This window comes from Hemiscyllium ocellatum, chromosome 21 (assembly GCF_020745735.1).
Source record: "Hemiscyllium ocellatum isolate sHemOce1 chromosome 21, sHemOce1.pat.X.cur, whole genome shotgun sequence".
NCBI lineage: Eukaryota > Metazoa > Chordata > Chondrichthyes > Orectolobiformes > Hemiscylliidae > Hemiscyllium > Hemiscyllium ocellatum.
In genome coordinates, this window is record NC_083421.1 from 61,926,558 (window position 1) to 62,049,152 (window position 122,595).

At 56.7% G+C, this 122,595-nt stretch overlaps 1 protein-coding gene across 1 annotated transcript; it reads left to right on the top strand.

Moving 5' to 3' along the window:
• Nucleotides 1-19,380: 19,380 nt before the first annotated feature.
• LOC132825769 (fibrinogen C domain-containing protein 1-like) lies at nt 19,381-121,046 on the top strand. Its single transcript, XM_060841233.1, has 7 exons — nt 19,381-19,446; nt 94,555-95,028; nt 101,826-101,988; nt 105,335-105,471; nt 114,376-114,472; nt 117,138-117,317; nt 120,653-121,046. Exons 1-7 carry the CDS (start codon nt 19,381-19,383, stop codon nt 120,910-120,912), a joined length of 1,377 nt encoding a protein of 458 aa, XP_060697216.1. The 3' UTR covers nt 120,913-121,046.
• The last annotated feature ends 1,549 nt before the right edge of the window (nt 121,047-122,595 follow it).

Here is a 122,595-nt window from a genome sequence, read left to right on the forward strand (position 1 = left end):
GTTGCTTGTTCACATCACACAGCACTCTCCTCATCCCCAGCTTCCATGAGTCATGGTGAGACAGTCAACAATGTGGATCAATTCTCAGAACCTCCTGTCAGTGAGGATAGACACGGTCAAGGAAACTTCACATCGAATGGAGTTTGCCAGTGCAGCCTTGGAACAGGACCTGTGATGACAAAGACCTCAGACCAACACCAAGTTCTGGGGCGACATGAGCAGGAGAAGAAGCTGGGTTAGATACCGTTCTGAGGGCTAGAGGGATCAAAGGGTGTAGGGCAAAAGCAAGAATAGGGGACTGATTTGATTGATCAGCCATGATCCTACTGAATGGTAGAGCAGTTTGCAAATGACACCAAAGTTGGAGGTGTAGTGGACACCAAAGAGGGTTACCTCAGATTACAATGGGATTTTGACCAGATGGGCCAATGGGCTGAGAAGTGGCAGATGGAGTTTAACTCAGATAAACGCAAAGTGCTGCATTTTGGGAAAGCAAATCTTAGCAGGGCTTATACACTTAATGGTAAGGTCCTAGGGAGCTGCCAGAGGATGTGGTGGAGGATGGTACAATTGCAGCATTTAAGAGGCATTTGGATGGGTATATGAATAGGAAGGGTTTGGAGGGATGTGGGCCGGGCACTGGCAGGTGGGACTAGATTGGGTTGGAATATCTGGTCAACATGGACGGGTTGGACCGAAGGGTCTGTTTCCGTGCTGTACATCTCTAGGGCTGAATGGCCTTACTCCTGCTCTTACTTTCAGTGTTACCGTTTGTTTGTATTCACTCACGGGAGGAGGGTGGTGCGGGCTGGGCTAGCATTTACTGCCCAGTGAACACTTGGGAGTCATAGAGATGTTCATCACAGAAACAGACCCTTCGGTCCAACCCGTCCATGCCGACCAGATATCCCAACCCAATCTAGTCCCACCTGCCAGCACCCAGCCCATATTCCTCTAAACCCTTCCTATTCATATACCCATCCAGATGCCTCTTAAATGTTGCAATTGTACCAGCCTCCACCACTTCCTCTGGCAGCTCATTCCATTCACGATTCACCCTCTGCGTGAAAAAGTTGCCCCTTAAATCTCTTTTAAATCTTTCCCCTCTCACCGTAAACCTATGCCCTCTAGTTCTGGACTCCCCCACCCCAGGGAAAAGACTTTGTCTATTTATTCTCTCCATGCCCCTCATGATTTTGTAAACCTCTGTAAAGTCTCCCCTCAGCCTCCAACGCTCCAGGGAAAACAGCCCCAGCCTGTTCAGCCTCTCCCTATAGCTCAAATCCTCCAACCCTGGCAACATCCTTGTAAATCTTTTCTGAACCCTTTCAAGTTTCATAACATCGTTCCAATAGGAAGGAGACCAGAATTGCACGCAATATTCCAACAGTGACCTAACCAATGTCCTGTACAGCCACAACATGACCTCCCAACTCCTGTACTCAATACTCTGACCAATAAAGGAAAGCATACCAGACGCTGCCTTCACTATCCTATCTACCTGTGACTCCACTTTCAAAGAGCTATGAACCCGCAATCCAAGGTCTCTTTGTTCAGCAACACTCCCCAGGACCCCAGGTCAATCACATAGCTGTAGGCCTGGAGTCACATGTGGGCTATTACACACACACACACACACTCATATACACATGTACATTCAATCACACAGATGCACACCCATGCGCGCGCATGCACACACACACACACTATTCACATACAAATGGATTCTCACACTTACACTTATACACACATACACACTCACACACACACAGATGCACACACATGCGCATACACACACACACAAATAGGCACACATTCACACACACACACACACACACACACATGCACATTCACACACAGATATACACACACACACACAATCACACACACTCACTCACTCACTCAACAGACTCATGCAGTGGGGAAAGGTCAGCTCAATGTCGTGGAGATGGGGTGGGAGTTGGGATGGGGGTAGTGGGAGTGAGAGGCTGTGGGTGATTGTTAGACCAGTGGGATGTTTTGGCAGCATGAGATCTGCCTTTGACTTTCATTAATTCACTGGATTTTCAATTCCCTGCAGCTCTCTCAAACAGAACCTTCCCTACCTAATGGACCCACACTTGCAGTTTCATTTAACATTCTTAAAACCCTTTCTATGTTTCTCTGAAAATCAGTTATTTTTAAACATAAAATATTCATTAGGTCATCTGTTGATGTTAAAGTGGAGAACCAGTAGATTTCTGTCAGTGATTGAATACAAGAAGTGGAGAAGGCCATTCAGCCCCTCGGCTGTGCCCTACCTTTCAGTTTGATCCCGATGGACCGGTTCCTCCTGGGCCGGTCCCTTATGGAGTAAAGCATTAGAGCATGGAAGCATCAAACTGGGTATTTCCCAACTACAAAGCAACAATAAATCAACAACAACAACTCATATTTACATAGCGGCTTCAATTCTTATTAGATAGTCCCTCAGGTTCGAGGTGGATTAGCTTCCCCCAGGTTCGGTCATTTCTCTGATGGCTAATGACAATACCCTTTACTCATTGATGGGATGAGGGTGTCACTGACAGGGCCAGTATTTATTGCCCATCCCTAATTGCCCAGAGGACAGTTATGAGTCAATCCCATTGCTGTGGGTCTGGAGTCACATGTAGGCCAGACCAGGTAAGGATGGTAGATTTCCTTCCCTCAAGGACATTAGTGACCAAGATGGGATTTTCCGACAATTGGCAATGGATTCACGGTCACCATTAGACTTTTTAATTCCAGATATTTATTGAATTCAAATTCCACCATCTGCAGTGGTGGGATTCGAACCTGGGTCCCCAGAACATTGCTTGGGTCTCTGGATTAACAGCTGAAAATGTTGCTGGAAAAGCGCAGCAGGTCAGGCAGCATCCAAAGAACAGGAAATTCGACGTTTCGGGCATAAGCCCTGCATCAGGAATGAAGCTTCATCAGCTTATGCCCGAAACGTCGATTCTCCTGCTCCTTGGATGCTGCCTGACCTGCTGCGCTTTTCCAGCAACACATTTTCAGCTCTGATCTCCAGCATCTGCAGACCTCAGATTCTTATTAGAGAGTCCCTCAGGTTCGAGGTGGATTAGCTTCCCCCAGGTTCGGTCATTTCTCTGATGGCTAATGACAATACCCTTTACTCATTGATGGGATGAGGGCGGCACGGTGGCACAGTGGTTAGCACTGCTGCCTCACAGCACCAGAGACCCGGGTTCAATTCCCGCCTCAGGCGACTGACTGTGTGGAGTTTGCACGTTCTCCCTGTGTCTGCGTAGGTTTCCTCCGGGTGCTCCGGTTTCCTCCCACAGTCCAAAGATGTGCGGGTCAGGTGAATTGGCCATGCTAAATTGCCCATAGTGTTAGGTAATGGGTAAATGTAGGGGTATGGGTGGGTTGCGCTTCGGCGGGTCGGTGTGGACTTGTTGGGCCGAAGGGCCTGTTTCCACACTGTAAGTAATCTAATCTCACTTTCTCCTCTCTGGATTAACAGTCCCAGCGATACTGCCACTGGACCATTCCCTCCCCCCTGCATTCTGCGGACTCCGTTACATAAGTTGGGATGGTGGGGAACACATTGGCTGGACAATGTGGTTCCAGGCTCCAGGGTCTCTCCCAGCAAAGCCTCCCGAGGTGTTTAGCGCCTTCCTGACTGACCTCTTCCACTTCGGTTGGTCACACACCAGGGTTGCCCATTCTTTGGCCGAGAGGACATCCCTAAAGTGTTTCTGCTGTCCCCCCGGGACCCTCCCTCTGCGACCGGAGAGATCCCAGAGGGTTGGACAAGGTTACAGAGTCGGGGAGGGACAGGTCAGGGTGGGATTCAGAAACAAGCTGGGAACAGAAGGAATCCATTGGACTTCTCAAGCCTGCTCCACTACTCCACAAGATCTGGTTCTTTGACTCTGAGTCAGGAATCTATCCAGCTCTGACTCTAAAGTATTCGATAGCCTTTCCTGCACCACCTTCTGGAGCTAGAACTCACACAACACCAGGTTACAATCCAACTGGTTTGTTTAAAGTCACAAGCTTTCAGAGCGCTGCTCCTTCATCAGGTGAACCTCCGAAAGCTTGGGATTTCAAATAAACCTGTTGGACTGTAACCTGGTGTTGTGGGACTTTAGACTTTGTCCAGCCCAGTCCAGCACCTCCACATCATCGCTTCTGAAGTGGGGGAGGGGGGAGTCAAAGTTGTCCAACCGTCTGGAAAGAAGCTCAGTTTGTCCAATCTTTCCCCATCAAACAACCCCCTCATTCCAGATACAAACCTCCTGGAAACCAGCTCCAATGTATTTACACCCTCCCTTTAAAAAGGAGACGAGAATACTCTCAGTATTCGGGTTGTTTAGATTACTTACAGTGTAGAAACAGGCCCTTCGGCCCAACAAGTCCACACTGACCGCTGAAGTGCAACCCACCCATACCCCTACATTTACCCCTTACCTAACACTACGGGCAATTTAGCATGGCCAATTCACCTGACCCGCACATCTTTGGACTGTGGGAGGAAACCAGAGCACCCGGAGGAAACCCACGCAGACACGGGGAGAACGTGCAAACTCCACACAGTCAGTCGCCTGAGGTGGGAATTGAACCCGGGTCTCTGACGCTGTGAGGCAGCAGTGCTAACCACTGTGCCACCCCCAAGTATGAGAATTTTATACTTCACAATTAAATTCAACATCAAGACACGATTGAGTCGTTGCCAGAAATCTAGCTGAAAATTAAGTTGTTACATTTGACCATCGAAGCCTGGAGACCACATTTCTGATCTTTCTGGGTCATTCCAACTTGAACATAATACCGGATATCTCTTCACTGAGCGCTTTACAACAACATCAGTCTGTGACCACTGCAGCTAAACAAATTCAGGCCTCTCCTAATCTACAGGGACAGGTCCTCATAATATCTTCCTTGCTCATGGTAAATTTCACAATGAGACTTGAAGGCTGTACTCCAGCACTGGACTGGCGTTCAGCACAGTACGGACGTTACTTAACAGCAGTGCGACAGTAATAAAAACGGAACTGTCCTGGGAAATTATTGTGAGTAAATATCTCGCTGCCCAGGAGCTTGCACTGGAGAGAGCAGGCTGCATGATAACACTGAGCAGGAATAAGCTGGAAACGGCAGTCAGTGCAGGGGAGTGGGAATTAAGACGAGTTAATTATTGGACGAAGAACATCCAGAGCCCAACTGGCATTGAACTGAACAATCATTGAGAATTAAGGAATAAACCTGTGACCAATTAATCTCCAAATCCCCTGCAGCTTTTGACTGCTGCATTCAGAATTCATTAACTGTTTCCTCTTTGCCTCCGGAAAGCATCAAATTATTTGACTCATTGATTTGTAAGTGTTTCTCTTGAAACTGCAGTTTAGTAGAGAGAGCAGAGAAAGAAACATGCACATTTCACAATTTTAGGCCAATCCCAAATTGCTGTATCATCAGTAATGTATCCTTTTCAACAGTTGTAATATGACAGGACATTGTTATCGTTGATCCCTGGGATGTGAGTGTGGCTGTTCTTCCCTAATTGCCCCCTGAGAAGGTGGGAATGAGCTACCTCAAACTTCTGCGGTCTTTGGAGCATTGTTAGGAAGTGAATCCCAGCAACAGTGAAGGAACGGCGATATATTTCCAAGTCAGGAGGGTGTGTGGCCCGGAGGGGAACTTGCAGGGGGTGGTGTTCCCATGGATCTGCTACCTTTGTCCTTCTAGATGGAAGTGGGCATGGGTTTGGAAGGTATTACTGATAGACAGATGACCTGCTCTTTGGTGATGTTGGCTGAGTAATAAACATTGAACAGGCCAAGGGGGAGAGAGATGTTCAGAGTATCCAAGTCTTTGACAGGCTTGGGTTTGTGCTGTGATGTGTAAGATGTTTTGGGTATTCAGAATGTTGGGGTATTTGCTGTGTTCAAGCTGTGCTGCTTGAGATTTGGAATATGGGGATGTATGGTTCATGGTGGGGAGGGGGGTGGTGTCAGGGAGCGTTGTGATATTCGGAGTGTGATGTCTGTGGTATAAGGGTATGGGTTTCAGAATGTTCTAAGGATTTCTGATGTAGGGTTCAAGGTATCTGTGGTGTTCAGGGTGTGGGGTTCAGGGTGTGGCGTTTGGGTGTGGGGTTCAGGGTGTGGGGTTCAGGGTGTGGCGTTTGGGTGTGGGGTTCAGGGTGTGGGGTTCAGGGTGGGTTTTGGGTGTGGGGTGCAGGGTTTGGGTGTGGGGTCCAGGGTGTGGGTGTGGGGTTCAGGGTGTGGGCTCTGGGAGTGGGGTTCAGGGTGTGGGCTCTGGGAGTGGGGTTCAGAGTGTGAGGTTTGGGGTGTGGGGTTCAGGGTGTGGGGTTCGGGTGTGGGGTGTGGGGTTCAGGGTGTGGGGTTCAGGGTGTGGGGTTCGGGGTTTGGATGTGAGGTTCAGGGTGTGGGATTTGGGTGTGGGGTTCAGGGTGTGGGGTTCGGGGTTTGGGTGTGAGGATCAGGGTGTGAGATTCAGGGTTTGGGGGTGATGGTTTGGGTGTGGGGTTCAGGGTGTGGGGTTCAGGGTGTGGGGTTCGGGGTTTGGGGGTGATGGTTTGGGTGTGGGGTTCAGGGTGTGGGGTTCGGGGTTTGGGGGTGATGGTGTGGGGTTCAGGGTGTGGGGTTTGGGGTTCAGGGTGTGGGGTTCAGGGTGTGGGGTTCAGGGTGTGGGGTTCGGGTGTGGGGTTTGGGGTTTGGGGGTGATGGTTTGGGTGTGGGGTTCGTGGTGTGGGGTTCGTGGTGTGGGGTTCGTGGTGTGGGGTTCGTGGTGTGGGATTTGGGTGTGGGGTTCGGGTGCGATTTTCAGGGTGCGATTTTTTGGGTGTGGGGTTCAGGGTGTGGGGTTCGTGGTGTGGGGTTCAGGGTGTGATGGTTTGGGTGTGGGGTTCAGGGTGTGGGGTTCAGGGTGTGGGGTTCAGGATGTGATGGTTTGGGTGTGGGGTTCAGGGTGTGATGGTTTGGGTGTGGGGTTCAGGGTGTGATGGTTTGGGTGTGGGGTTTGGGGTGTGGGGTTCAGGGTGTGATGGTTTGGGTGTGGGGTTTGGGGTGTGGGGTTCAGGGTGTGATGGTTCAGGGTGTGATGGTTCAGGGTGTGGGGTTCTGGGTGTGATGGTTTGGGTGTGGGGTTCAGGGTGTGGGGTTCAGGGTGTGGGGTTCGGGGTGTGAGGGTTCGGGGTGTGGGGTTCAGGGTGTGGGGTTCGGGGTGTGAGGGTTCGGGGTGTGGGGTTCAGGGTGTGGAATTCAGCGTGTGGGGTTTGCGTGTGGGGTTTAGGGCGTGGGTCTGGGGTGTGGGGTTCAGGGTATTTATGATGTTCAGGGTGTGGGGTTCAGGGTATTTATGATGTTTGGGGTGTGGGGTTCAGGGTGTGATGGTTTGGGTGTGGGGCTCAGGGTGTGGGGTTCAGGGTGTGATGGTTTGGGTGTGGGGTTCAGGGTGTGATGGTTCAGGGTGTGATGGTTCGGGGTGTGATGGTTCGGGGTGTGATAGTTCGGGGTGTGATGGTTCGGGGTGCGATGGTTCGGGGTGTGAGGGTTCAGGGTGTGGGGTTCAGGGTGTGGAATTCAGCGTGTGGGGTTTGCGTGTGGGGTTTAGGGCGTGGGTCTGGGGTTGGGGTTCAGGGTATTTATGATGTTCAGGGTGTGGGGTTCAGGGTATTTATGATGTTTGGGGTGTGATGGTTCAGGGTGTGATGGTTTGGGTGTGGGGTTCTGGGTGTGATGGTTTGGGTGTGGGGTTCAGGGTGTGGGGTTCAGGGTGTGGGGTTCAGGGTGTGGGGTTCAGGGTGTGATGGTTTGGGTGTGGGGTTCAGGGTGTGATGGTTTGGGTGTGGGGTTCAGGGTGTGGGGTTCGGGGTGTGATGGTTTGGGTGTGGGGTTCAGGGTGTGATGGTTTGGGTGTGGGGTTCAGGGTGTGATGGTTCAGGGTGTGGGGTTCAGGGTGTGATGGTTCAGGGTGTGGGGTTCAGGGTGTGATGGTTCAGGGGGTGGGGTTCGGGGTGTGATGGTTTGGGGTGTGAGGGTTCAGGGTGTGATGGTTCAGGGTGTGGGGTTCTGGGTGTGGGGCTCAGGGTGTGTGGTTTGGGGTTCAGGGTGTGGAATTCAGCGTGTGGGGTTTGCGTGTGGGGTTTAGGGTGTGGGTCTGGGGTGTGGGTTTCAGGGTATTTATGATGTTCAGGGTGTGGGGTTTGGGGTGTGGGGTTCAGGGTATTTATGATGTTCAGGGTGTGGGGTTTGGGGTGTGGGGTTCAGGGTGTGGGGTTTGGGGTGTGGGGTTCAGGGTATTTATGATGTTCAGGGTGTGGGGTTTGGGGTGTGGGGTTCAGGGTGTGGGGTTTGGGGTGTGGGGTTCAGGGTATTTATGATGTTCAGGGTGTGGGGTTCAGGGTATTTATGATGTTTGGGGTGTGGGGTTCAGGGTGTGATGGTTTGGGTGTGATGGTTTGGGTGTGATGGTTTGGGTGTGATGGTTCGGGGTGTGGGGTTCGGGTGTGATGGGTTCAGGGTGTGATGGTTTGGGTGTGGGGTTCAGGGTGTGATGGTTTGGGTGTGTTGGTTCGGGGTGTGGGGTTTGGGTATGGGGTTCAGGGTGTGATGGTTCAGGGTGTGATGGTCTGGGTGTGGGGCTCAGGGTGTGTGGTTTGGGGTTCAGGGTGTGGAATTCAGCGTGTGGGGTTTGCGTGTGGGGTTTAGGGTGTGGGTCTGGGGTGTGGGTTTCAGGGTATTTATGATGTTCAGGGTGTGGGGTTTGGGGTGTGGGGTTCAGGGTATTTATGATGTTCAGGGTGTGGGGTTCAGGGTGTGGGGTTTGGGGTGTGGGGTTCAGGGTATTTATGATGTTCAGGGTGTGGGGTTTGGGGTGTGGGGTTCAGGGTGTGGGGTTTGGGGTGTGGGGTTCAGGGTATTTATGATGTTCAGGGTGTGGGGTTCAGGGTATTTATGATGTTTGGGGTGTGGGGTTCAGGGTGTGATGGTTTGGGTGTGATGGTTTGGGTGTGATGGTTCGGGGTGTGGGGTTCGGGTGTGATGGGTTCAGGGTGTGATGGTTTGGGTGTGGGGTTCAGGGTGTGATGGTTTGGGTGTGTTGGTTCGGGGTGTGGGGTTTGGGTATGGGGTTCAGGGTGTGATGGTTCAGGGTGTGATGGTCTGGGTGTGGGGTTCAGGGTGTGATGGTTTGGGTGTGGGGTTCTGGGTGTGGGGTTCTGGGTGTGATGGTTTGGGTGTGGGGCTCAGGGTGTGATGGTTTGGGTGTGGGGTTCAGGGTGTGATGGTTCAGGGTGTGATGGTTCAGGGTGTGATGGTTCAGGGTGTGGGGTTCAGGGTGTGATGGTTTGGGTGTGATGGTTCGGGGTGTGGGGTTTGGGTATGGGGTTCAGGGTGTGATGGTCTGGGTGTGGGGTTCTGGGTGTGGGGTTCTGGGTGTGGGGTTCTGGGTGTGGGGTTCTGGGTGTGGGGTTCAGGGTGTGATGGTCTGGGTGTGGGGTTCTGGGTGTGGGGTTCAGGGTGTGATGGTTTGGGTGTGGGGCTCAGGGTGTGATGGTTTGGGTGTGGGGTTCAGGGTGTGATGGTTTGGGTGTGGGGTTCAGGGTGTGATGGTTCAGGGGGTGGGGTTCTGGGTGTGAGGGTTCTGGGTGTGGGGTTCAGGGTGTGTGGTTTGGGTTTGGGGTTCAGGGTGTGGAATTCAGCGTGTGGGGTTTGCGTGTGGGGTTTAGGGCGTGGGTCTGGGGTGTGGGGTTCAGGGTATTTATGATGTTCAGGGTGTGGGGTTCAGGGTGTGATGGTTCGGCGTGTGATGGTTCGGGGTGTGATGGTTCAGGGTGTGGGGTTCTGGGTGTGGGGTTCAGGGTGTGTGGTTTGGGTTTGGGGTTCAGGGTGTGGAATTCAGTGTGTGGGGTTTGCGTGTGGGGTTTAGGGTGTGGTTCTGGGGTGTGGGTTTCAGGGTATTTATGATGTTCAGGGTGTGGGGTTTGGGGTTCAGGGTATTTATGATGTTCAGGGTGTGGGGTTCAGGGTATTTATGATGTTCAGGGTGTGGGGTTCAGGGTATTTCTGATGTTCAGGGTGTGGGGTTTGGGGTGTGGGGTTCAGGGTATTTATGATGTTCAGGGTGTGGGGTTCAGGGTATTTATGATGTTCAGGGTGTGGGGTTTGGGGTGTGGGGTTCAGGGTGTGGGGTTTGGGGTGTGGGGTTCAGGGTATTTATGATGTTCGGGGTGTGGGGTTCAGGGTATTTATGATGTTCGGGGTGTGGGGTTCAGGGTATTTATGATGTTCAGGGTGTGGGGTTTGGGGTGTGGGGTTCAGGGTGTGGGGTTTGGGTGTGATGGTTTGGGTGTGATGGTTCGGGGTGTGGGGTTCGGGTGTGATGGGTTCAGGGTGTGGGGTTTGGGTATGGGGTTCAGGGTGTGATGGTTCAGGGTGTGATGGTCTGGGTGTGGGGTTCTGGGTGTGATGGTTTGGGTGTGGGGTTCAGGGTGTGATGGTTCAGGGTGTGATGGTTCAGGGTGTGGGGTTCAGGGTGTGGGGTTCAGGGTGTGATGGTTCAGGGTGTAGGGTTCAGGGTGTGATGGTTCAGGGGGTGGGGTTCAGGGTGTGATGGTTCAGGGTGTGGGGTTCGGGGTGTGAGGGTTCGGGGTGTGAGGGTTCTGGGTGTGGGGTTCAGGGTGTGGAATTCAGCGTGTGGGGTTTGCGTGTGGGGTTTAGGGCGTGGGTCTGGGGTGTGAGGTTCAGGGTATTTATGATGTTCAGGGTGTGGGGTTCAGGGTATTTATGATGTTTGGGATGTGGGGTTCAGGGTGTGATGGTTTGGGTGTGGGGTTCAGGGTGTGGGGTTCAGGGTGTGGGGTTCAGGGTGTGATGGTTCAGGGTGTGATGGTTCAGGGTGTGATGGTTCAGGGTGTGATGGTTCGGGGTGTGATGGTTCGGGGTGTGATGGTTCGGGGTGTGATGGTTCGGGGTGTGATGGTTCAGGGTGTGGGGTTCAGGGTGTGTGGTTTGGGTTTGGGGTTCAGGGTGTGGAATTCAGCGTGTGGGGTTTGCGTGTGGGGTTTAGGGTGTGGGTCTGGGGTGTGGGTTTCAGGGTATTTATGATGTTCAGGGTGTGGGGTTCAGGGTATTTCTGATGTTCAGGGTTTGGGGTGTGGGGTTCAGGGTATTTATGATGTTCAGGGTGTGGGGTTCAGGGTATTTATGATATTCAGGGTGTGGGGTTTGGGGTGTGGGGTTTGGGGTGTGGGGTTTGGGGTGTGGGGTTTGGGGTGTGGGGTTTGGGGTGTGGGGTTCGGGGTGTGGGGTTCAGGGTGTGGGGTTCCGGGTATTTATGATGTTCAGGGTGTGGGGTTTGGGGTGTGGGGTTCAGGGTATTTATGATATTCAGGGTGTGGGGTTCAGGGTGGTTGCAATATTTGGTGTCATGGCTAAGGAGTTCAGGGTGTGTTGAAGATTATGGAGAGGTTCCTATCTCTCTCACAATTACCTCTGTGTGCTCTGTGAGTTCTTTACCTCCCAGTGGGCCATCTTTTTTTCAGGAACTAAACATTCCAACAGCTTTGATGATTTTCTCCCACAGAGAGGTGAAACATCTCCATATAACAGAACCTTCTGTCAACAGCTCCTGGTCCTTAAGCTGTCAGCTGCTGTGTGAGCACAGGTGTGATCCTCTCACTAAACACCGCAATCCAACACTTCCAGCATTTGGACGAGAGATTCACACGATTCAAGGACACAGCTAATTATCCGCCAGGTACAGTGCTGCGTGATGGCAGATGTTAAGTAAATATTTTATGCGTTGGCTGCATTTAACTTTTCTTTTGCTCTGAATAATGTCTAAATTTGATTTATAACAAAAATGTATTGATCTGAATTATAATTGGCTTCAAGCTCTTGTGTCACATTCAGAAATGGGAGTTAGGAAGTTGGACTCAATTAATAAGGTTGATTGATCAACAAGGATAATAAGTTCGTTAAGAGCAGAAGTCCCACCAGGAATGAGAACAAATTATGAGGCATGCAGAGTGTGAGGATCTCCGTATTTCAGTGGGTTTAGGTTAGTGTGACTCACTATCCCGGAAACAGAACGCTGTAGGTTCAACCTCCACTTAGAATCATTGAGTCATAGAGATGTACAGCACGGAAACAGACCCTGTGGTTCAACACATCCACGCCAACCAGATATCCCAACCCAATCTAGTCCCATCTGTCAGCATTTGGCCCACGTCCCTCCAAACTCTTCCTATTCGTATAGCCATCCAAATGCCTCTTAAATGTTGCAATTGTACCAGCCTCCACCACTTCCTCTGGCAGCTCATTCCATACACACACCACCCTCTGTGTGAAAACGTTGCCCCTTAGCTCTCTTTTATACCTTTCCCCTCTCACCCTGAATGCCATCTAGTTCTGGACTCCCCATCCACAGGGAAAAGACTTGTCTATTCACCCTATTCATGCCCCTCATGATTTTATAAACCTCTATAAAGTCACCCCTCAGCCTCCGACACACCAGGGAAAACAGCCCCAGCCTATTCAGCCTCTCCCTGTAGCTCAAACCCTCCAACTCTGGCAACATCCTTGTAGATCCTTTCTGAATCCTTTCACACCATCTTTCCTACATCATGATTTGGAGATGCCGATGTTGGACTGGGGTGTACTAGCTAGTGTGTTTCCAATTAAACCTGTTGGACTATAACCTGGTGTTGTGTGGTTTTTAGCTTTCCTATAGCAGGGAGACTAGAATTGAATGCAGAATTCCAAAAGGTCATTGATTTCAGCCTGTGAATGAGGTTGACATTCCCTGTGCAATACTGAGGGGATGCAGCACCGTCAGGAACTATTGAATCAAAACCCCAGCTATCCTGTCAACTGGAGGTTAAAGGAAAATGGTATACTCAAGTCTTTGACAATTAAATACATATGAATAAGGAGCAAGTAGGTTCATCGAGCATTCTCTGCCAGTCAATATGATCGTGGCTAACCTGAAATCTATCCTCCTACCTATCTTGCTTCCTTTCACCCCTTTATCGAGAATTTATTTACCTCCGCTGTAAAAAATATTCAAAGACTCTCCTTCCAACACCTTTTCAGGAATGCAGTTTCGTGACCCTCTGTGAGACAAATATTCACCCCAAGCTGTCTAAAGACGACATGCAGCTCAGCGAGTTACCAGTGTAAAGTAAGCTGCACACAAGGCTCTTCCTAATCAAAAGGCCCAGTCCCCTTCACTCTCCTGGTCCACTTCCCCCTCTTGGCTGCATTTATATAGGGCCTTGAACATAAAGAGCTCTCCACCATGAAGTGATTTTAGATCAGGTGACCCAAGGCTTGGTTGACGCACTGGATTTCAAACAACGTTTCAGAAGAGTTAGTGCAAAACAGAAGGCAGCAGGATATATTTAAATATATTCTCCCGTTGTACATACTGGAGTGGAGTGACTAATAAACTAACAACTGAGGCAGCTCGCCTCAAAACATAGTTACTGGTTCCCTCTCTAGTGAGAAGCCACAGACTATGGCTTTCCATTTTAAGATTTTATACAGATTCCAGCACTCAACACCCCACAAGCCCTCCAGGTACAATAAATCTGACAGCAAACTGAACATTTGACTTTCATCTCTATATTTATATGTATAATTTTAACATTAGTTCAATACACTTCCTGTCCTCAGAATTAAATCAGTAAATATTCCCCAGGAGAATGCAGCCAGGATTCTGAAAGCAATCTGAATATTTACAAAGAATGCAGACGGTTCAGAACTCTCTCAGTCCTCACTGTTCTTGGGCATCAGTAACGATCAGATAACAAGGTAGATCAGTTCAAGGGAAGCTCCCTTCACAGGAGAGAGCGAGCAATAGGAGGCTGTGTGGATCAGATGGGATGAATGAGGTAGGAATGCTGAGTGCAGACTATTAACAGCAGCACGAATCAAATGGGCCGAAGAGATTGTTGTTTGTGCTGAAACATTCTATGTCAGTTGATTAATAAATAATTTACTTTAGTGCAACGAAGAATTTAGGAGCAGCTGTGGGTCATTTGTTCCTGCTAGCCCTTCGTCATGGCTGATGTGATTGTGGGGACACACACATACACACAAACACACTCACACACACTTTTTCTCTCTCTCACATACACACACAGTTTCTCTCTCTCTCACACACATACAAACACATATCACACACATACACATGCACAGAGACACACATACACTCTCTCACACACACATACACTCTCATACAGACACACACACACACATGCACAATCTCACATACACACACACACAGTTATATACACACACACACTCTTCTCACACACACTCTCTCGCGCACACACACTCTCATACAGACACACACGCACAATCTCACAGACACATATATTCACACACACACACACACACACACACACACACACACACACACACACACACACACACACACACACACACACACACCCCTTTGAATTTCTTGTCCATGAAAAACCTAACTGAGCCTTGAATACATTAGAAGACCCAACCTCCATTACCTTCTGGAGAAGGGAAGTCCACCCTCTAGCTCTAACACCCACCTCTATCAACTTCACTGTACACTCGTTTCCTCCTGTGATTTCGTCCCAATTTGGGAGTGCTGGTTAAGTCATGCTCAGAGAGATAACCTGTTGGCTGACACGACATCAGATCTCCCTATTAGGTTAGCACACTCCCATTCCCAATAGCACTCTCCCCTTCCCCAAGCTCCCCGCTGTACGTGTGTCCAGTTCCAGTAAGAGGAACTCGGGTGACAGTTCCAGGCTGGTTACCTAACACTGTATTCTCTTATCCTCCCAGCAGGGACACCAGCTTGAAGAACTTTGACCATAACACTTTAATTCCTCTGTTCAGATACCCATGTGGTCTCTCCCCTCCTTTTCTCTGTAACATCCTTCCATACCCTATAGTGGACCTCTGATTCTGATCTCTTGCACATCCTTGATTTCTATCAGTTAGCCTTTGGTGACTGCACATTCTCGATTCGAAGCTTTGGGATTTCCTTCATGAGCCCCTCTCTCTCCTCACCACCCCCGTTCCCCCCCCCCCCCCCCTCTCTCTCTCTGTCTTTCTCTCTCTTTCCCCCCCCCCCCACTTCTCTCTCCCCCTCTCTGTCTGTCTGTCTGTCTGTCTCTCTCTCTATTCCTTTCAAATGCTCCTCCAGGAATCTCTGACCACTTGTCTTAGTCTCTCCTTATGTGGTTCAATGTCAAATAGCTTTTGATAACACCCATATGAACAACTTTGGTATGTTCTGTTTTGACTTATTTATTCCCAGGATGTATGACATTTATTGCCCATTCCTAATTGTCCTGGAGAAGGTCAGAACTCACATGACACCAGGTTATAGTCCAACAGGTTTATTTGAAATCACAAGCTTTCAGAGCACTGCTCCTTCATCAGCTGAAGTAGTCCATCAAGTGACATGAAGGAGCAACGCTTTGAAAGTTTGTGATTTCCAATAAACCTGTTTGAGGATGGCCTGGTGTTGTGTGACCTCTGACCTTGTCCACCCCAGTCCAACACTGGCACCTCCACATCATGTCCTGGAGAAGATGGGGTTGAACTGTTCATGTGGTACAGGAACGCCATACTTTTGTTAAGGTGGGAATTCTGGGCTCTTACTCAGGCAATGTTCTGAGGACATGGATTCAAATCCCACTGCAGCAGATGGTGGAGTTGGAATTCAATAAAATATTTGGAATCCAGAGTGTAACGGTGAAACCATTGTTGGTGATTGGAAAACTCCATCTGGTGCACTCTCGTCCTTTAGAGGGAGAAGTTGGCCATTCTTCTATGAACTGCTCTACGTGTGACTCCAGACCAACAGTGGACTCTTAACTGCCCCCAACAGTGGGCATTAAGTCCAGCAGCGCCCATGTCCCGTGAATGAAAAAATAGAAAATAATCTTGACCCAGTGACACAACAAGATCAGCAATATGATTCCGAGTCAGGACATTGTGTGACTTGGAGGGGACTTTGCCCGTGGTGGTGTTCCCATGCATCAGCTGCCCTTGCCTTTCGAGGTAGTAATTGCCGGAGGTTTGGAAGGTCTGCTATAGGAGCCTTGGTGAACTGTTGCAGTGAATTCTGTGGATGGTGTACACTGCTATGTGTTGGTGCTGAAGGGACTGTGTGGTTAAGGTGCCGAATGGAGAGTTGCCCAAGCCAACTGCTTTATCTTGGTGAATATTGCAACCTTTAAGTGTTGTGGGAGATGCACCTATCTGAGTGTATCCTATCATAATTTTCCAGTGACAGTGGGTATTCAGAGAATCGGGTATAACATTCCCTCTACACTGAGTGTGCGTTTCCGAACATTCTGATTGATGGCAGCACGCGATTTTGCAGCACTGAGTCACTACCATGCTCATACCTTGGAGGTCTGTCAAGCCCAAATGAAAATTGGAGAGCATGGTTATGTGACATGTCTGGTTAGTTTCTGGTTAAACATGTCAAATGTCACAGAACATGAACCTGGGTTACTCAACTGTAAGGAGCACCATGAGACTTTCACCTCCCTATATTGGCTTTTACTTCCCTCAAGAATCAAGACCAACTTCAAACTAGGGAATGGCAATGAGGAACCCTAGCCAAACTGGAATCAATGGGAATCAGGGGACAAATCTCTCCACTGGTTGGAGTCATATCTGGCATGTAGGAGTACCGTTGCGGATGGTGGAGGGTCAGTCATCTCAGCTCCAGGACATCTCTGCAAATGTTCCTCAGGGTAGTGTCCTAGGCCCAACCATCTTCAGCTGCTTCATCAATGACCTTCCCTCCATCATAAGGTCAGAAGTGGGGATGCTTGATGATTGCACAGTGTTCAGCACCATTCACAACTCCTCAGATACTGAAGCAGTCCACGGTCACATGCAGCAAGACCTGGACAATATCCAGGACAAGGGCAGCAGGTACATCACCACCTGCAGGCTCCTCTCAAAGCCACTCACTATCCTGACTTGGAAATATTGCACTGTTCCTTCAGTGCTGCTGGGTCAGGAACCTGGTACTGCCTCTTCAGTGGCATTGTGGGTGGATCAATAACCCAAGGATTGCACTGGTTCAAGAAGGCCACGCATCATCACTTTCTCAGGGACAACTAGGAAGGGGCAATAAATGCAGAGCCAGCTAGTGATGCCCAAGTCCCATGAGTGAATAAGCAAAAGCAGAGACTGGAAATAAAAACCCCAAAACCCAATCCACTTTACTGATGGAAGTGTGCCATTGCTGTCTGCTCTAACTGACTATGTGCTGCAGAAGCCCAACATTGCAACTGTCTGTTAACCTCTCCCCCAGTAATTCATTCAGTGATCCCAAACCTGGGACAGAAACAGCTCCACCCCATTCCAAATCCAGCTCTGAGCAATGAGGGATGGCCAATCAATGATGGTCTCCCCAGCGATGCCCACTTGAATAATGAGACAGACTGTGATTGGAGGGTTTGGGGACTGTATTATCCAACTGTTTATAGTTCATCTTCATTGATAACCAGCATCTGACTGACCTCAATCTGTGCTGACTATGGTTCGTGCATTTGTGCCAGTGTGAGTGTATGTGTCTGTATCTGTGTGTGAGTCTGGGTGTGAGTGTGAGTGTGTGTCTGTCTATATCTGTGTCTGTCTGTATCTGTGTGTATGTCTCTAGGTCTGAGTGTGTGTGTCAGTGTCTGCTTGTATCAGTATCTGTGTGCCTGTATGCGTCAGTGCCTGTATGTGTCTGTGTCATTGTCTGTGTATCTGTGTGTGTCTGTATGTGTGTTTGTATCTGTATGTGTGTCACTGTCAGTGTATCTGTGTGTGTGTGTGTGTCACTGTCAATGTATCTGTGTGTATCTATGTGTGTGTCACTGTCAGGGTATCTGTGTGTGTATCTATGTGTGTGTGTCACTGTCTGTGTATCTGTGTGTGTGTGTGTAACATGTGTTGTCCTACTTTTTCCTGTCACACTGCTACATTCCTGCTGCCCAGGAGAGGGTTTGAGAGGTTGGGAAGTGTTTTCTTCCCCTGGTTAAATATTCCCAGGGCAGGGCTGTACCTGAACACAGAGAGAGAGAGAGAGAGAGAGAGTTTTACTCCTAATGCACAGCCTGACTGTGGTGGGGGGCACACTCTCTGTCCAGCAGTTGCAGACCACAGCCTCTCGCTGTTCCTTCAGAGCTCCCCCTTCCCGGTTCCATTCTGCTGGGAGCTGGGGTGGTTACAGAGGGGGGAGGGAGGGAGGGAGGGAGCTGGGGAGGTTTGAGGGGGGAGGGAGGGAGCTGGGGAGGTTTGAGGGGGGAGGGAGGGAGCTGGGGTGGGCAGTATTTGAATGAGCCGCTGATGACACCTGGAAGGCGGCGAGGTGGAGGGGCTGAGGATGCAGGAGGCTGTTCCCTCTCTCTGCAGGGAGGCTGGGCTGGGCTGGGCTGGGCTGGGAGGGGAGGGGAGGGGAGGGGAGGGGAGCTGTGTGCACACTCCAGCTTCTCTAACCGGCTCCGGGAAGCAGCGGGGAAACTGTCTCCTGACCTCATCAGCATGTTCTCACAGAGCAGAAACCCCACTCCACTCTCCATCCACCCTGAGGGGGAGGGGGATTGTTCCTCGATGTCTTAGAGCCACCCTCTCCTTAGCTGTCTCTCCTTCCCTCTCTCTCTAATACCCTCCTTCCCTCTCTCTCTAATACCCTCCCTCCCTCCCTCTCTCTAATACCCTCCCTCCCTCTCTCTCTCCTTAATACCCTCCCTCTCTCTCTAATACCCTCACTCCCTCCCTCTCTCGGTGTCTACCTGGATCTCTGTTCTCCATACACTCACTCTATCATTCTCTCTATCATTCTTTCACTATTATCACGATCATTCTGTCTGTATCTCTCTATCACTCTCCATCATTCTTTCTCTATCACTTTCTCTATCACTTTCTCTCTCTGTCATTAGCATTCTGTCTCTCTCTCTATCATCCGCTGTCACTATCAGTCTCTGTATCTCTCCATCATTCTCTCTCAGTCTCTCAACCTCTATCACAATCATTCTCTCCGTCTCTCTATTATTTTTAATCCTCTGCCTCCACTACTCTCTCTCCCACCACATTCTCTCTCTCTCCCTTCACCACACTCTCTTTCCCACAACACACACACTCTCTCTCCCACCATATTCTCTCTCTCTCTCCCTCTCTCTCCCACCACATTCTCTCTCTCCCACCACACTCTGTCCCCCCGCCACTACACATACACACACACTCTCTCTCTCTCTCTCTCATCTCTCTCTCCCTCCCTCCCTCTGTGTGTGTGTGTGTGCTGTCTCTGGTCCAGTTGTGTTGAGCTCCGGATGAGGGAGCACATTCCCTGTTCCCTCTGAGTATGACGAATGGCCGGTGGAAAGGTGTGGATGGCATTCAGAGAGACCGCCCGGAGCCCAGCTCCCAGGTAAGTGATCCCAGGCTAGCACAGGGACGCGCAATTTCCCACATGTGCGACGGTTCAACCCTCTTGTCGGGGTTTGCAATTCGCTAATCATTTACTTTAGATTATTGGAGGATCGTATTCTCTGCAAAGCTGGAGGTTAGCTTATAACCGTGAGGAATTTCCTGCTGTTTATTTCAGGGTGAAATTAACATGGGTCAGTTTGCATGTGGAGATTAACCTGGGACGGTGTGTGTTTGGGAGCAGGGTATTGGGGTGACTGGGTAGGATTGGATTCTCGGTTTACTGTCCACTTCGAGAAAGTGTGACCTGGGTCAGGGCTCCTTCATTGTACCGACCGCCCAGCCCTGAAACCATCACGACTCATGAAACAGGGTTTTAAATAAGGAACCTGGGTTTTGGGAGCACCTATCACAGCCCCCCTGGGTGTCCCAAAGCGTCTTACAGTCAATCAAAGACCTGTGTTCTCGCTCTTGTCCTGCATTAGCGTCCCCTATATGCACAGCAAACTCCCATCAAAAAAACAGGAGAATCCCTTCCTGTGGAATTGATGAAGGGATAGATATTGGATGGACACAGGGATATCTCTCCCCTGTTCATCCATGGGGACCTTTGACACCCATGTGACAGGACACAACCTGGTTCTCATCTCAAAGACCAGCCCAGCACTGTGAGACTGAACTGCCTTACTTCTTAAGTCAAGAGGTAGAGTCACCATCGTCTTTATTGGTCAGTGCATGGAGTTGGGAGCTCATGTTGTGCCTGTACAGAACATTGGGTAGGCCACTTTGGGAATACTGCATGCAATTCTGGTCTCCCTGCTATAGGGAAGAAATTCCAACTTGAAAGGGTTCAGAAAAGATTTACAAGGATGTTGCCAGGGTTGGAGGATTTGAGCTACAGGGAGAGGCTGAGTAGGCTGGGGCTGTTTTCCCTGGAGCGTCGGAGGCTGAGGGGTGACCTTATGGAGGTTTATAAAGTCATGAGGGACATGGACAGGGTAAATAGCCAAGGTCTTTTTCCCTGGGGTAAGGGGGGAGTCCAAAGGTAGAGGGTAAAGGTTGAAGGTGAGAGGGGAAAGATTTAAAAGAGACCGAAGGGGCAACCTTTTCACACAGAAGGTGGTGTGTATATGGAATGAGTTGCCAGAGGATGTGGTGGAGGCTGGTACAATTACAACATTTAAAAGGCATTTGGATGGGTATATGAACAGGAAGGGTTTGGAGGGATATGGGCCGGGTGCTGGCAGGTGGGACTAGATACCTGGGTTGGGATATCTGGTCGGCATGGACGAGTTTCTGTGCTGTACATTTCTATGACTCTATGACCATGGGGGTAGTGTCCTATTATAGAATCATTGCATTGCAGAAAGAGGCCATTCAGCCCATTGAATCAGCACCGGCCTTCTGAAGAGCCTCCCACTCTATCCCTGTAACCCTACATTTCCCAAGGCTAACCCACCCTAACCTGCACATCTTTGGATTGTAGGAGGAAACGGGAGAGCACCCCGAGGAAACCCACACAGACCCGGGGAGAATGTGATGGTTTAGCCTGAGGGTCACTATGCCTCAGGTGAGGGGAGAGCTTGAGAAGGAGACTGCTCCATGGTAATCTCAGCCAGTGCCGGGAACAGGATCCATGCAGGTGGCATTACTGAGTCAATTGTGATGCAGTAGTAGTGTCCCTATCTCTGAGGCAGGTCAGATTAGATTCCCTACAGTATGGAAACATGCCCTTTGGCCTGAAGAGTCACCCATCCAAACCCATTTCCCTACATTTACCCCTGACTAATGCGCCTAACATTATGGCCAATTCACCTAACCTGCACATCTTTGGACTGTGGGAGGAAACCCACGCAGACACGGGGAAAATGTGCAAACTCCACACAGTCACCTGAAGCTGGAATCGAACCCAGGCCCCTGGTGCTGTGAGGCAGCAGAGCTAACCACTGAGCCACTGTGCCACCCTTCTGGAGACCTTTAGTCAGAGATGTGGAAGCATATTATCGCTGCCCAGGTAATTTAGAAAATCTAAAAAAATGATACCCCTCCTCCCCCTCCCAGGGCAGTGCAGCAGTCCATCATGACAGCCCTGGGCCTGGATCATGTACTCCCCCTCCCCCCCCTCTCCCTCTCCCTCTCCCAGGAAGGCGACTCAATGTTCTGACTCAGAGGTGAGGGTGCTACTCACTGAATCACAGCTGACACTGCACCTGGCAGTGGGGAGTGGGCTGGATGGTGAGGTTTGCGCTTTGGCAGGTTCTGTGTGGCTTATTTTGTAATAGAGTTGAGAAAATCGACAGTGAACAAAGGTGTTTATTGCACCAGGAGCTGAGGGAATTTTTTTTTTAAATCTCTGTAAAGATTAGAAATGGAATTCTGAGAATTACTTGATGGAGGCGAGAGGAAAGTTAGCGTTGGGGAGTGTAAGGGGATAAAGGATAGGTTACTGCTGCAGTTTCAGCTCCTGGTACCTTCTGTCAACCACCGTGTCTGAGAACTCCATAGCCTCTCAGTAATGACCTTAACCCAAGGTCCAGGACTCACATACACAGCCATGAAAATACCTGTCTGTTCCCCAGACCAAACAATCTCCCATCATTCGGAGGTATAGTTAGTAACCAGTGGAGTGCCACGAGGATCGGTGCTGGGTCCACTGCTTTTCGTCATTTATATAAATGATTTGGATGCGAGCATAAGAGGTATAGTAAGTAAGTTTGCAGATGACGCCAAAACTGGAGGTGGAGTGGACAGCGAAGAGCGAGAGAGAGGATCTTGATCAGTTGGGCTAATGGGCCGAGGAGTGGCAGGTGGAGTTTAATTCAGATAAATGCAAGGTGCTGCATTTTGGAAAGGCAGATCAGAGCAGGGCTTATACACTTAATGGTAAGGTCCTAGGGAGAGTTGCTGAACAAAGAGACCTTGGAGTGCAGGTTCATAGCTCCTTGAAAATGGAGTCGCAGGTAGATAGGATAGTGAAGAAGGCGTTTGGTATGCTTTCCTTTATTGGTCAGTGCATTGGGTGTAGGATTGGGAGATCATGTTGCAACTGTACAGGACATTGGTTAGGCCACTTTTGCAATGCTATGTGCAATTCAGGCCTCCTTGCTACAGGAAGGATGTTGTAAACAAGGAGGACAGAGGGCTTCCATGTCAAGTTACTGCTCTCGATTGGTCCTCGTTGAACCCTCGTCTTTCACAAAAACAAAACACAAATGGGGAAGAACTTTCCTTTCTCTCTCTGTGACCCCATCAGCTGTTCATCCCAATGCTCCGGAATCTTTGCTGACAATTGGAAATCCCACTCTCTCCGGTTAGGAGCTTAATTAATTGGCAGGAAGTGGGATTTAAAAACAAAATTCCCTCCTCACCCATACAAAATTGCAATAGGGTTCTTGTGGCATCATGGTGATATCCCTAACTTTAGACCAGGAGGCCTGAACTCAACCCTCCTGCTCCAGAGGTGTGTCATAACATCCTGGAACAAGTTGATCAGAAAATAACCAGAAAACTTACAGACCTGACCCAGAGGCTGTGAGAGCCAGCATCGTGCTCTGGGAATGCTGGTTAGTGCCTGGCCTTATTGCTGGCCTCCCCTTGATAATGCACACGGTGGAGATAGGAAAATGCTGGAGAAGCTCAGCAGATCCTGCAATATTTGTGGAGGGAGAAACAGAGTTAATGTTTCGAGACTGGTCTGACTCTTCCTTGGGAAGTCTCAGCAGGAGACTCACAGAGACTGAGGTGGGGACTGCAGATGCTGGAGACTAGAGTCAAGATTAGAGTGGTGCTGGAAAAGCACAGCAGGTCAGGCAGCATCCGAGGAGCAGGAAAATCGATACTTCAGGCAAAACGAGACTCATAGAGTCATAAAGTCACGCAGCACGGAAACAGACCCTTTGCCCCAACCAGCCCATATTGATTACAATCCCAAACTAGGCCATCCCAGCTGCCTGCTCCTGGCTCATATTCCTCCAACCCTTTCCTATTCACGTACTTATCCAAATGTCCTTTAAATCCTGTAACCACTTCCTTTGGAAATACATGCCACACACAAATCATTCTGTGTAAAATAATTGTCCCTTATGTCTTTTTAAAATCTTTCTTCTCTCACCTTAAAAATACACTTCCTAGTTTTGAGATCCCCCATCCTAGCTCAATCTGCTGTTCACCTTATCCATGCCCCTCATGATTTTATAAACCTCTGTAACGTCACCTCTCCTATGCTCCAGTGATAAAAGTCTCCACCCGTCCAGCCTCTCCCTACAACTCAAACCTTCCACTCCCTGGTAACATCCTCGTAAATCTTTACTGGACCCTCTCCAGTTTAATAACATCCTTCCTGTAACAGGGTGACCAGAACGGGGGACAGTTCCCCAGGAGAGGCCTCATCAACTTGTGTGCTCTCTGCCTCTTTCTCCTTGATGACCTTTCTGCCTCCCACTCCCTGACTGGCTGCTCACATCGAAGCTGCAGCGTCACTACATTCTGAGAGCTGGAATCCACAGCGTTGTGACTCCAAACCCCAGATTATTAACTCCAGAAGCCAGTGTGCAAGCTGCTCAAGTTGATGACACTGTGTCTATTCTGGGCTGCACAGAACAATTTCACAATGTCCAATCCTAATTCTCTGCATTTCTTGATCTTCCAAGCTACCTCACATAATTTTAAGCTGCCCCAGAATCTCTGTTTTTTTTAGATTAGACTTACAGTGTGGAAACAGGCCCTTCGGCCCAACAAGTCCACACCGACCCGCCGAAGCGCAACCCACCCATACCCCTACATTTACCCCTTACCTAACACTATGGGCAATTTAGCATGGCCAATTCACCTGACCCGCACATCTTTGTGACTGTGGGAGGAAACCGGAGCACCCGGAGGAAACCCACGCAGACACGGGGAGAATGTGCAAACTCCACACAGTCAGTCGCCTGAGTCGGAAATTGAACCCGGGTCTACAGGCGCTGTGAGGCAGCAGTGCTAACCACTGTGCCACCGTGCCGCCCACTGTTCTATTCCAGTTTCTACAATACATCCTTGTTCACACAGTTCCACACTACATCTCCCAACTTCACTCTCTCCTCTATTGTTTTACACCATTCCACATAATTCCCAGTGATTTCACATTACTCCTGAACATTTTGCAATGACACCATGTTACGTTATTCCACACCCTCTCATTCTACACTCTCTACCAGACTCGATTTAGTAATATCCCAAACAATGAGAAGAATGGGAACAGGGCATTCAGGACCTTGATCTGTTCTGCTACTGAATTAGATCTTGCCTGATCTGTGCCCCAACGTCAACTACTGGCCTTGGCTCCTCAACACCATCTACTGACCTTGGCTCCTCAACACCATCTACTGGCCTTAGTTCCTCAACACCATCTACTGGTCTTGGCTCCTCAACACCATCTACTGACCTTGGCTCCTCAACACCATCTACTGGCCTTAGTTCCTCAACACCATCTAATGGTCTTGGCTCCTCAACTTTATCTACTGGCCTTGGTTCCTCAACTTTATCTACTGGTCTTAGTTCCTCAACACCATCTACTGGTCTTGGCTCCTCAACACTATCTACTGGTCTTGGTATCCCAGCATTATCTGCTGGCCTTGGTACCCCTACCCTTAATTCCTCATTTACAGGGAAGCAGTTGCAATGTAACCACACCAGGATAGCAGAGGCCACGGCTAATACGTTGTGGACATAGGTTCAAACCCCACCACATCCATCAGCTTCTGGAATTTAAATAGATCCCTGAAATTTACCGCCCAGGTTGACAGGGTTGTTAAGAAGGAATACGGTGTGTTAGCTTTTATTGGTAGAGGGACTGAGTTTCAGAACCACGAGGTCATGTTGCAGCTGTACAAAACACTGGTGCGGCCACACTTGGAGTATTGTGTACAGTTCTGGTCACCACATTATAGGAAGGATGTGGAAGGGTTCAGAGGTGATTTAGTAGGATGTTGCCTGGTATGGAGGGAAGGTCTTATGAGGAAAGACTGAGGGACTTGAGGCTGTTTTAATTAGAGAGAAGAAGGTTGAGAGGTGACTTAATTGAGACATACACAATAATCAGGGGGTTAGGTAGGGTGGACAGGGAGAGCCTTTTTCCTCAGATGATGGCTACCACGAGGGACATAGCTTTAAATTGAGTGGTGATAGATATAGGACATGTCAGAGATAGTTTCTTTACTCAGAGAGTAGTAGGGGCGTGGAATGCACTGCCTGCAACAGCAGTGGACTCACCAACTTTAAGGGCATTTAAATAGTCATTGGATAGACATGTGATGATAGTGTAGGTTAGATGGGCTTCTGATTGGTTCCACAGGTTGGCGCAGGTTGGACCTGTACTGTGCTGTAATGTTCGATGTGAACTTCAATTTGTTAATAAATCTGGAATCTAAAGCTGGTGGTGACCATAGCAACTATCGCCTTGCTGTAAAAACCCAACGGGGAAAGAAGCCTCCTGTCCTTCCTCATCCTGACTATGTATGGCACCATTCTCTGGGCTAGCTGATCAAATCACACAGTTCAATGACAATTAGGGACAGGAAGTAGATGATGGTCAGCATCCACATCACATGAGAGAATACGAGGAAGACACCCCCTTATTCAACAGTCTCACTTTGAAATTACCAATTGACCCCCCAGCCTCAATGGTGCTTTGGGGCAAGAGAATTCTACATAATCAGAGTAATAGAAGCAGGAGTAGGCCATTTGGCCCATTGAACCTACTCCATTCATTAAGATCACTGCTGATCTATCCATCGTCTCAGCTCCTCCCACCTGCCTTATCCCCATAACCCTTAACTCCCCTACCATGCAACAACCCATCCACCTGTATCTTGAATATATTTAATGAAAGCTGCCTACACCGCTTCCTTGGACAGAGAGTTCCATAGATTCGCTTATCTCTGGGAAAAGCAGTTGCTCCTCTTCGCTGTCCTTAATCTACTGCCCCTAATCTTGAGGTCATGTCCTCTAGTCCTAGTCTCACCCACTAGCAGAAACAATTTGCCTGCCTCTCTCTGATCTATCTTTTATCTATCACTCCCCTTCATGTTAAGATTGGCTTTCTGATGTCAGCCTTAAACATCCTGGCTCCTTGTCTTCGTATCTTTAATTAACCTGTGGCAAAGACGTTATGATCCACCCTCTGGAACAGATGGGACTTGAACCCAGACCTCCTAGCCCAGAACGAGGGACACTACCAATGTGTCACAAACTTCCATGGGTGAATTTTTTTGGTTCCGATTCCTTGTCCTGAATCATACCATAACAAGGGAACAGATCATCTTGATCTATCCGATCCTTTTAACTGCCTTAAACACTATAACTAGATCACCTCTTAATCTGCTTTACTTAAGCATGGGTACACCTTGCCCTCAGAATCTAATGCTGGGTCCTCGGTCTTCCCTTCCCCTTGTGGGTTTCAGTCCAACTTGGTTGAAAGATGATTGGTACACACATGCCTTGATGAATTGATTGTTGTTAATGTACCAAGATACAGTGAAAAGTGTTGTTTTGCAGGCTCCCCGAGTAGGTCGTACCTTACAGAGTGCACCAGGGTAGAAAAACAGAGTGCAGGATACAGTGTTAAAGCTGCAGAGAAAGTGCAGAAAGAAAGATCAAAATTAACGTTTGGGAGTTCTGTTCGTTAACTCTGATAACAGGCTGGCACTCAGTCACAATAATTAATCAAGTCACCAAAAGATATTCAGCTGGCTTGCAGTTTTCCGATCTTGCTTGCGTCCCTGCTTACAAAATCGATCTATAATATTTTCCATCTTTGCAATTCCATGGGGATATCATCGTCAACAGCAGCAAAATATGGATATGAAATTCCATCAGTCAAATCCCGAAACACACAAGCAAAACTTCAAAATCTCGTCAGCCTGAAATTAATCTTGTCACAGGAACTCCAAAATATTAATTGTCATGTACTCAGCACAGGAGAGAAGGGAAAACATTGATAATTATGGCAACAACGGATACATCTTCGCCATGAGCTTTCTTTTGAAGTAATCAGTGTTCGGCAGTTCCTGCAAGTTGAATTTTGTTGCAATTCTTCAGAATTGCCCTGGAGTGCTGGAATTGAACACTTTCCTTCCTGGTTTTCAATAAACAAGTTTCAGGGACATAATCATGGAGGTGTTGTAATTAATTAGGACTTCTGTGATGTTACTGTGACCAAAAGTTCTTCGACGTGAAGGGTAAAATGCCTTTATATTCTCTCGAGTTTCAAACAATAGGAGGAAATAGCCCAGCAGTACACTCTTTGTACCACCCATGTCCATGTTGCTCGTTCCACATTACATCCTCTAACACGAAAAACAAATGTTTCAGTTCCTTTTCACTCAGATCTTCGGCCAGCTTCCATCTAAAGGCATTGAAGTTACTTGTGGGTCAGTTTCACATGGTAGTACACTCATCATGTCATCACAAGGTCATTGGTTTAAGTCTTCATTCCCATGCCACAGGAATCACCGCACTCAAGACCGGTCAGTCTGAGGAAGTGGGCACTGTCGGAGGGTCAGTGCTGACGGAGTGGACGCTGTCACAGGGTCAGTGCTGAGGGAGTGGGCACTGTCGGAGGGTCAGTGCTGACGGAGTGGACGCTGTCACAGGGTCAGTGCTGAGGGAGTGGGCACTGTTGGAGTGTCAGTGCTGAGGGAGTGCCACACTGTCGGAGGGTCAATGCTGAGGGAATGCCACACTGTCGGAGGGTCAGTGCTGAGGGAGTGTGCACTGTCGGAGGGTCAATGCTGAGGGAATGGGCAGTGTCACAGGAGTGTCGCACTGTCGGATGGTCAGTTCTGAGGGAGTGCTGCACTGTCACAGGTTCAGTGCTGAGGGAGTGCCACACTGTCGGAGGGTCAGTGCGGAGGGAGTGCCGCACTGTCGGAGGGTCAGTGCGGAGGGATTGCCACACTGTCGGAGGGTCGGTGTTGAGAGAGCGCTGCACTGTCACAGGGTCACAGGGTCAGTGCTGAGGGAGTGCTGCAGTGTCACAGGGTCAGTGCTGAGGGAGTGAACACTGCGGAGGGTCAGTGCTGAGGGAATGCCACAGTGTCGGAGGGTCAGTGCTGAGGGAGTGGGCACTGTCACAGAGTCAGAGCTGAGGGAGTGCCGCACTGTCGGAAGGTCATTGCTTAGGAGTACCGCATGTTTTGAGGGTCCGCGCTGAGGGAGTGGGCACTGTCGGAGGGTCAGTGCTGAGGGTGTTGGCACAGTCGGAGGGTCAGTGCTGAGGGAGTGCCACACTGTCTGAGGGTCAGTGCGAGGGAGTGGACGCTGTCACAGGGTCAGTGCTGAGGGAGTGCCGCACTGTCACAGGGTCAGCGCTGAGGGTGTGCCGCACTGTCGGAGGGTCAGTGATAAGCGAGAGGGCACTGTCGGAGGGTCAGTGCTGAGGGAGTGCCACACTGTCACAGGGTCAGTGCTGAGGGAGTACCCCACTGTCACAGGGTCAGTGCTGAGGGAGTGCCGCACTGTCACAGGGTCAGTGTTGAGGGAGTGCCGCACTGTTGGAGGGTCAGTGCTGAGGGAATGGGCACTGTCACAGGGTCAATGCTGAGGGAATGGGCACTGTCGGAGGGTCAGTGCTGAGGGAGTGCCGCACTGTCGGAGGGTCAGTGCTGAGGGAGCGCCGCACTGTCACAGGGTCATTGCTGAGGGAGTGGACACTGTCACAGGGTCATTGCTGAGGGAGTGCCATAGTGTCAGAGGGTCAGTGCCGAGGGAGTGCTGCACTGCCACAGGATCAGTGCTGAGGGAGTGCCGCACTGTCGGAGGGTCAGTGCTGAGGAAGTGTCACGCTGTTGGAGGGTCAGTGCTGAGGGAGTGCTGCACTGTCGGAGGGTCAGTGCTGAGGGAGTGGGCTCTGTCACAGGGTCAGTGCTGAGGGAGTGCCGCACTGTCGGAGGGTGAGTGCTGAGGGAGCGCCGTACTGTCACAGGGTCATTGCTGAGGGAGTGCTGCACTGTCAGAGGGTCAGTGCTGAGGGATTGCTGCACTGTCGGAGGGTCAGTGCTGAGGGAGTGCTGCGCTGTCGGAGGGTCAGTGTTGAGGGAGCGCCGTACTGTCACAGGGTCAGTGCTGAGGGAGTGCTGCAGTGTCACAGGGTCAGTGATTAGCGAGTGGGCACTGTCGGCAGGTCAGTGCTGAGGGAGAGGGAGCTTTCGGAGGGTCTCTGCTGTGGGAGTGGGCACTGTTGGAGGATCAACGCTGAGGGTGTGGGCACTGTCATAGGTTCAGTGCTGAGGGAGTGCCACACTGTCACAGGGTCAGTGCTGAGGGAGTGCCACACTGTCACAGGGTCAGTGCTGAGGGAGTGCCGCAGTGTCGGAGGGTCAGTTCTGAGGGAGTGCTGCACTGTCAGAGGATCAGTGCAGAGCGATTGACGCACAGTCATAGGGTCAGTGCTGAGGGAATGGGCACTGTCGGATGGTCAGTGCTAACGTAGTGCTACTCTGTCGGAGGGTCAGTGCTGAGGGAGTACCGCTCTGTCGGCGGGTCAGTGCTGATGGAGTGTGCACTGTCGGAGGGTCAGTGATGATGGAGCGCCGTGCTGTCGGAGGGTCAGTGCTGAGGGAGTGCCGACCTGTCGGAGGGTCAGTGCTGAGGGAGTGCCACACTGTCACAGGGTCAGTGCTGAGGGAGTACCGCACTGTCACAGGGTCAGTGCTGAGGGAGTACCGCACTGTCACAGGGTCAATGCTGAGGGAATGGGCACTGTCACAGGGTCAGTGCTGAGGGAATGGGCACTGTCGGAGGGTCAGTGCTGAGGGAGTGTCGCACTGTCGGAGGGTCAGCGCTGAGAGAGTGCCGCACTGTCACAGGGTCAGTGCTTAGCAAGTGGGCACTGTTGGAGGGTCTCTGCTGTGGGAGTGGGCATTGTTGGAGCATCATCACTGAGGAAGTGCGGCACTGTCTTGGGTCAGTGCTGAGGGAGTGGACACTGTCACAGGGTCATTGCTGAGGGAGTGCCGCACTGTCACAGGGTCATTGCTGAGGGAGCGCCGCACTATCACAGGGTCATTGCTGAGGGAGTGGACACTGTCACAGGGTCATTGCTGAGGGAGTGCCATAGTGTCAGAGGGTCAGTGCTGAGGGAGTGCCGCACTGCCACAGGATCAGTGCTGAGGGAGTGCCGCACTGTCGCAGGGTCAGTGCTGAGGGAGTGCCGCACTGTTGGAGGGTCAGTGCTGAGGGAGTACCGCACTGTCACAGAGTCAGTGATTAGCGAGTGGGCACTGTCGGCAGGTCAGTGCCGAGGGAGAGGGAGCTTTCGGAGGGTCTCTGCTGTGGGAGTGGGCACTGTTGGAGGATCAACGCTGAGGGAGTGGGCACTGTCAGAGGGTCAGTGCTGAGGGAGTGCCACTTTGTCAGAGGGTCAGTGCTGAGGGAGTGCAGCACTGTCGGAGGGTCAGTGATTAGCGAGTGGGCACTGTCGGCAGGTCAGTGCCGAGGGAGAGGGAGCTGTCGGAGGGTCTCTGCTGTGGGAGTGGGCACTGTTGGAGGATCAACGCTGAGGGTGTGGGCAGTGTCATAGGTTCAGTGCTGAGGGAGTGCCACACTGTCACAGGGTCAGTGCTGAGGGAGTGCTGTACTGTCGGAGGGTCAGTGCTGAGGGAGTGGGCACTGTCACAGGGTCAATGCTGAGGGAATGGGCACTGTCACAGAGTCATTGCTGAGGGAGTGGGCACTGTCACAGGGTCAGTGTTGAGGGAGTGTCGCACTGTCGGAGGGTCAGTGCTGAGGGAGTGCCGCACTGTCGGAGGGTCAGTGCTGAGGGAGCACTGCACTGTCACAGGGTCAGTGTTGAGGGAACGCTGCAGTGTCACAGGGTCAGTGCTGAGGGAGTGGACACTGCGGAGGGTCAGTGCTGAGGGAATGCCACAGTGTCGGCGGGTCGGTGCTGAGGGAGTACCGCACTGTCACAGGGTCAATGCTGAGGGAATGGGCACTGTCACAGGGTCAGTGCTGAGGGAATGGGCACTGTCGGAGGGTCAGTGCTGAGGGAGTGTCGCACTGTCGGAGGGTCAGCGCTGAGAGAGTGCCGCACTGTCACAGGGTCAGTGCTTAGCAAGTGGGCACTGTTGGAGGGTCTCTGCTGTGGGAGTGGGCCTTGTTGGAGCATCATCACTGAGGAAGTGCGGCACTGTCTTGGGTCATTGCTGAGGGAGTGCCGCACTGTCACAGGGTCATTGCTGAGGGAGTGGACACTGTCACAGGGTCATTGCTGAGGGAGTGCCATAGTGTCAGAGGGTCAGTGCTGAGGGAGTGCTGCACTGCCACAGGATCAGTGCTGAGGGAGTGCCGCACTGTTGGAGGGTCAGTGCTGAGGGAGTGCCACTTTGTCAGAGGGTCAGTGCTGAGGGAGTGCAGCACTGTCGGAGGGTCAGTGATTAGCGAGTGGGCACTGTCGGCAGGTCAGTGCCGAGGGAGAGGGAGCTGTCGGAGGGTCTCTGCTGTGGGAGTGGGCACTGTTGGAGGATCAGCGCTGAGGGTGTGGGCAGTGTCATAGGTTCAGTGCTGAGGGAGTGCCACACTGTCACAGGGTCAGTGCTGAGGGAGTGCCGCATTGTGGGAGGGTCAGTGCTGAGGGAGTGCCGCACCGTCGGAGGATCAGTGCTGAGGGAGTGCCGCACCGTCGGAGGATCAGTGCTGAGGGAGTGCCGCACTGTCACAGGGTCAGTGCTGAGAGAGTACTACACTGTCGGAAGGTCTGTGCTGAGGGAGTGGGCACTGTCGCAGGGTCAGTGCTGAGGGAGTGGGCACTGTCGCAGGGTCAGTGCTGAGGGAGTGCCGCACTGTCAGAGGATCAGTGCTGAGGGAGTGCCGCACTGTCACAGGGTCAGTGCTGAGGGAGTGGGCATTGTCAGTGGGTCAGTGCTGAGGGAGTGGGCACTGTCAGTGGGTCAGTGCTGAGGGTGTGCTGCACTGTCGGAGGTTCAATGCTGAGGGAGTGCCGCACTGTCAGAGGATCAGTGCTGAGGGAGTTCTGCGCTGTCGGAGGGTCAGTGCTGAGGGAGCACCGTACTGTCACAGGGTCAGTGCTGAGGGAGCGCCGTACTGTCACAGGGTCAGTGCAGAGAGACTGCCGCACTGTCGGAGGGTCAGTGATTAGCGAGTGGGCACTGTCGGCAGGTCAGTGCCGAGGGAGATAGAGCTGTTGGAGGGTCTCTGCTGTGGCAGTGGGCACTGTTGGAGAATCAACGCTGAGGGTGCGGGCACTGTCATAGGTTCAGTGCTGAGGGGTGCCACACTGTCACAGGGTCAGTGCTGAGGGAGTGCTGCACTGTCAGAGGATCAGTGCTGAAAGATTGAAGCACAGTCATAGGGTCAGTGCTCAGGGAGTGGGCACTGTCGGATGGTCAGTGCTAATGTAGTGCCACTCTATCGGAGTGTCAGTACTGAGGGAGTACCGCTCTGCCGGAGGGTCAGTGCTGAGGGAGTGTGCACTGTCGGAGGCTCAGTGCTGATGGAGCGCCGTGCTGTCAGAGGCTCAGTGCTGAGGGAGTGCCGCCCTGTCGGAGGGTCAGTGCTGAGGGAGTGCCGCACTGTCACTGGGTCAGTGCTGAGGGAGTGCCGCACTGTCGGAGGGTCAGTGCTGAGGGAGTGGTGCACTGTCGGAGGGTCAGTGCTGAGGGAGTGCCGCACTGTCGGAGGGTCAGTGCTGAGGGAGTGCCGCACTGTTGGAGGGTCAGTGCTGAGGGAGTGGACGCTGTCACAGGGTCAGTGCTATGGGAGTGCCACACTGTCGAAGTGTCAGTGCTGAGGGAGTGGGCACTGTCGCAGGGTCAGTGCTGAGGGAGTGCCGCACTGTGGGAGGGTCAGTGCTGAGGGAGTGCGGCACTGTCGGAGGGTCAGTGCCAAGGGAGAGGGAGCTGTCGGAGGGTCTCTGCCGTGGGAGTGGGCACTGTTGGAGGGTCAGTGCTGAGGGACTGGGCACTGTTGGATGGTCAACGCTGAGCGAGTGGGCACTGTCACAGGGTCTGTGCTGAGGGAGTGCCGCACTGTCACTGGGTCAGTGCTGAGGGAGTGCCGCACTGTCGGAGGGTCAGTGCTGAGGGAGAGCAGCACTGTCGGAGGGTCAGTGCTTAGTGAGTGCTGCAGTGTCACAGGATCAGTGCTGAGGGATTGCCACACTGTCGGAGGGTCATTGCTGAGGGAGTGCCATAGTGTCACAGGGTCAGTGCTGAGGGAGAGCAGCACTGTGGGAGGGTCAGTGCTGAGGGAGTGCCGCACTGTCACAGGGTCATTGCTGAGGGAGTGCCATAGTGTCACAGGGTCAGTGCTGAGGGAGAGCAGCACTGTCGGAGGGTCAGTGCTTAGTGAGTGCTGCAGTGTCACAGGATCAGTGCTGAGGGATTGCCGCACTGTCGGAGGGTCAGTGCTGAGGGAGTGCCGCACTGTCGGTGGGTCAGTGCTGAGGGATTGCCGCACTGTCGGAGGGTCAGTGCTGAGGGAGTGCCGCACTGTCGGTGGGTCAGTGCTGAGGGAGTGCCGCACTGAGGGAGGGCCAGTGCTGGGGGAGTAGGCACTGTCAGAGGGTCAGAGCTGAGGGAACGTCGCACCTTCGGAGGGTCAGTGCTGAGGAAGTGCCGTACTGTCGGAGGGTCAGTGCTGACGGAGTGCCGCACTGTCGGAGGGTCAGTGCTGAGGGAGTGGTGCACTGTCGGAGGGTCAGTGCTGAGGGAGTGGCGTACTGTCGGAGGGTCAGTGCTGAGGGAGTGCCGCACTGTTGGAGGGTCAGTGCTGAGGGAGTGGACGCTGTCACAGGGTCAGTGCTATGGGAGTGCCACACTGTCGAAGTGTCAGTGCTGAGGGAGTGGGCACTGTCGCAGGGTCAGTGCTGAGGGAGTGCCGCACTGTGGGAGGGTCAGTGCTGAGGGAGTGCGGCACTGTCGGAGGGTCAGTGCCAAGGGAGAGGGAGCTGTCGGAGGGTCTCTGCCGTGGGAGTGGGCACTGTTGGAGGGTCAGTGCTGAGGGACTGGGCACTGTTGGATGGTCAACGCTGAGCGAGTGGGCACTGTCACAGGGTCAGTGCTGAGGGAGTGCCGCACTGTCACTGGGTCAGTGCTGAGGGAGTGCCGCACTGTCGGAGGGTCAGTGCTGAGGGAGAGCAGCACTGTCGGAGGGTCAGTGCTTAGTGAGTGCTGCAGTGTCACAGGATCAGTGCTGAGGGATTGCCACACTGTCGGAGGGTCATTGCTGAGGGAGTGCCATAGTGTCACAGGGTCAGTGCTGAGGGAGAGCAGCACTGTGGGAGGGTCAGTGCTGAGGGAGTGCCGCACTGTCACAGGGTCATTGCTGAGGGAGTGCCATAGTGTCACAGGGTCAGTGCTGAGGGAGAGCAGCACTGTCGGAGGGTCAGTGCTTAGTGAGTGCTGCAGTGTCACAGGATCAGTGCTGAGGGATTGCCGCACTGTCGGAGGGTCAGTGCTGAGGGAGTGCCGCACTGTCGGTGGGTCAGTGCTGAGGGATTGCCGCACTGTTGGTGGGTCAGTGCTGAGGGAGTGCCGCACTGTTGGTGGGTCAGTGCTGAGGGAGTGCCGCACTGTCGGAGGGTCAGTGCTGAGGGAGTGCCGCACTGTCGGTGGGTCAGTGCTGAGGGAGTGCCGCACTGAGGGAGGGCCAGTGCTGGGGGAGTAGGCACTGTCAGAGGGTCAGTGCTGAGGGAACGTCGCACCTTCGGAGGGTCAGTGCTGAGGAAGTGCCGTACTGTCGGAGGGTCAGTGCTGACGGAGTGCCGCACTGTCGGAGAGTCAGTGATTAGCAAGTGGGCACTGTCGGCGTGTCAGTGCCAAGGGAGAGGGAGCTGTCGGAGGGTCAGTGCTGAGGGACTGGGCACTGTCACAGGGTCAGTGCTGAGGGAGTGCCGCACTGTCGCTGGGTCAGTGCTGAGAGAGTGCCGCATTGTGGGAGGGTCAGTGCTGAGGGAGTGCCGCACTGTCGCAGGGTCAGTGCTGAGGAAGTGCGGCACTGTTACAGGGTCATTGCTGAGGGAGTGCCGCAGTGTCGGAGGGTCAGTGCTGAGGGAGTGGGCACTGTCGGATGGTCAGTGCTGATGGAGCGCCGTGCTGTCGGAGGGTCAGTGCTGAGGGAGTCCCGTACTGTCGGAGGGTCAGTGCTGAGGGAGTGCCGCTCTGTCGGCGGGTCAGTGCTGAGGGAGTGTGCACTGTCGGAGGGTCAGTGCTGATGGAGCGCCGTGCTGTCGGAGGGTCAGTGCTGAGGGAGTCCCGTACTGTCGGAGGGTCAGTGCTGAGGGAGTGCCGCCCTGTCGGAGGGTCAGTGCTGAGGGAGTGCCACACTGTCACAGGGTCAGTGCTGAGGGAGTGGGCACTGTCACTGGGTCACTGTCACTGAGGGAGTGGGCACTGTCACTGGGTCAGTGCTGAGGGTGTGTCGCACTGTCACAGGGTCAGTGCTGAGGGAGAGGGAGCTTTCGGAGGGTCTCTGCTGTGGGAGTGGGCACTGTTGGAGGATCAACGCTGAGGGAGTGGGCACTGTCAGAGGGTCAGTGCTGAGGGAGTGCCACTTTGTCAGAGGGTCAGTGCTGAGAGAGTGCAGCACTGTCGGAGGGTCAGTGATTAGCGAGTGGGCACTGTCGGCAGGTCAGTGCCGAGGGAGAGGGAGCTTTCGAAGGGTCTCTGCTGTGGGAGTGGGCACTGTTGGAGGATCAACGCTGAGGGTGTGGGCACTGTCATAGGTTCAGTGCTGAGGGAGTGCCACACTGTCACAGGGTCAGTGCTGAGGGAGTGCCGCACCGTCGGAGGATCAGTGCTGAGGGAGTGCTGCACTGTCACAGGGTCAGTGCTGAGGGAGTGGGCACTGTTGGAGGGTCTGTGCTGAGGGAGTGCCGCACTGTCGCTGGGTCAGTGCTGAGAGAGTTCTGCACTGTCACAGGGTCAGTGCTGAGGGAGTGGACATTGTCAGAGGGTCAGTGCTGAGGGAGTGGGCACTGTCGGAGGGTCAGTGCTGAGGGAGTGCCGCCCTGTCAGAGGGTCAGTGCTGAGGGAGTGCCGCACTGTCGGAGGGTCAGTGCTGAGGGAGTGCCGCACTGTTGGAGGGTCAGTGCTGAGGGAGTGCCGCACTGTCGGAGGGTCAGTGCTGAGGGAGTGCCGCACTGTCGGAGGATCAGTGCTGAGGGAGTGCCGCACTGTCGGAGGGTCAGTGCTGAGGGACTGCCGCAGTGTGACAGGGTCAGTGCTGAGGGTGTGCTGCACTGTCGGAGGGTCAGTGCTGAGGGAGTGCTGCGCTGTCGGAGGGTCAGTGCTGAGGGAGTGCCGCACTGAGGGAGGGTCAGTGCTGAGGGATTGCCGCACTGTCGGAGGGTCAGTGCTGAGGGAGCGCCGTACTGTCACAGGGTCAGTGCTGAGGGAGTGCTGCAGTGTCACAGGGTCAGTGCTGAGAGAGTGCCGCACTGTCGGAGGGTCAGTGATTAGCGAGTGGGCACTGTCGGCAGGTCAGTGCCGAGGGAGAGAGAGCTGTCGGAGGGTCTCTGCTGTGGGAGTGGGCACTGTTGGAGAATCAACGCTGAGGGTGTGGGCACTGTCATAGGTTCAGTGCTGAGGGAGTGCTGCACTGTCAGAGGATCAGTGCTGAGGGATTGACGCACAGTCATAGGGTCAGTGCTCAGGGAGTGGGCACTGTCGGATGGTCAGTGCTAATGTAGTGCCACTCTGTCGGAGTGTCAGTGCTGAGGGAGTACCGCTCTGTCGGAGGGTCAGGGCTGAGGGAGTGCCGCACTGTCGGAGGTTCAATGCTGAGGGAGTGCCGCACTGTCAGAGGATCAGTGCTGAGGGAGTGCTGCGCTGTCGGAGGGTCAGTGCTGAGGGAGCACCGTACTGTCACAGGGTCAGTGCTGAGGGAGTGCCGCACTGAGGGAGGGTCAGTGCTGAGTGATTGCCGCACTGTCGGAGGGTCAGTGCTGAGGGAGCGCCGTACTGTCACAGGGTCCGTGCTGAGGGAGTGCTGCACTGTCAGAGGATCAGTGCTGAGGGATTGACGCACAGTCATAGGGTCAGTGCTCAGGGAGTGGGCACTGTCGGATGGTCAGTGCTAATGTAGTGCCACTCTGTCGGAGTGTCAGTGCTGAGGGAGTGTGCACTGTCGGAGGGTCAGTGCTGAGGGAGTGCCGCACTGTCACTGGGTCAGTGCTGAGGGAGTGCCGCACTGTCGGAGGGTCAGTGCTGAGGGAGTGCCGCACTGTCGGAGGGTCAGTGCTGAGGGAGTGCCGCGTTATCAGGCGGTCAGTGCTGAGGGAGTGGACGCTGTCACAGGGTCAGTGCTGAGGGTGTGGGCACTGTCGAAGGGTCAGCGCTGAGGGAGTGCTGCACTGTCACAGGGTCAGTGCTTAGCAAGTGGGCACTGTTGGAGCCTCTCTGCTGTGGGAGTGGGCACTGTTGGAGCGTCATCGCTGAGGGAGTGGGCACTGTCGCAGGGTCAGTGCTGAGGGAGTGCTGCACTGCCACAGGATCAATGCTGAGGGAGAGCAGCACTGTCGGAGGGTCAGTGCTTAGCAAGTGCTGCAGTGTCACAGGATCAGTGCTGAGGGAGTGCCGCACTGAGGGAGGGTCAGTGCTGAGGGAGTGCCAGGCTGTTGGAGGGTCAGTGCTGAGGGAGTGCCAGGCTGTTGGAGGGTCAGTGCTGAGGGAGTGCTGCACTGTCGGAGGGTCAGTGCTAGGGGAATAGGCACTGTCGCAGGGTCAGTGCTGAGGGAGTGCCGCACTGTGGGAGGGTCAGTGCTGAGGGAGTGCGGCACTGTCGGAGGGTCAGTGCCAAGGGAGAGGGAGCTGTCGGAGGGTCTCTGCCGTGGGAGTGGGCACTGTTGGAGGGTCAGTGCTGAGGGACTGGGCACTGTTGGATGGTCAACGCTGAGCGAGTGGGCACTGTCACAGGGTCTGTGCTGAGGGAGTGCCGCACTGTCACTGGGTCAGTGCTGAGGGAGTGCCGCACTGTCGGAGGGTCAGTGCTGAGGGAGAGCAGCACTGTCGGAGGGTCAGTGCTTAGTGAGTGCTGCAGTGTCACAGGATCAGTGCTGAGGGATTGCCACACTGTCGGAGGGTCATTGCTGAGGGAGTGCCATAGTGTCACAGGGTCAGTGCTGAGGGAGAGCAGCACTGTGGGAGGGTCAGTGCTGAGGGAGTGCCGCACTGTCACAGGGTCATTGCTGAGGGAGTGCCATAGTGTCACAGGGTCAGTGCTGAGGGAGAGCAGCACTGTCGGAGGGTCAGTGCTTAGTGAGTGCTGCAGTGTCACAGGATCAGTGCTGAGGGATTGCCGCACTGTCGGAGGGTCAGTGCTGAGGGAGTGCCGCACTGTCGGTGGGTCAGTGCTGAGGGATTGCCGCACTGTCGGAGGGTCAGTGCTGAGGGAGTGCCGCACTGTCGGTGGGTCAGTGCTGAGGGAGTGCCGCACTGAGGGAGGGCCAGTGCTGGGGGAGTAGGCACTGTCAGAGGGTCAGAGCTGAGGGAACGTCGCACCTTCGGAGGGTCAGTGCTGAGGAAGTGCCGTACTGTCGGAGGGTCAGTGCTGACGGAGTGCCGCACTGTCGGAGGGTCAGTGCTGAGGGAGTGGTGCACTGTCGGAGGGTCAGTGCTGAGGGAGTGGCGTACTGTCGGAGGGTCAGTGCTGAGGGAGTGCCGCACTGTTGGAGGGTCAGTGCTGAGGGAGTGGACGCTGTCACAGGGTCAGTGCTATGGGAGTGCCACACTGTCGAAGTGTCAGTGCTGAGGGAGTGGGCACTGTCGCAGGGTCAGTGCTGAGGGAGTGCCGCACTGTGGGAGGGTCAGTGCTGAGGGAGTGCGGCACTGTCGGAGGGTCAGTGCCAAGGGAGAGGGAGCTGTCGGAGGGTCTCTGCCGTGGGAGTGGGCACTGTTGGAGGGTCAGTGCTGAGGGACTGGGCACTGTTGGATGGTCAACGCTGAGCGAGTGGGCACTGTCACAGGGTCAGTGCTGAGGGAGTGCCGCACTGTCACTGGGTCAGTGCTGAGGGAGTGCCGCACTGTCGGAGGGTCAGTGCTGAGGGAGAGCAGCACTGTCGGAGGGTCAGTGCTTAGTGAGTGCTGCAGTGTCACAGGATCAGTGCTGAGGGATTGCCACACTGTCGGAGGGTCATTGCTGAGGGAGTGCCATAGTGTCACAGGGTCAGTGCTGAGGGAGAGCAGCACTGTGGGAGGGTCAGTGCTGAGGGAGTGCCGCACTGTCACAGGGTCATTGCTGAGGGAGTGCCATAGTGTCACAGGGTCAGTGCTGAGGGAGAGCAGCACTGTCGGAGGGTCAGTGCTTAGTGAGTGCTGCAGTGTCACAGGATCAGTGCTGAGGGATTGCCGCACTGTCGGAGGGTCAGTGCTGAGGGAGTGCCGCACTGTCGGTGGGTCAGTGCTGAGGGAGTGCCGCACTGTCGGAGGGTCAGTGCTGAGGGAGTGCCGCACTGTTGGTGGGTCAGTGCTGAGGGAGTGCCGCACTGTCGGAGGGTCAGTGCTGAGGGAGTGCCGCACTGTCGGTGGGTCAGTGCTGAGGGAGTGCCGCACTGAGGGAGGGCCAGTGCTGGGGGAGTAGGCACTGTCAGAGGGTCAGTGCTGAGGGAACGTCGCACCTTCGGAGGGTCAGTGCTGAGGAAGTGCCGTACTGTCGGAGGGTCAGTGCTGACGGAGTGCCGCACTGTCGGAGAGTCAGTGATTAGCAAGTGGGCACTGTCGGCGTGTCAGTGCCAAGGGAGAGGGAGCTGTCGGAGGGTCAGTGCTGAGGGACTGGGCACTGTCACAGGGTCAGTGCTGAGGGAGTGCCGCACTGTCGCTGGGTCAGTGCTGAGAGAGTGCCGCATTGTGGGAGGGTCAGTGCTGAGGGAGTGCCGCACTGTCGCAGGGTCAGTGCTGAGGAAGTGCGGCACTGTTACAGGGTCATTGCTGAGGGAGTGCCGCAGTGTCGGAGGGTCAGTGCTGAGGGAGTGGGCACTGTCGGATGGTCAGTGCTGATGGAGCGCCGTGCTGTCGGAGGGTCAGTGCTGAGGGAGTCCCGTACTGTCGGAGGGTCAGTGCTGAGGGAGTGCCGCTCTGTCGGCGGGTCAGTGCTGAGGGAGTGTGCACTGTCGGAGGGTCAGTGCTGATGGAGCGCCGTGCTGTCGGAGGGTCAGTGCTGAGGGAGTCCCGTACTGTCGGAGGGTCAGTGCTGAGGGAGTGCCGCCCTGTCGGAGGGTCAGTGCTGAGGGAGTGCCACACTGTCACAGGGTCAGTGCTGAGGGAGTGGGCACTGTCACTGGGTCACTGTCACTGAGGGAGTGGGCACTGTCACTGGGTCAGTGCTGAGGGTGTGTCGCACTGTCACAGGGTCAGTGCTGAGGGAGAGGGAGCTTTCGGAGGGTCTCTGCTGTGGGAGTGGGCACTGTTGGAGGATCAACGCTGAGGGAGTGGGCACTGTCAGAGGGTCAGTGCTGAGGGAGTGCCACTTTGTCAGAGGGTCAGTGCTGAGAGAGTGCAGCACTGTCGGAGGGTCAGTGATTAGCGAGTGGGCACTGTCGGCAGGTCAGTGCCGAGGGAGAGGGAGCTTTCGAAGGGTCTCTGCTGTGGGAGTGGGCACTGTTGGAGGATCAACGCTGAGGGTGTGGGCACTGTCATAGGTTCAGTGCTGAGGGAGTGCCACACTGTCACAGGGTCAGTGCTGAGGGAGTGCCGCACCGTCGGAGGATCAGTGCTGAGGGAGTGCTGCACTGTCACAGGGTCAGTGCTGAGGGAGTGGGCACTGTTGGAGGGTCTGTGCTGAGGGAGTGCCGCACTGTCGCTGGGTCAGTGCTGAGAGAGTTCTGCACTGTCACAGGGTCAGTGCTGAGGGAGTGGACATTGTCAGAGGGTCAGTGCTGAGGGAGTGGGCACTGTCGGAGGGTCAGTGCTGAGGGAGTGCCGCCCTGTCAGAGGGTCAGTGCTGAGGGAGTGCCGCACTGTCGGAGGGTCAGTGCTGAGGGAGTGCCGCACTGTTGGAGGGTCAGTGCTGAGGGAGTGCCGCACTGTCGGAGGGTCAGTGCTGAGGGAGTGCCGCACTGTCGGAGGATCAGTGCTGAGGGAGTGCCGCACTGTCGGAGGGTCAGTGCTGAGGGACTGCCGCAGTGTGACAGGGTCAGTGCTGAGGGTGTGCTGCACTGTCGGAGGGTCAGTGCTGAGGGAGTGCTGCGCTGTCGGAGGGTCAGTGCTGAGGGAGTGCCGCACTGAGGGAGGGTCAGTGCTGAGGGATTGCCGCACTGTCGGAGGGTCAGTGCTGAGGGAGCGCCGTACTGTCACAGGGTCAGTGCTGAGGGAGTGCTGCAGTGTCACAGGGTCAGTGCTGAGAGAGTGCCGCACTGTCGGAGGGTCAGTGATTAGCGAGTGGGCACTGTCGGCAGGTCAGTGCCGAGGGAGAGAGAGCTGTCGGAGGGTCTCTGCTGTGGGAGTGGGCACTGTTGGAGAATCAACGCTGAGGGTGTGGGCACTGTCATAGGTTCAGTGCTGAGGGAGTGCTGCACTGTCAGAGGATCAGTGCTGAGGGATTGACGCACAGTCATAGGGTCAGTGCTCAGGGAGTGGGCACTGTCGGATGGTCAGTGCTAATGTAGTGCCACTCTGTCGGAGTGTCAGTGCTGAGGGAGTACCGCTCTGTCGGAGGGTCAGGGCTGAGGGAGTGCCGCACTGTCGGAGGTTCAATGCTGAGGGAGTGCCGCACTGTCAGAGGATCAGTGCTGAGGGAGTGCTGCGCTGTCGGAGGGTCAGTGCTGAGGGAGCACCGTACTGTCACAGGGTCAGTGCTGAGGGAGTGCCGCACTGAGGGAGGGTCAGTGCTGAGTGATTGCCGCACTGTCGGAGGGTCAGTGCTGAGGGAGCGCCGTACTGTCACAGGGTCCGTGCTGAGGGAGTGCTGCACTGTCAGAGGATCAGTGCTGAGGGATTGACGCACAGTCATAGGGTCAGTGCTCAGGGAGTGGGCACTGTCGGATGGTCAGTGCTAATGTAGTGCCACTCTGTCGGAGTGTCAGTGCTGAGGGAGTGTGCACTGTCGGAGGGTCAGTGCTGAGGGAGTGCCGCACTGTCACTGGGTCAGTGCTGAGGGAGTGCCGCACTGTCGGAGGGTCAGTGCTGAGGGAGTGCCGCACTGTCGGAGGGTCAGTGCTGAGGGAGTGCCGCGTTATCAGGCGGTCAGTGCTGAGGGAGTGGACGCTGTCACAGGGTCAGTGCTGAGGGTGTGGGCACTGTCGAAGGGTCAGCGCTGAGGGAGTGCTGCACTGTCACAGGGTCAGTGCTTAGCAAGTGGGCACTGTTGGAGCCTCTCTGCTGTGGGAGTGGGCACTGTTGGAGCGTCATCGCTGAGGGAGTGGGCACTGTCGCAGGGTCAGTGCTGAGGGAGTGCTGCACTGCCACAGGATCAATGCTGAGGGAGAGCAGCACTGTCGGAGGGTCAGTGCTTAGCAAGTGCTGCAGTGTCACAGGATCAGTGCTGAGGGAGTGCCGCACTGAGGGAGGGTCAGTGCTGAGGGAGTGCCAGGCTGTTGGAGGGTCAGTGCTGAGGGAGTGCCAGGCTGTTGGAGGGTCAGTGCTGAGGGAGTGCTGCACTGTCGGAGGGTCAGTGCTAGGGGAATAGGCACTGTCAGAGGGTCAGGGCTGAGGGAATGTCGCACCTTCGGAGGGTCAGTGCTGAAGGAGTGCCACACTGTCGGCGGGTCAATTTTGAGGGAGTGGGCACTGTCACAGGGTCAGTGCTGAGGGAGTGGGCACTGTCACAGGGTCAGTGCTGAGGGAGTGCTGCACTGTCGGAGTGCCGCACTGTCGGAGGGTCAGTGATTAGCAAGTGGGCACTGTTGGCGGGTCAGTGCCAAGGGAGAGGGAGCTGTCAGAGGGTCTCTGCTGCGGGAGTGGGCAATGTCGGAGGGGCTGTGCTGAGGGACTGGGCACTGTTGGAACGTCAACGCTGAGGGAGTGGGCACTGTCACAGGGTCTGTGCTGAGGGAGTGCCGCACTGTCGCTGGGTCAGTGCTGAGAGAGTACTGCACTGTCGGAAGGTCCATACTGAGGGAGTGGGCACTGTCGCAGGGTCAGTGCTGAGGGAGTGCCGCATTGTGGGAGGGTCAGTGCTGAGGGAGTGCCGCACTGTCGGAGGGTCAGTGCTGAGGGAGTGCCGCAGTGTCGGAGGGTCAGTGCTGAGGGAGTGGGCACTGTCGGATGGTCAGTGCTAATGTAGTGCCACTCTGTCGGAGGGTCAGTGCTGAGGGAGTGTCGCACTGTCGGAGGGTCAGTGCTGAGGGAGTGTCGCACTGTCGGAGGGTCAGTGCTGAGGGAGTGGGCACTGTCGGATGGTCAGTGCTAATGGAGCGCCGTGCTGTCGGAGGGTCAGTGCTGAGGGAGTCCCGTACTGTCGGAGGGTCAGTGCTGAGGGAGTGCCACACTGTCACAGGGTCAGTGCTGAGGGAGTACCGCACTATCAGAGGGTCAGTGCTGAGGGAGTGCCGCACTGTCACTGGGTCGGTGCTGAGGGTGTGTCGCACTGTCGGAGGGTCAGTGCTGAGGGAGTGCCGCACTGTCACAGGGTCAGTGCTCGGGAAGTGCCGCACTGTCGGCGGGTCAGTGTTGAGGGAGTGGGCACTGTTACAGGGTCAATGCTGAGGGAATGGGCACTGTCGGAGGGTCAGTGCTGAGGGAGTGTCGCACTGTCGGAGGGTCAGTGCTGAGGGAGTGTCGCACTGTCGGAGGGTCAGTGCTGAGGGAGTGCCGCACTGTCACTGGGTCGGTGCTGAGGGTGTTTCGCACTGTCGGAGGGTCAGTGCTGAGGGAGTGCTGCAGTGTCACAGGATCAGTGCTGAGGGAGTGCCGCACTGTCGGTGGGTCAGTGCTGAGGGAGTGCCGCACTGTCGGTGGGTCAGTGCTGAGGGAGTGCCGCACTGTCGGAGGGTCAGTGCTGAGGGAGTGCCAGGCTGTTGGAGGGTCAGTGCTGAGGGAGTGCCGCACTGTCGGAGGGTCAGGGCTGAGGGAATGTCGCACCATCGGAGGGTCAGTGCTGAAGGAGTGCCACACTGTCGGCGGGTCAATTTTGAGGGAGTGGGCACTGTCACAGGGTCAGTGCTGAGGGAGTGCTGCACTGTCGGAGTGCCGCACTGTCGGAGGGTCAGTGGGTACTGTTGACGGGTCAGTGCCAAGGGAGAGGGAGCTGTCAGAGGGTCTCTGCTGTGGGAGTGGGCACTGTCGGAGGGTCAGTGCTGAGGGAGTGGCCACTATCGGAGGGTCAGTGCTGAGGGAGTGGGCACTATCGGAGGGTCAGCGCTGAGCGAGTGGGCGCTGTCACAGTGTCAGTGCTTAGGGAGTGGGCACTGTTGGAGGGTCTCTGCTGTGGGAGTAGGCACTGTCAGAGGGTCTGTACTGAGGGAGTGGGCACTGTCACAGGTTCAGTGCTGAGGGAGTGCCACACTGTCACAGGGTCAGTGCTGAGGGAGTGCCGTACTGTCGGAGGGTGTGTACTGAGGGAGTGGGCATTGTCACATGGTCAGTGCTGAGAGAGTGCTGCACTGTCGGAGGGTCGGTGCTGAGGGAGTGCCGCACTGTCAGAGGGTCCGTGCTGAGGGATTAACGCAAAGTCATAGGGTCAGTGCTGAGGGAGTGCCGCACTGTTGGAGGGTCAGTGCTGACGGAGTGGGCACTATCAGATGGTCAGCGCTGAGGGAGTGGGTGCTGTCACAGTGTCAGTTCTTAGGGAGTGCCACGGTGTCGGATGATCAGTTCTGAGGGAGTGCTGCACTTTCGGAGGGTCGGTGCTGAGGGAGTGCCGCATTGTCACAGGGTCAGTGCTTAGGGAGCGGGCACTGTTGGAGGGTCAGTGCTGTGGGAGTAGGCACTGTCAGAGGGTCTGTACTGAGGGAGTGGGCACTGTCACAGGGTCAGTGCTGAGGGAGTGCCACACTGTCGGACAGTCAGTGCTGTGGGAGTGTCGCACTGTCCCAGGGTCAGTGCTGAGGGAGTGCCGCACTGTCCCAGGGTCAGTGCTGAGGGAGTGCCGCACTGTCGGAGAGTCAGTGTTGAGGGAGTGCCGCACTGTCGGAGAGTCAGTGTTGAGGGAGTGCCGCACTGTCGCAGGGTCAGTGCTGAGGGAGAGGGAGCTGTCGGAGGGTCTGTGCTGAGGATGTGGGCACTGTCAGAGTGTCAGCGCTGATGGAGTGGACACTGTCACAGGGTCAATGCTGAGGGAGTGCCACAGTGTCAGAGGGTCAGTGCTGTGGGAGTGCTGTACTGTTACATGATCAGTGCTGAGGGAGAGCAGAACTGCCGGAGGGTCAGTGCTGAGGGAGTGCCGCACTGTCGGAGGGTCAGCGCTGAGGGAGTGTGCACTGTCACAGGGTCAGTGCTGAGGGAGTGGGCACTGTCGGAGGGTCAGTGCTGAGGGAATGCCACTTTGTCGGAGGGTCAGTGCTGAGGGAGTGCCACTTTGTCGGAGGGTCAGTGTTGAGAGAGTGGGCACTGTCGGAGGGTCAGTGTTGAGAGAGTGGGCACTGTCGGTGGGTCAGTGCTGAGGGAGTGCCGCACTGTCGGAGGGTCAGTGCTGAGGGAGTGCCGCACTGTCGGAGGGTCAGTGCTGAGGGAGTGCCGCACTGTCGGAGGGTCAGTGCTGAGGGAGTGCTGCAGTGTCACAGGGTCAGTGCTGAGGGAGTGGGCACTGTCGGAGGGTCAGTGCTGAGGGAGTGGGCACTGTCGGAGGGTCAGTGCTGAGGGAGTGGGCACTGTCAGAGGGTCTGTACTGAGGGAGTGGGCACTGTCACAGGTTCAGTGCTGAGGGAGTGCCACACTGTCACAGGGTCAGTGCTGAGGGAGTGCCGTACTGTCGGAGGGTGTGTACTGAGGGAGTGGGCATTGTCACATGGTCAGTGCTGAGAGAGTGCTGCACTGTCGGAGGGTCGGTGCTGAGGGAGTGCCGCACTGTCAGAGGGTCCGTGCTGAGGGATTAACGCAAAGTCATAGGGTCAGTGCTGAGGGAGTGCCGCACTGTTGGAGGGTCAGTGCTGACGGAGTGGGCACTATCAGATGGTCAGCGCTGAGGGAGTGGGTGCTGTCACAGTGTCAGTTCTTAGGGAGTGCCACGGTGTCGGATGATCAGTTCTGAGGGAGTGCTGCACTTTCGGAGGGTCGGTGCTGAGGGAGTGCCGCATTGTCACAGGGTCAGTGCTTAGGGAGCGGGCACTGTTGGAGGGTCAGTGCTGTGGGAGTGGGTACTGTCGAAGGGTCAGTGCTGAGGGAGTGGGCACTGTTGTAGGGTCCGTGCAGAAGGAGTGGGTACTGTTACAAGGTCAGTGCTGAGGGAGTGTCGCACTGTCACAGGGTCATTGCTGAGGGAGTGCCGCACTGTCGGAGGGTCAGTGCTGAGGGATTGCCGCACTGTCGGAGGGTCAGTGCTGAGGGAGTGTCGCACTGTCACAGGGTCATTGCTGAGGGAGTGCCGCACTGTCGGAGGGTCAGTGCTGAGGGATTGCCGCACTGTCGGAGGGTCAGTGCTGAGGGAGTGCTGCTCTGTCGGATGGTCAGTGCTGAGGGAGCGCCGCACTGTCGGAGGGTCAGTGCTGAGGGAGTGCCGCACTGTCGGAGGGTCAGTGCTGAGGGATTGCCGCACTGTCGGAGGGTCAGTGCTGAGGGAGTGCCGCACTGTCGGAGGGTCAGTGCTGAGGGAGAGCCACGGTGTCGGATGATCAGTTCTGAGGGAGTGCTGCACTTTCGGAGGGTCGGTGCTGAGGGAGTGCCGCACTGTCACAGGGTCAGTGCTTAGGGAGTGGGCACTGTTGGAGGGTCAGTGCTGTGGGAGTGCCACAGTGTCAGAGGGTCAGTGCTGTGGGAGTGCTGTACTGTTACATGATCAGTGCTGAGGGAGAGCAGAACTGTCGGAGGGTCAGTGCTGAGGGAGTGCCGCACTGCCGGAGGGTCAGTGCTGAGGGAGTGCCACACTGTCGGAGATTCAGTGCTGAGGGAGTGTCGCACTGTCACAGGGTCAACGCTGAGGGAGTGCTGCACTGTCAGAAGGTCAGTGCTGAGGGAGTAGGGCACTGTCACAGGGTCAGTGCTGAGGGAGTGGGCACTGTCGGTGGGTCAGTGCTGAGGGAGTGCCGCACTGTCGGAGGGTCAGCGCTGAGGGAGTGTGCACTGTCACAGGGTCAGTGCTGAGGGAGTGGGCACTGTCAGAGGGTCAGTGCTGAGGGAGTGGGCACTGTCGGATGATCAGTTCTGAGGGAGTGCTGCACTTTCGGAGGGTCAGTGCTGAGGGAGTGCCGCACTGTCGCAGGGTCAACGCTGAGGGAGTGCTGCACTGTCAGAAGGTCAGTGCTGAGGGAGTAGGGCACTGTCACAGGGTCAGTGCTGAGGGAGTGGGCACTGTCGGAGGGTCAGTGCTGAGAGAGTGGGCACTGTCGGAGGGTCAGTGCTGAGGGAGTGCCACTTTGTCGGAGGGTCAGTGCTGAGGGAGTGCCGCACTGTCGGAGGGTCAGTGCTGAGGGAGTGCCGCGCTGTCGGAGGGTCAGTGCTGAGGGAGTGCTGCAGTGTCACAGGGTCAGTGCTCAAGGAGTGGGCACTGTCATAGGGTCCGTGCTGAGGAAGTGCGGCACTGTCATAGGGTCAGTGCTGAGGGAGTGGGCACTGTCGCAGGGTCATTGCTGAGGGAGTGCTGCTCTGTCAGAAGGTCAGTGCTGAGGGAGTAGGGCACTGTCACAGGGTCAGTGCTGAGGGAGTGGGCACTGTCGGAGGGTCAGTGCTGAGAGAGTGGGCACTGTCGGAGGGTCAGTGCTGAGGGAGTGCCACTTTGTCGGAGGGTCAGTGCTGAGGGAGTGCCGCACTGTCGGAGGGTCAGTGCTGAGGGAGTGCCGCGCTGTCGGAGGGTCAGTGCTGAGGGAGTGCTGCAGTGTCACAGGGTCAGTGCTCAAGGAGTGGGCACTGTCATAGGGTCAGTGCTGAGAGAGTGGGCACTGTCATAGGGTCCGTGCTGAGGAAGTGCGGCACTGTCATAGGGTCAGTGCTGAGAGAGTGGGCACTGTCGGAGTCTCAGTGCTGAGGGAGTGCCGCACTGTCGCAGGGTCATTGCTGAGGGAGTGCTGCTCTGTCGGATGGTCAGTGCTGGGGAGTGCCGCACTGTCGGAGGGTCAGTGTTGAGGGAGTGCCGCACTGTCGGAGGGTCAGTGTTGAGGGAGTGCCGCACTGTCGGAGGGTCAGTGCTGAGGGAGTGCCACACTGTCACAGGGTCAGTGCTGAGGGAGTGGGCGCTGTCATAGGGTCAGTGCTGAGGGCGTGGGCACTGTTGCAGGGTCAGTGCTGAGGGAGTGGGTACTGTCGAAGGGTCAGTGCTGAGGGAGTGGGCACTGTTGGAGGGTCCGTGCAGAAGGAATGGGTACTGTTACAAGGTCAGTGCTGACGGAGTGCCACAGTGTCAGCGGGTCAGTGCTGAGGGAGTGCCGCACTGTCGCAGGGTCATTGCTGAGGGAGTGCTGCTCTGTCGGATGGTCAGTGCTGGGGGACTGCCGCACTGTCACAGGGTCAGTGCTGAGGGAGTGCCGCACTGTCGGAGGGTCAGTGCTGGGGGAGTGCCGCACTGTCGGAGGGTCAGTGCTGAGGGAGTGCCGCACTGTCCGAAGGTCAGTGCTGAGGGAGTGCTGCACTGTCACAGGGTCAGTGCTGAGGGAGTGGGCACTGTCGGAGGGTCAGTACTGAGGGAGTGCTGCATTGTCGGAGGGTCAGTGCTGAGGGAGTGCCGCACTGTCACAGGGTCAGTGCTTAGGGAGTGGGCACTGTTGGAGGGTCAGTGCTGTGGGAGTAGGCACTGTCAGAGGGTCTGTACTGAGGGAGTGGGCACTGTCACAGGGTCAGTGCTGAGGGAGTGCCACACTGTCGGACAGTCAGTGCTGTGGGAGTGTCGCACTGTCCCAGGGTCAGTGCTGAGGGAGAGGGAGCTGTCGGAGGGTCTGTGCTGAGGATGTGGGCACTGTCAGAGTGTCAGCGCTGATGGAGTGGACACTGTCACAGGGTCAATGCTGAGGGAGTGCCACAGTGTCGGAGGGTCAGTGCTGTGGGAGTGCTGTACTGTTACATGATCAGTGCTGAGGGAGAGCAGAACTGTCGGAGGGTCAGTGCTGAGAGAGTGCCGCACTGCCGGAGGGTCAGTGCTGAGGGAGTGCCGCACTGTCGGAGATTCAGTGCTGAGGGAGTGCCGCACTGTCAGAGGGTCAGTGCTGAGGGAGCGCCGCACTGTCGGCGGGTCAGTGCTGAGGGAGTGCCGCATTGTCGGCGGGTCAGTGTTGAGGGAGTGCCGCACTGTCGGCGGGTCAGTGTTGAGGGAGTGCCGCACTGTCAGACGGTCAGTGCTGAGGGAGTGGGCACTGTCGGATGATCAGTTCTGAGGGAGTGCTGCACTTTCGGAGGGTCGGTGCTGAGGGAGTGCCGCACTGTCACAGGGTCAACGCTGAGGGAGTGCTGCACTGTCACAGGGTCAGTGCGGAGGGAGTGGGCACTGTCGGAGGGTCATTGCTGAGAGAGTGGGCACTGTCGGTGGGTCAGTGCTGAGGGAGTGCCGCACTTTCGGAGGGTCAGCGCTGAGGGAGTGGGCACTGTCGGAGGGTCAGTGCTGAGGGAATGCCACTTTGTCGGAGGGTCACTGCTGAGGGAGTGCCACTTTGTCGGAGGGTCAGTGTTGAGAGAGTGGGCACTGTCGGAGGGTCAGTGTTGAGAGAGTGGGCACTGTCGGAGGGTCAGTGCTGAGGGAGTGCCGCACTGTCGGAGGGTCAGTGCTGAGGGAGTGCCGCACTGTCGGAGGGTCAGTGCTGAGGGAGTGCCGCACTGTCGGAGGGTCAGTGCTGAGGGAGTGGGCACTGTCACAGGGTCAGTGCTGAGTGAGTGCTGCACTGTCGGAGGGTCAGTGCTGAGGGAGTGCCGCACTGTCGGAGGGTCAGTGCTGAGGGAGTGTTGCACCGTCGGAGGGTCAGTGCTGAGGGAGTGCCGCACTGTCGGAGGGTCAGTGCTGAGGGAGTGCCGCACTGTCGGAGGGTCAGTGCTGAGGGAGTGTTGCACCGTCGGAGGGTCAGTGCTGAGGGAGTGCCGCACTGTCGCAGGGTCAGTGCTGAGGGAGCGCCGCACGGTCGGAGGGTCAGTGCTGTGGGAGTGTCGCACTGTCCCAGGGTCAGTGCTGAGGGAGTGCCGCACTGTCCCAGGGTCAGTGCTGTGGGAGTGTCGCACTGTCCCAGGGTCAGTGCTGAGGGAGTCTCGCACTGTCGGACAGTCAGTGTTGAGGGAGTGCCGCACTGTCGCAGGGTCAGTGCTGAGGGAGAGGGAGCTGTCGGAGGGTCTGTGCTGAGGATGTGGGCACTTTCAGAGTGTCAGCGCTGATGGAGTGGACACTGTCACAGGGTCAATGCTGAGGGAGTGCCACAGTGTCGGAGGGTCAGTGCTGTGGGAGTGCTGTACTGTTACATGATCAGTGCTGAGGGAGAGCAGAACTGTCGGAGGGTCAGTGCTGAGGGAGTGCCGCACTGTCAGAGGGTCAGTGCTGTGGGAGTGTCGCACTGTCCCAGGGTCAGTGCTGAGGGAGTGCCGCACTGTCGGAGGGTCAGTGCTGAGGGAGTGCCACACTGTCGGAGGGTCAGTGCTGAGGGAGTGGGCACTGTCACAGGGTCAGTGCTGAGTGAGTGCTGCACTGTCGGAGGGTCAGTGCTGAGGGAGTGCCGCACTGTCGGAGGGTCAGTGCTGAGGGAGTGTTGCACCGTCGGAGGGCCAGTGCTGAGGGAGTGCCGCACTGTCGGAGGGTCAGTGCTGAGGGAGTGCCGCACTGTCGGACAGTCAGTGCTGTGGGAGTGTCGCACTGTCCCAGGGTCAGTGCTGAGGGAGTTTCGCACTGTCGGAGAGTCAGTGTTGAGGGAGTGCCGCACTGTCGCAGGGTCAGTGCTGAGGGAGAGGGAGCTGTCGGAGGGTCTGTGCTGAGGATGTGGGCACTGTCAGAGTGTCAGCGCTGATGGAGTGGACACTGTCACAGGGTCAATGCTGAGGGAGTGCCACAGTGTCGGAGGGTCAGTGCTGAGGGAGTGCCGCATTGTCGGCGGGTCAGTGCTGAGGGAGTGCCGCACTGTCGGAGGGTCAGTGCTGAGGGAGTGCCGCACTGTCGGAGGGTCAGTGCTGAGGGAGTGCCGCACTGTCGGAGGGTCAGTGCTGAGGGAGTGCCGCACTGTCGGAGGGTCAGTGCTGAGGGAGTGCCGCACTGTCGGAGGGTCAGTGCTGAGGGAGTGCCGCACTGTCGGAGGGTCAGTGCTGGGGGAGCGCCGCACTGTCAGAGGGTCAGTGCTGAGGGAGCGCCGCACTGTCACAGGGTCAGTGCTGAGGGAGCGCCGCACGGTCGGAGGGTCAGTGCTGTGGGAGTGTCGCACTGTCGGCGGGTCAGTGTTGAGGGAGTGCCGCACTGTCGGCGGGTCAGTGCTGAGGGAGTGGGCACTGTCGGATGATCAGTTCTGAGGGAGTGCTGCACTTTCGGAGGGTCAGTGCTGAGGGAGTGCCGCACTGTCACAGGGTCAGTGCTGAGGGAGTGCCGCACTGTCACAGGGTCAACCCTGAGGGAGTGCTGCACTGTCAGAAGGTCAGTGCTGAGGGAGTGGGGCACTGTCACAGGGTCAGTGCTGAGGGAGTGGGCACTGTCGGTGGGTCAGTGCTGAGGGAGTGCCGCACTGTCGGAGGGTCAGTGCTGAGGGAGTGCCGCACTGTCGGAGGGTCAGTGCTGAGGGAGTGCTGCAGTGCCACAGGGTCAGTGCTGAGGGAGTGGGCACTGTTGGAGGGTCAGTGCTGAGAGAGTGGGCACTATCGGAGGGTCAGTGCTGAGGGAGTGCCGCACTGTCGCAGGGTCATTGCTGAGGGAGTGCTGCTCTGTCGGATGGTCAGTGCTGGGGGAGTGCCGCACTGTCACAGGGTCAGTGCTGAGGGAGCGCCGCACTGTCGGAGGGTCAGTGCTGAGGGAGTGCCACACTGTCACAGGGTCAGCGCTGAGGGAGTGGGCGCTGTCACAGGGTCAGTGCTGAGGGAGTGGGCACTGTCACAGGGTCAGTGCTGAGGGAGTGGGTACTGTCGAAGGGTCAGTGCTGAGGGAGTGGGCACTGTTGGAGGGTCCGTGCAGAAGGAGTGGGTACTGTTACAAGGTCAGTGCTGAGGGAGTGCCACAGTGTCAGCGGGTCAGTGTTGAGGGAGTGCCGCACTGTCGGCGGGTCAGTGTTGAGGGAGTGCCGCACTGTCGGAGGGTCAGTGCTGAGGGAGTGCCGCACTGTCGGCGGGTCAGTGTTGAGGGAGTGCCGCACTGTCAGAGGGTCAGTGCTGAGGAAGTGCCACACTGTCGGAGGGTTACTGCTGAGGGCGTTGGGCACTGTCGGAGGGTCAGTGCTGAGGGAGTGCCGCACTGTCGGAGGGTCAGTGCTGAAGGATGCCACACTGTCGGAGGGTCAGTGCTGAGGGACTGCCACACTGTCGGAGGATCAGTACTGAGGGAGTGCTGCATTGTCGGAGGGTCAGTGCTGAGGGAGTGCCGCACTGTCACAGGGTCAGTGCTCAGGGAGTACCGCACGTTCGGAGGGTCAGTGCTGAGAGAGTGTTGCACCGTCGGAGGGCCAGTGCTGGGGGAGTGCCACGCTGTCGGATGATCAGTGCTGGGGGAGTGCCGCACTGTCGGAGGGTCAGTGCTGGGGGAGTGCCGCACTGTCGGAGGGTCAGTGCTGGGGGAGTGCCGCACTGTCGGAGGGTCAGTGCTGAGGGAGTGCCGCACTGTCGGAAGGTCAGTGCTGAGGGAGTGCCGCACTGTCACAGGGTCAGTGCTGAGGGAGTGGGCACTGTCGGAGGAGTAAAAAATGAGGTCTGCAGATGTCGGAGGGTCAGTGCTGAAGGAGTGCTGCATTGTCGGAGGGTCAGTGCTGAGGGAGTGCTGCATTGTCACAGGGTCAGTGCTCACGGAGTACCGCACGTTTGGAGGGTCAGTGCTGAGAGAGTGTTGCACCGTCGGAGGGCCAGTGCGGTGGGAGTGCCGCACTGTCACAGGGTCAGTGTTGAGGGAGTGCCGCACTGTCGGAGGGTCAGTGCTGAGGGAGTGCCGCACTGTCGGCGGGTCAGTGTTGAGGGAGTGCCGCACTGTCAGAGGGTCAGTGCTGAGGAAGTGCCACACTGTCGGAGGGTTACTGCTGAGGGCGTTGGGCACTGTCGGAGGGTCAGTGCTGAGGGAGTGCCGCACTGTCGGAGGGTCAGTGCTGAAGGATGCCACACTGTCGGAGGGTCAGTGCTGAGGGACTGCCACACTGTCGGAGGATCAGTACTGAGGGAGTGCCGCACTGTCGGAGGGTCAGTGCTGAGGGAGTGCTGCAGTGCCACAGGGTCAGTGCTGAGGGAGTGGGCACTGTTGGAGGGTCAGTGCTGAGAGAGTGGGCACTATCGGAGGGTCAGTGCTGAGGGAGTGCCGCACTGTCGCAGGGTCATTGCTGAGGGAGTGCTGCTCTGTCGGATGGTCAGTGCTGGGGGAGTGCCGCACTGTCACAGGGTCAGTGCTGAGGGAGCGCCGCACTGTCGGAGGGTCAGTGCTGAGGGAGTGCCACACTGTCACAGGGTCAGCGCTGAGGGAGTGGGCGCTGTCACAGGGTCAGTGCTGAGGGAGTGGGCACTGTCACAGGGTCAGTGCTGAGGGAGTGGGTACTGTCGAAGGGTCAGTGCTGAGGGAGTGGGCACTGTTGGAGGGTCCGTGCAGAAGGAGTGGGTACTGTTACAAGGTCAGTGCTGAGGGAGTGCCACAGTGTCAGCGGGTCAGTGTTGAGGGAGTGCCGCACTGTCGGAGGGTCAGTGTTGAGGGAGTGCCGCACTGTCGGAGGGTCAGTGCTGAGGGAGTGCCGCACTGTCGGCGGGTCAGTGTTGAGGGAGTGCCGCACTGTCAGAGGGTCAGTGCTGAGGAAGTGCCACACTGTCGGAGGGTTACTGCTGAGGGCGTTGGGCACTGTCGGAGGGTCAGTGCTGAGGGAGTGCCGCACTGTCGGAGGGTCAGTGCTGAAGGATGCCACACTGTCGGAGGGTCAGTGCTGAGGGACTGCCACACTGTCGGAGGATCAGTACTGAGGGAGTGCTGCATTGTCGGAGGGTCAGTGCTGAGGGAGTGCCGCACTGTCACAGGGTCAGTGCTCAGGGAGTACCGCACGTTCGGAGGGTCAGTGCTGAGAGAGTGTTGCACCGTCGGAGGGCCAGTGCTGGGGGAGTGCCACGCTGTCGGATGATCAGTGCTGGGGGAGTGCCGCACTGTCGGAGGGTCAGTGCTGGGGGAGTGCCGCACTGTCGGAGGGTCAGTGCTGGGGGAGTGCCGCACTGTCGGAGGGTCAGTGCTGAGGGAGTGCCGCACTGTCGGAAGGTCAGTGCTGAGGGAGTGCCGCACTGTCACAGGGTCAGTGCTGAGGGAGTGGGCACTGTCGGAGGAGTAAAAAATGAGGTCTGCAGATGTCGGAGGGTCAGTGCTGAAGGAGTGCTGCATTGTCGGAGGGTCAGTGCTGAGGGAGTGCTGCATTGTCACAGGGTCAGTGCTCACGGAGTACCGCACGTTTGGAGGGTCAGTGCTGAGAGAGTGTTGCACCGTCGGAGGGCCAGTGCGGTGGGAGTGCCGCACTGTCACAGGGTCAGTGCTGAGGGTGTGGCCACTATCGGAGGGTTCGTGCTGAGGCAGTGGGCACTGTCAGAGGGTCAGTACCAAGGGAGTGCCGCGCTGTCACAGGGTCAGCGGTGAGGGAATGGGCACTGTCACAGGGTCATTGCTGGGAGAGCGCTGCTCTGTCGGAGGGTCAGTGCGGAGGGAGAGCCGCACTGTCGGAGGGTCAGTGCTGAGGAAGTGCCGCACTGTCGGACGGTCAGTGCTGAGGGAGTTGGGCACTGTCAGAGGGTCAGTGCTGAGGGAGCGCCACACTGTCGGAGGGTCAGTGCTGAGGGAGTGCCACACTGTCGGAGGGTCACTGCTGAGGGCGTTGGGCACTGTCAGAGGGTCAGTGCTGAAGGAGTGCCGCACTGTCAGAGGGTCAGTGCTGAGGGAGTATCGCACGTTCGGAGGGTCAGAGCTGAGGAAGTGGGCACTGTCGGAGGGTCAGTGCTGAGGGAGTGCTGCACTGTCGGAGGGTCAGTGCTGACAGAGTGGGTACTGTCGGAGGGTCAGTGCTGAAGGAGTGCCACACTGTCGGAGGGTCAGTGCTGAGGGACTGCCACACTGTCGGAGGATCAGTACTGAGGGAGTGCTGCATTGTCGGAGGGTCAGTGCTGAGGGAGTGCCGCACTGTCACAGGGTCAGTGCTCAGGGAGTACCGCACGTTCGGAGGGTCAGTGCTGAGAGAGTGTTGCACCGTCGGAGGGCCAGTGCGGTGGGAGTGCCGCACTGTCGGAGGGTCACTGCTGAGGGCGTTGGGCCCTGTCAGAGGGTCAGTGCTGAGGGAGTGCCACACTGTCGGAGGGTCAGTGCTGAGGGAGTGCCACGCTGTCGGATGATCAGTTCTGAGGGAGTGCGGCACTGTCGGAAGGTCAGTGCTGAGGGAGTGCGGCACTGTCGGAGGGTCAGTGCTGAGGGAGTGCCGCACTGTTGGAGGGTCAGTGCTGAGGGAGTGCCGCACTGTCCGAAGGTCAGTGCTGAGGGAGTGCCACACTGTCACAGGGTCAGTGCTGAGGGAGTGGGCACTGTCGGAGGGTCAGTGCTGAGGGAGTGCTGCATTGTCACAGGGTCAGCGCTGTGGGAGTGCCGCACTGTCACAGGGTCAGTGCTCAGGGAGTACCGCACGTTCGGAGGGTCAGTGCTGAGAGAGTGTTGCACCGTCGGAGGGCCAGTGCGGTGGGAGTGCCGCACTGTCGGAGGGTCAGTGCTGAGGGAGTGGGCACTGTCACAGGGTCAGTGCTGAGGGAGTGCCGCACTGTCACTGGGTCAGTGCTCAGAGAGTGGGCACTGTTAGAAGGTCCCTGTTGTGGGAGTGGGCACTGTCATAGGGTCAGTACTGAGGGAGTGCTGCATTGTCGGATGGTCAGTGCTGAAGGAGTGCTGCAGTGTCACAGCGTCAGTGCTGTGGGAGTGTCGCACTGTCCCAGGGTCAGTGCTGAGGGAGTCTCGCACTGTCGGAGAGTCAGTGTTGAGGGAGTGCCGCACTGTCGCAGGGTCAGTGCTGAGGGAGAGGGAGCTGTCGGAGGGTCTGTGCTGAGGATGTGGGCACTGTCAGAGTGTCAGCGCTGATGGAGTGGACACTGTCACAGGGTCAATGCTGAGGGAGTGCCACAGTGTCGGAGGGTCAGTGCTGTGGGAGTGCTGTACTGTTACATGATCAGTGCTGAGGGAGAGCAGAACTGTCGGAGGGTCAGTGCTGAGGGAGTGCCGCACTGCCGGAGGGTCAGTGCTGAGGGAGTGCCGCACTGTCGGAGATTCAGTGCTGAGGGAGTACCGCTCTGTCAGAGGGTCAGTGCTGAGGGAGCGCCGCACTGTCGGCGGGTCAGTGTTGAGGGAGTGCCGCACTGTCGGCGGGTCAGTGTTGAGGGAGTGCCGCACTGTCAGAGGGTCAGTGCTGAGGGAGTGGGCACTGTCGGATGATCAGTTCTGAGGGAGTGCTGCACTTTCGGAGGGTCAGTGCTGAGGGAGTGCCGCACTGTCACAGGGTCAACGCTGAGGGAGTGCTGCACTGTCAGAAGGTCAGTGCTGAGGGAGTGGGGCACTGTCACAGGGTCAGTGCTGAGGGAGTGGGCACTGTCGGTGGGTCAGTGCTGAGGGAGTGCCGCACTGTCGGAGGGTCAGTGCTGAGGGAGTGCCGCACTGTCGGAGGGTCAGTGCTGAGGGAGTGCTGCAGTGTCACAGGGTCAGTGCTGAGGGAGTGGGCACTGTCGGATGGTCAGTGCTGAGGGAGTGGGCACTATCGGAGGGTCAGTGCTGAGGGAGTGCCGCACTGTCGCAGGGTCATTGCTGAGGGAGTCCTGCTCTGTCGGATGGTCAGTGCTGGGGGAGTGCCACTTTGTCGGAGGGTCAGTGCTGAGGGAGTGCCGCACTGTCGGAGGGTCAGTGCTGAGGGAGTGCCGCGCTGTCGGAGGGTCAGTGCTGAGGGAGTGCTGCAGTGTCACAGGGTCAGTGCTCAAGGAGTGGGCACTGTCATAGGGTCCGTGCTGAGGAAGTGCGGCACTGTCATAGGGTCAGTGCTGAGGGAGTGGGCACTGTCGCAGGGTCATTGCTGAGGGAGTGCTGCTCTGTCAGAAGGTCAGTGCTGAGGGAGTAGGGCACTGTCACAGGGTCAGTGCTGAGGGAGTGGGCACTGTCGGAGGGTCAGTGCTGAGAGAGTGGGCACTGTCGGAGGGTCAGTGCTGAGGGAGTGCCACTTTGTCGGAGGGTCAGTGCTGAGGGAGTGCCGCACTGTCGGAGGGTCAGTGCTGAGGGAGTGCCGCGCTGTCGGAGGGTCAGTGCTGAGGGAGTGCTGCAGTGTCACAGGGTCAGTGCTCAAGGAGTGGGCACTGTCATAGGGTCAGTGCTGAGAGAGTGGGCACTGTCATAGGGTCCGTGCTGAGGAAGTGCGGCACTGTCATAGGGTCAGTGCTGAGAGAGTGGGCACTGTCGGAGTCTCAGTGCTGAGGGAGTGCCGCACTGTCGCAGGGTCATTGCTGAGGGAGTGCTGCTCTGTCGGATGGTCAGTGCTGGGGAGTGCCGCACTGTCGGAGGGTCAGTGTTGAGGGAGTGCCGCACTGTCGGAGGGTCAGTGTTGAGGGAGTGCCGCACTGTCGGAGGGTCAGTGCTGAGGGAGTGCCACACTGTCACAGGGTCAGTGCTGAGGGAGTGGGCGCTGTCATAGGGTCAGTGCTGAGGGCGTGGGCACTGTTGCAGGGTCAGTGCTGAGGGAGTGGGTACTGTCGAAGGGTCAGTGCTGAGGGAGTGGGCACTGTTGGAGGGTCCGTGCAGAAGGAATGGGTACTGTTACAAGGTCAGTGCTGACGGAGTGCCACAGTGTCAGCGGGTCAGTGCTGAGGGAGTGCCGCACTGTCGCAGGGTCATTGCTGAGGGAGTGCTGCTCTGTCGGATGGTCAGTGCTGGGGGACTGCCGCACTGTCACAGGGTCAGTGCTGAGGGAGTGCCGCACTGTCGGAGGGTCAGTGCTGGGGGAGTGCCGCACTGTCGGAGGGTCAGTGCTGAGGGAGTGCCGCACTGTCCGAAGGTCAGTGCTGAGGGAGTGCTGCACTGTCACAGGGTCAGTGCTGAGGGAGTGGGCACTGTCGGAGGGTCAGTACTGAGGGAGTGCTGCATTGTCGGAGGGTCAGTGCTGAGGGAGTGCCGCACTGTCACAGGGTCAGTGCTTAGGGAGTGGGCACTGTTGGAGGGTCAGTGCTGTGGGAGTAGGCACTGTCAGAGGGTCTGTACTGAGGGAGTGGGCACTGTCACAGGGTCAGTGCTGAGGGAGTGCCACACTGTCGGACAGTCAGTGCTGTGGGAGTGTCGCACTGTCCCAGGGTCAGTGCTGAGGGAGAGGGAGCTGTCGGAGGGTCTGTGCTGAGGATGTGGGCACTGTCAGAGTGTCAGCGCTGATGGAGTGGACACTGTCACAGGGTCAATGCTGAGGGAGTGCCACAGTGTCGGAGGGTCAGTGCTGTGGGAGTGCTGTACTGTTACATGATCAGTGCTGAGGGAGAGCAGAACTGTCGGAGGGTCAGTGCTGAGAGAGTGCCGCACTGCCGGAGGGTCAGTGCTGAGGGAGTGCCGCACTGTCGGAGATTCAGTGCTGAGGGAGTGCCGCACTGTCAGAGGGTCAGTGCTGAGGGAGCGCCGCACTGTCGGCGGGTCAGTGCTGAGGGAGTGCCGCATTGTCGGCGGGTCAGTGTTGAGGGAGTGCCGCACTGTCGGCGGGTCAGTGTTGAGGGAGTGCCGCACTGTCAGACGGTCAGTGCTGAGGGAGTGGGCACTGTCGGATGATCAGTTCTGAGGGAGTGCTGCACTTTCGGAGGGTCGGTGCTGAGGGAGTGCCGCACTGTCACAGGGTCAACGCTGAGGGAGTGCTGCACTGTCACAGGGTCAGTGCGGAGGGAGTGGGCACTGTCGGAGGGTCATTGCTGAGAGAGTGGGCACTGTCGGTGGGTCAGTGCTGAGGGAGTGCCGCACTTTCGGAGGGTCAGCGCTGAGGGAGTGGGCACTGTCGGAGGGTCAGTGCTGAGGGAATGCCACTTTGTCGGAGGGTCACTGCTGAGGGAGTGCCACTTTGTCGGAGGGTCAGTGTTGAGAGAGTGGGCACTGTCGGAGGGTCAGTGTTGAGAGAGTGGGCACTGTCGGAGGGTCAGTGCTGAGGGAGTGCCGCACTGTCGGAGGGTCAGTGCTGAGGGAGTGCCGCACTGTCGGAGGGTCAGTGCTGAGGGAGTGCCGCACTGTCGGAGGGTCAGTGCTGAGGGAGTGGGCACTGTCACAGGGTCAGTGCTGAGTGAGTGCTGCACTGTCGGAGGGTCAGTGCTGAGGGAGTGCCGCACTGTCGGAGGGTCAGTGCTGAGGGAGTGTTGCACCGTCGGAGGGCCAGTGCTGAGGGAGTGCCGCACCGTCGGAGGGTCAGTGCTGAGGGAGTGCCGCACTGTCGGAGGGTCAGTGCTGAGGGAGTGCCGCACTGTCGGAGGGTCAGTGCTGAGGGAGCACCGCACTGTCGCAGGGTCAGTGCTGAGGGAGCGCCGCACGGTCGGAGGGTCAGTGCTGTGGGAGTGTCGCACTGTCCCAGGGTCAGTGCTGAGGGAGTGCCGCACTGTCCCAGGGTCAGTGCTGTGGGAGTGTCGCACTGTCCCAGGGTCAGTGCTGAGGGAGTCTCGCACTGTCGGACAGTCAGTGTTGAGGGAGTGCCGCACTGTCGCAGGGTCAGTGCTGAGGGAGAGGGAGCTGTCGGAGGGTCTGTGCTGAGGATGTGGGCACTTTCAGAGTGTCAGCGCTGATGGAGTGGACACTGTCACAGGGTCAATGCTGAGGGAGTGCCACAGTGTCGGAGGGTCAGTGCTGTGGGAGTGCTGTACTGTTACATGATCAGTGCTGAGGGAGAGCAGAACTGTCGGAGGGTCAGTGCTGAGGGAGTGCCGCACTGTCAGAGGGTCAGTGCTGTGGGAGTGTCGCACTGTCCCAGGGTCAGTGCTGAGGGAGTGCCGCACTGTCGGAGGGTCAGTGCTGAGGGAGTGCCACACTGTCGGAGGGTCAGTGCTGAGGGAGTGGGCACTGTCACAGGGTCAGTGCTGAGTGAGTGCTGCACTGTCGGAGGGTCAGTGCTGAGGGAGTGCCGCACTGTCGGAGGGTCAGTGCTGAGGGAGTGTTGCACCGTCGGAGGGCCAGTGCTGAGGGAGTGCCGCACTGTCGGAGGGTCAGTGCTGAGGGAGTGCCGCACTGTCGGACAGTCAGTGCTGTGGGAGTGTCGCACTGTCCCAGGGTCAGTGCTGAGGGAGTTTCGCACTGTCGGAGAGTCAGTGTTGAGGGAGTGCCGCACTGTCGCAGGGTCAGTGCTGAGGGAGAGGGAGCTGTCGGAGGGTCTGTGCTGAGGATGTGGGCACTGTCAGAGTGTCAGCGCTGATGGAGTGGACACTGTCACAGGGTCAATGCTGAGGGAGTGCCACAGTGTCGGAGGGTCAGTGCTGAGGGAGTGCCGCATTGTCGGCGGGTCAGTGCTGAGGGAGTGCCGCACTGTCGGAGGGTCAGTGCTGAGGGAGTGCCGCACTGTCGGAGGGTCAGTGCTGAGGGAGTGCCGCACTGTCGGAGGGTCAGTGCTGAGGGAGTGCCGCACTGTCGGAGGGTCAGTGCTGAGGGAGTGCCGCACTGTCGGAGGGTCAGTGCTGAGGGAGTGCCGCACTGTCAGAGGGTCAGTGCTGAGGGAGCGCCGCACTGTCACAGGGTCAGTGCTGAGGGAGCGCCGCACGGTCGGAGGGTCAGTGCTGTGGGAGTGTCGCACTGTCGGCGGGTCAGTGTTGAGGGAGTGCCGCACTGTCGGCGGGTCAGTGCTGAGGGAGTGGGCACTGTCGGATGATCAGTTCTGAGGGAGTGCTGCACTTTCGGAGGGTCAGTGCTGAGGGAGTGCCGCACTGTCACAGGGTCAGTGCTGAGGGAGTGCCGCACTGTCACAGGGTCAACCCTGAGGGAGTGCTGCACTGTCAGAAGGTCAGTGCTGAGGGAGTGGGGCACTGTCACAGGGTCAGTGCTGAGGGAGTGGGCACTGTCGGTGGGTCAGTGCTGAGGGAGTGCCGCACTGTCGGAGGGTCAGTGCTGAGGGAGTGCCGCACTGTCGGAGGGTCAGTGCTGAGGGAGTGCTGCAGTGCCACAGGGTCAGTGCTGAGGGAGTGGGCACTGTTGGAGGGTCAGTGCTGAGAGAGTGGGCACTATCGGAGGGTCAGTGCTGAGGGAGTGCCGCACTGTCGCAGGGTCATTGCTGAGGGAGTGCTGCTCTGTCGGATGGTCAGTGCTGGGGGAGTGCCGCACTGTCTCAGGGTCAGTGCTGAGGGAGCGCCGCACTGTCGGAGGGTCAGTGCTGAGGGAGTGCCACACTGTCACAGGGTCAGCGCTGAGGGAGTGGGCGCTGTCACAGGGTCAGTGCTGAGGGAGTGGGCACTGTCACAGGGTCAGTGCTGAGGGAGTGGGTACTGTCGAAGGGTCAGTGCTGAGGGAGTGGGCACTGTTGGAGGGTCCGTGCAGAAGGAGTGGGTACTGTTACAAGGTCAGTGCTGAGGGAGTGCCACAGTGTCAGCGGGTCAGTGTTGAGGGAGTGCCGCACTGTCGGCGGGTCAGTGTTGAGGGAGTGCCGCACTGTCGGAGGGTCAGTGCTGAGGGAGTGCCGCACTGTCGGCGGGTCAGTGTTGAGGGAGTGCCGCACTGTCAGAGGGTCAGTGCTGAGGAAGTGCCACACTGTCGGAGGGTTACTGCTGAGGGCGTTGGGCACTGTCGGAGGGTCAGTGCTGAGGGAGTGCCGCACTGTCGGAGGGTCAGTGCTGAAGGATGCCACACTGTCGGAGGGTCAGTGCTGAGGGACTGCCACACTGTCGGAGGATCAGTACTGAGGGAGTGCTGCATTGTCGGAGGGTCAGTGCTGAGGGAGTGCCGCACTGTCACAGGGTCAGTGCTCAGGGAGTACCGCACGTTCGGAGGGTCAGTGCTGAGAGAGTGTTGCACCGTCGGAGGGCCAGTGCTGGGGGAGTGCCACGCTGTCGGATGATCAGTGCTGGGGGAGTGCCGCACTGTCGGAGGGTCAGTGCTGGGGGAGTGCCGCACTGTCGGAGGGTCAGTGCTGGGGGAGTGCCGCACTGTCGGAGGGTCAGTGCTGAGGGAGTGCCGCACTGTCGGAAGGTCAGTGCTGAGGGAGTGCCGCACTGTCACAGGGTCAGTGCTGAGGGAGTGGGCACTGTCGGAGGAGTAAAAAATGAGGTCTGCAGATGTCGGAGGGTCAGTGCTGAAGGAGTGCTGCATTGTCGGAGGGTCAGTGCTGAGGGAGTGCTGCATTGTCACAGGGTCAGTGCTCACGGAGTACCGCACGTTTGGAGGGTCAGTGCTGAGAGAGTGTTGCACCGTCGGAGGGCCAGTGCGGTGGGAGTGCCGCACTGTCACAGGGTCAGTGCTGAGGGTGTGGCCACTATCGGAGGGTTCGTGCTGAGGCAGTGGGCACTGTCAGAGGGTCAGTACCAAGGGAGTGCCGCGCTGTCACAGGGTCAGCGGTGAGGGAATGGGCACTGTCACAGGGTCATTGCTGGGAGAGCGCTGCTCTGTCGGAGGGTCAGTGCGGAGGGAGAGCCGCACTGTCGGAGGGTCAGTGCTGAGGAAGTGCCGCACTGTCGGACGGTCAGTGCTGAGGGAGTTGGGCACTGTCAGAGGGTCAGTGCTGAGGGAGCGCCACACTGTCGGAGGGTCAGTGCTGAGGGAGTGCCACACTGTCGGAGGGTCACTGCTGAGGGCGTTGGGCACTGTCAGAGGGTCAGTGCTGAAGGAGTGCCGCACTGTCAGAGGGTCAGTGCTGAGGGAGTATCGCACGTTCGGAGGGTCAGAGCTGAGGAAGTGGGCACTGTCGGAGGGTCAGTGCTGAGGGAGTGCTGCACTGTCGGAGGGTCAGTGCTGACAGAGTGGGTACTGTCGGAGGGTCAGTGCTGAAGGAGTGCCACACTGTCGGAGGGTCAGTGCTGAGGGACTGCCACACTGTCGGAGGATCAGTACTGAGGGAGTGCTGCATTGTCGGAGGGTCAGTGCTGAGGGAGTGCCGCACTGTCACAGGGTCAGTGCTCAGGGAGTACCGCACGTTCGGAGGGTCAGTGCTGAGAGAGTGTTGCACCGTCGGAGGGCCAGTGCGGTGGGAGTGCCGCACTGTCGGAGGGTCACTGCTGAGGGCGTTGGGCCCTGTCAGAGGGTCAGTGCTGAGGGAGTGCCACACTGTCGGAGGGTCAGTGCTGAGGGAGTGCCACGCTGTCGGATGATCAGTTCTGAGGGAGTGCGGCACTGTCGGAAGGTCAGTGCTGAGGGAGTGCGGCACTGTCGGAGGGTCAGTGCTGAGGGAGTGCCGCACTGTTGGAGGGTCAGTGCTGAGGGAGTGCCGCACTGTCCGAAGGTCAGTGCTGAGGGAGTGCCACACTGTCACAGGGTCAGTGCTGAGGGAGTGGGCACTGTCGGAGGGTCAGTGCTGAGGGAGTGCTGCATTGTCACAGGGTCAGCGCTGTGGGAGTGCCGCACTGTCACAGGGTCAGTGCTCAGGGAGTACCGCACGTTCGGAGGGTCAGTGCTGAGAGAGTGTTGCACCGTCGGAGGGCCAGTGCGGTGGGAGTGCCGCACTGTCGGAGGGTCAGTGCTGAGGGAGTGGGCACTGTCACAGGGTCAGTGCTGAGGGAGTGCCGCACTGTCACTGGGTCAGTGCTCAGAGAGTGGGCACTGTTAGAAGGTCCCTGTTGTGGGAGTGGGCACTGTCATAGGGTCAGTACTGAGGGAGTGCTGCATTGTCGGATGGTCAGTGCTGAAGGAGTGCTGCAGTGTCACAGCGTCAGTGCTGTGGGAGTGTCGCACTGTCCCAGGGTCAGTGCTGAGGGAGTCTCGCACTGTCGGAGAGTCAGTGTTGAGGGAGTGCCGCACTGTCGCAGGGTCAGTGCTGAGGGAGAGGGAGCTGTCGGAGGGTCTGTGCTGAGGATGTGGGCACTGTCAGAGTGTCAGCGCTGATGGAGTGGACACTGTCACAGGGTCAATGCTGAGGGAGTGCCACAGTGTCGGAGGGTCAGTGCTGAGGGAGTGCTGTACTGTTACATGATCAGTGCTGAGGGAGAGCAGAACTGTCGGAGGGTCAGTGCTGAGGGAGTGCCGCACTGCCGGAGGGTCAGTGCTGAGGGAGTGCCGCACTGTCGGAGATTCAGTGCTGAGGGAGTACCGCTCTGTCAGAGGGTCAGTGCTGAGGGAGCGCCGCACTGTCGGCGGGTCAGTGTTGAGGGAGTGCCGCACTGTCGGCGGGTCAGTGTTGAGGGAGTGCCGCACTGTCAGAGGGTCAGTGCTGAGGGAGTGGGCACTGTCGGATGATCAGTTCTGAGGGAGTGCTGCACTTTCGGAGGGTCAGTGCTGAGGGAGTGCCGCACTGTCACAGGGTCAACGCTGAGGGAGTGCTGCACTGTCAGAAGGTCAGTGCTGAGGGAGTGGGGCACTGTCACAGGGTCAGTGCTGAGGGAGTGGGCACTGTCGGTGGGTCAGTGCTGAGGGAGTGCCGCACTGTCGGAGGGTCAGTGCTGAGGGAGTGCCGCACTGTCGGAGGGTCAGTGCTGAGGGAGTGCTGCAGTGTCACAGGGTCAGTGCTGAGGGAGTGGGCACTGTTGGAGGGTCAGTGCTGAGAGAGTGGGCACTATCGGAGGGTCAGTGCTGAGGGAGTGCCGCACTGTCGCAGGGTCATTGCTGAGGGAGTCCTGCTCTGTCGGATGGTCAGTGCTGGGGGAGTGCCACTTTGTCGGAGGGTCAGTGCTGAGGGAGTGCCGCACTGTCGGAGGGTCAGTGCTGAGGGAGTGCCGCGCTGTCGGAGGGTCAGTGCTGAGGGAGTGCTGCAGTGTCACAGGGTCAGTGCTCAAGGAGTGGGCACTGTCATAGGGTCCGTGCTGAGGAAGTGCGGCACTGTCATAGGGTCAGTGCTGAGGGAGTGGGCACTGTCGCAGGGTCATTGCTGAGGGAGTGCTGCTCTGTCAGAAGGTCAGTGCTGAGGGAGTAGGGCACTGTCACAGGGTCAGTGCTGAGGGAGTGGGCACTGTCGGAGGGTCAGTGCTGAGAGAGTGGGCACTGTCGGAGGGTCAGTGCTGAGGGAGTGCCACTTTGTCGGAGGGTCAGTGCTGAGGGAGTGCCGCACTGTCGGAGGGTCAGTGCTGAGGGAGTGCCGCGCTGTCGGAGGGTCAGTGCTGAGGGAGTGCTGCAGTGTCACAGGGTCAGTGCTCAAGGAGTGGGCACTGTCATAGGGTCAGTGCTGAGAGAGTGGGCACTGTCATAGGGTCCGTGCTGAGGAAGTGCGGCACTGTCATAGGGTCAGTGCTGAGAGAGTGGGCACTGTCGGAGTCTCAGTGCTGAGGGAGTGCCGCACTGTCGCAGGGTCATTGCTGAGGGAGTGCTGCTCTGTCGGATGGTCAGTGCTGGGGAGTGCCGCACTGTCGGAGGGTCAGTGTTGAGGGAGTGCCGCACTGTCGGAGGGTCAGTGTTGAGGGAGTGCCGCACTGTCGGAGGGTCAGTGCTGAGGGAGTGCCACACTGTCACAGGGTCAGTGCTGAGGGAGTGGGCGCTGTCATAGGGTCAGTGCTGAGGGCGTGGGCACTGTTGCAGGGTCAGTGCTGAGGGAGTGGGTACTGTCGAAGGGTCAGTGCTGAGGGAGTGGGCACTGTTGGAGGGTCCGTGCAGAAGGAATGGGTACTGTTACAAGGTCAGTGCTGACGGAGTGCCACAGTGTCAGCGGGTCAGTGCTGAGGGAGTGCCGCACTGTCGCAGGGTCATTGCTGAGGGAGTGCTGCTCTGTCGGATGGTCAGTGCTGGGGGACTGCCGCACTGTCACAGGGTCAGTGCTGAGGGAGTGCCGCACTGTCGGAGGGTCAGTGCTGGGGGAGTGCCGCACTGTCGGAGGGTCAGTGCTGAGGGAGTGCCGCACTGTCCGAAGGTCAGTGCTGAGGGAGTGCTGCACTGTCACAGGGTCAGTGCTGAGGGAGTGGGCACTGTCGGAGGGTCAGTACTGAGGGAGTGCTGCATTGTCGGAGGGTCAGTGCTGAGGGAGTGCCGCACTGTCACAGGGTCAGTGCTTAGGGAGTGGGCACTGTTGGAGGGTCAGTGCTGTGGGAGTAGGCACTGTCAGAGGGTCTGTACTGAGGGAGTGGGCACTGTCACAGGGTCAGTGCTGAGGGAGTGCCACACTGTCGGACAGTCAGTGCTGTGGGAGTGTCGCACTGTCCCAGGGTCAGTGCTGAGGGAGAGGGAGCTGTCGGAGGGTCTGTGCTGAGGATGTGGGCACTGTCAGAGTGTCAGCGCTGATGGAGTGGACACTGTCACAGGGTCAATGCTGAGGGAGTGCCACAGTGTCGGAGGGTCAGTGCTGTGGGAGTGCTGTACTGTTACATGATCAGTGCTGAGGGAGAGCAGAACTGTCGGAGGGTCAGTGCTGAGAGAGTGCCGCACTGCCGGAGGGTCAGTGCTGAGGGAGTGCCGCACTGTCGGAGATTCAGTGCTGAGGGAGTGCCGCACTGTCAGAGGGTCAGTGCTGAGGGAGCGCCGCACTGTCGGCGGGTCAGTGCTGAGGGAGTGCCGCATTGTCGGCGGGTCAGTGTTGAGGGAGTGCCGCACTGTCGGCGGGTCAGTGTTGAGGGAGTGCCGCACTGTCAGACGGTCAGTGCTGAGGGAGTGGGCACTGTCGGATGATCAGTTCTGAGGGAGTGCTGCACTTTCGGAGGGTCGGTGCTGAGGGAGTGCCGCACTGTCACAGGGTCAACGCTGAGGGAGTGCTGCACTGTCACAGGGTCAGTGCGGAGGGAGTGGGCACTGTCGGAGGGTCATTGCTGAGAGAGTGGGCACTGTCGGTGGGTCAGTGCTGAGGGAGTGCCGCACTTTCGGAGGGTCAGCGCTGAGGGAGTGGGCACTGTCGGAGGGTCAGTGCTGAGGGAATGCCACTTTGTCGGAGGGTCACTGCTGAGGGAGTGCCACTTTGTCGGAGGGTCAGTGTTGAGAGAGTGGGCACTGTCGGAGGGTCAGTGTTGAGAGAGTGGGCACTGTCGGAGGGTCAGTGCTGAGGGAGTGCCGCACTGTCGGAGGGTCAGTGCTGAGGGAGTGCCGCACTGTCGGAGGGTCAGTGCTGAGGGAGTGCCGCACTGTCGGAGGGTCAGTGCTGAGGGAGTGGGCACTGTCACAGGGTCAGTGCTGAGGGAGTGCTGCTCTGTCAGAAGGTCAGTGCTGAGGGAGTAGGGCACTGTCACAGGGTCAGTGCTGAGGGAGTGGGCACTGTCGGAGGGTCAGTGCTGAGAGAGTGGGCACTGTCGGAGGGTCAGTGCTGAGGGAGTGCCACTTTGTCGGAGGGTCAGTGCTGAGGGAGTGCCGCACTGTCGGAGGGTCAGTGCTGAGGGAGTGCCGCGCTGTCGGAGGGTCAGTGCTGAGGGAGTGCTGCAGTGTCACAGGGTCAGTGCTCAAGGAGTGGGCACTGTCATAGGGTCAGTGCTGAGAGAGTGGGCACTGTCATAGGGTCCGTGCTGAGGAAGTGCGGCACTGTCATAGGGTCAGTGCTGAGAGAGTGGGCACTGTCGGAGTCTCAGTGCTGAGGGAGTGCCGCACTGTCGCAGGGTCATTGCTGAGGGAGTGCTGCTCTGTCGGATGGTCAGTGCTGGGGGAGTGCCGCACTGTCGGAGGGTCAGTGTTGAGGGAGTGCCGCACTGTCGGAGGGTCAGTGTTGAGGGAGTGCCGCACTGTCGGAGGGTCAGTGCTGAGGGAGTGCCACACTGTCACAGGGTCAGTGCTGAGGGAGTGGGCGCTGTCATAGGGTCAGTGCTGAGGGCGTGGGCACTGTTGCAGGGTCAGTGCTGAGGGAGTGGGTACTGTCGAAGGGTCAGTGCTGAGGGAGTGGGCACTGTTGGAGGGTCCGTGCAGAAGGAATGGGTACTGTTACAAGGTCAGTGCTGACGGAGTGCCACAGTGTCAGCGGGTCAGTGCTGAGGGAGTGCCGCACTGTCGCAGGGTCATTGCTGAGGGAGTGCTGCTCTGTCGGATGGTCAGTGCTGGGGGACTGCCGCACTGTCACAGGGTCAGTGCTGAGGGAGTGCCGCACTGTCGGAGGGTCAGTGCTGGGGGAGTGCCGCACTGTCGGAGGGTCAGTGCTGAGGGAGTGCCGCACTGTCCGAAGGTCAGTGCTGAGGGAGTGCTGCACTGTCACAGGGTCAGTGCTGAGGGAGTGGGCACTGTCGGAGGGTCAGTACTGAGGGAGTGCTGCATTGTCGGAGGGTCAGTGCTGAGGGAGTGCCGCACTGTCACAGGGTCAGTGCTTAGGGAGTGGGCACTGTTGGAGGGTCAGTGCTGTGGGAGTAGGCACTGTCAGAGGGTCTGTACTGAGGGAGTGGGCACTGTCACAGGGTCAGTGCTGAGGGAGTGCCACACTGTCGGACAGTCAGTGCTGTGGGAGTGTCGCACTGTCCCAGGGTCAGTGCTGAGGGAGAGGGAGCTGTCGGAGGGTCTGTGCTGAGGATGTGGGCACTGTCAGAGTGTCAGCGCTGATGGAGTGGACACTGTCACAGGGTCAATGCTGAGGGAGTGCCACAGTGTCGGAGGGTCAGTGCTGTGGGAGTGCTGTACTGTTACATGATCAGTGCTGAGGGAGAGCAGAACTGTCGGAGGGTCAGTGCTGAGAGAGTGCCGCACTGCCGGAGGGTCAGTGCTGAGGGAGTGCCGCACTGTCGGAGATTCAGTGCTGAGGGAGTGCCGCACTGTCAGAGGGTCAGTGCTGAGGGAGCGCCGCACTGTCGGCGGGTCAGTGCTGAGGGAGTGCCGCATTGTCGGCGGGTCAGTGTTGAGGGAGTGCCGCACTGTCGGCGGGTCAGTGTTGAGGGAGTGCCGCACTGTCAGACGGTCAGTGCTGAGGGAGTGGGCACTGTCGGATGATCAGTTCTGAGGGAGTGCTGCACTTTCGGAGGGTCGGTGCTGAGGGAGTGCCGCACTGTCACAGGGTCAACGCTGAGGGAGTGCTGCACTGTCACAGGGTCAGTGCGGAGGGAGTGGGCACTGTCGGAGGGTCATTGCTGAGAGAGTGGGCACTGTCGGTGGGTCAGTGCTGAGGGAGTGCCGCACTTTCGGAGGGTCAGCGCTGAGGGAGTGGGCACTGTCGGAGGGTCAGTGCTGAGGGAATGCCACTTTGTCGGAGGGTCACTGCTGAGGGAGTGCCACTTTGTCGGAGGGTCAGTGTTGAGAGAGTGGGCACTGTCGGAGGGTCAGTGTTGAGAGAGTGGGCACTGTCGGAGGGTCAGTGCTGAGGGAGTGCCGCACTGTCGGAGGGTCAGTGCTGAGGGAGTGCCGCACTGTCGGAGGGTCAGTGCTGAGGGAGTGCCGCACTGTCGGAGGGTCAGTGCTGAGGGAGTGGGCACTGTCACAGGGTCAGTGCTGAGTGAGTGCTGCACTGTCGGAGGGTCAGTGCTGAGGGAGTGCCGCACTGTCGGAGGGTCAGTGCTGAGGGAGTGTTGCACCGTCGGAGGGCCAGTGCTGAGGGAGTGCCGCACCGTCGGAGGGTCAGTGCTGAGGGAGTGCCGCACTGTCGGAGGGTCAGTGCTGAGGGAGTGCCGCACTGTCGGAGGGTCAGTGCTGAGGGAGCACCGCACTGTCGCAGGGTCAGTGCTGAGGGAGCGCCGCACGGTCGGAGGGTCAGTGCTGTGGGAGTGTCGCACTGTCCCAGGGTCAGTGCTGAGGGAGTGCCGCACTGTCCCAGGGTCAGTGCTGTGGGAGTGTCGCACTGTCCCAGGGTCAGTGCTGAGGGAGTCTCGCACTGTCGGACAGTCAGTGTTGAGGGAGTGCCGCACTGTCGCAGGGTCAGTGCTGAGGGAGAGGGAGCTGTCGGAGGGTCTGTGCTGAGGATGTGGGCACTTTCAGAGTGTCAGCGCTGATGGAGTGGACACTGTCACAGGGTCAATGCTGAGGGAGTGCCACAGTGTCGGAGGGTCAGTGCTGTGGGAGTGCTGTACTGTTACATGATCAGTGCTGAGGGAGAGCAGAACTGTCGGAGGGTCAGTGCTGAGGGAGTGCCGCACTGTCAGAGGGTCAGTGCTGTGGGAGTGTCGCACTGTCCCAGGGTCAGTGCTGAGGGAGTGCCGCACTGTCGGAGGGTCAGTGCTGAGGGAGTGCCACACTGTCGGAGGGTCAGTGCTGAGGGAGTGGGCACTGTCACAGGGTCAGTGCTGAGTGAGTGCTGCACTGTCGGAGGGTCAGTGCTGAGGGAGTGCCGCACTGTCGGAGGGTCAGTGCTGAGGGAGTGTTGCACCGTCGGAGGGCCAGTGCTGAGGGAGTGCCGCACTGTCGGAGGGTCAGTGCTGAGGGAGTGCCGCACTGTCGGACAGTCAGTGCTGTGGGAGTGTCGCACTGTCCCAGGGTCAGTGCTGAGGGAGTTTCGCACTGTCGGAGAGTCAGTGTTGAGGGAGTGCCGCACTGTCGCAGGGTCAGTGCTGAGGGAGAGGGAGCTGTCGGAGGGTCTGTGCTGAGGATGTGGGCACTGTCAGAGTGTCAGCGCTGATGGAGTGGACACTGTCACAGGGTCAATGCTGAGGGAGTGCCACAGTGTCGGAGGGTCAGTGCTGAGGGAGTGCCGCATTGTCGGCGGGTCAGTGCTGAGGGAGTGCCGCACTGTCGGAGGGTCAGTGCTGAGGGAGTGCCGCACTGTCGGAGGGTCAGTGCTGAGGGAGTGCCGCACTGTCGGAGGGTCAGTGCTGAGGGAGTGCCGCACTGTCGGAGGGTCAGTGCTGAGGGAGTGCCGCACTGTCGGAGGGTCAGTGCTGAGGGAGTGCCGCACTGTCGGAGGGTCAGTGCTGAGGGAGTGCCGCACTGTCGGAGGGTCAGTGCTGGGGGAGCGCCGCACTGTCAGAGGGTCAGTGCTGAGGGAGCGCCGCACTGTCACAAGGTCAGTGCTGAGGGAGCGCCGCACGGTCGGAGGGTCAGTGCTGTGGGAGTGTCGCACTGTCGGCGGGTCAGTGTTGAGGGAGTGCCGCACTGTCGGCGGGTCAGTGCTGAGGGAGTGGGCACTGTCGGATGATCAGTTCTGAGGGAGTGCTGCACTTTCGGAGGGTCAGTGCTGAGGGAGTGCCGCACTGTCACAGGGTCAGTGCTGAGGGAGTGCCGCACTGTCACAGGGTCAACCCTGAGGGAGTGCTGCACTGTCAGAAGGTCAGTGCTGAGGGAGTGGGGCACTGTCACAGGGTCAGTGCTGAGGGAGTGGGCACTGTCGGTGGGTCAGTGCTGAGGGAGTGCCGCACTGTCGGAGGGTCAGTGCTGAGGGAGTGCCGCACTGTCGGAGGGTCAGTGCTGAGGGAGTGCTGCAGTGCCACAGGGTCAGTGCTGAGGGAGTGGGCACTGTTGGAGGGTCAGTGCTGAGAGAGTGGGCACTATCGGAGGGTCAGTGCTGAGGGAGTGCCGCACTGTCGCAGGGTCATTGCTGAGGGAGTGCTGCTCTGTCGGATGGTCAGTGCTGGGGGAGTGCCGCACTGTCACAGGGTCAGTGCTGAGGGAGCGCCGCACTGTCGGAGGGTCAGTGCTGAGGGAGTGCCACACTGTCACAGGGTCAGCGCTGAGGGAGTGGGCGCTGTCACAGGGTCAGTGCTGAGGGAGTGGGCACTGTCACAGGGTCAGTGCTGAGGGAGTGGGTACTGTCGAAGGGTCAGTGCTGAGGGAGTGGGCACTGTTGGAGGGTCCGTGCAGAAGGAGTGGGTACTGTTACAAGGTCAGTGCTGAGGGAGTGCCACAGTGTCAGCGGGTCAGTGTTGAGGGAGTGCCGCACTGTCGGCGGGTCAGTGTTGAGGGAGTGCCGCACTGTCGGAGGGTCAGTGCTGAGGGAGTGCCGCACTGTCGGCGGGTCAGTGTTGAGGGAGTGCCGCACTGTCAGAGGGTCAGTGCTGAGGAAGTGCCACACTGTCGGAGGGTTACTGCTGAGGGCGTTGGGCACTGTCGGAGGGTCAGTGCTGAGGGAGTGCCGCACTGTCGGAGGGTCAGTGCTGAAGGATGCCACACTGTCGGAGGGTCAGTGCTGAGGGACTGCCACACTGTCGGAGGATCAGTACTGAGGGAGTGCTGCATTGTCGGAGGGTCAGTGCTGAGGGAGTGCCGCACTGTCACAGGGTCAGTGCTCAGGGAGTACCGCACGTTCGGAGGGTCAGTGCTGAGAGAGTGTTGCACCGTCGGAGGGCCAGTGCTGGGGGAGTGCCACGCTGTCGGATGATCAGTGCTGGGGGAGTGCCGCACTGTCGGAGGGTCAGTGCTGGGGGAGTGCCGCACTGTCGGAGGGTCAGTGCTGGGGGAGTGCCGCACTGTCGGAGGGTCAGTGCTGAGGGAGTGCCGCACTGTCGGAAGGTCAGTGCTGAGGGAGTGCCGCACTGTCACAGGGTCAGTGCTGAGGGAGTGGGCACTGTCGGAGGAGTAAAAAATGAGGTCTGCAGATGTCGGAGGGTCAGTGCTGAAGGAGTGCTGCATTGTCGGAGGGTCAGTGCTGAGGGAGTGCTGCATTGTCACAGGGTCAGTGCTCACGGAGTACCGCACGTTTGGAGGGTCAGTGCTGAGAGAGTGTTGCACCGTCGGAGGGCCAGTGCGGTGGGAGTGCCGCACTGTCACAGGGTCAGTGCTGAGGGTGTGGCCACTATCGGAGGGTTCGTGCTGAGGCAGTGGGCACTGTCAGAGGGTCAGTACCAAGGGAGTGCCGCGCTGTCACAGGGTCAGCGGTGAGGGAATGGGCACTGTCACAGGGTCATTGCTGGGAGAGCGCTGCTCTGTCGGAGGGTCAGTGCGGAGGGAGAGCCGCACTGTCGGAGGGTCAGTGCTGAGGAAGTGCCGCACTGTCGGACGGTCAGTGCTGAGGGAGTTGGGCACTGTCAGAGGGTCAGTGCTGAGGGAGCGCCACACTGTCGGAGGGTCAGTGCTGAGGGAGTGCCACACTGTCGGAGGGTCACTGCTGAGGGCGTTGGGCACTGTCAGAGGGTCAGTGCTGAAGGAGTGCCGCACTGTCAGAGGGTCAGTGCTGAGGGAGTATCGCACGTTCGGAGGGTCAGAGCTGAGGAAGTGGGCACTGTCGGAGGGTCAGTGCTGAGGGAGTGCTGCACTGTCGGAGGGTCAGTGCTGACAGAGTGGGTACTGTCGGAGGGTCAGTGCTGAAGGAGTGCCACACTGTCGGAGGGTCAGTGCTGAGGGACTGCCACACTGTCGGAGGATCAGTACTGAGGGAGTGCTGCATTGTCGGAGGGTCAGTGCTGAGGGAGTGCCGCACTGTCACAGGGTCAGTGCTCAGGGAGTACCGCACGTTCGGAGGGTCAGTGCTGAGAGAGTGTTGCACCGTCGGAGGGCCAGTGCGGTGGGAGTGCCGCACTGTCGGAGGGTCACTGCTGAGGGCGTTGGGCCCTGTCAGAGGGTCAGTGCTGAGGGAGTGCCACACTGTCGGAGGGTCAGTGCTGAGGGAGTGCCACGCTGTCGGATGATCAGTTCTGAGGGAGTGCGGCACTGTCGGAAGGTCAGTGCTGAGGGAGTGCGGCACTGTCGGAGGGTCAGTGCTGAGGGAGTGCCGCACTGTTGGAGGGTCAGTGCTGAGGGAGTGCCGCACTGTCCGAAGGTCAGTGCTGAGGGAGTGCCACACTGTCACAGGGTCAGTGCTGAGGGAGTGGGCACTGTCGGAGGGTCAGTGCTGAGGGAGTGCTGCATTGTCACAGGGTCAGCGCTGTGGGAGTGCCGCACTGTCACAGGGTCAGTGCTCAGGGAGTACCGCACGTTCGGAGGGTCAGTGCTGAGAGAGTGTTGCACCGTCGGAGGGCCAGTGCGGTGGGAGTGCCGCACTGTCGGAGGGTCAGTGCTGAGGGAGTGGGCACTGTCACAGGGTCAGTGCTGAGGGAGTGCCGCACTGTCACTGGGTCAGTGCTCAGAGAGTGGGCACTGTTAGAAGGTCCCTGTTGTGGGAGTGGGCACTGTCATAGGGTCAGTACTGAGGGAGTGCTGCATTGTCGGATGGTCAGTGCTGAAGGAGTGCTGCAGTGTCACAGCGTCAGTGCTGTGGGAGTGTCGCACTGTCCCAGGGTCAGTGCTGAGGGAGTCTCGCACTGTCGGAGAGTCAGTGTTGAGGGAGTGCCGCACTGTCGCAGGGTCAGTGCTGAGGGAGAGGGAGCTGTCGGAGGGTCTGTGCTGAGGATGTGGGCACTGTCAGAGTGTCAGCGCTGATGGAGTGGACACTGTCACAGGGTCAATGCTGAGGGAGTGCCACAGTGTCGGAGGGTCAGTGCTGTGGGAGTGCTGTACTGTTACATGATCAGTGCTGAGGGAGAGCAGAACTGTCGGAGGGTCAGTGCTGAGGGAGTGCCGCACTGCCGGAGGGTCAGTGCTGAGGGAGTGCCGCACTGTCGGAGATTCAGTGCTGAGGGAGTACCGCTCTGTCAGAGGGTCAGTGCTGAGGGAGCGCCGCACTGTCGGCGGGTCAGTGTTGAGGGAGTGCCGCACTGTCGGCGGGTCAGTGTTGAGGGAGTGCCGCACTGTCAGAGGGTCAGTGCTGAGGGAGTGGGCACTGTCGGATGATCAGTTCTGAGGGAGTGCTGCACTTTCGGAGGGTCAGTGCTGAGGGAGTGCCGCACTGTCACAGGGTCAACGCTGAGGGAGTGCTGCACTGTCAGAAGGTCAGTGCTGAGGGAGTGGGGCACTGTCACAGGGTCAGTGCTGAGGGAGTGGGCACTGTCGGTGGGTCAGTGCTGAGGGAGTGCCGCACTGTCGGAGGGTCAGTGCTGAGGGAGTGCCGCACTGTCGGAGGGTCAGTGCTGAGGGAGTGCTGCAGTGTCACAGGGTCAGTGCTGAGGGAGTGGGCACTGTTGGAGGGTCAGTGCTGAGAGAGTGGGCACTATCGGAGGGTCAGTGCTGAGGGAGTGCCGCACTGTCGCAGGGTCATTGCTGAGGGAGTCCTGCTCTGTCGGATGGTCAGTGCTGGGGGAGTGCCGCACTGTCACAGGGTCAGTGCTGAGGGAGTGCCGCACTGTCGGAGGGTCAGTGCTGAGGGAGTGCCGCACTGTCGGAGGGTCAGTGCTGAGGGAGTGCCACACTGTCACAGGGTCAGCGCTGAGGGAGTGGGCGCTGTCACAGGGTCAGTGCTGAGGGAGTGGGCACTGTCACAGGGTCAGTGCTGAGGGAGTGGGTACTGTCGAAGGGTCAGTGCTGAGGGAGTGGGCACTGTTGGAGGGTCCGTGCAGAAGGAGTGGGTACTGTTACAAGGTCAGTGCTGAGGGAGTGCCACAGTGTCAGCGGGTCAGTGCTGAGGGAATGCCGCACTGTCACAGGGTCATTGCTGAGGGAGTGCCGCACTGTCGGAGGGTCAGTGCTGAGGGAGTGCTGCTCTGTCGGATGGTCAGTGCTGAGGGAGCGCCGCACTGTCGGCGGGTCAGTGCTGAGGGAGTGCCGCACTGTCAGAGGGTCAGTGCTGAGGGAGTGGGCACTGTCGGATGATCAGTTCTGAGGGAGTGCTGCACTTTCGGAGGATCGGTGCTGAGGAAGTGCCGCACTGTCACAGGGTCAACGCTGAGGGAGTGCTGCACTGTCAGAAGGTCAGTGCTGAGGGAGTGCCGCACTGTCACAGGGTCAGTGCGGAAGGAGTGGGCACTGTCGGAGGGTCATTGCTGAGAGAGTGGGCACTGTCGGTGGGTCAGTGCTGAGTGAGTGCCGCACTGTCACCGGGTCATTGCTGGGAGAGCGCTGCTCTGTCGGAGGGTCAGTGCTGAGGGAGTGCCGTACTGTCGGAGGGTCAGTCCTGAGGAAGTGCCGCACTGTCGGAGGGTCAGTGCAGAGGGAGGGCTGCACTGTCGGAGGGTCAGTGCTGAGGAAGTGCCACACTGTCGGAGGGTCAGTGCTGACGGAGTGCCACACTGTCGGAGGGTTTCTGCTGAGGGCGTTGGGCACTGTCGGAGGGTCAGTGCTGAGGGAGTGCTGCACTGTCGGAGGGTCAGTGCTGACAGAGTGGGTACTGTCGGAGGGTCAGTGCTGAAGGATGCCACACTGTCGGAGGGTCAGTGCTGAGGGACTGCCACACTGTCGGAGGATCAGTACTGAGGGAGTGCTGCATTGTCGGAGGGTCAGTGCTGAGGGAGTGCCGCACTGTCACAGGGTCAGTGCTCAGGGAGTACCGCACGTTCGGAGGGTCAGTGCTGAGAGAGTGTTGCACCGTCGGAGGGCCAGTGCTGAGGGAGTGCCACGCTGTCGGATGATCAGTGCTGGGGGAGTGCCGCACTGTCGGAGGGTCAGTGCTGGGGGAGTGCCGCACTGTCGGAGGGTCAGTGCTGGGTGAGTGCCGCACTGTCGGAGGGTCAGTGCTGAGGGAGTGCCGCACTGTCCGAAGGTCAGTGCTGAGGGAGTGCCGCACTGTCACAGGGTCAGTGCTGAGGGAGTGGGCACTGTCGGAGGAGTAAAGAATGAGGTCTGCAGATGTCGGAGGGTCAGTGCTGAAGGAGTGCTGCATTGTCGGAGGGTCAGTGCTGAAGGAGTGCTGCATTGTCACAGGGTCAGTGCTCACGGAGTACCGCACGTTTGGAGGGTCAGTGCTGAGAGAGTGTTGCACCGTCGGAGGGCCAGTGCGGTGGGAGTGCCGCACTGTCGGAGGGTCAGTGCTGAGGGAGTGGGCACTGTCACAGGGTCAGTGCTGAGGGAGTGCCGCACTGTCGGATGGTCAGTGCTGAAGGAGTGCTGCAGTGTCACAGCGTCAGTGCTGAGGGAGTGCCGCACTGTCACAGGGTCAGTGCTGAGGGTGTGGCCACTATCGGAGGGTTCGTGCTGAGGCAGTGGGCACTGTCAGAGGGTCAGTACCAAGGGAGTGCCGCGCTGTCACAGGGTCAGCGGTGAGGGAATGGGCACTGTCACAGGGTCATTGCTGGGAGAGCGCTGCTCTGTCGGAGGGTCAGTGCGGAGGGAGAGCCGCACTGTCGGAGGGTCAGTGCTGAGGAAGTGCCGCACTGTCGGACGGTCAGTGCTGAGGGAGTTGGGCACTGTCAGAGGGTCAGTGCTGAGGGAGCGCCACACTGTCGGAGGGTCAGTGCTGAGGGAGTGCCACACTGTCGGAGGGTCACTGCTGAGGGCGTTGGGCACTGTCAGAGGGTCAGTGCTGAAGGAGTGCCGCACTGTCAGAAGGTCAGTGCTGAGGGAGTATCGCACGTTCGGAGGGTCAGAGCTGAGGAAGTGGGTACTGTCGGAGGGTCAGTGCTGAAGGAGTGCCACACTGTCGGAGGGTCAGTGCTGAGGGACTGCCACACTGTCGGAGGATCAGTACTGAGGGAGTGCTGCATTGTCGGAGGGTCAGTGCTGAGGGAGTGCCGCACTGTCACAGGGTCAGTGCTCAGGGAGTACCGCACGTTCGGAGGGTCAGTGCTGAGAGAGTGTTGCACCGTCGGAGGGCCAGTGCGGTGGGAGTGCCGCACTGTCGGAGGGTCACTGCTGAGGGCGTTGGGCACTGTCAGAGGGTCAGTGCTGAGGGAGTGCCACACTGTCGGAGGGTCAGTGCTGAGGGAGTGCCACGCTGTCGGATGATCAGTTCTGAGGGAGTGCGGCACTGTCGGAGGGTCAGTGCTGAGGGAGTGCCGCACTGTCCGAAGGTCAGTGCTGAGGGAGTGCCACACTGTCACAGGGTCAGTGCTGAGGGAGTGGGCACTGTCGGAGGGTCAGTGCTGAGGGAGTGCTGCATTGTCACAGGGTCAGCGCTGTGGGAGTGCCGCACTGTCACAGGGTCAGTGCTCAGGGAGTACCGCACGTTCGGAGGGTCAGTGCTGAGGGAGTGGGCACTGTCACAGGGTCAGTGCTGAGGGAGTGCCGCACTGTCACTGGGTCAGTGCTCAGAGAGTGGGCACTGTTAGAAGGTCCCTGTTGTGGGAGTGGGCACTGTCATAGGGTCAGTGCTGAGGAAGTGCGGCACTGTCGGATGGTCAGTGCTGAAGGAGTGCTGCAGTGTCACAGCGTCAGTGCTGAGGGGGTGCCGCACTGTCACAGGGTCAGTGCTGAGGGTGTGGCCACTATCGGAGGGTTCGTGCTGAGGCAGTGGGCACTGTCCGAGGGTCAGTACCAAGGGAGTGCCGCGCTGTCACAGGGTCAGCGGTGAGGGAATGGGCACTGTCACAGGGTCATTGCTGGGAGAGCGCTGCTCTGTCGGAGGGTCAGTGCGGAGGGAGAGCCGCACTGTCGGAGGGTCAGTGCTGAGGAAGTGCCGCACTGTCGGACGGTCAGTGCTGAGGGAGTTGGGCACTGTCAGAGGGTCAGTGCTGAGGGAGCGCCACACTGTCGGAGGGTCAGTGCTGAGGGAGTGCCACACTGTCGGAGGGTCAGTGCTGAGGGCGTTGGGCACTGTCAGAGGGTCAGTGCTGAAGGAGTGCCGCACTGTCAGAGGGTCAGTGCTGAGGGAGTTGGGCACTGTCAGAGGGTCAGTGCTGAGGGTGTGCCACACTGTCAGAGGGTCAGTGCTGAGGGAGTGCCGCACTGTCGGAGGGTCAGTGCTGAGGGAGTGCCGCACTGTCGGAGGGTCAGTGCTGAGGGAGTGCCGCACTGTCGGAGGGTCAGTGCTGAGGGTGTGGTGCACTGTCGGAGGGTCAGTGCTGAGGGAGTGCCGCACTGTCGGTGGGTCAGTGCTGAGGGAGTGTCGCACTGTCAGAGGGTCAGTGCTGAGGGAGTTGGGCACTGTCAGAGGGTCAGTGCTGAGGGAGTTGGGCACTGTCGGAGGGTCAGTGTTGAGGGAGTGCCGCACTGTCGGAGGGTCAGTGTTGAGGGAGTGCCGCACTGTCGGAGGGTCAGTGCTGAGGGAGTGCCACACTGTCACAGGGTCAGTGCTGAGGGAGTGGGCGCTGTCATAGGGTCAGTGCTGAGGGCGTGGGCACTGTCGCAGGGTCAGTGCTGAGGGAGTGGGTACTGTCGAAGGGTCAGTGCTGAGGGAGTGGGCACTGTTGGAGGGTCCGTGCAGAAGGAATGGGTACTGTTACAAGGTCAGTGCTGAGGGAGTGCCACAGTGTCAGCGGGTCAGTGCTGAGGGAGTGCCGCACTGTCGCAGGGTCATTGCTGAGGGAGTGCTGCTCTGTCGGATAGTCAGTGCTGGGGGAGTGCCGCACTGTCACAGGGTCAGTGCTGAGGGAGTGCCGCACTGTCGGAGGGTCAGTGCTGGGGGAGTGCCGCACTGTCGGAGGGTCAGTGCTGGGGGAGTGCCGCACTGTTGGAGGGTCAGTGCTGAGGGAGTGCCGCACTGTCCGAAGGTCAGTGCTGAGGGAGTGCTGCACTGTCACAGGGTCAGTGCTGAGGGAGTGGGCACTGTCGGAGGGTCAGTACTGAGGGAGTGCTGCATTGTCGGAGGGTCAGTGCTGAGGGAGTGCCGCACTGTCACAGGGTCAGTGCTTAGGGAGTGGGCACTGTTGGAGGGTCAGTGCTGTGGGAGTAGGCACTGTCAGAGGGTCTGTACTGAGGGAGTGGGCACTGTCACAGGGTCAGTGCTGAGGGAGTGCCACACTGTCGGACAGTCAGTGCTGTGGGAGTGTCGCACTGTCCCAGGGTCAGTGCTGAGGGAGTGCCGCACTGTCGGAGGGTCAGTGCTGAGGGAGTGCCGCACTGTCGGAGGGTCAGTGCTGAGGGAGTGGGCACTGTCACAGGGTCAGTGCTGAGTGAGTGCTGCACTGTCGCAGGGTCAGTGCTGAGGGAGTGCCGCACTGTCGGAGGGTCAGTGCTGAGGGAGTGTTGCACCGTCGGAGGGCCAGTGCTGAGGGAGTGCCGCACTGTCGGAGGGTCAGTGCTGGGGGAGCGCCGCACTGTCAGAGGATCAGTGCTGAGGGAGCACCGCACTGTCGCAGGGTCAGTGCTGAGGGAGCGCTGCACTGTCGGAGGGTCAGTGCTGGGGGAGCGCCGCACTGTCAGAGGGTCAGTGCTGAGGGAGCACCGCACTGTCGGAGGGTCAGTGCTGAGGGAGCGCTGCACGGTCGGAGGGTCAGTGCTGTGGGAGTGTCGCACTGTCCCAGGGTCAGTGCTGAGGGAGTCTCGCACTGTCGGAGAGTCAGTGTTGAGGGAGTGCCGCACTGTCGCAGGGTCAGTGCTGAGGGAGTGGGCACTGTCACAGGGTCAGTGCTGAGTGAGTGCTGCACTGTCGGAGGGTCAGTGCTGAGGGAGTGCCGCACTGTCGGAGGGTCAGTGCTGAGGGAGTGTTGCACCGTCGGAGGGCCAGTGCTGAGGGAGTGCCGCACTGTCGGAGGGTCAGTGCTGAGGGAGTGCCGCACTGTCGGAGGGTCAGTGCTGAGGGAGTGCCGCACTGTCGGAGGGTCAGTGCTGAGGGAGCACCGCACTGTCGCAGGGTCAGTGCTGAGGGAGCGCTGCACGGTCGGAGGGTCAGTGCTGTGGGAGTGTCGCACTGTCCCAGGGTCAGTGCTGAGGGAGAGGGAGCTGTCGGAGGGTCTGTGCTGAGGATGTGGGCACTGTCAGAGTGTCAGCGCTGATGGAGTGGACACTGTCACAGGGTCAATGCTGAGGGGGTGCCACAGTGTCGGAGGGTCAGTGCTGTGGGAGTGCTGTACTGTTACATGATCAGTGCTGAGGGAGAGCAGAACTGTCGGAGGGTCAGTGCTGAGGGAGTGCCGCACTGCCGGAGGGTCAGTGCTGAGGGAGTGCCGCACTGTCGGAGATTCAGTGCTGAGGGAGTACCGCTCTGTCAGAGGGTCAGTGCTGAGGGAGCGCCGCACTGTCGGCGGGTCAGTGCTGAGGGAGTGCCGCACTGTCGGCGGGTCAGTGTTGAGGGAGTGCCGCACTGTCAGAGGGTCAGTGCTGAGGGAGTGGGCACTGTCGGATGATCAGTTCTGAGGGAGTGCTGCACTTTCGGAGGGTCGGTGCTGAGGAAGTGCCGCACTGTCACAGGGTCAACGCTGAGGGAGTGCTGCACTGTTAGAAGGTCAGTGCTGAGGGAGTGCCGCACTGTCACAGGGTCAGTGCGGAAGGAGTGGGCACTGTCGGAGGGTCATTGCTGAGAGAGTGGGCACTGTCGGTGGGTCAGTGCTGAGTGAGTGCTGCACTGTCGGAGGGTCAGTGCTGAGGGAGTGCCGCACTGTCGGAGGGTCAGTGCTGAGGGAGTGTTGCACCGTCGGAGGGTCAGTGCTGAGGGAGTGCCGCACTGTCGGAGGGTCAGTGCTGAGGGAGTGCCGCACTGTCGGAGGGTCAGTGCTGAGGGAGTGCCGCACTGTCGGAGGGTCAGTGCTGAGGGAGTGCCGCACTGTCGGAGGGTCAGTGCTGAGGGAGTGCCGCACTGTCGGAGGGTCAGTGCTGAGGGAGCGCCGCACTGTCGGAGGGTCAGTGCTGGGGGAGCGCCACACTGTCAGAGGGTCAGTGCTGAGGGAGCACCGCACTGTCACAGGGTCAGTGCTGAGGGAGCGCCGCACGGTCGGAGGGTCAGTGCTGTGGGAGTGTCGCACTGTCCCAGGGTCAGTGCTGAGGGAGTGCCGCACTGTCGCAGGGTCAGTGCTGAGGGAGAGGGAGCTGTCGGAGGGTCAGTGCTGAGGGAGTGGGCACTGTCGGAGGGTCAGTGCTGGGGGAGTGGGCACTGTCGGCGGGTCTGTGCTGAGGGAGTGCCGCACTGTCAGCGGGTCAGTGCTGAGGGAGTGCCGCACTGTCGGAGGGTCAGTGCTGGGGGAGCGCCGCACTGTCAGAGGGTCAGTGCTGAGGGAGCACCGCACTGTCACAGGGTCAGTGCTGAGGGAGCGCCGCACGGTCGGAGGGTCAGTGCTGTGGGAGTGTCGCACTGTCCCAGGGTCAGTGCTGAGGGAGTGCCGCACTGTCGCAGGGTCAGTGCTGAGGGAGAGGGAGCTGTCGGAGGGTCAGTGCTGAGGGAGTGGGCACTGTCGGAGGGTCAGTGCTGGGGGAGTGGGCACTGTCGGCGGGTCTGTGCTGAGGGAGTGCCGCACTGTCAGCGGGTCAGTGCTGAGGGAGTGCCGCACTGTCGAAGGGTCAGTGCTGAGGGAGTGGGCACTGTCGCAGGGTCAGTGCTGAGGAAGTGGGCACTGTCACAGGGTCAGTGCTGAGGGAGTGGGTACTGTCGAAGGGTCAGTGCTGAGGGAGTGGGTACTGTTACAAGGTCAGTGCTGAGGGAGTGCCACAGTGTCAGCGGGTCAGTGCTGAGGGAATGCCGCACTGTCACAGGGTCATTGCTGAGGGAGTGCTGCGCTGTCGATGGTCAGTGCTGAGGGAGTGCTGCAGTGTCACAGCGTCAGTGCTGAGGGAGTACCACAGTTCGGAGGGTCAGTGCTGAGGGAGTGCCGAACTGTCGGAGGGTCAGAGCTGAGGAAGTGGGCACTGTCGGATGGTCAGTGCTGACAGAGTGGGCACTGTCACAGGGTCAGTGCTGAGGGACTGCCACACTGTCAGAGGATCAGTGCTGAGGGAGTGCTGCATTGTCGGAGGGTCAGTGCTGAGGGAGTGCCGCACTGTCGGCGGGCCAGTGCTGAGGGAGTGCCGCACTGTCGGCGGGTCAGTGCTGAGGGATTGCCGCACTGTCGGAGGGTCAGTGCTGAGGGAGTGCCGCACTGTCGGCGGGTCAGTGCTGAGGGATTGCCGCACTGTCGGAGGGTCAGTGCTGAGGGAATGCCGCACTGTCGCAGGGTCAGTGCTGAGGGATTGCCGCACTGTCGGAGGGTCAGCGCTGTGGGCGTGCCGTACTGTCACAGGGTCAGTGCTCAGGGAGTAACGCACGTTCGGAGGGTCAGTGCTGAGGGAGTGCCGCACTGTCGGCGGGTCAATGCTGAGGCAGTGCTGCAATGTCAGAGGCTCAGTGCTGAGGGAGTGCCGCACTGTCGCAGGGTCAGTGCTGAGGGAGTGGGGCACTGTTGGAGGGTCAGTCCTGAGGGGGTGCACACTGTCGGAACGTCAGTGCAGAGGGAGAGCCGCACTGTCGGAGGGTCAGTGCTGAGGGAGTAGGCACTGTCACAGGGTCAGTGCTGAGGGAGTGCCGCACTGTCACTGGGTCAGTGTTGTGGGAGTGGGCACTGTCGGAGGGTCAACGCTGAAGGAGTGGGCACTGTCGGAGGGTCAGTGCTGAGGGAGTGTGCATTGTTGGAGGGTCAGTGCTGAGGGAGTGCCGCACTGTCAGAGGGTCTTTGCTGAGGGAGTGCTGCGCTGTCGGATGGTCAGTGCTGAGGGAGTGCTGCAGTGTCACAGCGTCAGTGCTGAGGGAGTGGGCACTGTCACAGGGTCAGTGCTGAGGGAGTGCTGCACTGTCGGAGGGTCAGTCCTGAGGGAGTGCCGCACTGTCGGAGGGTCAGTGCGGAGGGAGTGCTGCACTCTCGGCGGGCCAGTGCTGAGGGAGTGCCGCACTGTCGGAGGGTCAGTGCTGAGGGAGTGCCGCACTGTCAGAGGGTCAGTGCTGTGGGAGTGCCGCACTGTCGGAGGGTCAGTGCTGAGGGAGTGCCGCACTGTCAGAGGGTCAGTGCTGTGGGAGTGCCGCACTGTCGGAGGGTCAGTGCTGAGGGAGTGCCGCACTGTCGGAGGGTCAGTGCTGAGGGAGTGCCGCACTGTCGGAGGGTCAGTGCTGAGGGAGTGCCGCACTGTCGGAGGGTCAGTGCTGAGGGAGTGCCGCACTGTCAGAGGGTCAGTGCTGTGGGAGTGCCGCACTGTCGGAGGGTCAGTGCTGAGGGAGTGCTGCACTTTCGGCGGGCCAGTGCTGAGGGAGTGCTGCACTGTCGGAGGGTCAGTGCTGAGGGAGTGCCGCACTGTCGGGGGGTCAGTGCTGAGGGATTGCCGCACTGTCGGCGGGTCAGTGCTGAGGGAGTGCCGCACTGTCGGAGGGTCAGTGCTTAGGGAGTGCCGCACTGTCGGAGGGTCAGTGCTTAGGGAGTGCCGCACTGTCGGAGGGTCAGTGCTTAGGGAGTGCCGCACTGTCGGAGGGTCAGTGCTGAGGGAGTGCCGCACTGTCGGCGGGCCAGTGCTGAGGGAGTGCCGCACTGTCGGCGGGCCAGTGCTGAGGGAGTGCCGCACTGTCGGCGGGCCAGTGCTGAGGGAGTGCCGCACTGTCGGCGGGCCAGTGCTGAGGGAGTGCCGCACTGTCGGCGGGCCAGTGCTGAGGGAGTGCCGCACTGTCGGCGGGCCAGTGCTGAGGGAATGCCGCACTGTCGGCGGGCCAGTGCTGTGGGAATGCCGCACTGTCGGAGGGCCAGTGCTGAGGGAGTGCCGCACTGTCGGAGGGTCAGTGCTGGGGGAGTGCCGCACTGTCGGAGGGTCAGTGCTGGGGGAGTGCCGCACTGTCGGAGGGTCAGTGCTGAGGGAGTGCCGCACTGTCCGAAGGTCAGTGCTGAGGGAGTGCTGCACTGTCACAGGGTCAGTGCTGAGGGAGTGGGCACTGTCGGCGGGCCAGTGCTGAGGGAGTGCTGCATTGTCGGATGGTCAGTGCTGAGGGAGTGCCGCACTGTCACAGGGTCAGTGCTCAGGGAGTACCGCACGTTCGGAGGGTCAGTGCTGAGAGAGTGTTGCACCGTCGGAGGGCCAGTGCGGTGGGAGTGCCGCACTGTCACAGGGTCAGTGCTCAGAGAGTGGGCACTGTTAGAAGGTCCCTGTTGTGGGAGTGGGCACTGTCATAGGGTCAGTGCTGAGGAAGTGCGGCACTGTCGGATGGTCAGTGCTGAAGGAGTGCTGCAGTGTCACAGGGTCAGTGCTGAGGGTGTGGCCACTATCGGAGGGTTCGTGCTGAGGCAGTGGGCACTGTCAGAGGGTCAGTACCAAGGGAGTGCCGCGCTGTCACAGGGTCAGTGGTGAGGGAATGGGCACTGTCACAGGGCCATTGCTGGGAGAGCGCCGCTCTGTCGGAGGGTCAGTGCTGAGGGAGTGCCACACTGTCGGAGGGTCAGTGCGGAAGGAGTGCCGCACTTTCGGAGGGTCAGTGCTGAAGGGGTGCCGCACTGTCGGTGGGTCAGTGCTGAGGGAGTGCCGCACTGTCATTGGGTCAGTGCTCAGGGAGTGGGCACTGTCATATGGTCAGTGCTGAGGAAGTGCTGCACTGTTGGAGGGTCCGTGCAGAAGGAGTGGGTACTGTTACAAGGTCAGTGCTGAGGGAGTGCCGCACTGTCACAGGGTCATTGCTGAGGGAGTGCTGCGCTGTCGGAGGGTCAGTGCTGAGGGAGTGCTGCAGTGTCGGCTGGCCAGTGCTGAGGGAGTGCCGCACTGTCGGAGGGTCAGTGCTGAGGGAGTGCCGCACTGTCGGGTGGTCAGTGCTGAGGGATTGCCGCACTGTCGGGGGGTCAGTGCTGAGGGATTGCCGCACTGTCGCAGGGTCAGTGCTGAGGGATTGCCGCACTGTCGGCGGGTCAGTGCTGAGGGAGTGCCGCACTGTCGGCGGGCCAGTGCTGAGAGAGTGCCGCACTGTCAGCGGGTCAGTGCTGAGGCAGTGCTGCAATGTCAGAGGGTCAGTGCTGAGGGAGTGCCGCACTGTCGCAGGGTCAGTGCTGAGGGATTGCCGCACTGTCGGAGGGTCAATGCTGAGGGAGTGGGGCACTGTTGGAGGGTCAGTCCTGAGGGAGTGCACACTGTCGGAGGGTCAGTGCTGAGGGAGTGCCGCACTGTCGGAGGGTCAGTGCTGAGGGAGTGCCGCACTGTCGGAGGGTCAGTGCTGAGGGAGTGCCGCACTGTCGGAGGGTCAGTCCTGAGGGAGAGCCACACTGTCGGAGGGTCAGTGCGGAGGGAGAGCCGCACTGTTGGAGGGTCAGTGCGGAGGGAGAGCCGCACTGTCGGAGGGTCAGTGCTGAGGAAGTGCCGCACTGTCAGAGGGTCAGCGCTGAGGAAGTGAGCTCTGTCAGAGGGTCAGCACTGAGTGAGTGGGCACTGTCGGAGGGTCAGTGCTGAGGGAGTTGGGCACTGTCAGAGGGTCAGTGCTGAGGGAGTGCCACACTGTCGGAGAGTCAGTGCTGAGGGAGTGCCACACTGTCTCAGGGTCAGTGCTCAGGGAGTGGGCACTGTTAGAAGGTCTCTGTTGTGGGAGTGGGCACTGTCATATGGTCAGTGCTGAGGAAGTGCTGCACTGTCCCAGGGTCAGTGCTGAGGAAGTGCTGCACTGTTGGAGCGTCCGTGCAGAAGGAGTGGGTACTGTTACAAGGTCAGTGCTGAGGGAGTGCCACAGTGTCAGCGGGTCAGTGCTGAGGGAATGCCGCACTATCACAGGGTCATTGCTGAGGGAGTGCCGCACTGTCGGAGGGTCAGTGCTGAGGGAGTGCCACGCTGTCGGATGATCAGTTCTGAGGGAGTTCCGCACTGTCGGAGGGTCAGTGCTGAGGGAGTGCCGCACTGTCGGTGGGTCAGTGCTGAGGGAGTGCTGCACTGTCAGAAGGTCAGTGCTGAGGGAGTTGGGCACTGTCAGAGGGTCAGTGCTGAGGGAGTGCCACACTGTCGGATGGTCAGTGCTGAGGGAGTGCCGTACGTTTGGAGGGTCAGTGCTGAGGGAGTTGGGCACTGTCACAGGGTCAGTGCTCATGGAGTATCGCACGTTCGGAGGGTCAGAGCTGAGGAAGTGGGCACTGTCGGAGGGTCAGTGCTGAGGGAGTGCTGCAGTGTCACAGCGTCAGTGCTGAGGGGGTGCCGCACTGTCACAGGGTCAGTGCTGAGGGTGTGGCCACTATCGGAGGGTTCGTGCTGAGGCAGTGGGCACTGTCAGAGGGTCAGTACCAAGGGAGTGCCGCGCTGTCACAGGGTCAGAGGTGAGGGAATGGGCACTGTCACAGGGTCATTGCTGGGAGAGCGCTGCTCTGTCGGAGGGTCAGTGCGGAGGGAGAGCCGCACTGTCGGAGGGTCAGTGCTGAGGAAGTGCCGCACTGTCGGACGGTCAGTGCTGAGGGAGTTGGGCACTGTCAGAGGGTCAGTGCTGAGGGAGCGCCACACTGTCGGAGGGTCAGTGCTGAGGGAGTGCCACACTGTCGGAGGGTCACTGCTGAGGGCGTTGGGCACTGTCAGAGGGTCAGTGCTGAAGGAGTGCCGCACTGTCAGAAGGTCAGTGCTGAGGGAGTTAGGCACTGTCAGAGGGTCAGTGCTGAGGGTGTGCCACACTGTCAGAGGGTCACTGCTGAGAGAGTGCCGCACTGTCGGAGGGTCAGTGCTGAGGGAGTGCCGCACTGTCGGAGGGTCAGTGCTGAGGGAGTGGGCACTGTCACAGGGTCAGTGCTGAGGGAGTGCCGCACTGTCACTGGGTCAGTGCTCAGAGAGTGGGCACTGTTAGAAGGTCCCTGTTGTGGGAGTGGGCACTGTCATAGGGTCAGTGCTGAGGAAGTGCGGCACTGTCACAGGGTCAGTGCTGAGGGTGTGGCCACTATCGGAGGGTTCGTGCAGAGGCAGTGGGCACTGTCAGAGGGTCACTACCAAGGGAGTGCCGCGCTGTCACAGGGTCAGTGGTGAGGGAATGGGCACTGTCACAGGGTCATTGCTGGGAGAGCGCCGCTCTGTCGGAGGGTCAGTGCTGAGGGAGTGCCGCACTGTCGGAGGGTCAGTGCTGAGGGAGTGACGCACTGTCGGCGGGCCAGTGCTGAGGGAGTGCCGCACTGTCGGCGGGTCAGTGCTGAGGGAGTGCCGCACTGTCGGCGGGTCAGTGCTGAGGGATTGCCGCACTGTCGGAGGGTCAGTGCTGAGGGAGTGCCGCACTGTCGGAGGGTCAGTGCTGAGGGAGTGCCGCACTGTCGCAGGGTCAGTGCTGAGGGATTGCCGCACTGTCGGAGGGTCAGTGCTGAGGGAATGCCGCACTGTCGGAGGGTCAGTGCTGAGGGAGTGCCGCACTGTCGCAGGGTCAGTGCTGAGGGATTGCCGCACTGTCGGAGGGTCAGTGCTGAGGCAGTGCTGCAATGTCAGCGGCTCAGTGCTGAGGGACTGCCGCACTGTCGCAGGGTCAGTGCTGAGGGATTGCCGCACTGTCGGAGGGTCAATGCTGAGGGAGTGGGGCACTGTTGGAGGGTCAGTCCTGAGGGGGTGTCGCAATGTCGGAGGGTCAGTGCTGAGGGAGTTGGGCACTGTCAGAGGGTCAGTGCTGAGGGAGTGCACACTGTCGGAGGGTCAGTGCTGAGGGAGTGCCGCACTGTCGGAGGGTCAGTGCTGAGGGAGTGCCGCACTGTCACAGGGTCATTGCTGGGAGAGCGCTGCTCTGTCGGAGGGTCAGTGCTGAGTGAGTGCCGCACTGTAGGAGGGTCAGTCCTGAGGGAGTGCCGCACTGTCGGAGGGTCAGTGCGGAGGGAGAGCCACACTGTCGGAGGGTCAGCGCTGAGGGAGAGCCGCACTGTCGGAGGGTCAGTGCTGAGGAAGTGCCACACTGTCGGAGGGTCAGCGCTGAGGGAGCGCCGCACTGTCGGAGGGTCAGTGCTGAGGGAGTAGGCACTGTCACAGGGTCAGTGCTGAGGGAGTGCCACAGTGTCAGCGGGTCAGTGCTGAGGGAATGCCGCACTGTCACAGGGTCTTTGCTGAGGGAGTGCTGCGCTGTCGGATGGTCAGTGCTGAGGGAGTGCTGCAGTGTCACAGCGTCAGTGCTGAGGGAGTGGGCACTGTCACAGGGTCAGTGCTGAGGGAATGCCGCACTGTCGGAGGGTCAGTCCTGAGGGATTGCCGCACTGTCGGCGGGTCAGTGTTGAGGGAGTGCCGCACTGTCGGCGGGTCAGTGCTGAGGCAGTGCTGCAATGTCAGAGGGTCAGTGCTGAGGGAGTGCCGCACTGTCGCAGGGTCAGTGCTGAGGGATTGCCGCACTGTCGGAGGGTCAATGCTGAGGGAGTGGGGCACTGTTGGAGGGTCAGTCCTGAGGGGGTGTCGCAATGTCGGAGGGTCAGTGCTGAGGGAGTTGGGCACTGTCAGAGGGTCAGTGCTGAGGGAGTGCACACTGTCGGAGGGTCAGTGCTGAGGGAGTGCCGCACTGTCGGAGGGCCAGTGCTGAGGGAGTGCCGCACTGTCGGAGGGTCAGTGCTGGGGGAGTGCCGCACTGTCGGAGGGTCAGTGCTGAGGGAGTGCCGCACTGTCCGAAGGTCAGTGCTGAGGGAGTGCTGCACTGTCACAGGGTCAGTGCTGAGGGAGTGGGCACTGTCGGCGGGCCAGTGCTGAGGGAGTGCTGCATTGTCGGAGGGTCAGTGCTGAGGGAGTGCCGCACTGTCACAGGGTCAGTGCTCAGGGAGTACCGCACGTTCGGAGGGTCAGTGCTGAGAGAGTGTTGCACCGTCGGAGGGCCAGTGCGGTGGGAGTGCCGCACTGTCGGAGGGTCAGTGCTGAGGGAGTGGGCACTGTCACAGGGTCAGTGCTCAGAGAGTGGGCACTGTTAGAAGGTCCCTGTTGTGGGAGTGGGCACTGTCATAGGGTCAGTGCTGAGGAAGTGCGGCACTGTCGGATGGTCAGTGCTGAAGGAGTGCTGCAGTGTCACAGGGTCAGTGCTGAGGGTGTGGCCACTATCGGAGGGTTCGTGCTGAGGCAGTGGGCACTGTCAGAGGGTCAGTACCAAGGGAGTGCCGCGTTGTCACAGGGTCAGTGCTGAGGGAGTTGGGCACTGTCACAGGGTCAGTGCTGAGAGAGTGCTGCACTGTCGGAGGGTCAGTGCTGAGGGAGTTGGGCACTGTCAGAGGGTCAGTGCTGAGGGAGTTGGGCACTGTCAGAGGGTCAGTGCTGAGGGAGCGCCACACTGTTGGAGGGTCAGTGCTGAGAGAGTGCCGCACTGTCGGAGGGTCAGTGCTGAGGGAGTTGGGCACTGTCAGAGGGTCAGTGCTGACGGAGTTGGGCACTGTCAGAGGGTCAGTGCTGAGGGAGCGCCACACTGTTGGAGGGTCAGTGCTGAGAGAGTGCCGCACTGTTGGGGTCATGCTGGTTTGGATGAAATGATGAACCCAGGCCCTGGGTGCTCCCTCAGGTGTGTGTAAAAGATCCCTCGATTGTCAGTTGTAAATTGTGGTCCCTTTAAGAATGCGGCAGGTCATGCTCCTGGAGCAGTGAGAGCAGCTGGTGCTCCCTGGAGCATATGGTTCGGGGCCTATTTACAATTGGTAATTCATTCAGAGACGTGGGTGCTTTCCTGGTGGAGGATAGCAGGGAATAGCAACCCAGGTGGGGAAGGAAAACGTACAGCTGTGCTTTGAAGCATCTCTGGATTAACAAGTGGGGCTAATTTTCGGGTCCTGTGTTGCAGTGGTAGTGCCTCTAACTCTGATGCTGGAGGACTGTGTTCAAATCCCATGCGCTCCTGAGGTGTGTCATAGCATCTCTGAACACACTGCTTCGAAAATTTCAAGGCCTTATTTTCAGGGATGTGTAAAAGCAGCCCCGAGAATGAGAAATAAAAGGGGGTTAATTTTCAGCAGTAAGGGAGTTGGTTTGGGGAGGGAAGGGGACAACCTGGAGAGTTGATTGAACATCGATAGACAAAGAAGGGATTATAGAAGACAGACTGACTAAGTGGGTGACTCGCAATGTGACATGTGCCATTACTCGTCAATATTTAATCACTCACCCCACATTACTGATTCAGATTAATAATTCATCAGTATTTGTTATTTGTGGGTCCCATTGGGTGATAAAACCAAACTGACAGGAGACGTCACACTCCCCCACCACCACCAGAAACTTCCTAATATTAATCAACTCTTAATTGATCCTCTGAGGCGATCCAGCAATTATATTCACGACAGGCAGTTTAATAAGCGGCAATCACTGCTCCTCCAGGGGCTAACTGCATGGATGGAAATCCCAACAACGCTGTAGGGCTCACATCCTGCAAAATAAATTAAACCGACTCAGAAAGGACCAGCTTTGTGTGTTGTTGTGTTAAATTTGCAGTGGTCACGATGTGAAACCCAGGACATGCCGGGTTTGTGTGGAGAGTCACAGGGTGTGTCTGACACATTAACCTTCAGCAAGACACCCAATGTTCATCAGCGAGATCACCAGCAAGGAACACTAACACCTAGTGAAGGCAGGGAGCCCCAGCCTAGAGGAGAGGAGAGGTGAACAGCGCAGCTTAAAAGACGAGATGTGGTGGGTTTCTGCCTCTCGTTCTCAGAGTCAGGTGTGTCATAAGCTCTCTGAAAATTTCAAGGGCTATTTTCATCGTGGGTTCAAGTCCCACTCTCCAGCTGTGAGTCCAGAACCCTGGCTGCACAGCCCAGTGCAGCACTCCCTGACAGCTGCACTGTCTGAGGTGCTGTCAGGAGAGAGAGATGCTGAACCAAGACTCACGGGCAATGAGCCTTTCACTCTCATTTGAGGATGAACAGGGAGTTCCACTAAAAATTAATGCTCACCTTAACCAATATTTTCAAAGCAAATTCATCGAATCCCCACAGTGCGGAATGAGGCCATTCAGCCTATCAAGCCTGCTCCAACCCTCTGGACAGCATCCGACCCAACCCTTATACCCTGTAACCCTACATCCCCCATGGATAATCCACCTAGCCTACACATTTCTGGACACTGTGGGGCAATTCCCACGGCCAATCCACCTTAGTGGGTGGCACAGTGGTTAGCACTGCTGCCTCACAGCGCCAGAGACCTGGGTTCAATTCCCGACTCAGGCGACTGACTGTGTGGAGTTTGCACGTTCTCCCCGTGTCTGCGTGGGTTTCCTCCGGGTGCTCCGGTTTCCTCCCACAGTCCAAAGATGTGCGGGTCAGGTGAGTTGGCCATGCTAAATTGCCTGTAGTGTTAGGTAAGGGGTAAGTGTAGGGGTATGGGTGGGTTGCGCTTTGGCGGGTCGGTGGGGACATGTTGGGCCGAAGGGCCTGTTTCCACACTGTAAGTAATCTAATCTAAACCTGCACATCTTTGGATGTGGGAGGAAACCGGAGCACCCGGACACTGGGAGAATGTGCAAACTCCACACAGACAGCCACCCAAGGGTAGAATCAAACCCAGGTCCCTGGTGCTGTGAGGCAGCAGCGCTAACCATTGAGCCAGGCGACTATTGGGTTGATTTCACGTTGCTGTTCAGGGATCTTGCTTTGTGCTGTTTTGTTACATTCCAGTATTTAGAGACCACTCTATTGGTTGGAATGCACTTCAATACCTCCTGACATTAAGGAAGGCGCTATATAAATGCAAGCCCTTTGTGATGAGTGGCTATTTGTGGGGGAGATTAGGAAAAGAATCACTTGTTTCTGAATAGCTGATATTCACTCTAGGCACCAGGATGTTGGAAATGACAGTGAACCCTGACAAGGATCCTGTCTCATTAAATTCAGCTCGAAGCTGACATGCAAAACTAAACAAAACCCACAGCATCAAATCCTCAGTGTTTATAATATATTTGCATTTTGACTCATTAATTACTGTGTAGGTTTTAATTTGCATTAAACACTTCTAAGTGCCATCAGTCAACAAGTGGACTGTATGGCAAAATCAGTTGTGCTTATTCAACCCACTGTGGACTTTAACTTCACTTCATTTGAAGCTCTTTATTTGACTTTTAAACCCTTACCTCCATTAGGTCAAAGCTTAAATCCTCATCCTTACATCCACTTTGCATAGACTCTCAGGCCTGTGGGTGGCATAGTGGTTAGCACTGCTGCCTCACAATGCCAGGGACCTGGGTTCCAGTCCAGTAGAATATTAAAAGTTAAATTGGAATATCTCTCTGACATTGATGTAATATCAGAGACTTAAACAGCACTGAGTGAACATTCTGGAAGTGGGTGGGGATAACACTCACGCAAAAATGTGAATCACCCACACCCCAATTAGACAGTCATTTGTTACAACTCTCCTACTATTATCAAATAAAACTATCATTCAATCTCTTGCATTCAGAAATGCTTTCATAAGCCATCCCCTGGAGCTAGGTATGTCGCACCTACATTGTCTTGGGGAATCCCTGAGTCAGGATCTGCATAGTGATTTCCCAGGATTAGGGCATTTACATTATTTCCATGGATGACCTCATCCTACCATTGTACCTGGGGTAACGTGTGACTGTGAGGCTGGGGGTTGTCTTGAATGGAATGTGACTATGGAGGAGTGGCCAGAGTATCTGTGAGCATGGCCAACTGACCGGTATAAAGGGGATGTGCTTTCTTTGTTCAGGGCCTCACTTTGACTCAACTCGCGCATGGAGGGTCAAAGGGGGTCACCGAGCTTGTACAAGCTTTAATAAACTTTAACTGTTTGCAGAAGTTAGTATTTGTGTGAATTACATCTCGTGTGAAACCTCAGGAAAAGTACAGCCTTGGGCAGCTGTCTAAGTTTGTCTATTCTCCCTGTGTCGATGTGGGTTTCCTCCCACATATAATTGTAGAAGAAGCATTGAATCCCTACAGAGTGGAAGAAGGCCATTTGGCCCATCAATACAAGGACAATGTGCAAACCCCTCACAGAGAGTCACCCAAGGCTTGAATGGAACCCAGGTCCCTGGTGCCGTGAGGCAGCTGTGCTAACCACTGAGCCACTGTGTTGCCAAAGCTGGATTTGCTCTGCTGAACTGTCCTGTAGTGTTCGGGGATGTGCAGGCTAGGTGGGTTAACTTGGGTAAATACGGGTAACGGGGATACAGACGCATGTTCTTCAGAGGGGTCAGTGCAGACTCAATAGACCAAATGGCCTTTATCTGTATCCTATACAATTCCTTTGTGACCCACACCGTGTTGCACACCCCTGATCCCACTGTTCCCAGGAAGTACTGCTGAAAAAGACTGGAATCGAACCCAGGTCCCTGGCACTGTGAGGCAGCAGTGCTAGCCACCTCTGGGTGCTACAGATGTTATGCGAACGTTTCATCTTGCATTGACCCGGGTAGACTCAGCCACATGCTACATTTCAAAGGAAGCAGCAAAGTTTCCTTCATGAAAAGAGGGTGCTGATTGGTTCATGGCATTGCCTTGACCGTTCAGAGTTGACTTGGCGTCCAATTTTGTTCCACAACGGTTTGGGGGCATTTATTTACGAAGGTGCAGTCTGAAAGTGCACATCGCTGGTTAAGTATTGAGTATGGATCCTAATTTCTCCAATTCTCTGCTTGTTCCAGAAGCTGAGCTGTGGTTACACCTTGTGTCTGGTGCTGCTTTTCCTGGCAGTGTTACTGGCTGTGGCTGTGACCGGAGCTCTCCTCTTCCTCAACCAGTACCACCACACTGCGGATACCCGCCCTCTCATCAGCACCAACCAAGACAAGATGCAGGCTCTGGTCACCATCGACCAGGCCGACAGCTCCAGGATCAACATCTTCATCGATCCGAACTGCCCGGATTACAAGGGGGACCTGGCCCAGCTGGAAGCTCTGCACTCATCCCTCTTCACAGCCGTACTCAGTCACCGGGATGAGCTGAAAGCCTCAGAGGGGCAAGACAGGGCACTCCTGGTGACCGTGGCAGACCAAGTGTCCCGGCTCATGACCCGCACGGCCCAGCTGAGGCAGGATTGTGAGGGCCTGAGGCGGGGCCAGGCTGGATTGAGCCAAGAGTTGAGTTTGCTTCAGTCTGAGCAAGGCAGGTTAATCGAGGTAAGGGTCACTGTAAAGGGAGTGATGCTGGGGTCACTGTACAGGGAGTGATGCTGGGGTCACTGTAGAGGGAGTGATGCTGGGGTCACTGTACAGGGAGTGATGCTGGGGTCACTGTAGAGGGAGTGATGCTGGGGTCACTGTACAGGGAGTGATGCTGGGGTCACTGTAAAGGGAGTGATGCTGGGGTCACTGTACAGGGAGTGATGCTGGGGTCACTGTAGAGGGAGTGATGCTGGGGTCACTGTAGAGGGAGTGATGCTGGGGTCACTGTAGAGGGAGTGATGCTGGGGTCACTGTACAGGGAGTGATGCTGGGGTCACTGTAAAGGGAGTGATGCTGGGGTCACTGTAAAGGGAATGATGCTGGGGTCACTGTACAGGGAGTGATGCTGGGAGTCACTGTAAAGGCTGACAAGGTAGAGAGTTACACACATCAACACACTGACCTTGCTAGGAGGAAGTGGTGTGGGTGATGAGTGTGGGGGATGGTGTGTAGGGTGTGAGGTGTAGAGGGTGGGGCGTGGGGGATGGGGTGTGGGGGATGGGGTATGGGGTGTGGGGATGGGGTGTAGGATGTGGGGAATGGGGTGTGGGGTGTGGGGGATGGGGTGTGGGGTGTGGGGGATGGGGATAGAGTGTGGGGGATGGGGTGTGGGGTGTGGGGGATGGGGATAGAGTGTGGGGGATGGGGTGTGGGGTGTGGGGTGTGGGGGATGGGGTGTGGGGCGTGGGGATAGGGTGTGGGGCGTGGGGATGGGGTGGGGGGTGTGGGGATGGGGTGTGGGGGATGGGGCGTGGGGATAGGGTGTGGGGGATAGGGTGTGGGGGATAGGGTGTGGGGTGTGGGGGATGGGGCGTGGGGTGTGGGGTGTGGGGATGGGGTGTGGGGATAGGGTGTGGGGTGAGGGGTGTGGGGTGAGGGGTGTGGGGTGTGGGGATAGTGTGGGGGATGGGGTGTGGGGTGTGGGGAACGGGTGTAGGGATGGGGTGTGGGGGATAGGGTGTGGGGATGGGGTGTGGGGTGTGGGGATGGGGTGTGGGGATGGGGCGTGGGGTGTGGGGATGGGGTGTGGGGTGTGGGGATGGGATGTGGGGTGTGGGGATTGGGTGTGGGGGATGGGGTATGGGGTGTGGGGTGTGGGGAACGGGTGTGGGGATGGGGTGTGGGTGTGGGGACGGAGTGTGGGGATGGGGCGTGGGGATGGGGTGTGGGGTGTGGGATGTGGGGGATAGGGTGTGGGGATGGGGTGTGGGGACGGAGCGTGGGGATGGGGTGTTGGGGATTGGGTGTGGGGTGTGGGGGATGGGGTGTGGGGATGGGGCGTGGGGATGGGGCGTGGGGTGTGGGGGATGGGGTGTGGGGATGGGGCGTGGGGTGTGGGGGATGGGGTGTGGGGATGGGGCGTGGGGTGTGGGGATGGGGTGTGGGGATGGGGCGTGGGGTGTGGGGGATGGGGTGTGGGGATGGGGCGTGGGGTGTGGGGATGGGGTGTGGGGATGGGGCGTGGGGTGTGGGGGTGGGGTGTGGGGGATGGGGCGTGGGGGATGGGGTGTGGGGGATGGGGTGTGGGGATGGGGTGTGGGGTGTGGGGATGGGGTGTGGGGATGGGTGTGGGGTGTGGGGATGGGGTGTGGGGTGTGGGGGATGGGGTGTGGGGATGGGGTGTGGGGTGTGGGGATGGGGTGTGGGGTGTGGGGGATGGGGTGTGGGGATGGGGCGTGGGGTGTGGGGATGGGGTGTGGGGATAGGGTGTGGGGGATGGGGTGTGGGGGATGGGGCGTGGGGTGTGGGGTGTGGGGATAGGGTGTGGGGGATGGGATGTGGGGGATGGGGTGTGGGGTGTGGGGATGGGGTGTGGGGTGTGGGGATTGGGTGTGGGGGATGGGGTGTGGGGTATGGGGATGGAGTGTGGGGTGTGGGGATTGGGTGAGGGGGATGGGGTGTGGGGATTGGGTGTGGGGTGTGGGGTGTGGGGTGTGGGGATGGGGTGTGGGGTGTGGGGATAGAGTGTGTGGGATGGGGGGTGAGGACTGTGGGGTGTGGGGTGAGGGGGGTGGGGTGTGAAGGATGTGGTGTGGGGTGTGGGGGGATGGGGATGGGGTGTGGGGATAGAGTGTGGGGGATGGGCTGTGGGGGGTGGGGGGTGGGGTTTGGGGGATGGGGATAGAGTGTGGGGGATGGGGCGTGGGGTGTGGGGTTTGGGGATGAGGTGTGGGGTGTGGGGATGGGGTGTGGGGTGTGGGGATGGGGTGTGGGGTGTGGGGATGGGGTGTGGGGGATGGGGCGTGGGGTTTGGGGAATGGGGTGTGGGGTGTGGGGTGTGGGGGATGGGGTGTGGGGGATGGGGTGTGGGGATGGGGTGTGGGGTGTGGGGGATGGGGTGTGGGGATGGGGTGTGGGGGATGGGGTGTGGGGATGGGGTGTGGTGGGTGTGGGGATGGGGTGTGGGGGATGGGGTGTGGGGTGTGGGGATGGGGTGTGGTGTGTGGGGGATGGGGTGTGGGGAGGGGGTGTGGGGTGTGGGGGATGGGGTGTGGGGAGGGGGTGTGGGGTGTGGGGGATGGGGTGTGGGGTGTGGGGGATGGGGTGTGGGGTGTGGGGATGGGGTGTGGGGGATGGGGGATGGGGTGTGGGATGGGGTGTGGGGATGGGGTGTGGGGGATGGGGTATGGGGGATGGGGTGTGGGATGGGGTGTGGGGTGTGGGGGATGGGGTATGGGGGATGGGGTGTGGGGTATGGGGGATGGGGTGTGGGGTGTGGAGTGTGGGGTGTGTGGGATGGGATGTGGGGTGTGGGGGATGGGGTGTATGGGATGGGGTGTGGGGTGTGGGGGATGGGGTGTGGGGGATGGGGTGTGGGGTGTGGGGGGTGGGGTGTGGGGTGTGGGGATGGGGTGTGGGGAGTGGGGGATGGGGTATGGGATGGGGTGTGGGGTGTGGGGGATGGGGTGTATGGGATGGGGTGTGGGGTGTGGGGGATGGGGTGTGGGGGATGGGGTGTATGGGATGGGGTGTGGGGTGTGGGGGATGGGGTGTATGGGATGGGGTGTGGGGTGTGGGGGATGGGGTGTGGGGGATGGGGTGTATGGGATGGGGTGTGGGGTGTGGGGGATGGGGTGTGGGGGATGGGGTATGGGATGGGGTGTGGGATGTGGGGGATGGGGTGTGTGGGATGGGGTGTGGGGTGTGGGGGGTGGGGTGTGGGGTGTGGGGATGGGGTGTGGGGAGTGGGGGATGGGGTATGGGATGGGGTGTGGGGTGTGGGGGATGGGGTGTGGGGATGGGGTGTGGGGGGTGGGGATGGGGTGTGGGGGGTGGGGGGTGGGGGATGTGGGGTGTGGGGGGTGGGGGGTGGTGGATGTGGGGTGTGGGGATGGGGTGTGGGGGGTGGGGGGTGGGGGATGTGGGGTGTGGGGATGGGGTGTGGGGATGGGGTGTGGGGTGTGGGGATGGGGTGTGGGGTGTGGGGGATGGGGTGTGGGGATGGGGCGTGGGGATAGGGTGTGGGGGATGGGGTGTGGGGGATGGGGCGTGGGGTGTGGGGTGTGGGGATAGGGTGTGGGGGATGGGATGTGGGGGATGGGGTGTGGGGTGTGGGGATGGGGTGTGGGGTGTGGGGATTGGGTGTGGGGGATGGGGTGTGGGGTATGGGGATGGAGTGTGGGGTGTGGGGATTGGGTGAGGGGGATGGGGTGTGGGGATTGGGTGTGGGGTGTGGGGTGTGGGGTGTGGGGATGGGGTGTGGGGTGTGGGGATAGAGTGTGTGGGATGGGGGGTGAGGACTGTGGGGTGTGGGGTGAGGGGGGTGGGGTGTGAAGGATGTGGTGTGGGGTGTGGGGGATGGGGATGGGGTGTGGGGATAGAGTGTGGGGGATGGGCTGTGGGGGGTGGGGGGTGGGGTTTGGGGGATGGGGATAGAGTGTGGGGGATGGGGCGTGGGGTGTGGGGTTTGGGGATGAGGTGTGGGGGATGGGGCGTGGGGTTTGGGGAATGGGGTGTGGGGTGTGGGGTGTGGGGGATGGGGTGTGGGGGATGGGGCGTGGGGTTTGGGGAATGGGGTGTGGGGTGTGGGGTGTGGGGGATGGGGTGTGGGGGATGGGGTGTGGGGATGGGGTGTGGGGTGTGGGGGATGGGGTGTGGGGATGGGGTGTGGGGTGTGGGGGATGGGGTGTGGGGTGTGGGGGATGGGGTGTGGGGTGTGGGGGTGTGGGGGATGGGGTGTGGGGGATGGGGCGTGGGGTTTGGGGAATGGGGTGTGGGGTGTGGTGGGTGTGGGGATGGGGTGTGGGGGATGGGGTGTGGGGTGTGGGGATGGGGTGTGGTGTGTGGGGGATGGGGTGTGGGGAGGGGGTGTGGGGTGTGGGGGATGGGGTGTGGGGTGTGGGGGATGGGGTGTGGGGTGTGGGGATGGGGTGTGGGGGATGGGGGATGGGGTGTGGGGTGTGGGGATGGGGTGTGGGATGGGGTGTGGGGTGTGGGGGATGGGGTATGGGGGATGGGGTGTGGGGTGTGGGGATGGGGTGTGGGGGATGGGGTATGGGGGGTGGGGTGTGAAGGATGTGGTGTGGGGTGTGGGGATGGGGTGTGGGGGATGGGGGATGTGGTGTGGGGTGTGGGGATGGGGTGTGGGGGATGGGGATGGGGTGTGGGGGATGGGGGATGGGGTGTGGGGTGTGGGGATGGGGTGTGGGGGATGGGGTATGGGGGGTGGGGTGTGAAGGATGTGGTGTGGGGTGTGGGGGATGGGGTGTGGGGTGTGGGGGATGGGGTATGGGGGATGGGGTGTGGGATGGGGTGTGGGGTGTGGGGGATGGGGTATGGGGGATGGGGTGTGGGATGGGGTGTGGGGTGTGGGGGATGGGGTATGGGGGATGGGGTGTGGGGTATGGGGGATGGGGTGTGGGGTGTGGAGTGTGGGGTGTGTGGGATGGGATGTGGGGTGTGGGGGATGGGGTGTATGGGATGGGGTGTGGGGTGTGGGGGATGGGGTGTGGGGGATGGGGTATGGGATGGGGTGTGGGATGTGGGGGATGGGGTGTGTGGGATGGGGTGTGGGGTGTGGGGATGGGGTGTGGGGTGTGGGGGGTGGGGTGTGGGGTGTGGGGATGGGGTGTGGGGAGTGGGGGATGGGGTATGGGATGGGGTGTGGGGTGTGGGGGATGGGGTGTGGGGATGGGGTGTGGGGGGTGGGGATGGGGTGTGGGGGGTGGGGGGTGGGGGATGTGGGGTGTGGGGGGTGGGGGGTGGTGGATGTGGGGTGTGGGGATGGGGTGTGGGGGGTGGGGGGTGGTGGATGTGGGGTGTGGGGATGGGGTGTGGGGGGTGGGGGATGTGGGGTGTGGGGATGGGGTGTGGGGGATGGGGCGTGGGGTGTGGGGTGTGGGGATAGGGTGTGGGGTGAGGGGTGTGGGGGATGGGGTGTGGGGTGTGGGGATGAGGTGTGGGGATGGGGTGTGGGGTGTGGGGATTGGGTGTGGGGGATGGGGTGTGGGGTGTGGGGATGGAGTGTGGGGATGGGGTGTGGGGTGTGGGGATTGGGTGTGGGGGATGGGGTGTGGGGATTGGGTGTGGGGTGTGGGGTGTGGGGATGGGGTGTGGGGTGTGGGGATAGAGTGTGTGGGATGGGGGGTGAGGACTGTGGGGTGTGGGGTGTGGGGGATGGGGATGGGGTGTGGGGATGGGCTGTGGGGGGTGGGGTGTGGGGTTTGGGGGATGGGGATAGAGTGTGTGGGATGGGGGGTGAGGACTGTGGGGTGTGGGGTGAGGGGGGTGGGGTGTGAAGGATGTGGTGTGGGGTGTGGGGGATGGGGCGTGGGGTGTGGGGTGTGGGGTTTGGGGATGAGGTGTGGGGTGTGGGGTGTGTGGGGATGGGGTGTGGGGTGTGGGGGATGGGGCGTGGGGTTTGGGGAATGGGGTGTGGGGTGTGGGGTGTGGGGTGTGGGGGATGGGGTGTGGGGGATGGGGTGTGGGGATGGGGTGTGGTGTGTGGGGGATGGGGTGTGGGGAGGGGGTGTGTGGGGATGGGGTGTGGGGGATGGGGTGTGGTGTGTGGGGGATGGGGTGTGGGGAGGGGGTGTGGGGTGTGGGGAGGGGGTGTGGGGTGTGGGGAGGGGGTGTGGGGTGTGGGGGATGGGGTGTGGGGAGGGGGTGTGGGGTGTGGGGGATGGGGTGTGGGGAGGGGGTGTGGGGTGTGGGGGAGGGGGTGTGGGGTGTGGGGGAGGGGGTGTGGGGTGTGGGGATGGGGTGTGGGGGATGGGGGATGGGATGGGGGATGGGGTGTGGGGGATGGGGTGTGGGATGAGGTGTGGGGGATGGGGTATGGGGGATGGGGTATGGGGGATGGGGTGTGGGATGAGGTGTGGGGTATGGGGGATGGGGTGTGGGGTGTGGAGTGTGGGGTGTGTGGGATGGGATGTGGGATGGGGTGTGGGGTGTGGGGGATGGGGTGTGGGGTGTGGGGGATGGGGTATGGGATGGGGTGTGGGGTGTGTGGGATGGGGTGTGGGGTGTGGGGGATGGGGTGTGGGGAGTGGGGGATGGGGTATGGGATGGGGTGTGGGGTGTGGGGGATGGGGTGTGGGGTGTGGGGATGGGGTGTGGGGGGTGGGGATGGGGTGTGGGGATGGGGGGTGGGGGGTGGGGGATGTGGGGTGTGGGGATGGGGTGTGGGGGGTGGGGGGTGGGGGATGTGGGGTGTGGGGATGGGGTGTGGGGGGTGGGGGGTGGGAGATGTGGGGTGTGGGGATGGGATGTGGGGGATGTGTTCCCGTTGAGCTCATTCTCTTCCGTCGCAGCTGCTTTCACAGACACAGGTGAACCTGGCCAAGGTGGTGGGTTCAGTGGGTGACACACTCAACTCTCTCCAGCGAGGACATCTGGGAGGAGCTGCCAGGTCCCAGGGCAAGGCTGACCTGATGAGGGGGCCCAGCAGAGAGCACCCCCGGGTTTGCCCAAATGGTGAGTTCCATACCCCTGCTGTGCCTCATCCCATCACCTCCTCCATCCTTCCTGGAACATCAGCCATCCTGTCCAACTTTGACCCACTTTCCTGGGAGATAGTCATCCATAACTGAGAAAAATACAGAGAGACAGAGAGTAAGAAATAAAATAAATCTCTCACAACCTCAGGATATCTTCCAATGTCTCCCAGATAATAAAGAGCAGTCACTGCTGCCATGTAGAGTATGCAGCAACCAATTTGCACACAGCAAAATCCCAAAGAAGGCAGCCTCAGTGTGGCAAAACTCTTTTTTTAGTTGAATTTGTTGAGGGATAAGTACTGTCCTGAAAGCGTGTTCTGAATTACTGCCTGTGGGATCTGCTTGAGATGGCAGACAGGATCTCAGTTTAATATTTCATCCGAGACACTGCACCGCTGACAGTCCAGCACACCCTCGGCAGGGTAATACTGGGCAGAGTGACCCTGCCTCAAATCTCAGGGGTTCAACTCGGATCCACAACTGACTGACTCAGAGATGGTCCAACCCACTGAGCCAGTTCTATGGCTTATCCAACCAAGTCAGGGCCATGCAAGTATTTCAGAAGAGCAGTCCATACACACAAAGAGTGGGACTGAAACAGCAATAGGAGCAAACTCAGACAGGCAGGCAGTCAGTGGCGTAAGTATTTTTGAAATTTGTTAATGGGATATGGGTGTTACTGCCTGGGACAATGTTTATTGCCCATCTCTAATGGCTCCTTGTTGATTAGATTAGATTAGATTACTCACAGTGTGGAAACAGGCCCTTCGGCCCAACACGTCCACACCGACCCACAACCCACCCCTACATTTACCCTTTCACCTAACACTACGGGCAATTTAGCATGGCCAATTCACCTGACCCGTACATCTTTGGACTGTGGGAGGAAACCAGAGCACCCGGAGGAAACCCACGCAGACACGGGGAGAATGTGCAAACTCCACACAGTCAGTCGCCTGAGGCAGGAATTGAACCCGGGTCCCTGGCGCTGTGAGGCAGCAGTGCTAACCACTGTGCCACCCAAAAGTGTTTTAAGTGTTTTGCCAGGGACCTTTCAGAGAGCAGGTAAACGTCTGTCCATTATGTGGGATTTTTAAAATTAGAATCCCCATAGTGTGGAAACAGGCCATTCAGCCCATCAAGTCCACACCAACCCTCCCAGACACACCCTCTACCCTGTCCCTGCAACCCCACATTTCTTATGGCTAATCCACCTAGCCTGCACATCTTTGGATTGTGGGAGGAAACTGGAGCTCTTGAAGGAAACCCACAGGGGGGAACGTGCAAACTCCACACAGACGGTCGCCAGAGGCTGGAATCAAATCTTACAACAATCGACAATGGCTGCAATGGTAATGATGATGTCACGGTGAGAGTCACACCCTTGCATGGTGTTGTGGATGACTAGCCCAGGGGCGTTATCACTGTACCATTGCATTGAGGTTCCCTGATGAATATTACTGAATTATGCATGGGCCATCACTAACAAACCTAAACATGCAATAACAATATACATTTATATAGCAGTTTAAAGTGTGGTGCTGGAAATGTACAGCAGGTCAGGCAGCATCCAAGGAGCAGGAGAATCAATGTTTCCAGCAAAAGCCCTTAATCAGGAATGCCATTCCTGCTAAAGGGCTTATACTTGAAACATCGACTCTCCTGCTCCTCGGATGCTGCCTGACCTGCTGTACTTTTCCAGCACCATACTCTCGACTCTGATCTCCAGCATCTGCAGTCCTCACTTTCTCCACATTTATATAGCACCATAAGTTGTCAAAATTGAAAGGGTTCAGAAAAGATTTACAAGGATGTTGCCAGGGTTGGAGGGTTTGAGCGACAGGGAGAGGCTGCACAGGCTGGGGCTGTTTTCCCTGCAGCTTCCAATGGCTGAGTGGTGACCTTATAGAGGTTTACAAAATTATGAGGGGCATGGATAGGGTAAATAGATAAAGACCTTCCCTATGGTGGGGGAGTCCAGAATGAGAGGGTGTAGGTTTAGGGTGAGGCTTCCAAAGGCTTCAGCACATAATCCAGGCTGACATGCTAACACATTACTGCAGGAGTTCTGCACAGAGGGTTAGTACTGAGTGGGCCTCACAACTCGATACTGGGTCAGTGCTGAGGGAGTGCCACACTGTCAGAGGGTCAGTGCTGACGGAGTGCTGCACTGTCAGAGGGTCAGTGCTGAGGGAGCGCTATACTGTCGGAGGGTCAGTGCTGACGGAGTGCTGCACTGTCAGAGGGTCAGTGCTGAGGGAGTGCCACACTGTCGGAGGGTCAGTGCTGAGGGAGTGGGCACTGTCGGAGGGTCAGTGCTGAGGGAGTGGGCACTGTCGGAGGGTCAGTGCTGAGGGAGCGCTATACTGTCGGAGGGTCAGTGCTGAGGGAGTGGGCACTGTCGGAGGGTCAGTGCTGAGGGAGCACTATACTGTCGGAGGGTCAGTGCTGAGGGAGTGGCGTGCTGTCGGAGGATCAGTGCTGAGGGAGTGCCACACTGTCAGAGGGTCAGTGCTGATGGAGTGCTGCACTGTCGGAGGGTCAGTGCTGAGGGAGTGCCGCAATGTCAGAGGGTCAGTGCTGAGGGAGTGTCGCACTGTCAGAGGGTCAGTGCTGAGGGAGTGCCACACTGTCAGATGGTCAGTGCTGAGGGAGTGGGGCACTGTCAGAGGGTCAGTGCTGAGGGAGTGGGCACTGTCGGAGGGTCAGTGCTGAGGGAGTGGTGCACTGTCGGAGGGTCAGTGCTGAGGGAGTGGCGTACTGTCGGAGGGTCAGTGCTGAGGGAGTGCTGCAATGTCAGAGGGTCAGTGCTGAGGGAGTGCCACACTGTCAGAGGGTCAGTGCTGAGGGAGTGCTGCAATGTCAGAGGGTCAGTGCTGAGGGAGTGGGGCACTGTCAGAGGGTCAGTGCTGACGGAGTGCTGCACTGTCAGAGGGTCAGTGCTGAGGGAGTGCCGCACTATTGGATCTGCTGTCTTTTGGAAAGGACATTAAACCGAGACTCTCCACATGTCCCTGGTCAATGCATAATCTTCAATCAATATCACAAAAACAACAAACCCACTCATTCTCACATTCTGCCCTGTGGAATCCTGCTGTGTACACATTGGCTGCTGGATATCCCGAAGGAGAACAGTGGCAACAGTTTAGAGGGTGCTTTATTGACTGTGAAGCTCCTTGGGATATGCTTGAGGTGCTATATAAACGCAACAATTCAATTTTGCTCTCCACCTTTCTAATGTTTAATAATCATTACCATTTTCAACGAACATTATAAATTAGTTTCATAATCCATCTTTTCTCTCCTTTGGAAATGTTTCATAGCTCCCCGCCCTCGAGACTGTTATGATATCTACATGAGTGGCCACACACAGGATGGAATCTATTCCATTTTTCCAGCCCATTATCCAGCTGGATTCCAGGTCTCCTGCGATATGACACTAGCTGGAGGAGGTTGGACTGTAAGTATTGCCTGGGTGAAGGTGCTCTCTTGTGAAAAATGTTTGCTTGAGTCAGGGTCTGTAGCTATCAGAGTTTAGAAAAATGAAAGCTTAGCTTATTGAAACACATTAGATCCTGGGGGGGTGTAGGTACAACAGAATCTGAGAGGGTGTTATCTTTTGTGAAATTCTCTTCCCCAAAGAACAGTGGGGGTTGGGACATTACCTATATTTAAGGCAGGATGTTGAGGAGCTGGTGTTGGTCTGGAAGGGGTCAGGGAAGCGGAATCAAAGTTAAAAATCACCAGGTTACAATCCAACAGGTCTATCTGAAAGCACTAGCTTTCGGAGCGCTGTTCCTTAGAGGAAGACAGATTTTTAACTAGCAAAGGAGTCAAAGAATATGAAGGGTTAAAGGAAAATGGAGTTGAGGAGTGAATCTGATCATTATAATCTTATTGAATAGCACAGCAGGTTTGAGGGGCTGAGTTTGTAAGTTCCTATTCAGCTTTCCAGCTTTGAAAATCAATTTTCAAAGTTTTTCCGGTGAAAATCCATTATCGGACCAAATCCCATTCCATTCTCTCCTTGCCAATATCTTTGTAATGTCGTATGACTGTCTTAAAGTTACAGTTCTATCTGTTCTGCAATCCTTGACATAATACAGGTCATTCTGTTGTAACACGTTTTGTCAATGCTAACTCGTTGTAACACGATTGATGAATTGGGGACATTGTTTATAGAGTGCGAACTTTTAAAACGCGTGTTGGCTGTATCGCGATTACATCGCCAACACTTTAAGCGCTATCTGTAAAGTGCAAGTTCTCTGTAATGCAGAGTTAAATAAGAACACAGCCACTCATGTTGTAGAAGAACGACCTGTATAACAAGAACCACCCTTTTGAATCACCCTAGCGTGTTTTGCTATGTTAAAGGCACCACATAAATGCATGTTGTAGTTGTTGTATTGAAGCAGTCTCTTCCAGAACTGCCCTGGGACCTCCAGGGATTGAGGATTAATCACTTGAGGGGGCAGAACGGCTTGGAAGAGAATCACATCGATGCATTGCTTCTTTAAGAAGGTGTGAACACCATGTGAACATTTACAATGAGGGGGAGTCTACTGTGTGTACAGAGCAACTTTTCTGCTTTCGCTTTCATCTCATCGCTCTGAGCCTCTAGCACTTCTCAGCATCACCAAGTCTTGACACTAATGAAGCTCTGAATTCTCAGAATGGCTCAGGGGGGCTCCTGCGCATTGACTGAGCAAATCCTGTGCTTCCACATTCTCCTTCCACTTCAAAAGGCATGGAGCATTAAGGCAGTGCAGTCAGATTAGTACATCCAAGTCTTTTGACGGACTCTGGAAGAAGTCAGTCGAGAGATAATATCTTCTGGGGCATATTCTTGTTTCTATAACCTCATTCTTTTCAACGTCAGGTCTAAGTGAGCTCCATTTTGTGCCTTGAATATTGTATACTTGTTATGGATCAGACCGGACTCCCTCAAAGTATTTTAAGAAGGTAGCCTAGAACCTCACCTTTTCTTATTTTAAAGGTGGATGTGAAGTGGGTGTTCCAGATGCAATGTGACCGGTCAAACTACCCACCGTTAAGCAAAACACTACAGTTAAGTTAAATACTACACATAAAATACAAAAAAAAGAGGAATTTAGAATACCTTAACCGAGTAATAGATACAGTACCTATTACTATTTAACTGTTCCAACATAGTAACATCCCATAACCACACCCCTTGGCTAAAAAGAGAAATTCAGACACCGATTCTTACATGCAGTTCTCCAATCCAGGAGGAAAAAAAATCATCAAGAGAAATTTCAGAGAAAGGAGCAGCTAGGAATCATTCACTGAAGGTTAAGACTTGTGGGTGGCACGGTGGCACAGTGGTTAGCACTGCTACCTCACAGCGCCTGAGACCCGGGTTCAATTCCCGACTCAGGCGACTGTCTGTGTGGAGTTTGCACGTTCTCCACGTGTCTGCGTGGGTTTCCTCCGGGTGCTCCGGTTTCCTCCCAAAGATGTGCAGGTCAGGGGAATTGGCCATGCTAAATTGCCCGTAGTGTTGGGTAAATGTAGGGGAATGGGTGGGTTGCGCTTCGGCGGGTCAGTGTGGACTTGTTGGGCCGAAGGGCCTGTTTCCGCACTGTAAGTAATCTAATCTAATCTAAAAAAAACCTCTTTTGAGATGCCAATGGCTTTAGATGCTCCAGAAAACCCCAGAAATCTGGATTTGTGAGAGCTAGCCACACCCACTCAGACTGTTCCATTGTTCCAAGTTTACAAAAAAAAACCAAGGTCTCACAAGTTGTAGTGGTCTTCAGGAGCCAGCTGTGTGTCCCTGCTTTACAACCTCTCTTCAAAAACAAAGCAAGGACAAAGATTTATCCAAAGATTGATTTACTTGTGATCGAGGGAGTGCCCTACTGGTTTACCCTGAGGTTACTTTAAGAAAAGAGGTTGGGTTTGTATTCCTTTCAGATTCAAAGGCCTCGTTGCAACGTACACAACCCAGACTGGGTATGACGGGGGGATGTAAAACAGAAATTACCCCTCCCTGCTGAGTCTAAAACTAGAGGATGCCATCTTGAGGTAAAGGGTGGTCCGTTTAGAACTGAGGTTAAGAAGCATTTGTTCACTGAGAGGGTGGTGAATCTGTGGAATTCCCTACTCAAGTGGGCAGTGGAACCTCAATCATTGGACATGTTCAAGACCGAAATCGGTCGATTCCTGGAGACTGGTGCCCTCAAGGAATAAGGAGATGATTTTTTGTTCAGGATATGGGCCAAAGGTGGGGATGTGGAGATAGGAACAGATCAGCCATGATCTCATTGAATGGTGGAACAGGCTTGAGGGGCTGAATGGTCTACTCCTGTTTCTATAAGATAGTGCCACATTCCTGCACTGAGGTAGATGGTCAGCCAGGATCGAACAGAAAGCTAGAGCAGGTTCAAACAGCTGGATGGGGTTCACAGTTATAGATACAGTAACAAACAATAAAGTGGTGAGTCCATTTGCCTGCCCTCACTCAGTCTTCCTTAGAAATGGAGGCTGGAGGGTGACCTTATAGAGGGGAACAGATCGGGTGAACAGTCAAGGTCAAAACTCGAGGGCATAGGTTTAAGTTGAGAGGGGAAAGATGTAAAAGGGACCTGAGGGGCAACTTTTTCACACAGAGGGTGGTACGTGTATGGAACAAACTGACAGAGGAAGTGGTGGAGGCTGGTACAACTACAAGACTTAAAAGGCATCTGGATGGGTATATGAATAGGAAGGGTTTAGAGGGAGATGGGCCAAGTGCTGGGCAAATGGAACTAGATTAATTTAGGAGATCTGTTCAGCATGGACAAGTTGGACTGAAGTGTCTGTTTCTGTGCTCTATGACTCTGTAATCCGCCAATCTCTCCCTCAAATCACCACCAGAAGGAGGCCATTTCTTTTCTTCAGCCAGTGATGTCTTTCAAGATCCATTTTTCATCCAGTCCGTAACTCTCCTGTTTGTATCTGTCCCCTTCGGCCTCACTCCTGGTGTTGATTTGAAACGGTAACTCATTATTTACCCCTTACAATCACATTTACCTTTGGCAGTCCACCAAATCTGACTCCTGTTGACTGACATCACTCCCAAATGTGTCTCTATTCTCACTCCCTTTGCTTTTGATCCTTCTTTCAGCAAAATGTTTGTAGCCCACATCTGGAAAAGCCATTCCAGGGAACCCTCCTTGTGTGATGTGCTGCTGACACTCCCATTTGTACCAACAAAGTTGCAGGAATTAAACGTTTTCTCATTTCTTTTTAAGGCTTTTTTTTAAACTCAATTTGGGATGTGGGGGTCGCTGGCTGGGCCCAGTATTTATTGCCCATCCCTAGTTGCCCCTTGAGAAGGTGAGGGTGAGCTGCCTTCATGAACCGCTGCAGCCCATGGACTGTGGGTTGCCCCACAATGCCCTTAGGGAGGGAATTCCAGGATTTTAACCCAGTGACAGTGAAGGAACAGCAATATATTTCCAAGTCAGGATGGTGAGCGGCTCGGGGGGGATCTTGCAAGGGCTGATGTTTCCATGTATTCGCTGTCTTTGTCCTTTTAGACAGAAGTGGTTGTAGGTTTGGAATGTGCTGTCTGAGGATCTTTGGTGAGTTTCTGCAGAGCATCACAAAGATAGTACACACTGCTGTTACTGAGCGTCGGTGGGGGAGGGAGGGGATGGTACACACTGCTGTTACTGAGCGTCAGTGGGGGAGGGAGGGGATGGTACACACTGCTGTTACTGAGCGTTGTTGGGGGGAGGGAGGGGATGGTACACACTGCTGTTACTGAGCGTCGGTGAGGGAGGGAGGGGATGGTACACACTGCTGTTACTGAGCGTCGGTGAGGGAGGGAGGGGATGGTACACACTGCTGTTACTGAGCGTCGATGGGGGAGGGAGGGGATGGTACACACTGCTGTTACTGAGCGTCGGTGGGGGGAGGGAGGGGATGGTACACACTGCTGTTACTGAGCGTCGATGGGGGAGGGAGGGGATGGTACACACTGCTGTTACTGAGCGTCGGTGGGGGGAGGGAGGGGATGGTACACACTGCTGTTACTGAGCGTCGATGGGGGAGGGAGGGAATGGTACACCCTGCTGTTACTGAGCGTCGGTGGGGGGAGGGAGGGGATGGTACACACTGCTGTTACTGAGCGTCAGTGGGGGAGGGAGGGGATGGTACACACTGCTGTTACTGAGCGTCGGTGGGGGGAGGGAGGGGATGGTACACACTGCTGTTACTGAGCGTCGGTGGGGGGAGGGAGGGGATGGTACACACTGCTGTTACTGAGCGTCGGTGGGGGGGAGGGAGGGGATGGTACACACTGCTGTTACTGAGCGTCGGTGGGGGGGAGGGAGGGAATGGTACACACTGCTGTTACTGAGCGTCGGTGGGGGGAGGGAGGGCATGGTACACACTGCTGTTACTGAGCGTCGGTGGGGGGAGGGAGGGCATGGTACACACTGCTGTTACTGAGCGTCGGTGGGGGAGGGAGGTGATGGTACACACTGCTGTTACTGAGCGTCGGTGTGGGAGGGAGAGGGCATGGTACACACTGCTGTTACTGAGTGTGGGTGGGGGGGAGGGAGGGGATGGTACACACTGCTGTTACTGAGCGTCGGTGGGGGGGAGGGAGGGGATGGTACACACTGCTGTTACTGAGCGTCGGTGGGGGGAGGGAGGGCATGGTACACACTGCTGTTACTGAGCGTCGGTGGGGGGAGGGAGGGCATGGTACACACTGCTGTTACTGAGTGTGGGTGGGGGGGAGGGAGGGGATGGTACACACTGCTGTTACTGAGCGTCGGTGGGGGGGGAGGGAGGGAATGGTACACACTGCTGTTACTGAGCGTCGGTGGGGGGGAGGGAGGGCATGGTACACACTGCTGTTACTGAGCGTCGGTGGGGGGAGGGAGGGCATGGTACACACTGCTGTTACTGAGCGTCGGTGGGGGGAGGGAGGGGATGGTACACACTGCTGTTACTGAGCGTCGGTGGGGGAGGGAGAGGGCATGGTACACACTGCTGTTACTGAGCGTCGGTGGGGGAGGGAGGGGATGGTACACACTGCTGTTACTGAGCGTCGGTGGGGGAGGGAGGTGATGGTACACACTGCTGTTACTGAGCGTCGGTGGGGGGAGGGAGGGGATGGTACACACTGCTGTTACTGAGCGTCGGTGGGGGAGGGAGAGGGCATGGTACACACTGCTGTTACTGAGCGTCGGTGGGGGAGGGAGTGGTTGTTTGTGGATGTGGCGCTGGGCTGCTTTGCCTTGGCTGGTGTCAAGCTTCTTGAGCGTTGTTGGGGCTGCAGCCATCCAGGTAAGTGGGGAATATTCCATCACATTCCTGGCTTGTGCTTTGTAGACAATGTAGGCTTTGGGGAGTCAGGAAGTGAGTTACTCACCGCAGTATTCCTAGCCTCTGACCTGCTACCCACTGTACTTATGTCCTGAGTCCAGTTGAGTCAATGGTAACCTCCAGGATGTTGACACTGATGGCAACACCATTGAATGTTAAGGGGCAATGGTTAGATATCTTTTATTGGAGACAGTCATTGCCTGGCATTTGTATGGTGTGAATGTTACTTGCCACCTGTCAGCCCAAGCCTGTGTATTGTCCAGATCTTGTTGCAATTAAACACGGACTGCGTCAGTATCTGAGGAGTCGTGAATGGTGCTGAACATTGTGGAATCATCGGTGAACATCCTCACATCTGACCTTGTGACAGAGGAAAGTCATGGATGAAGCAGCTGAAGATGTTTGGACTTAGCACGCTCCCCGGAGGGACTCCTGCAGAGATGTCCTGGAGCTAAGATGACTGACCTCCAACATCCACAACCATCTTTTTATGTGCCAGGTATAACTCCAATCAGTGAAGGGTTTGCCCTCCGATACTCATTAATTCCAGTTTTGCCAGGGCTCCTTGATGCCACATTTGATCAAATGCGGCCTTGATGTCAAGGACTGTCCCTCTCCCCTCCCCTCCCCTCCCCTCCCCTCTGGAATTCAGCTCTTTTGTCCATGTTTGAACCAAGGCTGTAATGAGATCAGGAACTGAGTAACCCTGGGGAAACCCAAACTGGATGTCACAAAGCAAGTTGTTGGTGAGCAGGTACTGCTTGATAGCCCTGTTGATGACCCCCTTCCATCACTTTGCTGATGATTGAGAGTAGACTGATGGGGCAGTAATTGGCCGGGTTGGATTTGTCCTGCTTTTTGTGTGCAGGACATACCTGGGCAATTTTCCATATTGTTGGGTAGATGCCAGTGTTATAACTGTACTGGAAGAGCTTGGCTAGGGGGAGCAAGTTCTGCAGCACACGTCTTCAGTATTATTGCCGGAATGTTATCAAAGCCCATTGCCATTGCAGTATCCAGTGTCTCCAGCCATTTCTTGAGATCACATGGAGTGAACTGAATTGGCTGAAGACTGATATCTGTGATGCACTGGAGGAGCCCAACATGGATCATCCACTTGACACTTCTGACTGAAGATCGTTGCGAATGCATCGGCCTTATCTTTTGCACTGATGTGCTGGGCTCCTCCATCGTTGAGGATGGGGATAATTGTGCAGCCTATTCCTGTAGTAAACTGTTTAATTGTCCACCACCATTCACAACTGGATGTGAAAGGACTGCAGAGTTTCGATCTAATCTGTTGGTTGTGGGATCCTCAGTTCTGTCTATCACTTGCTGTTTATGCCATTTGGCACGCAAATAGTCCTGTTTGGTAGCTTCACCAAGATGACACCTCATTTTTAGGCATGGCCTCCTGCACTATCCATTGAACCAGGGTTGATCCCCTGGATTGATGGTAATGGCTGAGTGGGAGATATATTAGGCTATGAGGTTACAGATTGTGCTGGAGTACAGTTCTGCTGTTGTTTATGGACCACAGCACCTCATGGATGCCCAGTCTTGAGCTGCTAGATCGGTTTGAAGTCTGTCCTATTTAGCATGATGATAATGACACACAACACAATGGAGGTTATTCTCAATGTGAAGGCAGGACTTTGTCTCCACAAGGACAGTGTGATGGTCACTTTTACCTAGAGTGTCATGGACAGATGCTTCTGCAGACAATTGAGGGGTCAGGATAAGGTCATCATGTTGGTTCTGTCACAGACCCAGTCCAACAGTCAAGGCCAACAGCTGTTCCAAAAGCATTTTCTTTCTGAAAATTGAACTCCAGTTAATGTTAGGAGTTAATCCATGTTTGACAGATTAGTACAATCCAACATTTTAAAGGCAAGCACTGAATTAGGAGTCTCCAAGCAGAATCTTAGTGATCTTGCACATGGTCTGTTAAATTCCATTTTACATTCTTTAACTGAGTATACATCTGACTTTCTAAATTTATCAAAGTCTGACCATGCCTCAAATACATTTAATAAGTCATCTTTATTATCAACTCGATCCACACATTTCTAGGACTTCCAAACCTTCCTCAATGTCCAACTATTGGTGATCGAGCTCTGAGAATACTTTACATCTCATCTAGCTTCCAGTAGGAAGTGCCTATATCACATGATTCTTTTTCATTCATAGAATCCCTACAGCGTGGAAGGTGGCCATTCAGTTTATCGAGTCCACAGTGACTCGCTGACGAGCATACCACCCAAACCCACCTTCCCACCCTTTCCCTGAAACCCTGCATTTCCCTTGGCTGATCTATCTAGTCTGCACATCTCTGGACACTATGAGTAAATTAGCATGGCTGATCCGCCTAACCTGCACATCTTTGGACTGTGGGAAGAAACCGGAGCATCCAAAGGAAACCCACAAAATATGGGGAGAATGTGCAAACTCCACACAGACAAGGGTGGAATTGAGCCTGGGTCCCTGGTGCTGTGAGGCAACAGCACTAACTAATGAGCCAGCATGCTCCCCCTCAACTCTGTCAACATATCCACTTCACTTTTCCATTTATCAGGAGGTTCAACTTCAAAGGACACTGTTTTCTGACACCTTGCACTTGATTTCAGCCATTTTCCCAACAAAAAGAAATCTCACTATTCCAATCCCACCTTCCAGCTCCTACCCTTAGTTATCAATGTTAACACAATACAAGCCCATTGCTAAGATTGAAACTAATCTGTGTATCTTTCCTTTTGTGGAGAAATTGTCTTGCAGGCCTCAGTCACTCCCTTTCACCCCACACTCAGGTTTACAGGTGGTCCCTAGATGTGTGTGCTTCAACAATTAATAGCTTCCATCTGCTTCCTCTTAACTTTAAATAAAGTCATTGCCAAACTCTAACAGTTCCTGGGGAACAGTGGTTGTCACAGCTTGTGGTATTGGTTTGATTGAATGTTGAGAGTTTGTTCACACTGTTTAAATCTCACAGCTTTGCACAAATCCCTTTGTATTTTCACAGGTTTTTCAACGGCGAAAGGATGGATCAGTGAATTTTTTCCAAGGTTGGGATGCTTACAAGGATGGCTTTGGGAAGATTACAGGAGAGCATTGGTTGGGTAAGTGTGTGTGTGTGTGTGTGTGTGTGTGTTCACTGAGTCATAGTTGACGCACAGTAATTGGGTCAATGGCTAATAGGATGCCTACCATGTGGAAGTAGGCCATTTGTCCCATCAAGTTCACACCAATACTGCAAAGAGGATCCCACCTAGACCCACCTCCCATTCCCTGCATTTCCCAGGCTAACTCATCTAGTCTGTACATCCCTGGACACAATTGGCAATTTAGCATGGTCAATCCATCTAACCTGCACATCTTTGGATTGTGAGAGGAAACTGGAGTACCTGGGGGAAACCCACACAGACACAGGGAGAACGTACAAACTCCAACAGACAGTCGCCCGAGGCTGGAATCGAACCTGGGTCTCTGAGGCAGCAGTGCTAAACACTGAGCCACCGTGGTTCATTTACATAAAAACTGGTTTGGCTGCTAATGTTCCACAGACAATTTCTGCTAAAATATCAGCTGAGATGCCGTGTAATTACATCAGCCCATGTCTCATTCAGAATCAGACAGAAAAACAGAATTTTCTGGGAAAACTCAGCAGGTCTGGCACCATTTGTGGAGAGAGAAAGCAGGGTTAATATTTTGGGTCCAGTCACTCCTCTTCAGAACAGCTGTGAACATCTCTCCACAGGTGTTCCCGGTGTTCCGAGCAATTTCTTTCTTGTTTCTTGTTCAAAATTGATGGGATTCCTATCACATTAAGTCCACAAGGTAAAGGAGTGAAGCTGATAGCATTTTTATGATTATATAAATTCCACATTACCCACTCCACAGGATTAGCAATACCATCAGACTGAGGATGGGTTAATCCAGCTGATTTGAGCTTGGTAAGTTTTGAATACAAGACCCTGTTTGATCAAACATTGACAACTAATGCACGTTGTCATGGGCAACAATCCCTTGAATCATTTGTGGGAATTATAACTCAATTCACTTTCTCTAATTAAACATTACAGGCAGGTAAAAGATGATTTTCTGGACAATGAACGCAAAGCTGCATAACTCAATCTGTTCCACTGCTCAGTATTGTAGTCAAAACAACTTATATACATTCCCTGAGTAAATGCAGCAGATGATTTATTTCTTACATATGGTTTTGAAGGATTCCAGTGAGGGTGAGGCAGATGGTTCACTCTTCACTCTCGGTCAATATATACTGGAGTTTGTATGTTGCCTGCATAATTGTCATAATCTTCCTCTCTGTGCTACTTAATCCATGCAGAGAATTGGTAAATTCCTCATGGAAGAAATTAAGAAATAATTGCATTTCAACAGTGCTTTTCACAATCTCAGTAGATCCTAAACTATTTTATAGCCAATTAAGCACATTTCAAGTGTAATCACTGTTGTAAATGTAAGGAAAACAGTGTTAACGCCACAGAGCAGACTCTCACCAACAGCAATGCAATAACAATGGCATAACCTGCTTTTTTTTCCCACGATGGTATTGTTTGAGGGTTAAATATTAGCTGGGATATCAAGGAAATCACCCCCTCTTTTGGTCAGATCCTCAGTATTGAGCGGGGAGATACGTTCTCAGTTTAATGTCGTATCTGAAAAAGACAGTACTCCTAAACTCAGCTTAGCCGTCTGCATTTTGTGCTCAAGTATTTGTAGAGGAATTAAACACTCACAGCCTCAGTCACATGATTGCAAGTGTCACCAATTGAGCGACAGTTAACAGCCAGGAATTACTCCTCGGTAGGACATTGGGAAGGTGTGCTCAAGGATCACCCAATGTTTCCATTATTTGCCACAACATTTCCGAGCGGTGGCCCCTTCAATCAGATTTCGATCCTGACTCTGGAATTAAAATTCCTCTTGCAAACCTGTGTGCCTTCACTGGCTCACACAGACTTCTCATTGTACAATGGGCAGTCACCCCAGCAAAGGAAGGAGGAGATCAGACGGATCATTGGCTGTAAGGTTTAGAATCCTCCTCTGCTCCTAGTAACACCCTCCAAACACCATTAACCTCCTTCTCTAGAGACCCAATAACAATAGACAATAGACAATAGATGCAGGAGTAGGCCATTCAGCCCTTCGAGCCTGCACCACCATTCAATATGATCATGGCTGATCATCCTGAATCAGTATCCTCTTCCTGCCTTATCTCCATAACCCTTGATTCCACTATCCTTGAGAGCTCTATCCAACTCTTTCTTAAATGGATCCAGAGACTGGAACTCCACTGCCCTCTGGGGCAGAGCGTTCCACACAGCCACCACTCTCTGGGTGAAGAAGTTTCTCCTCATCTCTGTCCTAAATGGTCTACCCCGTATTTTTAAGCTGTGTCCTCTGGTTCGGCACTCACCCATCAGCGGGAACATGTTTCCTGCCTCCAGAGTGTCCAATCCTTTAATAATCTTATATGTCTCAATCAGATCCCCTCTCAGTCTCCTAAACTCAAGGATATACAAGGCCAGTCGCTTCAGTCTTTCAGTGTAAGATAATCCCGCCATTCCAGGAATTGACCTCGTGAACCTACGCTGCACTCCCTCAATAGCCAGAATGTCTTTCCTCAAATTTGGAGACCAGAACTGCACACAGTAACTTCCCTCTGACCTGGATAACTACTCATTCTAATGTCTATATCCCTCCAGGTAGCCAATGCCCCTGATTCACCGTGTTCACAGACTGTCTTCACTTTCACCGTAGGTCTGAAGCGAATTCACGCTCTCACCATTCAGTCACACTATGAGCTCCGGATAGAGATGGAAGACTTTGAAAATGGCACCGCCTATGCTCAGTATGGGACGTTTGGGATTGGACTGTTCTCCGTTGACCCAGAGAGAGATGGCTACCCATTAACCGTGGCGGGGTATTCTGGAACTGCAGGTCTATCTTAACACCCTTTCTAATTGACTGATAGGGTCCAGGGAGGTGATGAGGGGGCATGGGATTATTGAGGAGCTGAGGTGGGTGCAAAGGGGGGAAGGGTTGCGGGTAAGGAAGAGATGAGCAAAGGAGGCTATGCCGAGGAGCGAGGGATGCAGATGCAGGCTAACTGATGTCTTGCCATTAGTGACGTACAGGACTTTAGAAATGTGACATACAAGCCAATTTGGCAGCAGGAAATTCTCAGAAACAAGAATATGATAATAACCAGACAAATTTCGATTAATGACTGTAGCTCAAAGATAAATTTTGTTCAGGACCCCTGGGAGAACCTGCATACTCCTCTGAAATAAAGGGATCTTATACATCGCCTGAGAGGGCAAAGGCGATCTCAGATTAATGTCTCATCCAAAAAAGCATACCTCCAACTATGCAACATTCCCTCAGCCCTGACCCTCTGACAGTGCGGTACTCCCTCAGCACTGACCCTCTGACAGTGCGGTACTCCCTCAGCACTGACCCTCTGACAGTGCGGTACTCCCTCAGCACTGACCCTCTGACAGTGAGGCACTCCCTCAGCACTGACCCTCCAACAGTACAGCACTTCCTCAGCACTGACCCTCCAACTGTGCCCGCTCCCTCAGCACTGACCCTCCGACAGTACGGCACTCCCTCAGCACTGACCCTCTGACAGTGCGGCACTCCCTCAGCACTGACCCTCTGACAGTGCAGTGCTCCCTCAGCACTGACCCTCCGACAGTGCGGCGCTCCCTCAGCACTGACCCTCCGACAGTGCTGCACTCCCTCAGCACTGACCCTCTGACAGTACGGCACTTCCTCAGCACTGACCCTCTGACAGTGCAGCACTCCCTCAGCAATGACCCTCCGGCAGTGCGGCACTCCCTCAGCAATGACCCTCCGGCAGTGCGGCACTCCCTCAGCACTGACCCTCCGACAGAGCGGAACTCCCTCAGCACTGACCCTCCGACAGAGTGTCATTCCCTCAGCACTGACCCTCCGACAGAGTGTCATTCCCTCAGCACTGACCCTCCGACAGAGCGGCACTCCCTCAGCACTGACCCTCCGACAGAGCGGCACTCCCTCAGCACTGACCCTCCGACAGAGCAGCACCCTCTCAGCACTTACCCTCTGACAATGCGGCACTCCCTCAGCACTGACCATCTGACAGTGCGGCACTCTCTCAGCGCTGACCCTCTGACTGAGCGGCACTCCCTCAGCACTGACCCTCTGACAGTGCGGTACTCCCTCAGCACTGACCCTCCAACAATGCAGCACTCCCTCAGTACTGACCCTCTGACAGTGCGGCACTCCCTCAGCACTGACCCTCTAACAGTGCGGCACTCCCTCAGCACTGTGCAGGGATTGGCAGCCTGTATTGAGTCCTCATGTCCGTGGAGTGAGCGCTCTTGACTGAGTCGCAGCCAATAACACAACATGCGTTGAGCAATCAAGGGTTTTCAGATATAAAAACAAAAACCGAAGTTGCTGAAAAATCTCAGCAGGTCTGGCAGCATCTGCGGAGAGAAATCGGAGTTAATGTTTCAGGTCCAACGACCCTTGTTTGGAACTCGTAGTAACTAGGAAAAGGTTGGTATTTATGCAGAAAATTGAGTGGGGGGGGGGAGGGATAGGCGAGAGTTAAAGATAGGTGGAGATAGAGACCAAAGAGAGAGAGGACCACAGTTGGACAGACACTTCAGTTCAGACTGTTGTTTTGGTGCAGCTTTTCTGTAGGAATGATGAGGAGGAGCTGGCGTTGGACTTGAGTGTACAATGTTAAAAATCACACAACACCAGGTTATAGTCCAACAGGTTTATTTGGAAATACAAGCTTTCAAATAGACAATAGACAATAGGTGCAGGAGTAGGCCATTCTGCCCTTCGAGCCTGCACCACCATTCAATATGATCATGGCTGATCATCCTTAATCAGTATCCTGTTCCTGCCTTATCTCCATAACCCTTGATTCCACTATCCTTGAGAGCTCTATCCAACACTTTCTTAAATGGATCCAGAGACTGGGCCTCCACTGCCCTCTGGGGCAGAGTATTCCACACAGCCACCACTCTCTGGGTGAAGAAGTTTCTCCTCATCTCTGTCCTAAATGGTCTACCCCGTATTTTTAAGCTGTGTCCTCTGGTTCGGCACTCACCCATCAGCGGAAACATGTTTCCTGCCTCCGGAGTGTCCAATCCTTTAATAATCTTATATGTCTCAATCAGATCCCCTCTCAGTCTTCTAAACTCAAGGGTATACAAGCCCAGTCGCTCCAGTCTTTCAGTGTAAGGTAATCCCGCCATTCCAGGTATTGACCTCGTGAACCTACGCTGCACTCCCTCAATAGCCAGAATGTCTTTCCTCAAATTTGGAGACCAGAACTGCACACAGTACTCCAGGTGTGGTCTCACCAGGGCCCTGTACAGCTGCAGAAGAACCTCTTTGCTTCTATACTCAATCCCTCTTGTTATGAAGGCCAGCATGCTATTAGCTTCTTCACTACCTGCTGTACCTGCATGCTTGCCTTCATTGACTGGTGTACAAGAACACCCAAATCTCTCTGTACTGCCCCTTTACCTAACTTGACTCCATTTAGGTAGTAATCTGCCTTCCTGTTCTTGCCACCAAAGTGGATAACCATACATTTATCTACATTAAACTGCATTTGCCATGCATCTGACCACTCACCTAACCTGTCCAGGTCACCCTGTAATCTCCTAACATCCTCCTCACATTTCCCCCTGCCACCCAGTTTAGTATCATCAGCAAATTTGCTAATGTTATTACTAATACCATCTTCTATATCATTAACATAGCGCTGCTTCTTCATCAGCTGGTTGTGGGGCAGGATCATAGGACACAGAATTTATAGCAAAAGATCAGTGTCATGCAACTAATGCGATATATTGAATGTGCCTAGATTGCTGTTAAGTCTTTCATCTTTTAGAAGGGTATCAAGTTTCGGTTCATTAATCTGTAAATCCCAGAACTTCTTTCAAGTCACACTCCTGAGATAACTTAAGGTTTTATAAAAAAAAAGTGACATCTCAGTTCAGACAAGTTAGGTGTGTACAATATATTGCATCAGTTGTATGACACTATAATCTTTTGCTATAAATTCTCTGTGTTATGAACCTACTCCACTAGCCACCTGATGAAGGAGCAGCGCTCCGAAAGCTAGTGCTTCCAAATAAACCTGTTGGACTATAACCCGGTGTTGGGTGATTTTTAACTTTCAGTAGGAAGGAATCGCACACCGTGAGAAACTGCGTGTTGTTTGTTCCATTGCAGTAATCCCTGTTTTTTACTGTCATCAGGGGACTCCCTCATCAAACACAACGGTATGAGATTCACCACCAAGGACCACGACAATGATCACTCTGAGAATAACTGTGCTACTTTTTACCATGGTGCCTGGTGGTACCACAACTGCCACACCTCCAACCTCAACGGCCAATATCTGAAGGGCCATCACATCTCATATGCAGATGGTATCGAGTGGTCCTCCTGGACTGGATGGCAATACTCCCTCAAATTCATTGAGATGAAGATTAGGCCAAGGAACGGAGGCCAGTGACGAGAGATTCAACTATGAGACCTTTTAACCCTTAATTGTTGCAAATGAGTCCATGAAACACTTTAACACAGCTCCAGCAAAATAATACACACACTCACTTACACACTCAGTTCTACACCTTTATAAACTCTCACTCACTTACACACTCACTTACACACTCAGTTATACACCTTTATAAATTCTCACTCACACACATCACACACTCATTTATACACCTTTATAAACTCTCACACACACATTCACTTACACATTCATTTATACACCTTTATAAACTCTCACTCACACACACACTCACTTACACACTCAGTTATACACCTTTATAAATTCTCACACACACATCACACACTCATTTATACACCTTTATAAACTCTCACACACACATTCACTTACACACTCATTTATACACCTTTATAAACTCTCACTCACACACACACTCACTTACACACTCATTTATACACCTTTATAAACTCTCTCACACACACACTCACTTACACACTCATTTATACATCTTTATAAACTCTCACTCACACACACACTCACTTACACACTCATTTATACACCTTTATAAACTCTCACACACACACTCACTTACACACTCATTTATACACCTTTATAAACTCTCACTCATACACACACTCACTTACACACTCATTTGTACACCTTTATAAACTCTCACTCACACACACACTCACTTACACACTCATTTATACACCTTTATAAACTCTCACACACACACTCACTTACACACTCATTTGTACACCTTTATAAACTCTCACTCACACACACACTCATTTATACATTCACTTAGACACCATTGTAAACTCATTTATCTACACATACTCACTTAGGCACTAATTTACACAGCATTATAAACTCTCACTCATATACACTCATTTACACATTCACTTACATATTATTATAAACTCTCACTTATCTAAGTACACATACTTACACACTCACTTACACACCATTGTAAATTCTCACTCGTGTACACACTCACTTCCAAATTCTCTCTCACACACAGTCAAAGTCACTAACACATGGATGCATTCAAAAACCTTCACACACACACACACACACACAAACTCTCATTCTCATTCACAAATGCACATGCACACTCACATTCTCAGTAGCAAACCCTCTCACATGCACATGTGGACTCGCACTCTTAAACACAAACACCACACTCACTGTCACACATACTCTCACATGCCCACACACACAAACTTCCATTCACATTTTCCAACACACACACTCACTGACACACACACACAAACACACACACACTCTCTCTCTCCCTCTCTCACAGCCCCTCACAAAAAAGCTCACATACACCTTCTCTTGCACACATACAAATGTAAAACACCAACATGTTCACGTCTACACTGTGAGGAGAGATGATGTAAACTGTGCTTGTATTATCTGGAGTATAAAGGGTTATTGGGTGATTGGTTTGAGTATTTATGATTTTGAAAATAATTTTGAAAGGTAACTGGAGAAATGTTTCCACTGGTGGAGTGTGTGGGCGGGGTGGCTGGGACGTCTAGGACAGGAAATACAAGCTTAAAAACAGAGCCAGATCTTTAGGGAAAGATTTATTTGCACAAAGGGTGATAGACGTATGTAACTCCTTCCCACCACAAGTGTAGAACCTACTGAATTACTAACTAAATCTGATGGAGA

What these genes read in the sequence shown, in the direction of transcription:
- LOC132825769 (XM_060841233.1), top strand. Translation starts at nt 19,381, where the DNA reads ATGACGAATGGCCGGTGGAAAGGTGTGGATGGCATTCAGAGAGACCGC. An exon ending in CCCCCGGGTTTGCCCAAATG is followed by an intron (nt 101,989 to 105,334) that starts GTGAGTTCCATA and finishes AATGTTTCATAG; the next exon opens with CTCCCCGCCCTCGAGACTGT. An exon ending in GGGGTATTCTGGAACTGCAG is followed by an intron (nt 117,318 to 120,652) that starts GTCTATCTTAAC and finishes TACTGTCATCAG; the next exon opens with GGGACTCCCTCATCAAACAC.